The sequence below is a fragment of the Corvus kubaryi genome, unplaced genomic scaffold, assembly GCF_017639235.1.
Source record: "Corvus kubaryi isolate FWS band 111438036 unplaced genomic scaffold, C.kubaryi_AGA036_p1.0 65381, whole genome shotgun sequence".
Taxonomy (NCBI): Eukaryota; Metazoa; Chordata; class Aves; order Passeriformes; family Corvidae; genus Corvus; species Corvus kubaryi.
The window spans coordinates 25,671-147,566 of NW_024581962.1; the positions used below are offsets into that span (position 1 = coordinate 25,671).

At 38.9% G+C, this 121,896-nt stretch overlaps 2 protein-coding genes and 2 long non-coding RNA genes across 4 annotated transcripts; 2 read left to right on the forward strand and 2 right to left on the reverse strand.

The window, feature by feature from the left end:
- Positions 1–8,554: 8,554 nt before the first annotated feature.
- On the reverse strand, positions 8,555–15,407 carry LOC121673404. Its single transcript, XR_006019204.1, has 2 exons — positions 13,130–15,407; positions 8,555–12,593 (listed from the first exon to the last, which is right to left on the reverse strand). It is a non-coding gene; the product is annotated as an uncharacterized LOC121673404 (long non-coding RNA).
- Positions 15,408–59,442: 44,035 nt separating this feature from the next.
- LOC121673400 (arginine and glutamate-rich protein 1-like) lies at positions 59,443–69,972 on the forward strand. Its single transcript, XM_042046687.1, is given in 5 exon segments — positions 59,443–59,937; positions 59,939–60,054; positions 64,052–64,277; positions 66,624–66,707; positions 67,955–69,972. Coding segments are annotated over 5 exon segments (831 nt in total). The 5' UTR covers positions 59,443–59,697; the 3' UTR covers positions 68,120–69,972.
- Positions 69,973–72,358: 2,386 nt separating this feature from the next.
- Positions 72,359–73,224, reverse strand: LOC121673401. Its single transcript, XR_006019202.1, has 3 exons — positions 73,063–73,224; positions 72,754–72,904; positions 72,359–72,620 (listed from the first exon to the last, which is right to left on the reverse strand). It is a non-coding gene; the product is annotated as an uncharacterized LOC121673401 (long non-coding RNA).
- A 2,695-nt stretch (positions 73,225–75,919) lies between these two features.
- On the forward strand, positions 75,920–121,623 carry LOC121673402 (ephrin-B2). The gene is made up of 5 exons (XM_042046688.1): positions 75,920–77,110; positions 98,545–98,828; positions 115,199–115,291; positions 116,047–116,160; positions 117,758–121,623. Exons 1-5 carry the CDS (start codon positions 76,983–76,985, stop codon positions 118,138–118,140), a joined length of 1,002 nt encoding a protein of 333 aa, XP_041902622.1. The 5' UTR covers positions 75,920–76,982; the 3' UTR covers positions 118,141–121,623.
- Positions 121,624–121,896: the final 273 nt, after the last annotated feature.

Here is a 121,896-nt window from a genome sequence, read left to right on the forward strand (position 1 = left end):
AAAGCTTTCAAATTTCACCAAATTATGTATCAAATAATTTTGAGAGTCTCATGGTACTGTTGAAATCCTTGAAGACTGGTGTATGCTGAAATACAAACTTTCCAGCTTGGAACTCCAGCTAAAATCCTTCTGATTATTTGCTCATTTTCCAAGTCCAATGCCATTCAAACTCCTCACTTTAACTCTCCACCCCGATATCTTTACATTAAATGATGGAAAAAAGTTTTGTGATATGGTTTGACATCATAATGAGAGAGATAGAAAAACATGACCTGCCTTCAAACCCGCAAAATTAAATCCTATCATGCAAATTCAAAGCTTTTGCCCATAGAGAAAGTGTGTATTAACAAACAAATTATGACTGGACTGGAGAGAGTAGGTTTGTAGGGTGTTTTTTGTTATATCTGGTTAAATCAGAAAGAACATTTATGACCTACTTATAATTCATTTTTATATGCTTGTGATGAAATGAAAAATAAAATAAGTTGTAGCTGTATTTGGTTTATTTTACATGAAACATAGTGATTTCACTTCAAAAATCTCAAAAAAACCTTTTTACCAAAATATAATTCGAAATTTAAAACATAAATATTTCAATTGCATGACATTAAAGTGAAAGCTATTTTATCTTGTAGAAAATTATTTTATTTTAGCAAAAAGCAACTTAACTAATGAGACAAAAATTTACAAGATGTGACCCAAAGCAACATTTTGCAACATTTTTCAACTTTAAAAATGAAATGAAAGTTCTTGCACTGCACTGGTAAACATTACATTGGGCTACCCCGGTCACAAGATCAAAATTGACATGGCATTCTTTTGGATACAAACTGCTGTGTAAATGCAAATCACACTGAAAAACATTTCATCAATAATTGAATGTGAATCTTCAAAACATAGGGAAAGAAAAAGAAGCCATTCAAGAAAAAAGCAGACCCCAAGGTGTAGAAGGGGCAAAGCCTTCCCCAGACCCCAGAATTTGACTTAAGGAACTTGCTTAGGGCACATACCATGTCCTACTCCTTTTAAACAATTAAACATCACATCTACATAGAAACGACAATATTATAGAGTTGGAATAAGTGATCAGTTTAGCTAGTAATACCTCCATTGGGCCCTTGAAATACAGTCATGTAACTAAATTTTTAATCAAAATAATAAATAGGTGTACAAAGTCAGTGACTAAGTATTTTAGATGATCTAGTAGACGGAATTTCAGTCTTAGTGTAGGTGCTTGTCTAGCAAAATTAAAATCAGGCCTAGGTCACTGTTGCATGCAGAGCACAGCTGGTAATGGCCTTCAGGAAAGCAGTGCAGCGGATTTGCCTTGGTACCTCTGTACCAGCATCCATGCTGCAGCTGTTTCCAGTTGTGCTCAATGTGCACGCAGTCAGGCTCTAACTTAGGACACCAAGCTCTGCTTCTTAGCTTGCATTTGGAAGGAGTTTGCAAAGGGTTAGCCAAATGCTAGTCAGGTGGTGTCAGCTCTGGTTGCATAAGTTGCTGTGAAAATCTGGGAATCCCTGAAAAAGTCCGGAAACTGCTTTGTGGGTGTTGCTTCAAAGGGCTGGGATGGACAGTGTCCTAGATTCTTTTTCCCAACAGCATCTAAATTTATCTCCATTGTTCTTTTTTTTTCTTTTTTTTTCAGCTTAGTACTAAACCTGGATTCCAGCCAGTGAGGAACAACAATATCTTGACAGGGAACCTCATGCATCCCACACGGGTCATCTACATTGTCCGGGATCCATGTGCATCAGAGATTACAACAGTGGAAAACAAAAGAATTACGCAACACAAAGGTCTTGATGAGAGTAAACAAGAGAAACGTGACTTACTGCTGAAGCACTTTCCTGCCTGTAGTTGAAGCAGAGGGATAAGAGGAAGTCCACCCTTCAAATCTTCCCAGACAGTAACATACAAATGCAACAAATAAGCAAATGGAGTCTCATGTACTGTTGTCCAGTGTTTCTGTTTAGTCAGTACTTTCCTTAGAACAGAGATAAAGGACTAAATTGTATGCAGTTTCATACAAAAACATGCATTAGTTTGAAGCTGATAACATTGATAAAGTCTTAGGTAAATAAAAAATATGTGACTGAATTCAAACCTGGTTTATTCCAAAGGAAAATCAACCATACCCATGAGAGAGTTTGACTGAGAGCAAGACTGTGGAACTCGTAAAATCCTGGTCCATTCTGAACGAGGTTGTTTGACCTCACATTAAATGGCACAGTGGTGTGGCCAGCCTAAGTAGCTCAGAGCCCTTGGCACAACTGGCCCTCTAAGCATCTGTTCTGTCAATGGTCCAGCTTGCCAAGGCTCAGCAGGTTTCCCAGCCACAGCAACATGTGCCCAAGGCACCACTGCCATCACTTTTAACCCTGCCTTGGGCTCTGCATGTGTCAGCATAGGACCATCCCTGCTTTGAAGGAAGGGGATTGCAAAATTGGGAGTATTAAGATGGAGGTTAGATCCATTTTTTTCTCCTGCAACTCACTGGCAACAGCACATTGCTTCAGTAGGCACGAGTACATCTGCTCTATGTGGAAAGGAGAGACCCAGTCAGAAATAGGCTGAGGGGAGGGCTCAATATATTAAAAAAATTGATGGTGAGCTTAATATCAAGAAGCGCTGGAAAGATGCTGTCTAGTGACCTAAGATGTTGGGAAGCCTTAAGGCACATCAAATACTGTGTTTCTCATACTTGTCCTTTTGCATGTATTGACTATTTGATAGAGTCAGTCTTCAGACTCTTGCCCTGTTTGGGGGGAAGCTTGTGTGTGTGTATGAGCTGTGTTTTGAGGTATCCCTGAGGGCAGTGCAAGATGTAAGCAACCAGAGGTAGCTCAAGGAAAAGATTTAAGCAGAATTTCGGCATACATGACAAAGACATATTATTCTGAAAATATTTTTAAGATCCTGCCCAATCCTGGAGCCACTTAGACTCCTTTGGTAAATCCACGGGCTTTTGTAGTCGTCCGGAATGCACAGAGGTATCTCCGCTTTTGCAGTACTAAGCCAAAAAATACATTTCCTTTACCTAAACCAGATCAGTAGAAATATAACAGATGCTTTTCCACCTATTTTGACATCATGACACAATAAGAATTCTCGGAGCATACCTAGCATCCACAGTCATCAGCAGGAACGACACCAAGTGTACTGCTACCCTTTAATATAAAACCTAATGATTGTAATGTTCAGTCAGGATGTAGAAAAGAGCTTCAGATGACTTCCTTATTGAATCAATGCAAACCCACAACTATCATGTCCCCCAGAGAATGCTATAAACACCAGGATACAGATTATTCAAAATAAGTATAGTTTCAAATCAAGGCTGTTGAAGCAGTGCCACTGTGCACAATAGTTAATTGTAGCCAGCAGATCAAAAGTGGTTATTCCACTTTATTTGGCACTTGTGAGGCTGCATTTGCACTTTCCAGCTGGAGGCATCCCTCTGCAAGAAAGACTTTGAAAGACTGGAGCAAGTCCAGAGGATAGCTGGCAAGATGAGTATGTGGCATATGAGGAGAAGCCAAAAGAACTGGGTTTGTTCAGCCTTAAGAGGAGAAGGTGAAGGGGAAAATTTACTGCTCTCTGCAGCTGCCAAATATAAAGATGCAGAGATAACAGAGCCATGCTCTTGCCAGAGGAAGAGTACTGAAGATCTCATGCAGTGATGGCATGAGAAATGATGGTCACACTTCAGAAAAGAGGAAATTCTCTTTAGACATAGAGGGGGAAAGTGTACCATGGACATGACTGGGCACCTGAGCAGGCTGCCCAGAAAGGCTGTTGAACCACCATCTTTGGAGATACTAAAAAGTTTACTGGCCAAGTCTCCCAGCAACCTGACCTAACACAGCCTGCTTTGTGAAGGGCATGGGAGAGGATGACCTCAGGGAGTCTCTTGGTTTGCATGAGAAGATCTGAACTGTGGTCTCTAGAACCAAATGCCAAATGATATGTGTGCATATACACACAGGCATATAGGGAGATATTAAGGCTCTCTTAAAAACAATAGTGCCAAATGAGCCACTCCTTTTTAAAATGCCATGTGTTCCTCTCTCCCAGACAGAGCTCAAATTCTGGGCTACAAACTGCAGATGAAGAGGAGCATCTCTAGAAACCGTAAGTGAGAAAAACAATGAGTGGGACTTGATACATATCCCCAGGCTTCCAACTGGTTAGACTTAGGCAGAATTAAACCCATTTTCTAACCCAGGTAGCTTCCTCCCTCTATGCCAAGATGACTAATTTTCTCCATTCTTTGATACAAGAAGCCTCTTTCCCACTCAAGTCTTTGAGTGCCTTAATTGAACTGTTCCTTATCACTCCTTAGATTTCCTGCATATATACCAACAGTCTTGAAAAGTTTCTGCATTCTGTGAACTAAATTCATTTCACCTGTTATATGGTTGATTTCAAATACACTTTTACAAAAAGGTGTTTTAACCCCTCGATCTTCAAGTTAGTAGATGCTACAGTGTTTAAATTAGCAAAGTGGACAATGCCTCATTCAGAGACAGACTGATCTCTATACATACCTGCCTTATTTGATATCTCCTCTTGCAGTCCACCCATAAGTGTGTATTATCTGTTATCTCCTGCCTTACAATGTGTTCTCTTGAGAAACTATGAAAGGGAAAACTAATTTCTAGTTCTGTGCTTTCTTTTAAAGGCCTCATCACATGAGGTCTTTGTTACAGCCACGGACCCCATGTGCTATAGTTACATGATATTATTTAATTTTAAACATTGAAATTATTATAGGCTTTGTAAGAAAGAGGAAGGTGTAATTACCAAATTAAGCAGGAAGATGGTATGGTCAGTGAGGTCAGAAGTGTAAGGAAATACTTCAAGAAAGGGAAAACTGTTTTTAAATTTTACTAAATACGGACATCAGCATTTCAATTTCTTATATGCTCATATAAATAAAATAGACTTCACCTATGCAAAAGCCTGAAATGATCTCAGCATGAAAGTAATATTTTGTGCATGCAAATCTCTTGTAAATCACTTTTTAAACGATTTTCACCTTTGCTCCATGCAATTAATTATTGAAATAATGCTTCTCTTACTGTTCTTACCATTCTCACTGAGTGTGGAGGTTCTGAACTATATATTCCTCATGAATGAGTACTGAATTGACACTAGTGATCTAAGGAGGCAGAGGTGGATGTCTAAGAGATTTCATGCAAGCAGAAAATGCTGATATGTTACAGAACAAAATAAATTTCCCACTGTGATAGGTAGGTTGGAGTTTATTTCCAAACTATAGCAGAAGTCTCCATCTTAATGTCGCTAATCATATTAGCTAAATATCACAGCAAGTAAAATGAGTTTTCAATAACACTGCCGAGTAATTTTCCAGCTAGTTTCATGCTTGGGATAATCTTATTTTTTTCTTTGTAAGTTTTGCATGGATATACTGGGGCAATTATCTTCAGGCATTTGGAAACTTAGCTAACACAGCAGCTTGCCAGTCTGTCTTAGTGTGACCTACTGTGGTGTTTATGTTCTGCATGCCAGTTGTTATTAGCTCACATGTGCATGGAATACCATTTTCCTCTTTATTGGTTTAACATAATAGTGTGCCATGGGGAGTGTTTTACAGAGGGGACAGGATCTGAATGTAGAGGTCTTTCTTCAAAGCAGGTATTCATTATCCATACACAGGAGAATACAGGAAATCCATACATACAGGAAATTTTACTCATTACTCCCATTTTTTATTTTTAATCGTGAACACCAAAACAGATAATATGGAGGAGCTTAAAGACTAATAGATAGTGGAGAAAATAATTGCAACTATCTTCTGAGCAATCACAGTTTGCTCACTTTTGTATAAACATATTCCAAATCTGAGGCATTTGTACCAATAAAGGCCAGATTAAAATTGTCCACCATAGGAGAAGATAAATTTCACAGTGAATTTCTCAGTAAATTCAACAAGTGTAGGCACACATTGCTCAGTGTCCTCCTCTAACACTGTGGCTACATCCCACCCAGAGGTAAGGTAGACTTAAATGTCTCTTTACTTCCCTACTGTAAAGCTGCCCCCAGCCTGTCCCTTCAGCTGGGAACACTGAGTCAGGTCAGAGAACCATGCAGGTTTAAAAAAACTAAAAGATAAAAGCAAAACCCTCAGAAAAAGTTGTTTTTCCTTTGTCCTAGTCTAGTGTATTGTCTCATAAATAATGTAGCAGAGCAACAGAGAGAACAATGTATGGAAGTAATAAAAAGGCAGGGACAGAAAGGTAAGGAATGCTTAAATGCACAAAACTGCAGAAAAAGGTGTAGGGAAACAGGACTCAAAAACAGAGAAAAGAAATAGGTGCCTTGCCCACAGATTTACCCAGAAATTGAAATTTTCATTAAAAAGAGAGAGAAAATCCTAATATGAGTGAAGAAATGGAAGCCAAACCTCAGATCATATAGCAAGGTTATATACTCAAATGGATGGAACCCCTTTGATTTTGAGCCACATTTACCTATTGATCTAATGTGACTCCAAACCCCAAAATCCTAATTTCCAGCATATGTAGTTCTTTTCTGTTTTAGCCGAATTAGAATAAATGAATTTTTATATATAAACTTTTTGTATAGTGGGTAGTCCACGTGGCAAAAAGACATTTATACCTCCTAACTATGGGGAAAACTTGAGTCAGTGTTTGTGCCTTTATTAGATGTCTTAGGATCATCCTGTCAGCCATAAGTAACATCATGTGTAAGTCTCTTGATCTCTAAAATAAGTTATAAACAATGAAGATTTTTATTTGCCTTGCTTCCCCCCCCCCTCCAGTGACACCATTCATTACACGCTTATTCAAAGTTCTCTGATCTTTGTCTGAGTTCATGCACCATCACTTATCTTCACTAAGAGCAGTAAGTAGATTCTCTACTTGGCTGCTGTTTTCAAGAACCATGTGAGAAGTCTGTATCTTTCATACACCTACCTCTCTGTCTGATTTGGAAGTTGGCCAGTGGGTTCCAAAGTCATTAAGAAGAGAAAAATGAGAGTGAACGGAGTGGCGGGCTACACAGTGACAGCGTCTTCACTTCTTTTGGAAACCAGACAAAAATAGATGCTTGCACATCCTAAGTGACAAACTTAAGTGGAAGGCAACTTTTCTGGGCTTCCGGTCTAAACAGAAACCAGATGTTCTAGTGTTATTTTCTCTGGTGCTTCAGAGAAGAGTTGTTTTGCCAATAAGTGGCTTCCTCCATCATGGCCTGAGACTTTTTCTGCTGATATTCAAGTGCACTAAAGGCTGGAGTAGGGGGAGCAACCAACAAACCTTTCTCCAGAATTTTGGAAACTCATTATATAAACACATGTTCAGCATAAATATATGTGAGCTCATATTTTCAAGATTTAAATATGTTTTCTTCTTACAGACAGGAACAGCCAAATCCTCAGCTTGCCTAAATCACCACAGAATCATTTAGAAGCCAACCAATTAAGAGTCTTTGTATGCAAAGCCAAATGATTTTCCACACACATCAGGTTTGATAGTTGTGCTGGTAGAAGTGTGGAAGCCACTTCTCCTTTGAATGATGATATTAAAATAAAGAAATTAGTCTTAGTTCTCCAGCCTAGTGATTTACTCCTACACACAATCAGGTGGCAATCCCCAAAGAGTGTTGGGAAGGTACTCCTGAAGGAAAGCTTGTGAAAGGCCTAACTGAAAAAAAAAGTGTCAACTAAGTGATGTTTCAAAAGAAATATTATCTAGTTTCATTTTAAATAATTAAATAAATAGAACCTAGGACAATAGGTATCCCCTCAGACTCTGGTCTGAAGATAAGAAATAAAATTTTATTGAGGAGGATAAACATCTATTAATTTAGCAGATTGCTATTATATGCTGAAGATGGCTAGCTCTAATTTGGGGTTAACACACTCCAGCTCAGAGAAGATCGATACAAGACCTTAATTTTACAATGCTGAAAATTATCAAAATACATTCTCACCATCAAGAAATCAGTCTCCAGAGGTTTATATATGCTTATCACCAGATATGTTACAGTCATGAGACAAATCTGAATGTGTAAAAGTTGAGCTAAAACCTCTGTTGCAGGAAGAGGACTCTAACTGTTAAACTGAGGACAAAAGTGCTCTTTGAATACAGGTCTTAATATCAGTTCCAATGTCAACAGAAGAAATCATAATTCCTTACTCTAATGTGATAGGCCATATCAGTGGGGTTTTTTCTGACACTATCCCTTTATTTTTCTAGATCAAATGCCACTATTAATTACATATGAAGATTTGGGGGGTTAATGTAATGTCTTTGTTTTTGGGCGGCGTGTGTTTCTTCACTCATTAAAAATGTTTCCTTTATTAAGAAGCAACAGGAAAACTGAAAGGAGATAACAACATAAATTATATGAAGTACTAAACTGTAAACTAGTGTGAAATGTCTACCAGGCTATTCAGGGTACTGGTATGAGAGAACAAAATACATTTAGCAAGCTTTGACAATATTCAACAAGCAAGAGAGGAATTTACTCACACAGAGGTAATAACAGATGCAAAAAGAAATAATTACTTTTGAACTTATTAGTTTTTATTTATAAGGAAGTTCATTTCATGTTTTCCAACCGATTACTTACAAGGATCATTACAGATATCTATAAGCATTGTGAAAAACAAATACAAGATGAATCTATCCTACTTTAATAAAAACAAGGTCCTGGCAGGAATGTATTCTCTTTTTTATTTATTCTTCAATGATAGCAGTCTTTTGACATACTTGCTATGTGTGAAGAATGTCACACTTGGATTTTTTGCTTCAGTACACAAGAGGCATTGATATCCTAATGATAAGTGCTCTAAAATGCCTTATTAATATGGTAGGTCTATTGGTTTCTCAAGTCTCAACACAGAAATGGAGACATTAATTTTCTTTTCATAAGGAAAGAATTTTCATAATAGCCCCTACATAAAATCAACCCATCCAATTTTTAAGGATCCTTCCTATGACTCTATACTTCATGTAAACCTGGCACTTAGCTTGTTGACATGCTTATTTCTTGATTTAGGACTTAGCAATATAAACAAGCTTGTGGCCTGTATTTTTTTGCAACCTTCAGGTGAATCATGGGAAAAAACTGCACATGGAGGCTGCTTTCCATGACCATGTGTGTTCAGACTGAGTCAGCTGTGTTTGCTTTTAAAAAAATTGAGTCAACGCTATGCCCTATCTTGTAATGACACTGTGCAGCTGCACACAAACTAAGCCCATATTACTGTTAAAATGTAGTTTGACAAGTGCTATGAACGGAGCATTAAATGGGGAAATGGCAATACTTACACTAAAGAAACTACATTTCCTCTCCTTATGCTTTAGTGACCAAATTTAGCAGTCTGTAAAGGGTATTCCTATATATGTACCGTCCTTATGAATTCTCCAAGTTCATTTTTAAGGTAAAATTAGCATTTCAGTAGCAAAAATGTCAAAATAATAGGAAACTATATTGCACAGGGGTAATAAAAAGGTTTCAGTCTTCTAAAACTCCTACAAAATTTTGGACTATCACAGTTTCAGAAAGACCAGGAAAATGTTTCTGAAAAATGTTTTCTGGCAAGGACACTGTGCCAGTGTCCAAGAGCAGACCTAGAAATAAGGGGTCTATTTAAAATTGAATGTGGAAAGCACAAGCATGGTAGGACAGGGAAGGCATACAAGGAGAAGTATCACTCTAAATTTGATTAAATGCATGCCTATTACATCATGTGTCTCCTACTAGCTGTCATTGGAGACACTACTCAGGGCAGAAAGCTTGTTCTGCCTCTGTTACATCAATATGGGTAAGTGCATCTGTCCCAGAGAATGATTACTCACTTCTGAGCAGGTGCTGCAGCTCCTTTCACATACGTTGCTTGACTGTTCCCTTATAGAGGAAAATGGCTTCACCCACATTGCATGGAATTTTCTGTATGTCTCCCCTCTGCTCCATGCTGGTGGCCCTAGAGCACAATATTTTTTGTGTGTGTTGAGTTTTTTTCCAGCTCAAGGAGTTCAAACTATTGTGCGATCAACACTTCCGTCCACCAGCACAGTAGTTATATGTCACTTACTGAGGAAGTTGTTACAGGTCCTAGGGCATGACGTGGGTGTTTCAGAACGAAAATCTTTCAAGGAACATCAAATAACCAAATTTGTTGAAATCTTTTCAAATAATATTTTTTCCAATAATGAGGGACCTACAAAGAGAACTATCCCCCAACTTAATGGCAGGTTTTTGTCTGATGGAGAGATACTAGCATACTTCAAAAGAAAGCCAGGGAGTCAATAAATACTTCCAATCTGTAAGACTTCAGCCCATTTCACTGTGTTCATTTCCTTACATGTATGGACAAATCAATTATATTGAAGCTGTGAAAAGTAACAAGAGTATTTGGGACAGTGTCCCAATCACACATCTGCAATCAGAACTCTACCTCTGTTCCTTTACCTCCACCCACATGGCCTTTGTTTGGTTCATATCTGAATGAAAAACAAAGCAGCATCTAGATTAAAATGACTACTAAAGGATGTGAATGGGTGCCCTGTTCAAACATTCAAAACTTAGACTATCAGATAGTGGCAATGAGAGAAATAACCTCATACCATTCCTTCAGAATCTTGTCAGAGCAAGTCATTGGGAAGGCATGGATATCTATACCTATAAACACAATACCTCTGCAAAGATTAGATATCACTATGTAGTGTGAATGGACTGAACATGAACAGCAATATTCCGTGTGAGATTGTACAAAGAAACACAAATGTAAATATTAAACTTTGCCCAGACAAGCACATCACTGGTACAGGCAAGTTATTACTGCCCCAAATACTATTTACAAATGTCTAACTACAGTAACCAAATGTTTGGTTTGAACATGTATTTTAAAGGTTGCCTTAGCTCAGCTATTCCAGTAGACCTATCCTGAACAAAACAGCAGCCTAGACAAAACCTGCAGCTGGGAATTTTTAGGGAGGATTTCATGTATTTGTACAAAGCATTGAGGCTGAAGACCTGACTAGTTGTGCTGGTGCATGACTGCAATTTAAGTGATTCATACAGTTCTGTTAAATTGCACTGTTCGGGTATGGTTTAATTCTTTACTGGAAACCTCTGTTTACAACAATTTGTTAGGCATAAAATAATAACAGGTACTTTTCAGAAATATTTTTCCAAGGTGTAGACTGATGAAATTAGTGGAAAAAGATTGGAATTTAAAAAAACCCCAACAAAACAACAACCCACAATCAAATGTGGGGAGGGGGGAGGGAAAGTGTGTGTGATTGAAGTTTAGAAGTACATAAATCACTTCAGAAATATAATTTGCAAATTCACTGTATAAAGTAATTAATCAAAGCATGGCTAAGTTACAGTACTTGAGAGACTTTGATCTGACAACTGGAAGAAATATAAAGAAACTACTGCGTATCAAGCTACAGTGTTAGGATGTAAAATGTTTCTCCATGCTAGTCACAAGTTTAATTGCTTCTTTTTTTCTGCTGACAGATCCAAATTAAAATAAATGGGCCACATCGAGACAAATTTCAGATGCATGGAGTGCTTAAGAATATGTTGTTCCCGTAATACAGAAACACCATGGAATTTATTAATAAAGCTGTTCATTTTTTTTATTTCACTGGGAATTGTATTGGGAAAGTAAAATGGAATATAACAAGTGCTTAACATTTTCCATTTAACATGCTTAATTTAGAGGTTTTAAGGGGTTATTTTTATATTTATAAAAGCATATGTGTCTACCCAGATTTACAGCTGCATATAACAAGAAAAATAGTTATGGTAAAAAACCAAAACCTGTAGTTACATATTAACTGAATGGACTTAATACAGTCATTCCTTACTCTCAATATAAATAATTGCACTTCAAGTGATACACAGTGATTACTCTGCTAATCTGTATTGCTGAAAGTGACTTGAGATGCTTCTAAAGTAACTAAATGCACTTTTAGAGTGACTAATTGCAAGAGAAAAAATGCAAATATAAAATATTTATTGAAAAAATATATGTATATCTTTGTTTCAAATTTAAAGGATTTAGGAAGTGGATGGCACTCTTGCTAAAGGAAAATATTAAATCAGTATGTTCTGCTACCACGAAACCTGTGAAACACGGATGGGGCTGGTCCGTCCTACTGGAACTCACATCAATAAACATGCATTAAGAAACTAGAGTCAGTATCAACACACCCAAGGTCAAGTTTTCTAGTCATTTCCCTCAAATTAAAAACCACAAAGCTGAAAAGAGCTGTCATTGTTACACCACCTGTGTTATGGCTTTTAAAACCATAAAAGTTTATTTCTGATACTGTATCAAATATTACAGATGATTATTAAGCATCCAAAAGAAGCAGACAACATGTAGGAGCATTCCCTCTCCTATCCTAGTCCTGGCTGATAGGAAGAGGTCTTGAACGGCTCTTTAATCTGGAGGGTGATAATCTCACTTTTTCCCTTTTCACTTTCTCATCCTCCCAATGTTACTTTCCAGCATATTTCTCCCCCATCTTCACAGTCTCCTACTTTCTTCTCGCAGTTTTCTGCCCCAAGTTATCTGTAACCTGTACATAGCAATCAGCAGATAAAACACATAATAAAGCAGTAGGAAAAAATGAATGAAGCAGTAATGAAGCAGTAGGAAAAAATGAAGCAGTAGGAAAAAAGCCTCCTTTCATCTATTTGAGTGGCCATCCAAATGTAGATTTTTCATTGGCTGCTGCTGCTGCTATTACATAGCCATAATTCCTCTGCATATGCTACATACAATGGCAGTGAAGCGGGTCCATTCTCCTGTCCCTGCTGACTAAATTGCGTGAGTGATTAGGCAATCTTGCAGCAGAGGGTTCCAGAAACACTCCTTTTTGTGTATGAGCCAGCAGTGCTGGAGTTGTAGGGAAAAGGTGAACTACGTAAGAGAAGGAGAGTAGCATTTAATGTACTAGCACTTCCTCTGGAAAACATACCTAAAAGCCAGGCAATTCAGAAGATGTGAACACCTTTTTTCTGTGTGATTCACTAGTGAAATTATCCTCAAATAAGGTGGTTTTAAAGCAAACCCTTCACTCTTAAGAGTCTGAGACTTTAAGGTCCCCCGCACCTGGGATCCACTGACATCTTCAGATTTTATTGACTTCACAGCATTGAAGGAGCCAGAAATTCACATGGACTGTCAAGCCTGAAGTATCAGTCCTATAGCAAAAAGAGAATGAATAATCTTTCATTCTGCAGACAAAACCAAAACAATCTTAAAGCAATGAAATGTCTTAATTGCAGCTGTAGACACAATGTGCTTTGCAAGCCCCAGCCTCACTGTGTCCTTCCTGAGGCCCTGCTTCCTTCCAGACATCAGTGCTGGTTCGCATGCACCCAGTCCCAGCTCTCAGACTACAACCTGCTGAGTTCTTGTGTCGCTAAACCTGTCTTGCAATTCACCTATTCCCACAGCTTTGCAAAGGCTGCCTCGATCTCTTGCCAGGCTGGGAAAGATTTTTCAGCAGAGGTGAACAGGAAAAGCAGTGCTGGTTTGGAAATTTGAAAATAAAAACCAAATACATAACTAAAAAAAAAAAAAAAACAAAACACCCCTTTTGACTATTTTTTTGCTCTGCATTAATCCATACAAGCAAGCAAGACTAAGTCCGTCCCACAAATGGGATATGCTCTTGTTCACACAAGTTTCTTTAAAATGTATATGTATGCCTAAAATCCTAAGACATAACTAACAATTATCTTTTTCAAGATTTCATTATGTTCCACAGAAGTTCACTGAGAAAAAAAATCATGCAAGAAAAGGTTGTCTTGTTACTTAGGATGAGGAACTAATTCAGTATTTTTCTAGAAGAACTTCATTAGGGTAAAAAGGGTTGCAAGGATGCTTGAATAACAACAGACAATCTATAACATATCACTAACCCTGGTTATATATCTTAGAAATTCATTCTTATATTCAGTTTCTTCAGTACCTAATGCAGAGAAGGAAGATTATGTGACTGTAGCCTCCTTCCTCCTGCCTCAATTCCATTTTCTTTCAATAAATGTGTTTACTGTGAGATTTGATTCGGAAAACAAACCTGGAGGGAGGATGTTGAGGAGCAGGAAAGCAGTGAAAAGCAGGCAGAATGGGGATCTTTGTGGATAAGAGTAAAAGGTAAAGGGACATAAGAAAGTAAGATATAAAAGGGAAGAAAGGAGAAATGATGAAATGTCATATCAAATGAGAGATTTTTTTTTATAACAACCCAACTTTTAACTTTAAAGGACAATGTCTAAATGTTGTATTAACCATTCAGAGCTTTATCCTATCTGTATAAATAAAACTGTCATAAGCACTCTGTACTTATTCACTCTAGTATCTCCATAGCCACTATTTTTTTTTAAATTGCTGATGTTTCTTTTTGTCTGCCACTAAGAGATGCAATATTCTACTCCATGGGATTAAGCACTTTGGATTTTTGTAAATTCTTATGTTCTCTTACCACACGTAACGTGAGTGTTACATATGTCTGCAGATATTTAATCTTGATTTTTCTTCTATTGGCATTCGAACAGTGTAACCCTCACTTCTCACACAAAAGTGAACAATGTTCAACAAAAATGAGCATCTGTTCCTTTCATCAGCAGGTTATTTCCAGAATCTTCTGTTCACTCACCTCTTTTGCTTGAAGGAAATGAAAAAATTACTGATATGATTGCTACAAATTCTTCTCCTTTAGCAAGGTTTGAAGTACATTGAAGTTGATTTTCTGTGAGATATCCAGTGAAATCAAGTCATTATAGAAGATGCCCACCAAGATCCATTTTCTCCACTGAATTAAGAGCCCATATGGTATCAATATAAAGGCTTATGAAAAATGTTATTGTTCATTCTTCAAATAACATCAGCAAAGACTATCTTTGGTAGCTGTGGATATAATTAATTTGTTTCTTTTTTTTCAGAATTGAACAGTTTTCCACAAAATATGTGTCATTCTATATCATTACCTTCATCTCAGAAGATATCATTCAGTTTCTATATTGTGGCTATGGTAACAACTGAAAATTTCCAACAGCATGGATTCTATCCTTTTTGGTGTCCTTTCCCTCATAGTCACAATTTGCTCCTCCTCTATATTCTGATTACTTTTCCATGGGATTCCATGGCTCTCCTTCTTGAATATGACTTGGGGAAATTTCTTAAATCTGATGGTCTAAGAAACAGTTTTTTGGGGTTTGTTTGATTGTTTGTTTGTTTGCACTGGGAGTTTTTTGTTTGGTTTTATTTGGGGGTTTTCTTCCATCTGAAAATTAATGAGAAATTTTAAAAATAAAATTGACTCCTTTATTTTGGTGAAATTCCCCACTGGAAAAAGTTTCGTGATTCTCATCTTACAGTTAGAAAACAGAAAAAGGAAAGTTAATGTCATAAACCCAAAATCAAATATGGGAAAATTGTGGTTGTATGTGGACTAAATAGTAGCTGAAAGTTTTGGGCAGCATCTTCCCCTCCCTACCCTCTTAGGTGAGGTTACAACTTGTGCATGCAGAAACTTAACTGGCGCTGAAAATTGTACTCTGCGCTGCCATGTCATACTGCCGGAAAAAAATGGAAGACGGCAGAAATTTGTGGGTTAGAGGTGCGAGATCTGCCAGCCCTTAAATGTAGAAGGAAACAGGAGGGGGAGCTCTCAGTACATCGGCCAGCGACGGAGGGACTCTCCAGCGTAGCCGGGCAAGGAGGATTCGCTCTCCCACTGCCTTCAGAAAGGGTACAATTTTTTCACCTGCAGAGTCTGACCTTCGGCATTTACTGGCCAAATAATTTTCTTTAAATTGCATCTTCCTCTTTCTTGATCATTGGTACCTTGTTTGTTGGATTACACAGAAAAAAAAAAAAAAAGACCTAATTCTCATCTTTGCCTTTTGATAAAATACATCTAACTTGGTTCAGCAAGCAACTATAGCAAACAGCTACAGAAAGAGCTCGGACAGCACCAGTAACAAGTCAGAGATCCAAGAAATACTGCACAGCAAGAGAACCACACACAATTTCTTTTTGCCTCGTTTTCTGTCACCATTAGCTCTTTACTTCATATGTTTGCAGAGCACCACAATCTTCTCCTGTCCTGCGGCCCTATATGCCAAATGCAAACCATGCCTTGGTCTGCAATCTACCAACAGCAAAGTCACCACTAGAAATCACATTTCCTCTTTGCAGCTCTCCTCATTTATTGCAAGGTGATGCACTCACTAAACTTGAAATCAAGTAGAGACACTTGGGAGGCCTGAAAAGGAAACAGCTAATTACAGAGCAGCTACACATGCAAGTAACAGGGCAAAGAAGTTAATTTTATAAGCAAAACCAAAATACTATTGTAATCAGTCAGGAATAATTCATCCAGCCATTGCTGCCTAGCAATTTTATAGCAGGTAACATAAATATGCAGAAGGATTGAAACAAAGGTTTAATTGACATAGGACAGGCTAGACACAGAAGATAGACTGTATATATTTTGAATCATCGCCCATCATAAATTCATAATAAACCAGGATGATTTCTAGTGTAACAACCCTAGGTTCAACCCAGAAAAAAAAAAGGCTGTAAATGGTTCTAAAATTATCTAATTTTACTCATCTGTTAATTCAGCAAGTAGTATTCTCTTCAAAAGAGAAAACAATCGGACATTTTCTATCCTTTCATTATGAGCTGGATTCAGACCACTGAATACTGTAAAATCAATAGTTTTTAAGTAAGCTATAAGAAAGGCTTAGAGAAATATTATGAATAAAAACAATACTTGATACAAATCAACAGTGACTGTTGATTATTAAGCACTTACCAGCTGTTCATGATTGGCTTCTGAAGTTAGAAAAAAAGAAAAAAAACAGCTGAATTAAGTCGAACAATAATAAAAGTAAGAAATTTGACTAAATGGAAGAAAAGAGTTCCTAGGATGGTCCAGGGAATAGAAAGAAGATTTTGATAAGTCTTGATTAATCTAACAAAACAGATGCTGAGAGTATACACTAGAGAAGTCAAAGAGCTGGTAAAGCTGAGAAACCAACAGTCATCCAAGGATGATAAAAAAAAAAAGTATTCTTGGTTAATATTAGACTGGAAAATTAGAAGAAGGTTTCTAATTGCCAGAGAAGTAAAATAGCAGCTTAACTACTTCTAAGATCAAACTGGAAAAGAAATTATACAACATGGCTGCCAGCAACAGCAGAGAGCTGTTACCCCAAGAAGTTGTAGCTGCTCCCCATTACCCAGGATATCCTTTCACATCTCATGTCCTACCAGACAGAGAGACCTCTTGGCACTGGTCCAAGACCACTTGGAACTGATATTCCACAAACAGAAAAAGAGGCTAAATATGTCAAATGCGCTTTAGAAGTAAATTATCCACTGCAAACTATTCACAAGTTTTATTATTTTATAACTCATGCAGTGAATGAAGTTCATCTAATATTAATGAATTCTCTTAGTAGGACTAATTTAAAGATTTGTGGTTAAGCACTCAAATGACACGCATCAGACTCTCAAAGAATGCTGGCTACTATTTACTTCCCCAACATCACGATTTTTCAGGTTTTTTTCCCTTTCTTTTTCTGCAACACATATTTTCCATCCAGTATTTATGCAAAAATGTCTAAAGTTAAAATGTACTTTGAAAAGTAAAATGTACTTTGAAAGTAAGAACTCCTGGGTCCAAAACCCGTGCGTGTTGATACATCCTTAAGTCACTCCACGGAGGTAGCACCCAGCCTCTCTGCTGAAAGTTATCTATATATGATGAAGGATATGTATATATATACATATAATTATAGGAAAATATCTAAACTGTGATCCCAAGGTTGTAGATAAACAAGCACAATAGTCTTATTTATTAGTGGAGACAGCATCAGTAATGGAAAACACAAAATGTGTTGCAAAAGCAGAGAACACACTAAATCAGCTTGGAAATGCCAGCACTCAGATAAAAATGAGAAAGAGAAACTCTATATTCTGACTTAAAAGAAGTATCCAGAAGGCTGCTTTGAAAAATCTTAAGCATCACTTTGAATGGAATTGATGGAAGAATGGAGAAGGATCAGAGAAAGATGCTAAAGCTTAATGAAGAGTCTCTTTATCACCACACCTGGGGATTTGTCAGCTTCCTGTAAATTTACTAAGCAGGGGACTGAGCTACAGGTTTGGCATGGAGACATTGAAGTTCAATGTTTAGTTGTATTTCATTTATAGAAGAGCTTTAGGGGAAAGTTTATGTAATTTACTTGTAATTGTTCCTCATTTTCTTTCTGATTTGGATCTGGTTTACCCCTTGTGGTTTCTAGATAAGAAATTATCGGTGTAGGCATGCTGTTGATGGGAAAGACATGGCTTCTTGTTTCATTTGCTCCTATCACCAGCAGCCTGCTTCCTGACAACAATATTCCTGTCTTTTGTTCAAGGATGGTACAAGGTACTAAAAAGATATTAACAGCCCTACGAGCTGGAGCAGAGGCCATGTATCAGGTACATGTCCCAAAGCTTCATTCAGTCTGCTCCTTCCTCTTTCCCAGCCAATGGTTGTTTCTATTTCTGCAAAGAAGCGGAAATTTGGAAGGCTTCTTACTGAAACATTTTACAGAACAGCCTTTGAGCAGTAGCTGGAGAGTTCTGAATTCCTGGAAGCTAGATCTCACATTACCTGGGTACCACACACACTTTATGTGTTATCCAGGCTTTATGTGGTGTTCATGATCCAGAACAGTCTTCAGGCAGGCATGCAGGTGTGAATCACTGAAATGAGCCTGGGCATGCTATAGTTTGCCAGATTTTCCCCTTGTCCAAATCTAAGTCTGCACTGTTCAAAACCAGACAAGTGGAGAAAGTGGAAGAGCCTACCCTTAGTCAGAGGTACTTAATTTACAGCCATGTACCTTCAAAATTAATTATCTGCTTGCAGATATAGGTCATTGTGCTCTACTGTTTACATCACTAAATTAAAAGAATTCTTTACCTAGCAAGTTTAAGTGATGCTACAGCTTTGAAAATTGAGTGACACAATCAGAAAGACAGAGAAAATAATACCTAAAGGGTGAAATGAGCCCCTTCCTTTCCTGTGAGAGAAGAGAGAGGGAAGTGAAGGTGTGAGTCATTTCCAGATTTAGTTCTGGAGATCTCTGGGAGGTACTCAACTACAGCTAAAATCGTTGCCATTATAAAGTCCTGGATAGATGAGATGTATAGAAGATAAAGTGGTAACCAGAGTCTCCCTTGGAGCACTTTAACAACTCGGTTTGAATTTGTAAGCGGCCTGATTGTACATGTGCAAATACTTCCATATAAAGGTTAGGCACCCATTGTTATTGCGGCGTCTGTTAAAAAAAGATAGCCGTATTGGTTGCTAGGAGATGGCAGCCTTCTCCTGGAGAAAAATCACTCCTGATAAAAAAAAAAAAAAATTATTTTACATAAAGACCCTCTTAAATATAAATATCTTTGACAGCAGCTATTACTATTCACTGAGTTTCTTCACAAATGAATAAATGGCAGAAAAATATATTATTTGAATACCATTATATCCTAAAGTGTTAAATAGATTTTTCTGCCACTTCTCCCCTCCCTTTTTTTGTTACACAGAAGCGATATTTACTTCCAGCTAAAATTACTGCCTTCTGTTTTCTAAAGACCATTCAGTGAAAGAAACATTTGGAGAACTGAACTCAAAAATTGAACTTGCTTGTCTTGCCTTCCACTGTAAACCCAGCTTTGATTAAAATGAACTGTACTGTAGGATAAACATTTTGTCGGGAAGGAACTTGATGCAAAAGGATGAAAAAAAGCTGCAGCAAGTCTTCACAAATGGATGGCTGGCAGAAAGCAGGTGGGAGGCTGTGTCACATGAAAGAAACTAACCATCCAATTTCATTTCAATAATGTTTGGAATTTTGCTCCTACTGAGATGGCTGGAAGTACAGCTGCCCTATAGTTGTGTCCATGTGCCCAGCTTTTGGTGAAAATGACCTTAACAAATAAAACATGAAACAAACTATATACTGGCTGTTTTAAACTTGTGTAGTCAATAAATGAAACAATAATCTTTCCTAATTTAGTGTGCTCAGATTGGCTATTGTGGACATGAGAACTCCCCAGCTGCAAAACACAAAGGCACACTGCCTGCACAATATGGGGATTCAGCAGCTGTGCCTTCCATTGACCAGAGCTGGGAGAAATGTAGATCAAATACTGACAATAAGAGATCGATGTTGTAAATATTAGCATGAGAAAGAGTGCACCAAACTGTGTCCTTTTTTTTTTGTGCTTGTAATAAAGTTTCTCTAGAATTTTGCATGCAGTAGGGTGTGTGTGCATGTGCATGTGTGTGAAGTGCTTCCAAATCAGGGAGCAGCATGTTTCCTTATACAAATATTGACAGGAATCCTTCAGTTTATTTGGAATTTTCCTGAGAAAGCTGCAACAATATGGTAATACCTCTTCACTACTTTTCACACAGTTGTTTCAACTGTTGGCACCAGGAAATCCTTATTGTTTTAATCAATACCACTTGGAGTGATGACATGTTTCTTTTTTACTTTAAGTGACTGACACGGTGCATTTCCTTGCACAAAGTTCTCATGAGACACTTTTGCTCTGTGCTCAATATATCCAACAGAAACTATGTATTTGCCAGAAGGCTGAAAGAAGGGACTGCTATTTCTTCCTCTCACATTTTTCATCCTGATACTTTATGCTTCATTGCTGTACTTTCAAACTCACAAATGACCCCGAGAAAAGCAATGGGACTTCTGTCAATGGTTATAATGAAACATCTGAGTAATATCTGGAAGATCAGGATTTGTTCATTTAATGAAGCTTTGACTTTAACCTTGATGGCACCCTCCTTCTCCATCTCCTTTCTACTGCTTAGACTTGAACAAAAAAACCTATACAATAATGCTTCAAATGCATTCTTTAATGCTTTATATTAATTTCAAAGTGATTACAGTTATTAAAACTATTTGAATATAATATGTATATATCCAAGTAATAGACTATGATGCATGAAAACAGCCCAGTAGCCTCTGTCCCTGTGCTAGTAACAGCAAGAAATACTCCATTTTGAGTACTCAGAGAACAGGCAGGACCCTCACTCCCTGTTCCCAAAGACTCTGAGCAGTGAAGGAATTCAACACCTGCAGTACTCATGTCAATGCTTGGGATAAACAGAGAAGATGCACTTGTTTGCGTAGTGCTATATATGTTCATCGCCCAGCACAATGAACAAGTGTGCAAAATAAACATTTCTGACTTCAAACTTTTACAACTTAACACATGCCCCTTAAAGAGCTTAATTGCAGCAGCTGCACATCTACTGATCTGCTGAAGCTTATGGCTATGACATCCTCTCCATTCCTTTTTTCCTGTCTTGATCAAGTAAATTTATAGCTTCCAAGCTTCATTCAGTTAAGTATTGCAAAGAAAACAGCATTTTGTGCTTTCTGAGTTTGTTTGTTTGGGTTCTTTTTTCCCATTTCTCCTCTTTTTCCATAGTTGGGACTTTCTGTTTACCTCTCAAGGACCTTCAAATCATCCTTCAGTCACAAACTTCCTCTTTCTGCAGCGTCCTGTACCACTTCAGACAGCAAAAAATTAGACATCTGCTTTAATGAAGGTGAGATTAAAGCCCAAATTTTAGCTGTATCACAAGGCCCAAGCTTCTGAGATGTTGAATGCATTTTCCTCTCATGGATTCTTTCATGTATGTGACTGCATGATGGTCCATATTTCTATAGTTAAGACACAAAAAGTGACAACCATCTCATCCTGTTTCTCTGGCGCAAAACCGATGTGGGTAGCCAAAGGAAGTGACAATAAAGCATATTCTGCTTTCTGAAAAGATGCAGGTTTGAGATGGAGAATACAAATGGTTGGATTGCCATTTCTTTAAACTCTGAACTAATTTCTTTGTTTCAAACAGAGCCAGTCTTACAAGAAGATCTATATCAGCCTGTTCAAGGAGTTTAAAAGTAATTATCAACATTTAGACCTTGCAGTAATACAACAAACCAGTATAATTTTTCCATTCTGCTAAGTTATAAATCAGTCACTAGGTAAATTACTGAAAATAGTTATGTTTTAGAACACTCATAATTAACTATCTTATTTGGGGCAAATGCAGGGTCTTATTCCTTAAAACAAAGTTCAAGAGCAAATACAAATCATAGCTACTTTCCTGGGAATCCTTCTGAAAAAGAGAACTATGTGAGTCTAAAGTTATTATCGCTACATTGTAAGATTAAACAGAACATTCTGAAAAAAGTTTACACACTGAAAAAAAAAGTATGCATAGCACTTTTTATATTTGTAAGACTTAAATTCAACAACAGAAAGTGCACAATAAAGGGGGAAAAATTAAATATATCAGGAAACATGTCTACAGCCCTAAAGATTACCTTCATTTTTTTTTTCCTAATGCACAAAAATTAATTGCTGTTTCATATGCAGAAGCAACTTTGGACAATGGCATTCTGACTGTAAAATGATCTTGAAAGAGAACTTGGTGAGACTTGCCCTTGTTAAGCTTGAACTTTTTTTTTTCTGACACTCCTTGAAAAATAAAGGAAAGAAAAAACAACTCTAGACATGCAGGAAATACCTGGTTTTGTGTTTTGTACTCAGTCATGAGAATTAGGAAATATATTTGGAACTGTACTGAACTACAGACCATTTGGCTATGCTAGACATTTGGCTCTTATGTCACTGGTGTTTAATGCTGATTCTATGACTAATAAATGCACAAAGTTGGGTAGGACACAGCTGGGTGCATGGCTGAGCACAGCATAAAATTTTCAAAGTGTTAGGGGTGGTAAAATTACCTTTGACTTCAGCATAGTAGGGCATACTTCACTTTAACAACTGACTTGCAACACTTTTGACATTTATTCCATCCATCTCTTTAAAAACACATCTAATTAGCTTAACTTGATCCAGACAATTTTTAAAAATTACAACAAAAACAAATAAATCCCCCGATATCCCCATTTTACTAGCAATAAGTAGAGAAAAGTCTGAGTTTAAATGCTAGCTTTGACCCCATCTCCTCACAGAAAGTTAATGTGCAAAGAAAAAGGGAGAGAATCCAGTATGTCTTTTATCAAAAGTCAATTCAAATCTCAATATAAAGTTCAAACCTTCTGCAGCATACATTATCATTAAGATGAAATATTTAGTGGCTCTGTATTCCGGTCATCTTTTGACAATAACCTACAACGTCTCAGAGGTGGCAGGTGCTGGAGAATTCGGTGAATTTTTAAAGAATATCTCATTTTTCAGGAAAGAGGGTTGAAAACCACTAATTTGTATTAGCATGCCGTTGATTAAATTGCACCTTCCATTTTAAATGTCCTGAACAACTTCTATAAGCATTAAAAATTTTAGCGGCTTTGAATCTTTTACAGGCAGTTTATAAAACTTTGAAACATTGCTATTTAATAGCCATCTCCATCTGTTGCCCCAGTGAATGGGTATAAGTCTTTGTCCTGTGGAAAATAGGAAGTCACATTTTTGGAGTTCATGTAATGTTCTTTAGAGATAAGCTTTTCACAAATCATAGCTACTAATAATGTTTCGGGCTTCCGTGTGTGATAGGTGCAAGGTGAACACAAGGTTGGAGGAAAATTAAAGTAGAACTGCTTTTACAATTTTTTTTCAGATTAAAACCTCACTAACATTTAATATTTGAATTCAAGCAAGTGGCAAATGCTAAAAAGTAAAGCTTTTGTGATTATTAAATGAGCATTAAAGCAAAATGGAAATTGCATTGCTAAACATCCCATTGCATTCACATGGATATGCACACAGGAGATATTTCACATTTTGGAAAGCATCTGCCAAGTAAAAAAGCTTTTAAATACTTATTTTTGTGTGGAACTCTACTCACAGAGTTAATTCATACCACACACAGGGCAGAGGAAAAAGTACTTCTCTCTGGGGTTTCAGAACAACACTACAAGCAACCAGCTCTCTGAGACTTCCAATATCTTCATTGTAGATTGCATGACATTTCCCTGAGTCTTTACTAATCAAAGGCAGTTAGGCTGACCTGGTACCAAGGGATAAGACCTCTGGGGGCTGGTACCACACTTCATGTCCACTGTTACCAGCCATGCTTACAAAGAGTATCTTCTCCATTAGTAGTCCCACTCCATCAGCAGGCTCACCTGTGAGAGCCAGACGTAACTGGAGCGTGTGACATTGCAGTCATGCAATCATACAATCATACAATCATACAATCATCAACGCTGGAAGAGACCTTTCAAATTGTCAAGTCCAGCTGTCAAACCAGCACTACCCCTGTGACCCCTAAACCATCACCCAGTGCCAGACCCAGGCACCTCTTGAACATCACTCCAGGGATGGTGACTCCACCACCTGCGTGGGCAACTTATTCCAATGCCTGACCACCCTAACAGTGAAAAAGATTTTTCCAATATCTAATCTGAACCTCCCCTGTCTCAGCTTAAGGCCATTTCCTCTAGTCCTCTCACTGCAGGTGTGGTAGAAGAGACCAGCACCCACCTCACTACAACCTCCTTTCAGGGAGTTGCAGAGCTGTGCCATTGCAGGACAGAGCAAAGGGGGAGATGTACTCTGCCTCCAAGATGTACTGCCCAGGTGTCCCTGGCAGGGAAGGAGAAGGTAACCTTGGACAGCTTTGCGAGGTCTGATGAGCAGTAAGGGCTTGGGGCTGAGCTTGACTCCATTTTCTTGTTCACTCCCTTCATCTTTCTTTTCTTTGATGACACAGAGAACAAAAGAGCAGCTATTTTGCACTTGCCTGAATGAAAAGTTCTGGATAATACTTACACATGCCATACTTGAGGGGATAACTGTACATTTTAAGAAAAGATCACTTCTATAAACATTTCCACCTCAATATATGCAAAGCAAAACTTTAACTGAAAAGGGTGGGAATGAAGCTGAAGTAAGCTTACAAAACCAGCTATATTAACAATGGAAAGCTTCTTTTTCTTTTCATTTTCTCTCCTCTAGCAATAAGATTCAAGAGAAACCAGATTCATAGAAAATGAACAAGTGAACAAGTGCCTTTCCAGATGTAATCTAATACCGTTTTGAGACTGACTTCACAGAGGAAATGAACCCTTCAATTAATATTTGACTGACTGTTTCCTTGTCTTCAGTGATATTTTTTTAGTCTGAGAGAGTAAAATCCAGATTGTTGTGACAATTGTGAGAACAAATTAGTCAGAATTTATAAATCACTTGGAAGAAAAATTGGTATTGCTGATAATTATGAAATTGGATGAAATAAGCAAACATGTTGCATTGAAAACCAGTTGTTTTCTGCTTTTTTCATCTCAAAGTTAGAAAGGTAGAACTGCAGCAATCTATTGGTGATTTGGTGATGAAGGCTCCAGTACTCCAGTTAGGGCTGTTGGGCTTCATACTCCTATCTCCATACTCCTATCTCCATACTCCTATATTGCCATAATTTTGCCTTTCCAGTTTTGTAGGAATGTGAAGACAATTGACTCATTTGCACAAAACATCAAAAGTCTGAAAACATTGAAAAGTTTTCCTTTAGCTTACAACCACCTAAACTGTGCAAGAAATAACTGTGATTTGATCAGGTTTACAAGTAGAGCGGATGACTCCCAGATTCTTAAAAGTATAATTCACACCTCAGTAAACCCATATCTCCTAGGAAATACTGGCACTTGAATCTGTAGAATTGAAGGCAGAAAATTATTGGGGAAGGTAAACCTCAGGGATCTGCTTCCCCTGGAGCCAGGCAGCCACACCTGCACACATGCATGTACACACATACAACCCACACTTCTCACAGCACAATTGTGTTTTGTTTGTGTTTTGTTTATATTTTATTTTATTATCTTACTTTCTTTTACAGTTAACCCGAGGCTTGCATGAAGAGCATTACAATAGTTCTTTCTTAGCTGCATGATGAATAAAGGCCACTGTTTGTTCTTCAATTACAAAACATTGGTACTAAAATATGTAAGAATAAACACTGGAAAGAAGGGATAAGTTTTTGGTTTTAAACATCTGTTTTAAAGTGATATGAGGGAGTGAAATTAAATTTAATAATCTCTCTTCCTTCCTCTGCTTTTGAAATCATAAGACAATGTGGTAGGACATGTGTTTCAGATCTAGTGTGGTATTTTCAGATGTAGACAATTCATTATCCGTGGTTCTCCTTTTCTGCATAAACCATGATTTTTCTAAGTACAAAATTGCCTTCTAAATTGTCCCCAGGTTACACAACATAAAACAGCATTTATGTATAATAAGGCATTACCTCCACCTGCTATAGACAGTGTTTATTCTGCACATTTTGTTTTCTCTGTTGGATTGCAGCCAGTGAACTCAATAGTTTGTTGGAAAGCAACGGATCTTACATGTCAAATTGTCTGATTTATTTTACATAAGTTTAATCATCTGTCAGCCTTTTTTCAAAGGAATAGAAGGGAAGTTCTTCCATGCTTTTTAAGAGATATTTCTCCAGTGAGGTTTTTCCATGCTTTTTCATGGCTATTTCTCTAGCGAAAAACTCATTTTTAACATGTCATATTCTAACTCACATATGTGTGTGCTTAAATCAGGCCACAGGGTGTGAGCTGATTTAAGCACTGAGCTACAGGACTTCTGCACTGGCATTAATCACACACATGAAAATGCTCATCAGTTGTGCCAACCACCTGCTCATTCTCATTTATACAATGTCTTCCGGACAACTTGGATTATACCTATGCCCATCTTTATGCCTACAGCTGTATGCCTCAGGGCATCACACCTCCTTAGACCAGTGGATCAGCCTAATCGAGAGAACTTTATCACACAGAAGCTAAATCTTTTGACTGACTGTCCGTTTGGATCAGTCAGTTGAGAGCAAAGCAAAAAGTGACATAACATTTTTCTCTCCTGTGCAGGACAGAACTGTGCTTAACTAGGCATTTAAGAGTGACTTAACTTCTACAGTTCTCACCACACGTTATTTTCAAGCAGCTCAAAGATCTGAAACACCAATTAGTTTCAATTCACACCTATTATCCTCCTTTAGTGCACTGTTAATTCAAAGTCCAAATTCCCACCCTTGTGAAAAAGTGGTAATTTTCTCTTTTTGTAAGTGTTTCCTCTGAAGATCTGAAACATATAGTGCCAAATGCCATTACTTAAAACTTCATATGGAGGCCTTACACCACGTGCCAAGTTTCCAGTTTTCATGTTTTTAGGCCCAGCATATTCTCTTGCTTTCTCTCCATTGATAAACATATTGTTTCAACTCCCTAGAAACATTCTCTCTCAACATTTTTCTTTCTAAATCAGGTATAGATTTTTACAGGACACCAGTGGTATCACCAGAGATGACTAAGATGACTGCAGACTCATAAAGCACTGCAAACAAACATGCAATATATGTTAGAAAGGTTGAAACATAAGGTCTTCACCTTTTTCACATATCACAGTCCATTCTGCAGTAACATCAGAAGAAACATTCAAGGCTTAATATGAAAAAAACCAAAATAAAGTAAGTATGCCTAAAAAAAAATCTCAATTATTTATCAGTTAATTTTCAGATCACTCATTTTCACCAGGCCATAGTCCAAAGAGGGAGAAAAATTCTTAGCCATGTTTTTACCATATATGATTACAAGCCTGTAAAATCAGTGATACCTACAGCTCTGTGGGCATAGCTGATAGTAGCCCCTTATTTGTTCCAAATATTACTGTTAACATAACAGATGAAAGAAATGGGGGCAATAACTTGTGGCTTAAATATGGCTTTTCTTTGAATGTCTTTAATGCAACCTAAATCAGATAATGCTTAGAAGAAGAGTCAGAAAAAAATGACCAAGTATCAAAATAGGCACTTTAAAAATGCACTTGTTACTTTACCTTTTCCTTTAGAAAACTAATGTTCATAAATGCTGATGACTGATTCTATTAATCGCCCTTTTTAACATTTTTAATAGTTTATTATACATAATCATAAAATTGTTCAGCTGTTTGTTAGTTTGTGAATGCGTGTTTTGAATTTTGGGGAAAATATAAGAGGTGGGAAAACATTTCAAATCTCCTGCTTATGAGTTGATAGTACAGGATTACCCATCACAACACAATAACTTTCCTGCAATATACAGAGTTACTTACCTGTGCACCTGCTGATGTTCTTTCATGCATGCTGTCTATACAAATTAGCATGTTTCACAAACTGCTTCCAGCTACTGCAAACCAAAATATCAGTTACACATTAATCTTTTCAGTTAAGCTGACAACGCTGCTCATAATCTGTTGGAGTGCTTTGTCAGTCCAGCCTACCATCAAATATCCATACATTTCACATCTATCTGACTAGTTTTACATGTGATCCTCTTAATTATGGTAACTGATTGCATAAAAATGTATTGTGTTTGTAGGTAAAAAAAAATTTAAAAAAAAAAAACAAAAACAAAAACACAAACAAAAAAACCCCACTTTTCTTTCCCCCCAAAAACTGGAGAGACAGATCTACACTTGTTGATTGGATTTTCAGAAAAATATGATGCAAATCCTTTGGTTTGGATAGAACTCTGGAACTACCTGTGATATGAACTACGGGCATGTCTTATTTCAGCACAAATGTAAATCTCAGTTTATATATATGCATGGTATATGCTACTGCCAAACAAAATATCTCCAAGCTCAATTTTGTATGCCTCCTGCACACTTCCAGTCAAATACACACATCAAAACCACTCAAAGGAAAAAATTAATTTTCCCTCATATCAGCAGCTAAGAGATCTAGCATATCTACAAGGGTCAAAACTTGCAGCTAACTGTATTAGAGACACAAGTAACCTCAATGCCAGAAAAAATGCAAAAGCCAGACTAGAATGCATCCAAGGTGGACTATCCACTTGAGACCATTTTTATTTAGATTCATAGAACTACCTTCTCATGCTCATGTTCCGAAATGAAAAGGCTGGACAACACAGAACACCAGCAAAGCATTCAAGTCCCAAAAAACTGTTAAACACAAAGGTCTTTTCTGTATGCAAATTTGCACAGACCCTCCACAGCATTTGAAGACATCATAACAAAGCAAGGACAAATCTTATCTACAAGTGTAATTAATAAACTTCCTCGTTGTATAAAGGCGGTGAACAAGGATTAACAAAAAAGCAAGCAAAGTACAGCTATAAATCATAATTACTTCTCCAAACCAACAAGGAATATAACTGCACTTTCTTTGCCAAGGGTTAATTCTGGATAGCTAAACAGCACATTTTCTAGAGATTTTTGTTCCAGATTGCAGTTAAATCTGGCCAGGGATTCAGGCTCTCAAAATTGAGGATGTTCAACCTCTAAACAGTCACAAATGCTCAGCTTTTCATCTACAGTTCCTATCAAATATAGAAACATCTTTCATATGTTTAGTTTTTACACAGATTTCAGTACTCTTCAAACTTATTTTAAACCATTTTGTAGCTATCCTTCCTGCCTGTTAAACACATCAAGTGCTTCAGTGCCAGCTGGTGTCAGAAAAGAAAGTCCAAAAACAAAAAACGTACTGCTGGCTGTCTTCTATCCTTGCTGGCACCCAGTGCTTGAAGACAGATTATAACACTACTTGTAGCTCTTCCAGCTTTCCACAGACACCAGAATTTTATAGTGGGAGAGGCAATTAACAGTACTGCTCTCCAGAAAGGGGCATTTTCTGAGTTCCTTTCCTCAGTTCGATTATGACCTTCACTTTTGATCCCCTTTTGTTTGCAAAACAGCTTTCTATGCAACAAACTAAAAGGAAAAAAAAAAAAAAAACAAGGCAACTGAGAGAAATACAAGGTGACTCTAAATCTTTAAATTCTGTTCTGGTGTGACCAGTGAACAGAGAAAAACAAAATGTCTTTGTATGGTGTGTATTCAAAACTTTCAGGAGATTTATGCATTCAATCCAGTACTGTCTCCACCTTCCCTTTCAGCTCCCCCACACTGTTCCTTACCAAAGAAGAAGCTCCAACCACCTTATTGCCCTCTGTGCTAGCCATAAGCATTGGAAGAGTTGATAAACTACACCACCACATCAGATGAGACAGAGCCATACAGCTCCATGTGTTCAAGAGTACAATAACACTGGAAAAAAAATGGAGATGATATAAATCTTTTCAAACTAACATGCTTGAGTTATGCCTTACTTTGGCATTTAGCTAAAAAGATAACTAGGAGATGTCTCATTTACTCCATATATTGATCCTGTGTTTTTTGTCAAAACCATAATTTTTTAGAGTCAGTGTGACAATTTTCCTACAAGCAGGAAAGTTTTGTACATACAAACATTTTGAAATCACTCGGATTGGCAGTTCCATTGGCTTTAATTGGATCCATTTTGTGGAGCACCTTTAAGTGAAAACTATGCATTTTTAAATAAATTCCTACAGGACTGAACCATTATGCAGTAATTGTAGGAAGACTTTAATAAAGCAATTGTTTAATATATTCAGTTATTATTTCCATGAGACAACTTATTATTTAAAACCTTATAAAAATTAGATGGCAAGTGCATATCAGCTCTCTCACCATTAGAAATTTTAAAAATAGCTGCAATGCTAATCTGATTAGAAGAACAAAGTCTAATTTAGTCAATGTTAATCAAGTTTGTGGAAAAATGTCATCATATTAGAAATTATAGTATGTGCGTCTCCTAATTTTACCTCCTAGCAGGAAAATTGAAAGATCTGCATCTAATGTAGTCATTTTTTCAATATAAGTAATGCCCACCTTTTTTCCAATAACATGTTTTCTATCATGATTAAAATATTTTTATCCCTATTGCTGTTACTTGTCATAGACTCATAGAATCATTAAGATTGGAAAAGATCTCCCAGATAATCTGGTCCAACCTTTGACTGAACACCCCATGACAATGAAACCATAGTACTAACTGCCATGTCCTACTGCTTCTTGTAAAACAATACCTTACATTTTTTACCAAATGCACTGAAAATAAGTGTATAAATAAACTGGTAAAAGTAGCTGCAACTGAATAGAAACATCACTTCATATAACTCTGGTTTTCACAACTACTATTTTATGAGACACAAAAGCCTTTTTTACCTATAAATAGATGTTTCAAATGAAACATTCAACCCAAAGCATTATTAAAAGTTTAAATCCAACGTCTTTGGTTATTATTCATTGCTGGAACAAAAAGAAACAATAGTAAAAACTTTCATTGGCTGTGCCCATTCTGGCAGTTTATGAAACAAATTAATAACTACTTTGCAAGCATAACTTTTGAACTTGCAAAATAATAGACATTTTGGCACTGGTCTAGTTGTTCTGATAGAATTTCACTTGCTTCCAATCTCCAAATTTCTAGATAGAGCAGAATAAACTTTATGGCTCAGTTCCATCTAAAGACAGCTAATTCTAAATAAACTATTCACATCAGGAGAGAAAGTATATTTGTGTTACGGACGTACTTCAGCCAGAATAACTTACCTCTGAGAGAAACCTGTTCCAGTATTTCTAGAGTAGAACTTACTGCACTTTGTAGACAAGACTAAGAGTGAGGACCATGGGAGGATGCAGACATCTAAGGCAAAATATAGGCCAATGCAAAGGCCTGCATCCAAAATACCAATTTCATGTTGGACATGTTTACCAACAGCCCAGCAACAGGCAGTAGAGAATAAAGGTTTTCAGATATATCACTGTACTCACTGTTTTCCAATTCACAGCTCTGTAAACCCACTGCAAAGCCATGCATTCTCTCAATGGCTATGTTTGAACAACCAAACTGAGAATTCTCAAGCACCAAAGTCCACTTACATTCTCCAAAGTGGTCTTTCATGTAGATGACGATTCTCCCTCTTCCATCCTTTTCCTTTTTCTCATTGCCAGTGATGGAGACCCTACTGCACAAGCACAGTTATCTTCCTAAGGAACTTGAATCTCCCTGCAGATTGTATCAGAATACTAGGTGTCCAATTCTGGACCACATATATGGGCACCTGAAAAGGGAAGAGTTTCAGAGCCTAAGTCTCAGTAGTGGACCTATATCTGCAAGTGGTTATATTATATACATAGTTATATATATAGTTGCAGCCAACTCCACAATCTTATTGCATCTGAAAGAAACACTATAAATGCGCCACACTCTATAAAAATAATCAGCCTGCATGCCAATCTCAATCTGGTCTTGTAAGCAAAGATTAGAGTGCCTATTTCTGAGCCAGTTAAAATAAAGTAAAGGGGCACTCTACAGTTACAGAATAAGATAACACCAGTCCTGCAAATACAATTCAGAAGTTTAAACTCAAATTGTTCGGATTTAGGTTCCAAAAATCATTATTAGTAAGTGTTAAAATTTAAAAATAAATATTTCTAATTAACAAATCAAGAATGCTCAAGTACATCTTGATGAAAGTGACACTGTCAGATTTTGTGTGGTCTCAAAGTACAAAGCAAAGACATTCCAAACCAAGGACGATACACTGATTCCCACTCCCTCCTCCTCCTTTTCATGTAACCCTTTCAACACCTAAAAAGTGAAAACACATCTTATTGCAATAGTTGCTGAAAGTTACTCATATTTGTTGTTTCTAAAAATACCCAACTTTGACAGAATAACTTGGACAGAATGTCAGATGCTGATGTATTTTGAACTAATCTTAAGGAAAACAAAGATATTTCATCCCAAAATATTCAAGCAATTTACAAATACGATTCATAGGTGATTAATTATGGCCTTGATATTACTTGCTATACCAATAAAAACAGTAACTCAAGACTTCAAACCTTTTTGAGACTGGTCCAAAAACGCTTATGAAACTTTTCGAAAGTGATGTCCAAAACCAAAAGCATTAATCTTCAAAAGCATTTTATAGATTTTATACAAAATCCAATATATGTACTCAAATTCAGGTTGATACTTAGCAAAATCACTTTTATAACAGTAAATACTTCTAATAGTTCCAAATTGACTCTTTCTTATGACTGTCACTTAAAAGTCTTATTATTATGGGATTTGCAATTGCTGTTTTGTGAGGACTGAGAAAATTTCTCTCTTCTGTACGGTTATTTTTTCACTGGTTTTAAAGGTTAAGATTCCTCTTTTGCAAAGGATTTTAGGTAAGGTTCTAGAAAATTATATTTAATTTTATGGTTAACTGTAAAGTTCCAGCTTTTCAGAGACTATTCATGTATAGATTATATGTAAAAATAGCATAACTCAGAGAGATTTAAAAACAAAACAAAGCCACTCAACTTCTGTGAACCAGACTAATGACATAGGTCTGTGATGTTCTTGTCCCTGTTTCTAGGCCCTCTGTGGTGCCAAAAAGAATACAGTTTATGCCAGTCTTAATCTAACCATGGGAAAGAAATCACCAAAGATATATAGACAGAACTGTTTACGAGATAAACAAAAAGTTTACTGCTTCCCACACATGAGGGAAACAGTTGGATTACACATCAGCATCTGGTTGTTCCAGACAATACTACCAGGAAGTTAATGAAATTGGAACAAGGAAATTACTATGACTCGGCACTCCATAAAAAAGTGTAATTTATCATCAGTAAAAAAACAATGGGAGCTTAGCTGATAAATTAACAAAAGAAAATAAAAAGGCAGTATTGCTGTAAAGCAATAAATCAATTTTTTTTTTTTTCTGGATAAGTTAGTTCAGTTCCAAAAGCTGATGTCACCTAATATTAGAAAAACGGCGACCTCATTCTGATGAGAATTGGTGACTTTTTTGTGTTACAAGTAAGAAGTTTATCTGAAGTTTCAAGATACTTATGGCGTGGTATTCACATGAAAACTCCCTTAGTTCTATTCTAAAGGGGTTTGATTCCAGCAAGACAAGGAAACCAGAATACATTCAGCATTTTGGAAAGTTTCTTCCTCTCACTAAAGGCAGAATAAGTTTTTCTCTTAAGAGACTCATTTCCCAGGAATAAAACTTGAACTGGCAGTTTGGTGACCTGACAGGAAAAATATTCTGAAACTCTGGAATTTCGTTGCCTGAAACTTCTTAACGTTAGTTTTTTAACTAAAGTTTTTTCAACTTTACTCAATCCACATTACCTGTGGAGTACTACAAAATGTGTTGTATGACAGTTCCTAAGAAATAATTTCCTTCAAAGCCAGAAAATTTGTCTTTCAGGAATGTACTTTTCATTCTCTTAGGCTGTTTCCACAGCAGATTTATTCCTGAATAAGATCTCAGTTATGGCACTACAATGGAGTAGACTATTTCCACTTCAAGTTCTTAAGAGTGTCTTCCGACCACTGTGGGCAGAGCACACCTAGGTCAGTACACCCTGAGGCACAGCACTTATCCACTAGCCCTGGCCCAGCAAGACTTTCTCAGGCTGGGCCCCCTCCTCTCTGGCATCTGTGTGCCAGCAACCTGGCATACCCACAACCTACACAAAATTCCGTGTCTGACTTATATCAGCAACTGGCAGCACTTCTCAACAAAAGGAGGAAACTTTGGTCCTGGTCTGGGTGTTCCTTACTCATATGCTCATAAGGCGTATTTGTCCATGTGCCAACACAGGAGCAGGCAGCAAGAAGTCACCCCACAGGCTCAGTCTTCTCCCATTTGCAAATTTTTCTTGTCTAAAGACAGCTTGAAGAGGACGATGTGCCTTCTCTACTAATTTCTCGTGCATGGGCCTAAGAATACATGTGCCCCATACCAAGTCAAAACCCTCCTCTGGATCAGTATGAACGGATAACAGCAGCAGGCAGAAACACAGCTCTTTAGTCTGGAGGGAATAAGGGATGGCACCATATGTATGCATTCTGGGGGCAGAAAATTGACTTAATGGTGGAGAATCCCAGTTCTCTAGGAGTTTCTATTATAAGACAAGTATAAAATGAAATGTTACTCCCTTCAACTTAATAATAGTAATTAAAAATCCCATTGTGGTTTTTGGGGGATTTTTTTGGAGCAAATACATTGCTTTCTTTATTCTTGTCATCACTGAGGAACAAATATTCACCGTCAGCCCCCAAACTACATCTTCAATGTCCTTAATCATCTTGAAAACACGTAGCAGTAGACAGGATAGTCTCTTCCTCTAATTGACCTCTACTCTAAAATAATGCCCACCTAGAGTCAGGCCTGTGTTCTTTTGCACTACACCAGATTAGGAAAGTCTGGCAATGTTACCAAAAAGGGTCTTCTTAAAAGACCCTCCAAAGATATTCCATAAATTAAAGGTGTTGTTGCACCTACAGTCATGGGTTCCAAGCAGTACAAAACAGCACTAAAGACTCAACACGTGTCCCTTGGGGTTGACCTTCAAATCAAGACAAATGAGACCTCTTTCTCTGATTATCGAACTGCCCAAAGTAAGTGATTTCACTCCACAAGGGAAATTCCAGTGGGAAAATGGCACTCTCAAAGCTGCAGCCTTGTGGTTGGTCTCTACTTACCTCCAGCATGTGTTCACCAAAATTGAGCCCAGGGGCTCTTGGGAGAAGGTCAGCTGTGGGGAAGCTTGCTTCAGAGATGGCGTAGTTTGTCAGAGCTCTTTTCTCAGACAGTTGTCAGTATGGAAAGTAAGCTGTCATCAGATCCTTTTGCAAGCCAATGCATTTTACTAATCTGGCAGAAAAATACAGCAGAAGAAAACCTGACTAGCTTCCTGCCAGACTAGTAAGACAAATTTGTCTTACTGCAAAAGCTGACACAGGGGAAGGGGTGGAACCATATGGCTAGAAATCGGAGTAGGGGTACAAAAGAATATGGAGAAAAGATTGGGACTTCCAGTTTTCTTGGCAACAACTACATTGGCCACTTACCCACAGTCTGGGTACTCACCTGGTTCACAGCACAAGATGGTAAGAACTTTAGAGAACATGCAGTTCATAAATGGCAAAGGGCAGGAAGATGCAACAGCATTTTAATGAGCCACTAAGGTTCAGGGACTTGGCCCTGGCCCCTCTCAAGTCAGCGGCACAGCTACAGTCTTATCCATCTAGCTAGGCTTACTATCTGTCTGTCTCCTCAAAAACCCACTGCAGTGTTTCCAAAGCAATAGCCACTCAGAGGAGTACTCATATATTGGATAAAATACATGCAACTGCAGACAAATGAAAAAAAACACAGTAGGATAGAAGTGCCTCTAGCATTTGAAGCTACAGTGCTCAAGAAATATATTGCCTTATTATGAAAAATACTGCTTATTGGCAAACTTTTACCAACATTTTGTCACTCCATTAAATTAGTACCCTATGACTGTTCCCACTGAAACTGCAAGAATTTCCACTGTATAAAAGGCATGTATAAGTCATTACACGATTTAAGCCACAGATATGAAATTCTACAGCCTGGAAAATACAAACAGTAGCATTGTAACAACCCAGGAACTGTACTAAAAGTTAAACAATGCCTTTGGACATAAAAGATAAGACATAGAATAGGCTAACAAACTACACAGCTGATGAAAACAGTAGTGAATTGAAGACTTGAACAAAAAGCATGAAAAGGAAGAACATCTGCAATACTTCACTACTGGAGGAAACAAAAGACAAATATTCTTGTTTCTTTAGCTGCAATCTATATCCCCACAACAGTTAAGCTAAAATTGAATGTATCTAGGAGGTAGTGCAGCCCAGCAGGAGCAGTGTAGGATAATCATATGCAATTTTATAACCCCATAGGCAAAACACTAATTCTATAGCTATGTGAAAGAAAGCAGACAAGTTGGAGATTCATAATTTTTCAGAGAGAAATACAAAGTATCCTTATTATTGAGAATGCTTTGCTGACAACTCAGTCATTATACATATGCATACGCACACTCTAAGTAGGAAGGACCACATCATTTATTTGACTGATTTCATGCACAAATTATGAAAACAGCTATATTTTCAACAAATTCCTAATTTCAGGAAACCTTCGAGAAGGTCATCCATCATATTGTAAATCCTTGAAGGGATGGAAGTGTACTGCCAAATAAAAGTGAGCTAGGAGGGAGGACAGGCGTTAGACTTGACTTGTTGCTTAACTGTTATTCCAGTGTCTGTCTCTGTTTTGGGCCGCTCCAACTAATCATGTCCAGTACCATACCCCAAAAGCCATAAATAATGCCAGTTTATTGCAGTGAGCGCTCCTAAAAGCAAAATAGGGGCAGAAAATCTGAGAAAAGCATGTCAGAATTCAAGTAAATTCTTTTTGCCATCAAAAAGAAAGAAATATTAATATAGCAAACATTATTTCAAAATGACAATTTCGTACAGTACTGTTTAGTCCAATTTGAAGAACCTGACTCAAAATAACATGAGGAGGAAAATCTGATTTGAAGACAATTTGACAATGGGCAATTAGGTACTTTATGTAGGTAGGAAGATAGTAGGTACAGATGAGTTTCTAAAGGAAGTGCTTCTGAATGTTGCATACCACATAAAATCATTTTGAATCCTGATGAAAACCACAGGTTGTATATTCTCCCAATTAAAGCAAAAGAAACAGACTAAAATTAAAAGAATAACCAAGCCTCATAATGATACTATTAATATCTTTTTGTGAGACATTTAAAAAGGACATGTTATAGAGAAATGTAAGGCTGGGACCAAATGAATTATTAATGGTGTGCAGAGCCAAAATACCAGAGAGATTGAAACAAATATTAGACCAATTGGTCTAATAAAGCAGACCTTCTCCTGTATTGCTAGCTGAGGAAGGCTCCACGATTTATATTTATATCCAGATTATGTTAAAGTAATGTGAAACTTAGAGAAGGATGTTGCAAGTCCAACATCTCAATTTTGCATATTGCACACTCTAAAGCCTAAGATAAGGGTTGGAAAGTCTAAGACTCCAATTCCCCAGTTAGTTCATTTGGCTAATACAGGATTAATACAGGGCACTGTTTGCTGATCACCATAATGAAATTGCTCCACATGGGATGCTGAGCCAAGGTAATTAATAAACTTAGGAATTTCTGGACCATGAAAGCTAGTGAGACATTTGACTCATGAGCACTTTTTTCTAAAAAGATTTTAGAGGAATGTAGATTTAAATGAATCTACATACTTTATAAAAGACCAGTGCACTCAGGTGAATAATTAATCTGTAATTAGATCAATAAGGCTAAACAGCAGATAAACCAGGAATGCTGTTGTGTGTCCGGTATTACTTAACCAAGCTATTTCATTTTTATCTTTATTAAATTAAAGGATTACTACTATAGAAGGCATACAAATATTGGAACAGATATTGAAAGATTGCTTTCCCTGATAATGATGTGAAAGTCTTTGTTAAGGATTTGTAAAAGGTCTGGCTATGTTTCTGAAGGCTTAAGGAATTGTTCAGGATTGTAGTAGTACAACATGAAGTATGCTAAATCTGAAATAACAAAAAAAGACAAGCAGCAGCCTAATTTTTCCAGTGCCATTAGAATGGAATGAAATAAAGAAAAAAAAAATCAAACAAAAAAACACTTAGAGATTTGTCGTTCTCATTCTATCACTCTATTAATGCTGAACTTTTGACCAGTAAAATATTTTGTGATCTGATAAAAAAATATTCAGTCTCATATAAAAATGTGAGCTGTTTTAGGTAGACATAGGAGGGTTTCATGTGAGGGTGAAAAAAAATGTTTACATCTATTTACCAAATTTCACTCACACTTTTGCATATCTGAACATGCATAGACTTACAAGTGTTTCAAATGACACATCACTGTAAAATATTTCACCTTAGGAAAAGGATGCAAAAAATTGCAGCATCACCAAATCTAGTTCAGATGGAGAAAACAAAAAAAAGCTTAATCGGTCTAGATTCATAATATTTTACAGCTTGCTATCTCTCCCACTCTGTGCACAACAAGAAGTTCTTGTGAAACCTCTGATAATATTCTCACATATTTATCATGGAAATTGAATCTTTTTCCACAGTCTGCAACCAGTCCATAAACTCTGCAATTAATTGGGAAGCATTTTCCCTCAATGGGAAAAAACAATTAATTGAGAACTTTCCCTCCAAATTTAGGACCTTAGAGGCACAGTAGGTTTCCCATTTACTTGTGCAGAGTGGAAAAATGACCTGACAACATTTCTCCCCAAGAAAACAAGACTGTAACTAAAATTTGGGAGAACAAAATGTCACACCACATAATTGTTCTTTGTTGTCAATTGCACAAAACCATTTTATTTGTAATGTGGCCTATAAGAAAAGTGTGAGAAGTGGTATCTCTGAAATCCAGAATATATTCCAGTGATGAGAACTGCATCTCCTCGGTGCAGGTAACAGTAATCTGCTTGGCACAAAAGGCACAGAAGGCTATAAGGAGTCACAAATTATATATTATTACATATCAAAATGTAAATGAATTACATAATTACTTTTACATTTTTAGTAAGCTAGATCTCATCTTCAGAACTTAATGTGTTTGGTAATGTAACAAACCTCAAAGTTCTCTGCAGTAAATGCTTTTATGTACAGCAAGAAAGAAATATGAGATACTTCAAATGACAGCCTGAATGCTGCTTTAGTACAAGGGATAATTTAGTGGTCTCCTTCTGATTCAGTTGCTGTTTAGGTCAGCGGAAGTTGTGAATCCCTTAAATGAGAACCGCGTGATCAAATGAAATATAATTCTCTAATAAAACCTAAGTTGTTGCAAACCTATATTTTATACACTAATTCCACCCCGCAGTTAAAACTCAGGTCCCTGAACAATAAAAAGCATTTTGCTGAGCACAGTCCTTCCAGCTCCTAAGCTGCTCCTTCCCCCACTGTCTTCTATGTAACCAGGCGAATACAAAAGAGACCAATCAAACAAGATTTTTGTTTACCTTTCACTGGGAGATAGAAAGTGGCGAGCCTGCATATACTCCTTTGTCCACAGAGGATATACACTAGATTTTGTTTGATACACATTTTTAAAGTTCCTTTTAAGTTTTCACTTCTTAGAGAATGGTTGTGTTGCTATAGCTTTTGGCCCCTTGCTAACAGCAGCTTTTTTCCCCCTCACCAGAATTTGAAGCTTTTGATCTCTTTTATCTTCTGCTTGCTCATAGCCTAAGAATTGCATCTGTGGCAAAGCTTGTCCTCTTAAGAGTCCATTGACTTATTGCTAGAAAACAAGGAAATAGCTTTCTTTTCACTCAAGTCCCTGTTGAGATAATACATTCTGAAGGAAAACAGCCTGTGTGGAGTAATCAGAGCTATTGTTCATCACTGTTTGAAATGTTACAAGGGAGATGTGGGGGAAAGATGGAAATCCAAGAGGGCTTCTACCTAAGAAAAGTATACAGCTGGCAACCCAAAGTAGGCTTTTCTTTAATATCACACATCAGACTATGCTACAACTTAAATAGCACATACTGAACATAAACAAACAGAGAAAAAAGCTAATAAATACATATCTATATATTTTTTTTTATTATTTCATTTCAGTGCCACAGGGGAGGCAAGGCATTAGGAGCACTCATCTTTCCAATTCAGAACAACACAGCACAGTCCAGCAGACCATCTCATGATAAGACTGGACCATGTTTTCAGGCTGATTTTCTAAACACTGGTGACTCTCCATAGCATCCTTACCAAAGAAAGTAAAAGCAGTGCTGGCCTCCACTGTATTACTATGCCCAGAGTTCACTAGCAGCTTGGCCAGAGGACTGTCATTTCCCAGCCTCAGCTGGAAAAGGAGTTCTTCACTTCCATCTTGCATTTCTGTACACTGCAACCCAAGCAGCTGGATGGCTGTCACCAGTGAAGCAACGACAGTATTCCAAATGGTCGAGACTGAACACCTTCCTACAAAAATCCAGGTGCAAAGATGTTCTAAATGTGACCTACTGGCTCCCAATCAGGTCCTCACTGCACAAGATCTGTGGTGGTATGAAATGCTTCTGACGCTGCCGGCCTATTGCACCACAATAGTGTTGGAACTATGGTCATGCAGCTCCTTATTCTGCAGCTTTCTCCTAATGGGTTTTCCCAGAACAATTTCTTTATTTCCACTCAATAAGAGAGAAAAAGTGGGTTGAAATTATTTTTATGCAGCTTCTCAGCTGTGATGTTTGTTCCTTGCAACTGCAAATTTTATTTTTAAAAATCTTTGAGTAGAATTGTATTCTACGAAAGCAGGCTATCATTATCTTAAAAACGTTTTTTTTTTAACTTCCTTTTCACTTCTTTACAATGCTGTAGAGACTGCACAAACACCTAATGGGAAGACATTATTTATATATCACAGCCAAATTCTTAATTTAATCCATTACTGTGTAAAGGAGCGCACACACTCATGTCTTAATTATTAAGAGTGGAAATTGTGTGTGTGTATTTATCTTTAACATCCCCTTCTTTTTTATTTTCTGCAAATAATTCCATTTTCATTCAGGGGAATAGCAACTTTCAACCCTGGAAGTAGAGAAACCCTCTGCAAAATTCTGACAATGCAATGTCTACATTCTAGAAAATGAAATATTAAAGAGTAAAAATGATTAATTTTATTTGTTTCTGAGTTTGGCAAAAAGAGGATATGAAAGTATATTAAGCAATGAATTTCATGTTCTACATACAGTGCCATAAGGGAATAAAGATTTAAAGGTTAGCAGAGCAAGAAAGACAACCACAGCAGTAGTAAAAAGAAAAACAGCAATCTTACTGTCTCCAGAAATAAGCAAAAATTAGTATAGCATGACCACTACCAAATGAGTTCTTCACACTTTACATAAAGAATTGTACTAAATGATATCAAAAGGCCCTTCTGGTCTTCTATTCCCTCCCAATTAATAAATATTTCTTTGTGAAAGCTACTTTTCTGCCTAAGGAAAGGGAAACTACAAATAGTCATTTGGCCCAGTTTTTATGTCTTTTTTACAGACACATGATGTTATTTGACTTTATTTCACTTGCCAACTTTCTTTTCATAGTTCAAGTCATCAAGCACTAAGGTTATTGGTGAAAAAGTTTAAGAAAAAATGGCAGAGATACACAACATTTGGACTCAGATTGTCCTTTCCCCTTGTAATTTCTACAGGACATAGTTTCTTAGGTTCTGCGTGAATATTTTTTTACAAAGATTTGCCTCTGAAGATATGCAATTTTGAGGAAAATTCCTCAGAGCAGTCCCACACCTGCTCTAACTTCGGTGGCTTCCTCAAGTGAAGTCGCACCACATGTATTCCCACCCCGGAGGGTTGTTACTCCAGTATGCACCATCCACCAGAGAAATCAATGACAAATTCAGTGTCATTTGAAGCTGCATAGATCCAGAACAAGGACACTAAACATTTTCTCTACCAGCTCCCACCATAAATGAGAGTCAAAACTGACACAGCCGAGTGGCTTATGTCACAGTTTTCCACAAGAATAGAGGAAATGAGGAAGAGCCATTACTGTAAAGAGGTTGAGATAAAGCTCTATGCCCTGCCGGTCATTTCCTATGAGTAGAAGTTAACCTAGACTAGACCTTCAGCTCCAGTGACAACACTGAATGAGAATTTTACTGCTTTTTCTTTTTCTTTTTTTTTTTTTTTGTTTGTTTGTTTTTAAAGAATTAGCTTTTCTAAGATATACACTTAAAATAATGTCATAAATTATAAACTAAGTCTGTCAAATATAGTTCAGCAACAGTGATATAAATTCTCAGCAGCAGTAGTGAATATCTCCTCACAATACTTTTGAAGTCCAAAAACATCTTCGGAGATGTTTCAGGAATCTTTTCAGCCAGGCTTTCAGGCTGCATATCGGTTGGTTTAACTGTTTTGCATACCACATTGCGAATGCATTTAATGCACTTATTTGTTGCCTAATTCCCTTTAGATTCTGTTCTGTATGGACAATATTTTTTATACAGCAATTCTGACAAAAGCTTTAAATAAAGTTAATTTGTAACATTACGGCTCTACTAAGCTTTTCAAGGTTGCAAAACAAATAGTTTCCAGCCTTAACACAAGACTTAATCAAGAAAAAAAAAATATCCCAAATCAACCAAGAAACAAATAAAAAACTTATCACATAAAAGGCATTTTTGTTTTCACAAGAGATCTTTTTTTGCGTAGTCAGTCACAAAAAAAAAGAAGTCCAGCTGCCCCTGAACTTAGTAAGGTCTGCCATGATGCGTTACTACTAGCAATGAGAACACCATTGGTATCGGTAAGAATGACAGCAATGAGGAAAAAATAACAGGTCACAGTTACATGGTCAATCAAAAGGTTGTCTCTGCCTACCAGTATGGACAGTCTTCACAACTTCATCATGGCTCATGGGATATTTAATACCTTTTTCTTGAAAATATAGTCCCAAGGTTTGTGATGATACTGCATCCCTCAAGTTTAATTTTTAAAAGATTCTATCCCAGGAAATTTCTAAGAAATATTTAAAACTAAACTCCATGCATTCAGAGGAAAACAAAAAACCAAACCTAACCAAAAAGAAAAACAACCAAACCAAACAAGCAAACAAAAAAAAAGAAACCAAAATCTCCACCCCAAACAACTAAAAAAACCCCAAAAAACATAGAGGTAATATTTCTTAATATTTTTTAAATCTGCACCTTTTAAATTTGTCCCCAGATTCTGTACATTTGGAAAGGGATTCAAACTTCAGCTTAAGAAGCTGCTCAAAGCAGTTGTGTAGACACCAGTTCTGCACAATAGCCCTTGCAGGCAAAAGAAAGGCAGCTGCCAGGGATAAGGGTTCCCATTCATACTGCCACACATTTCCTGAAATAGGAGTTGAGCAGGTCTCCTTCTCTTCTCATCAACTATTCAGGGGACTTGGTTGACCCCTAAAGCTGGATGAGAATTCTTTCACTCCAAGTTCCAAACTAAGAATAATGTAACAGTTAAATTTCCTAAGCTATGCATCGACTAATTAATATTAAGAAAAAGTAAAAAAGTTCAGGAGTATTTGAATCTAAGGGACATTTTTAGTTCTATTAATGCATTACTCATGTAGGATACAAGCATTACAATATATCCTGATAAAACAAAACCAATTAATTAATCTTTGACACTGAACTGGGGCTGAGTAATCAATTTAATTTTCTATTGCTACAAAACCAAGATGATTTCGGGAAAAATGCTACATCATGTTTTCACCACCAGTGGTCCAATAGTAGCTACAACAGCCAAACCACAGAAAAGTTTAATTTCTTGTGAAGATTATCATATGACAGTAAACATCTCTGAAATGGCAGCCTCAGAAACAACAAATTCCCTAAACTGAGATGACTGCCAAGAACCAAGTTCTGTGTAATGAACTTGCCCACTTTCTGATGTTTCATATGTTCCTGTTTTTACATGATATCATGAGAAGTCAGCATGACTCTAATACCGAATTTAAGAAAAATTACATGCTTTATGTTATGATTGTTATTACAGGAAATCATTACATAAAATATTTAATATTTCCAGTCACATTGTAGGATTCTAACTTTTGTTTTTACAAATGAGGGAGTCGTTTCACTGGAATAATTATTTTCCACCAGGGTTTGCCAGTTCAGAGATAACTACTGTAAGGTTACCCAAGAAGTTCTTAAATCCCTGTGGCTTGACACAAGTAACACACTGCCAGAAAGTCTCACCCCTCACAGAGCTCCATTATTATACATATTTGTAGTCCAGCAGGGAAGGATGACAGTGAGTCAGCCACAGTCACTGCCCCAGGGAGATGATCCCTTCTTGATGTCAATCACAGTGAAGATTCTCTCACTCTTTCACTTGCAGAAAGGCTGCAATGGCCAAGGGAGGGCTCAGGAATGCAGGTAGCACTGAGCAATAAGAGGTCCTGCTTAAACGTGCTTATTTAGGGCTTAAATGCTATTATAATGATGCTACTGAAACAATCTATTACAAACCCAAAGGTTTCACTTAAAGGAAAATTTTACCAAACTTTATAAAATATCAAGTTCTAGGATACTAGGACAAGTAGTTTCGCCTTCTGCTGTGACACAAAATATATTCTTTGGGTCTTAACTAGTGAAAACAGCCTCTGCCTTTCATAAACCCAAGACAGCTTCATATTCTAGTATGGCAGCTTAACCTAATTACATATACAAGAAAAAAAGGGTGGTTGAAGGAGCATAAGAGGAAACATTGATGCCTTCAGCCATGGAATAAGACAGACATTCATCTGCAACATCTTCCCTTGAACTGTACTGAGGATAACTCAGTCTGAGGCCTGATTTTGAATTCTTTGTAATGATGATGATCCTAACAGTAATAATATGTTTGGAACAGGCAAATGCATCTTAAATAGTAATACTGGACTCATCATTAAACTTATTATGTGTTCCTGACATTAGACCACAGCAGGATCACCATGGATTGCTGGTACACTTTGATTTCTACAAGAATCTGCTCAGTAGGGGCATTCAAAATGCTGCTCCCATAGGTATTTGTACCTGTAGAGCCTATTAACATCAGCTATAAAGACAGGCACACAGCCAACCATCTCACCTGCCTTCTTCAGACCCATCCTTTGTTGAAGTTCCCCAATTTCGAAAGGATTCAGGTGTATTTAAAACACGTGTGATACAAAACAGAGTATCAGACCGCATTTTTTCACTGAATACACTTGCTTTCCAAAGTTTTTGTGAAGCAAGACATATTTTTATTAAGATCCATTATTATTTTCATTATCATTGCTGCAAACATTATCACTCATTATTAAAATGAAGCACAGAAATTGAATGGGCAAAGAAAACACTCTGATCAGGGGAAAAGTGTAAAATTTAAATATGCTGTTGCATCTACAGACTTACTTGGCATTACAAATACACTTTGTTTCTATAAATTGAAAACTACTTTAAACCAGTGATGAAGTTATTTCTTCATCAAGGAAGTTAATATGCTTTTCATAGAATTGTGGATTATAATGTGTGGACAATGAAAGGAAAAGTACTTATTTCTGTGAATTGTTAACTTGCTGGTGGTTCTGCTCTAACATTAATGCGCTGCAGATGTTGCTTACAAGGGGGTTTATGGTACAAAGAATATATATTGAAATATATAATATATATTGAAAACTTTGCTTTTAACGCAAAATTTCTTTTTAACTAATTCCTGCACTGTTACAGGAATATAGTAAGACACCTGAAGCCATAAAAACATTTAAGATATCAATAAAACTTAATAATGGACAAACTGGTTTGTCTCAAAATACACAAAAATAATTGGACTGAGACGTTACATGCCAGGTTTCCACTTGGAAAAAAAAAAATAGTGATTCCTACTACTACAAAATACTGAAAATGAAGGTTCATAATGGAAATGCTGACCAACTATTTACTTCACCCATGCTAGCTAGACATATAAATGCTCTCAGACACTGTAAAAATCTGAAGCTTTCTTTGATAAACTCTGCTTCCATAACCAAAAATGAATGACCACCTTTCCCAGCTTTTAAGATCAGTACAGATATGGGCACAGAAATTCCTATCTTGTAAATTTCCTGATTTCCCACAATAGTCTGGAAACAGGAATTATTGTAAGTCATCAGTGAAGCTGTATTATAAGAAGTGCTAAGAAAACATGAATTACACTATTTATGTTTTTTTTTTTTTTTTGGTTAAAAGACCATCCTTTGAAGAGGTCACCAAAGTCAAAATATAATTACAAAGTTAATATTCTCTTTTCAGGGCAAATTGAAGGCATTTGTTTCAGATTATCTATCCAATACAAGCTGGGGAAATAACTATCTAATCAAATCAAGCATGGTTTATATTACAGTTTAGCAAAAGCCACTGTATCTGACACTTTCAGAAATGATTCAGATATATAGGTACAGTAATTTCTGTACAGCAGTAGGCCAAGGCCAAACACGAAATGAAACTCATCATTAATATAAAATCCTTTTGCCTATGCTGCTCTTGAGACTTTTGCAGTAGATTCTTTCAACAGGGAAGCAAATAGCTTATTTGTGATTCATGTTTTTGCCTTTTCTGGGAGTGGTTCCCAGTACAGCAATCTTTGTCAACGGGACCAAATCATGGTCTTCAGGAGCATGTTCCAGATTTAGCCCGATGATTCAAGCTCCCACCTGCTTTTAAAGGGGAAAACCCTTCTCTGTGGAACTATTAACCTGACATGTCTCCAGTCTAGACTAATAATTATGTTAAGAACTGAGTGAGTCCATTATCCACACGGAATGGGTGGAGGCTTTGATAAACCAGTAATAATAGGCGTCAGACTAGTCACCAAGGATTGTTCTTACTTGCTTTCTTATAAAAGGGAACTTTAGGCTCATTCAAGAATTCTGCTTCCATTGGGACTGACAAACAGTGTGTTTATTTCCATCAAAGGCAAGGGACTGCCCTGTAGTGCATATAAAATGGGAAATGGAATATTGTTCAACGAAGGTTGACCTCCTCCTGTAGATTTTTGTCAACACTGCTTTTGTTCAAAATAGGAAGCAGTGTTCCTCTAATTGTACCATACCAATTCTTCTCATTGCAGTATTCTAATGGATGCATTCATTTAATATATTCTATGCTTTGGAAAAAAAAAAAACAAACCAAAATGCACAAGCAAAACAAGTGTTGAGAACTGGAAAGAAGCTGATGACCCTCATTAAAAAAAGTAATGCACGATTCCCAAGGCGACAGTTTTGAAACGCAAGCTGCCCAGACCCCATCTCAGCAGCGGGCCTGGCAGAGGCTTAGTTTTCACTAGCGAAGGAGCTTCAGTTCTGGCAGGAATCTGCCGCTCCATCCTCACGCCGCAGCCGCGGGAGTGGGGGATGTGCTCTCGGGTGCCGTCTACTGGCACCGGGAGCACGCACTGTTGGTACAATCCTGTGGGCAGTCATCTCTAACGCGTGCAGTTAGCCCAATATCCCCAAGCATGAGTGCAAATCCTTTTGCTAACCTCCCTGAGTCTATCCAGAGCTATTAAAATGTTGGGTTTTTTTTCAATTCAAGAGTGTTAACCAAAGTATGTAGCTATACAGAAAACTCTTTATCCCATTTTGAAATAGGCAAGAAGAAAACAGATTTTCAAGCACTCTTCAGACAGAGGAAAATAAATCACATAGAGCACTATTATAAAATATTTGAATTATTCACTTGCATTTTTCTCTCAAATATCTCAAAGAATTGCAAGGAGATTGAGATGCATTGTTATCACTGTTTGTCACAGAGGGAAACCAAACGAGGAAACTAAAATACAGCTGTTTTATTTCTTACAAGCAAGGCTGTTACTGAAAAGGGAAATAAAATATTTCAGGAATTCTCATTTCTACATTCTGTTTTTCATATCACTCTTAAAAACAGCATATTTGAACTGATTGCTTTCATATTAATTCATGAGTTTGATATTTTTAAATAGCTGCACACAAATGTCTAACGAAAGATAAATGTATGACCTCTTTGAAAAAATATTGCTGATATCTAACTTTGCAGAGTTATGTCAGAAGTAAGAAAAGTTACCTTCTCTTATAGTAAAAATTTCTGTCATAAATGAACACTACAGAGTGAAGCACAGCCAGTTTCATACAAAGCAATATGCAAAGGTCCCAGCACAATGACCACTGAACAACTATCAGTCTTCAGCTATCAGTGTATTTTCAGGTTCAGATTTCTTTCAATAACAAAAATATGTTTAACATTACCTCGAAAGTTCCAAGTCTGCGTAAAATATATATATATATATATTAGAAACAGCAATTTGCGTGGTATGTTTCACTCCTATGCAGCAAGTACTAAAAGATGACTATGCTTAAAATTACTATGCAATTTATAATGTTTTCGTAATAAAAAAGCTTGACAATTTAAAGTGATGTTTTTCTTTCTCTTTAGTTCTCTGAAGTAACTATTCTAACAGGAAGCAGCAATCCTAAGAGACTGAACCCTTTTAGGGAACAGAGATGCCAAACACAGATACAAAGAAGATGGAAGAAAAACTCTTAAGATTCAGTTAAAAAAAGCAAAGATGACCCTGAAGCTCTTGTAGACACCCTAATGTAGTAACATAAGACATGGACATCACTGAAACAAACAACGAAAAAACAATCAGGAAAGAAGATCTAGCCACAGGGCTTTGTTTTCCTACAGATGAGAAGCAGTGTGCTACAGTCCCTATAGAAGCGCAGTAATTGGTGTGTTGGGAACATCCAACACCCATCCATTCTACAGCCCAGAGGACCGAGTTTATGTTACACAATCTAACCCTTCCCAGCAGCATCAGCCTGGACTCTTTCCGGAGTACTGCCTCTCAGTCACTTTCCGCGTTGCACTCAGGTTTGAGAAAGTGACACTTGCCACAGCACGCTTTTTTTTATGTAACCCCCTGTGATCGAGGAACAAACCTTCCCACAAATCACTACACGCTGCTAGTAAAGATAAGATCCCTGAGAATGCAGAACAACTGCTTGCAGCATGACAAAGCTAAACTAGATGGTGCCATTCAGTGAGGTTACCTCTGAGGAAGGGCAGCGGCTGTGGCCACATTGTCAGCAGGCGGGAAACATGACCAGAGCACTGCACAGCCTCCTTTTGTCAAGCTAATCACACACCTCTCTGTTTACAAATAACAATGGCTGTTAAAATTTGGCCTTAACAGGCTTTGCCAGCTTGAACTTAAAATGAAATTGCACTCATTTTAAATAGGGTCTTGCTGCAACACAGATATTTCATTATTAATGTATTTTTCAAGGCTATATGGATCTCCTATTGAAATTCCTGAAGTTATGATTCAAGCACTTCTTCAAATTTTCTTTTTCAATAGCAAGCTTTGTTCATTTACTTCCTGGTAGGTAAATCGACTGTTCAAGAAAAACCATTACGCTTGCCCTACCAGTACCAATATTCTACTACTGATTCTGTCACCTCAGAAAGTGAGCAAAGAAAGCTACTGGCCTGTGATTTGCAAAGTCCCTTGCCTGCCATAAGCTGTGCAGCTGTAAGCACTGCTCTCCTGCAGGCTCTGCCCCTCATTTGTGAAGCAGAGATAATAGCTACTCCTTGCTTGCTGCACAATAGCTATGAGAAGTCAAACACAATAAACCCTCGGGAACACTGTGGTCATAAAAAGAGTAAAGCAGCGAAGGTGAAAAGTCAGGACATATTTATTTTCCTGGCAGAGCACTGCTCTCAGAACAGTAAGGCAAACAACAGGCAAAGAACCCTGGTGTAACAACAGGTAGGGTTGGTCGAAAGTAAGATGCATTCGGCCTGTTGCTGTTGACTGGTGCTGTTTCTGTTGCTAGCTTTGTGGGACACTGCGATCAAATAATTATTGTTTCCTTGGTTGCCAACTATATTTCTTTTATTAGTAATACCGGCCTTTGTTTATTCTTCCTCTTCCCATGGGAAATTTCAACACATCTCCAGAAGGAATGTTGTATGACTCTCATTTATAATGGGATCCCTCCCTTTCTTCCCAGGCAAGGCTCTGTCTTTCCTTTTTTTCCCCCTCTATATTTGTAGAGAGGAACACCAAGTCAAATCTCTGCTGTGTTCGCATTCATGTGATCTGAACAAGATGAACAGATCAGCAGTTCTCACACATTTGCCTAGGAGACCTACAGCTGAGGAGAATTCATCTCAGACACCACTCCATTTGAACTGTTTAACATTCATTCTGACATTAGCAACAGTCTATAAAGAAAAGTAGTGCACATATATGTATGTAGTATATATACATTTCCGTGGGGTTTTTTTCTTCCCTTAATGCAGTGAGTGTTTTCTGGGATTTTGCATCCTTCATTTCTTGGCTCTTTTGCTCTTAATTTCATACTAGTTCTCCCACCATGCTCTTTTCTTTCTCACCAATACATGCATTTTACTATCTGTCCCCAATAATGCTCACTCACAGCCTATTTCTTGATGTGGTTTTGTCTGCTTTTGTTACCCCCACCCCCACCACACACCTGATCATCCTTTACATAGTTTATTTTGCCTTCTTATCATGAACTACTACCCTTTGTCCTAGAAAATCATTTTCTTTCACTAGGTCATCATGTACTTCTGTCATTCTCATTTGTAGCCCCCAGCTCCACTACTGGCAGCTCCTGCTGATGACAGATGTCTCACAATCAGCTGCAAGCCTGCTCTTGGCTCCAAGCCTGAGGGAAGCTCCAGACTTTTGTTCACATTTTCTCTTTGCAGCAGCACTTTTATACAGATGCAGCAAAGTCACCTTTTCCTGAAGTATAGCTTCTTGGAGAATTCCAGGTCTCTCTGCACCACCAAGACTGAATACCTGTAGAAACAGCCTGAGAAAAATTGCAGACAATGCTATCCAACAGGGTGAGTAAGTATGGATGGCATTTTGCCCTGGAAGTCCTGTTTTGAGCAGTCAGAGCATGTCAGTGCATTATTTCATTGCCTAATATACACAGCAGGAGCTCCAGAATTGAGTGTGCAGATGAACCTTCATCATACCAACCCTAGGCTGCATACATCCTCCCCCACCATCTAGTGCCATACTTTCATCTCTTCCCATGACTCCTGTGTCATTCAACCTCAGTATTATCTTCCCCTACTCATTTCGTCTACTTACCTTTGGCAAGCCATAAAGAATACATAATTGTCCAACATGGAGCTAAATGAAGAGAGTCTGGGGTGTGCTAAGTCATCAAACAACTAGCAGGAAAGTCTACAAATTCAGATTAACTAGATATTCCAATGCTACGCACATTTAGATTGGACTGGTGCCTATCTATCAGGTGCTGGCAGTCAAATACCACAGTCTTGTAGCCTGCAAAAAAAATGACTCAAGGGGCTATGTCTGTACAGATTCAATATACAAAGTAATTGTATCAACTTTTGGCCTTTTTGCCCTATGTGCTCCGGAGCAAAGAAACCAACACCAAAGGACTTGCTAACTCAGCTCTACGTGATGTTACCGCATTGGCAAGTAGCCCTTTGCAATAAAAGGTCTGTGAACTAAGAGAGTGGCTGCTGAGAACTGGATGCCCACGTGACCTGCTTTTGGCAAGAGCTTTACTTTTCACTAGCTCTAGACTAGTCCTGCAGACTGAAGCCCCAATAGTAGAGAGAGTTCTAGAACACGCCATCTGATTTCACAGAAACACAGAACAGTTCAGGCTGAAAGGGACCTTTGGAGGTCAGCTTGTCCACCCTGCCCTGTTCAAGCAGGACCACCTAGAGCTGATTGCCCAGGACCATGACCAGAATATGTCCAATTATGAATACTCTAAAACCTTCCCAGACAACCTTCTTTTTACTCTCACAGTAAAAGAAGTGTTTATGCTCAAACAGAATGTACCATATTTCAGTTTTTATTTTACACTTAAAAAGTTATTATTATCCAAAAATAACCCAGTTCACCCAGTTTGAGACTACTCCAAATGCAATCAAATTGATGTTTGAGAGATTTGCTTCAACATCAAAAACATAAGTTATCATTCTAGCTGAAATGTTATTTTAGATTTATTCACTGTTTCATCTGTACAACAGTTGTGCCACTGTTATTCACAATCACCAGTGCCTGCCTTTAAAAAGTGGTGTTTAACATAGTATTTCTTCAAATGTTTTAACATTGTACGGGCAACTTTTTCTTCTTCCCTTAGCTGCTTCCCCATCTCCAAAAACGGGACACAAAGCAAAGTACAGAGTTGTCCAAATGCAAATATACCACTACACATTGCAATGATTTAAACAATAGAAGCATATATTTCATCCATTCAAAGGTTGGTAATAATGTAGGTAAGAGATAAAGAAGAAATGTGCTTTCCATTCCACATTTACTTTGTTTCCCACATTACCAAGATTATATCCCGAGACTTCTTAAAGCCACAATTAGCATCTGTGATAGAAACGTGAAAACAACTTTACCAAACTTTTATGCCAACACAAAACACTGTCAGTGACCAGAAACCACATAGACATTGATGCCAGGTATACCTCTGGATTAGTATATCTAGGCAGTAGATACTCCATGCATTTAGAAGCTGGTTTTGTTCTAACACAGTGTCATCTTAGACCCTAATGAACCAAACCCATTGTGAAATCAGTGCCCAGCTGGGCTGACGGCCGATGAAAGAGACGGTGCAGAGACACTATGGAGCGTGTAGCTGTGTGCAGCGTGGCACGACGCTACGTAAGCAGTGGGCTGGATGCTACATCTGCTGAAGGTGCCCGCTGTTCAGAGCTTTTGCGATTCACCAACACAGCCCTGTTCCAGTTCAGCTGAGGTCATGGTTTTTGTTACAGTTCTGTGGCAGATCATCAGCTGGGACAACTCAGCCAGATCCCTCATGAAAATACTATCCCTTTTGACCTGCAGAATTGCTATAATTCAATTTAAAAATTATCAAATAATCTGCAGACAAGTAGTACTGATTTAATTTAGGGATAAAAGATATAAGGAACAATCATAGAGGAAAATAACATATCCCTCAATATTTTTGGTCTTCCAAAAAGAGTGAAGAGACAGTCAAAAGAAAACCCCCAGAATAATGAACTTCAAAATGTCTATTTCCTCCTCAGTATTTTATTACTCTTCAGATCATTAAGAAAGATGCCTATAAGTACCGGCTCTCAGTTTCTGCCATTCTAGTGAGATTTTTCTCAAAAAGTTTCAAAAGTAAAACCTCTGTTAAAACAGAACTGTAAAATAAAATTGCATCATGCCCAAAAACTTTATTCCTTCAACCTTTAACCTAACAAGTCAAGGAAATTAATTAACAAATCAACTTGCAAAACAAAACACGACTTTTGTGAATACAGGAGGCAGAAACTGGCACTCAGAAGACTTCCTGCTAAACTGGCTTGCTCATGTCTTATATTTTTTAACTAAACTGCTATTTTCTGCCCACTCTAATATGTACAAGTTTTAAAGTTCATGAATTTGCATGGTGATTAGAAAAGAAAAGAAGGTTTCGTCTGACCCTTTTTGGATAAAATTTTAACAGAATAGCTGTTAACCTTAAATAATGCTTCAGGGTCAATTCCCACTAATTGTAGTAGCATTGATTTAATTTTTAAGTGTGGGTAGGATGCTTTTCCCATAACTGCAATCCTATTTTTATCATAAACAAGTTGCTTCTTGACTACTTAAAAAAAAAAAAAAAAGTAATCACTCCCAGTCATTTTCATACAGAAAAAGTGGTACTACTAGAGATGTGTGTTTAAAGAAATAAGCAGAAAAAAACCCAGGAAAAATCATGATTGCAGATAAAATATGCAAAACATTTTGGATATAAAATTTCCACAGCCAGTATTAAATCCAAATACTTTTTTCAAAATTAAACATAATTTAGGAACTCATCAAATACACATGTTAACTAGGAGTCAAAAAGCCAAGAGGAAATTCTGTACAAGGAGGCGTGGCCGTCGCCTTGTTAAAGCCGAGGTGTCTGAGTCAGCACCACAAAGGTGGCATCTTCATCTATTCAGGAGCCAAAAACTGGGAGTACTCTCCTGAGGGCAGTGCCTACAGTAGCCTTTGAAGAACAGAACACGGCTCACTCCTTTTGAAATGCAGCTGCCTTGGGAGGGGAAATGTTATACAACACTCAAGCAGTTACAGCACCTGCCAAGTTTTGTGCTCCAGCTCTCAGGCTTAGCCCTGTCTCTTTTCTCATGATTATGTAACAAAATTCAGAACTGGTCTGTTGAATAGACTTAAATCCAGAGTAACTTGCTCCCCTGCTTCCAGAGTACCACTGACATTAGGTTACAACATGTTGCTGCCTGCCTCTGAACATTCATTTTCTATTTTGTGAAATCTGTGAGGACACAGAGGGAAACTTTGCCCCCAGCTCCCTTCTCACCTTCCTCCAGCCTAGACATTGGCCTGGTGATTAACATATGGTCATGGGAAGGAAGAGATGTTGATATGAATGAGGACACACCTGAATCCCATTTTCCTGCTTGTCCAACTAGTCTAACCACTGTTAACCACTGAATCATCAGCAACCTGGTTTTGAATAACAGTGTTCGTTGCTACTCTGGTTTGTTTTGTTTGTGGTTTTGGGGGTTTTTTAAAGGTATTATCCCAGTGTTCACATTGGATCAGTCCCTCACGAAGCTTAGATGACACCTCAACTCATTTCTGATTGGCTTAAATCCCTAGTCACACATACCAACACTATAATTGCTATGAAGTCCTTCAGAAAAATGAGAGCATGCCTACTGAGTTAAAGTAGCTCTATGATTATGCAGCTGCTCAGGAAGCTTGGCTGGACTTTTATTATTGCCAGTCTTTGACGGACCAAGGCATAGGTCCATATATAAATACTTACATGTGATCTTAAATGTGCATACTTACCATGGTATCAATTATATTGAAAAAAAATACTCAGAAAAAGGTGCATTACTATGAACCACTACGATTTGCAGATCAGTGTCTCAAGTTGTGATCAAAACTTATATTCACCACTTCTAACAGCATTCAAGAGCTTTTGTTTAGGACCTAAATAGACTAGGCACTGCAAACAAAGCATACAGATGAACATTTCTTTCCCCCCTACCATGTAGACAGAAAAACGTAGTCCAAATGTTAAAAAAAAACTGGCTAGTGGGCTTACATAAAACAAAAAATCACAAAGTGTCCTCTGGCATTGACAATGCAATTTTTAAATTCCCACATTGATTGAAATTTGGCAATTTTCTTTATTTTCTAAAACTAAATCCACATGGGAAAGAAACCAGATATTGTTTTAAATTAATTTGATTATCATATATCCACACACTAGTCCTGATTACTCAAGCTGTGCCTTTTTGCATATCCAAATTACAAAACACTTTCAACAGCATTCTGTACAGTATTGCTCATTTCCAAGGACATGATTATCATCTGAACATGGAAAAGAGGAAAATAGTTATTTTACCTAATAACTATACTTATGTATACAGTCTACTCAACTTTTCTTTATAAGTACAATGTGAAAACTCTTTGCATTTATTTAATTTCTCATTTTACAGCATTTCTTCTACATTCTTTCAATAAACTGTTTTTCTTCTTCTTAGTAGTCCTTTGAAGCAGAGTTTTTGTCACTTATTCTCTCAAGTTTTAGAAAGGATATTTCTCTTTCTGCCAACTGTTCCATGATCCTGCCATGCCTTCCTCACAGCTGTTCTGCCCATCTCCCTACCTCTGCAGCTTAGCAGCTCAGAACTCCACAGAGCTGCTCAAAGAGAAACAAAGCACCTGACAAAAAAAACATAAGCACAACAAGCAACTCCAGCATTAGGCATTAAAAAATCATTAAAAAGTAACTAAATGATACAACTTCTACTCCTGTACAGCTTCTGTGATCTACGTGACATGAATCCCAGTGCTGCCTCATACTTAGAATAAAAAATAACTGAACCCCCCACCTGTATTCATAGTTTCTGAACTCTGGCTGAAACAGCTACTTTGAAAGAACCAATACACATTTAAACCACCTTTTTCTTCTTAGCTCTTCTGTGCTACTTCTGCTCTCTTACTATTGTGAGGCAGACTATACCAGATGACAGCAAATTACATACCAAACACCTTATCCTATTATGCTCTTGCTTTCTTCCCCTGCTTGCCCTCCAGAGTTCTTCTGTTTTAGACCTATTGCAAAGATGTCACATCCAGCTGTGCCACACTAGCACAACCCAAAATAATCCACCTTTAATCTCCCAAGATCCCTCTTGACCCAGATAATGACAGAAGTGGTAGTGTAAGCAAGAGCAGGTACAATCTGGAGATTATAAGAACACAATATCTCCATGGAGCTATCCCCAAATGCCTATGGGTTGAGAGATTTCATGTGATGACAGCAGCCAAGGTAAAGAAGGGTGAGGTGCTTTAATTACACCACCATTTGGCTGTCAAATAAGGTATTTTCCAACTCCAAGGCAACCGTTTTAAGAAGCGAACTATGCATTTTAATATACGGAGATACATTAAATGGAAAAAAAATGCAAAAACACAAGGGTGCATGGAAATTCAGTATGGCTTGCAAACTGGGAATAAAACACGTACTTACAAGGGATTAAAAACACAACAATTCTAATATTATTTAATCAAAAAAAAATTTGCATGACTTTAATCAAATATTGAAAATTTTGAAAGAAAACTGACAAGGGAAATTACCATCTTCTTTTTTAATTAGCTGAAAACAAGAAATTAAATTATGTAATTAAACAAAGTTTTTAAATTTAGTATTTACTAAAAAGTTCCTTTTGGTACTGTAATTCCATATCAATTGTAATTATATCTGGGTGGGAAAAAAAACAAACCCTAAATATTAATATTTTACTATCATTAAGCTGGGAAATATAAGGTGGAAGAATTAAAAAAAAAACCAACCAAAAACAATCAAACAACTACCAAACTTCAAAGTAAAGAGAAATCACAGATAGCAATGTTCTTCTACTAAATTTTTTATCTATTAGGAATGTATTTTTCAAGAGGAAAAAGAGATTTTTCCAGAAGTACTAGAAGTTAGACCTCATAAATAACCAAGTAAATAGAGTAATGACCTTAAACTATTACAGGTGTTAAAAATCTTGTGCTCTTATTTATTTGGAAACTTAAAAAAAATGAGACGGAACAATACAATAATGGATTGGAGGAAATTATTTCGTTACTCTATATAATTCCTTAATTCCACACAATCTATCATAATTAATTGTTCTCATAAAATATTGCATATTACATTTTATAGCTCTGATGAGTCAATATTAATAAATAGGAATAAAAATCTGCTGATGAAATTGGTACTTCTTCAGACAACCAAGGTTGTCTAAAATAACAATAAATACAGGTCCAGGTTAGAGTGACTTTACCAAGGAGAAACCTTGGTTTATGAAAATTATTTTTAAAACTCATTTATAGTTATAAGTGACCGTGAAATAATTAATTCTGCCCCTTCCTCCCTACTACATTTCAGGTCAAGTTTGGTACATCCGCTATGATATGTAGTACTAAAAAAATTATGATATATTTTTTATCCAGAACCTGATGCACAGTATGAATTTAAAGGCTCCAGTACACACTTGTAGCAAATTGCTTCAGGAAAGGTGCCAGCTAGAAACTTACCTACCCGGTGAGGGGCTAAAAGGTCTGATTATCAACTTTCTTAGTTACCTGTTGCATGAGCTTCCCCAGGGCTAGGGACAAACAAGTATGCCCAGGGCCTGTGGCACTGGAATTCCTGCCGTGCAGGTTTCACCATGTCCTTTACTCAGCTATTACTTGCACAATGACCTGTCAGAAAGATGCTTCCATTTTACTTATTTTTGGTACTAAATAGACTGAGTTTCAAAATAAGAAAGTCTTCCTTTGAGAAAAATAAGGCAAGTCAATCAAATTAGTTAGGAGAAAAGATCTTAACGTGAGAGTGGATTTTGTCCAATGGCTAAAGGAACCTTTTGCAAGCTTAGTATAAGTACTTAGAAAAAATGCAGACCTATTAAAAAAAAAAAAAAAAAAAAAAAAAAAAAAAAAAAAAAAAGCAAGCACACAAGTTCTGAAAGCTATCAAGGAGCTAAAATTTTGGCTCAAAGTAAAGAATGAGGTTAACTATCTATAGATTGCACCAGTTTACTAAAATAAAGAATAACGCCAGTTCCAAATTTTGTTATAGCAGAAATGGCTAACAATTACACGGCAGAACTGGAATAAAAACATCCTACACATGCCTATAGAACAACTGAGTTCATAGTCTCTGCCTGACCTGGACACCACTGAGTTCATACTCTTCTATGCCTACACACCTGTTGCTAACAATGGACAATAACATGTACAGGTAAATACATTTAAATACGACCAAGAGAGCCCTTCCCTATGCCACACTGGAGACAAACTAGAAGGAGACAGACCCCTAGGACCCTGGGCATCTCATCGGCCAGACCGACACAGCTGGATGGACGCTGAAATCAGGATTGACATTCCCTCAGCTGGGTCGACGGTGGAACCAAAACTGATGACCTCTTTTTCAGCTTTAATTCTTCTTTCCCTCATTAATTCCTCTCTTCCCTTTCACCCTGCCCTTTTATCCAAAACCCACTGCCATGGGACTAACATACTAATTTCTTTGCCAAGTGTGTGTAATTCACTGATAAAACCTTCTGGTTGTTTGCGACCCTCTGACTGTTGTCGTTCCTTTCTGCCAATGAGCATTTACGAATCTCAGGTGATTCGTTCCCTTTAAGGATGGGTCTTCACAGAGGTGCAAGAGGACTCAAAAACTAATTTTCACAATTTAGTGGGGCCTTTAAGCGTTTTTCGCAACTTCCGTAATCTGCACTGATAATTCCCTCTGTTTCCCGTATCAAAACAAAAGAAAAAGAAAATATTCAGTGCTTGATACAACTTTCAGTTAAAGGAAACCCAGCAATTCTCTCTCAGGCAACCCTTCGGCCGGAGCGCTCCTCATCATCGCTGCCGAGGGGCCCGCTCCAAGCGGCGCTTGCCATTGGCTGCCGAACATTGACGAGTGCTCTCGGGCTCCTCCGCCGCGGCGCCGGAGGCGGTGGGGAGGGGAGCGAACAGCTCGGGCGCGGCGCGGTGCATTGTGGGGCGGGAGAGGAGAGTCACTGCTTAGCCAGGGCCGCCATCTTGGCCGCGTCCGGACTCACTCCCGCTCCCGGGGCCTGTTCCTTCTCCTCGCAGCGCAAAGCGGTGGAAAGGGAGAGGACGAAGGGCCCGCCCGGGCGGTGCTGATGCGCGCAGAGCCTCCTCGCACCTCTCTCAGGCGCCGCTAGCAAAGGGGGCGGGGGTGGTCGAGCGGTCGCCGGCGCGGCCTCTCCTCTCCTCTGCCGGGATGGGTCGGTCCCGCAGCCGGAGCTCGTCCCGCTCCAAGCACACCAAGAGCTCCAAGCACAACAAGAAGAACCGGAGCCGATCGCGGTCCCGCTCCCGAGAAAAAGAGCGGGCACGGAAGCGCTCCAAGTCCCGGGAGAGCAAGCGGAACCGGCGCCGGGAGTCCCGCTCCCGCTCGCGCTCTAACACGGCCCCCTCCTCCCGGCGCGACCGGGACCGGGACCGCGACCGCGCCTCCTCCCCCCCCCGACCGTATCGACATCTTCGGGCGCACGGTGAGCAAGCGCAGCAGCCTGGACGAGAAACAGAAGAGGGAGGAGGAGGAGAAAAAAGCGGAGTTCGAGCGGCAGCGGAAAATGTGAGCCCTGGGCCTGCGCTGGGGACGAGAGGGGTGGTGAGGGATGGGGGAGGAAGGGAGGTGCTCCGTGCCTTGGTGCCTCTCTCTCCGCGCCTTCTTCCTGTGGGCTAGGGCCGCTTGCGGCTGGGTACAGGCGCTTAGGCCCTCTCTGAGGCCTAACCAATGCCTGTTTTCCCGCCATCCGCCCCTTTCTCAAAGCCCGGCTCCCTCAGGTGCGGTAGGAGCCGCCCACTCGGGGTGCGAGCCCCCCGCACGCCTCCTCCTCCCGGCCGGCTCTGCCCGCTTCCCATCCGCCGTCGCTGGTCTCTCCCTCCTGCGCTGCTCCTAAACTTCCCTCTGCGGCGGAGGCCTCGGCGCCCCTGAGGCTTTGTGCTGCACTTCCACACGCCCGCCCCTCCCCTCGGTGGCGTGGAGCTTGTTACGCGTCGAGCGGAGGCACCTAGAGTTGCTCGACTGAGGTTTTCAAGAAACACTGTGCAGCTGCTATATTAACACTGTGGGATTACTTTCTTGCCAAATAGGACGGTGAGATCCGGTGACTTGTTTCATTTGAAACCTTGCCCTTTTTTCAGTTTGTTATGGGGAGTGTGGTTATTTATTAAGTCTGTAGATATAAATATTACTTTAATAATGGCGGTGCATTAATATGTTTAGCAACGTATAAAGTTATAAAACAGACCTTTATGCAGCAGAGAGGAGAACGGTTTGAACAGTTGTGATCACTACCTTTGCTCATTGGACCACCTAATTCAGAAATAGCACTTGTTTGTACATGCGAAGCCAAGTAGTGCGTTAATTCTCAGGTGGAGCTTTACTTCAGCCATATTGTTCTCAGGAAATACTAGTTGTCATTGTCGGGCTTGGTGATCCCAAGTTGTCACTTTCATTTTTGCTTGAAGACAATCACCTTTGCTAATTTCAGGGTTTTGACAGTGATGTCATCAAAAACTTCCACAGTAACACAAACACGTGGAAATTGACACGTTTTGACATACTGATCCTCGGTTTGTGGTTTAGAATTTTATTCAGTACCTAAATTAAGAAAAATATTCTGTGCATATCTACAATGAAGAACTGGAATGTGCTTAAGAATTTGAGAATAGAATGAATAGTTTACTCTAGTACTTACAAGCTGTTTTAGTTCATATGTAAGTAAATTTTCTATGTAAGTTAGCTTTGAAATTTTACAGCTCATGAAGTGTGTATAGAAGGAGTTTGATATTTGAGCAATACTTGCTACAGAATAGTAGACACATTTGAGGAAGAATCAATATTGGAAACAATTGGGCATGGAATTTTGATACTCCTTCAATACACTTTAAATTTTAAAAAGAAAAAGCAATAAAACTTAGTAGAGTAGAAAAGTATGGTATTTTAGTAAGTTATCTGTGAATTGTGTTCTGTATGTTAGTATAGATTCATGTTAGATAATGAAAGAAGTACTTCCTTTCTGATTGAATAAATCAGTGAACAGTTCATAGATTGGAAGTGACTTTCTTCTTCTCATGTCTTGTTCAAATCTCAATACACAGCCTAACTTCAGCCCTTTCCTGTAATGCTCATTTTCTTGCCTTGCAAGTATGACTTTTTTCCCCTCAGAAACTTTGTGAAATATAAGTGGTTTCTTTTCTGCAGATTTCATACAATTAGTGTTTAAGAAGTAAATGGATCATACTAAAAATAGTTTTTACATTAGTGACTTATCTGTTGCTCTGGAATCATAACTCAGTAGGCCAGGATGATGAAATGATAAAATACTGTAAGTTCATGTGATCTAAAAAAAAAAAGAAAAAGTTGGTATACTGCAGAATAAATCACCGAGATTTATATCTGTGTTTATAATTTTATTTTCTTGATAAGGTCTAAGTCATCGTAATATTATCATTGCCTACAAGGCTAAAAATACATTTGATTGGTTTAATTAAATTTGAGTGGAATTTGTTGGAATGAGAAGAATGAAATGTGTGCAGGCACAGTGCTTAATTTGAGTACATCATCAGTTGCTGAGGATATTTGAAAATCTGTTTCAGACATGAGTGTCATGGTATTTTTGTAACGATGCACTATCTTTATTCAATTAGCTAACTTTTTTCCTAGATTTCCTGATGTTAAACATAAAGCTATGATACTTTAATAAAACACGAGAATATGGACTTTATGATGAATTGTTTCTTTAGAACAGACGCTAAAGTATGCTAAGCTGTATTGGTACAGGATGGTGAGACTGCTGCTGAATAAATACTTGTAAGAGGGAAAGAAAACCTTTTAAAATAAAATGATACCTAGTATATAAAGGATGTTTAAACATTTGGCTACAAAGGGTCATAGCTTGGCAGCGATAACACTTAAATGGGTTTCAGAATGGGTTTGATGGATTTTTCTGGGAGTGGTCCAGGTTTTTTGTTTGTCTTATGTTGTTTTGGGGTTTTTTTTCTGAAAAAAATCACCTCAAGATATTTTGTGTCCATTTTGAAAAAGTGACTGCTGGCCTAATGTGCCCCCAGCTAAGATTGCTGTCTTTGGAGGATCGTAAGACTAAAATTGATATTCTCTGGCCGAATGATTGAGTTGAGGGTTCCAAAACATTCTAGGAAGGAGATCCACTTAGTTCAGTATACTTTTGAAAAGATGACACGTGAACAGGGGAAATTGGGAGCCTTTCACCTTTTTATTTCCCATATGTATGTAGATGAGTGATCCATACTTCATCATCTCCTTATTGCATATTTGCAAATTGTACCTTAGGTCATCTAAAAGTTGGTAAATTATGTAACGTTTTTTTTTAATTAGTTACTTTTCACATAAGATTAGGAAGGATCTTCCAAATGACACAGGAAAATGCAAACGTTCTGAAAATGGCAGAATATTAAGATATTACAACAGTAGTTGGTATTCTGAATCCTGGATTTGTGTTGCTGACAGGCCAGAAGATAAGTTTCATAAGATTGTTCGGTACTTCATGGAATATTTAAAATGAAAGTTCAGTGTCAAGTTTAAAACCAAGAGTCTTCTCCCCAAAGCTCATAATAATTCCAAGTAAATAGTACTACATGAAAAACAGAATATTCTCTGTTGGTCATCCTTGAATATCTTAATTGCGATGTTGCACCAGTGATTACTACCTGGGTTGTTTTTCTGTATTTGGTAATTAACCTGCAAATTTACCTAGTATATTTGTATACTTTTTAATGAAAAATTAAAGTAGTGATCAGGCTAAATGATGATGCTGCTGCTAAATTAAAATAAAGACAATACATTTAAAAATATTTCCAAAATTCAGAACATGGAAAGCAGCAGTTTGCAAGGATTTATTTAGTGCTTGGTACTGTTGATAATTTATTTTGTATTGTTATGGTAGAAACACGAGTGCTGCATTAAAAAAGTTAAGAGCTGAAGTACTTGAAATTTGTTAGGGTAAATGACTGGATAACCAGCTTACAGATACAACACCTAGAATTCTAGCTAAAATATTGAAATCACAAATTTTATTGCTTCTGTCTTCTATTTTAAGATACTGGAAATTAGTTTGGTGCCTCTAAGGTGATGGCCTTATGACAAGATTTTACAGGATATTATTACTATATGTGAAAAATTGAGACCATTTAAACTCCTGAAGGGTGAATAATGGTCAAAGTTGGGTGGAGTTTGGATTTTTTTGAGGAGGGTGGCATGGTGTTGTGGTTGTTGGTTTAGGTTGGGGTTTTTTCTCTTTTTTCCCCCTAATTGTAATCAAGAAGTAGGATAAGTTGTCTTCAATTTAGTCTGTTAGTATATAGAAAGATGTTAAATATGGTGTGGTCTGAATGGATTTCCTGTGATAGGAACATTGATGGCCTGAATATTCACTTTCTTTAGATGTAGGGCAAAATATTCTTTAAATATATCATCTATGTGTAGAAGTTATTCAGTAGCATGGCTGATGCTGTGTGTTGAAGGAGTTTGTTTCAGTGCAAACATTATTGATTAAAAATGTAATTCTCATGTTTGCATTTTGCAGTCGTCAACAAGAAATTGAAGAGAAACTCATAGAGGAAGAAACTGCTCGAAGAGTGGAAGAACTTGTAGCTAAGCGCGTAGAAGAAGAGTTGGAGAAAAGAAAGGATGAGATTGAGCGAGAGGTTCTCCGCAGGGTGGAGGAGGCTAAGCGCATCATGGAAAAACAGTTGCTCGAAGAACTCGAGCGACAGCGACAAGCTGAACTTGCAGCACAAAAAGCCAGAGAGGTAACGCTCGGTCGTTTGGAAAGTAGAGACAGTCCATGGCAAAACTTTCAGTGTCGGTTTGTGCCTCCTGTTCGGTTCAGAAAGAGATGGAATACAGCAAATCTAATTCCCTTCTCATACAAACTTGAATTGCTGCGAAACTTAATTTCTAGCCTATTCAGAGGAGCTCACTGATATTTAAACAGTTACTCTCCTAAAACCTGAACAAGGATACTTGATTGTTAAAGGAACTGACCTACATATTTCAGAATTGTTTGAAACTTTTGCCATGGCTGCAGGATTTATCAGCAGTCCTTTCATTTTGGGGAAGGGTATTGAAAAATCTGTAATTATATATCCTTCATTTGTTTCATTTTGTTTACCTAGACTGTAAGAGGCTTTTGCCTTCAGTCAGGCAAAAAGCAGGGTCCAGCAGTGAGCTGCAGTACCTGTCTTTAACAAATAGGTTTCTTATTCTTCATTTAAAATGAACATTTTCCTTGAGCTTACATTGGACTAATTCTGGGACTTCAAGCATAAGCCAATCCATGTCTTCACGAAGGATCTCTGTCCAAATCATTATATCCATTTTTAATAACTACTAACAACTCCTTTTTTTCTCCCTAGAAGTTATAAAAGAGCAGGTTGCCCTTGTCTGAAGTCAAGCTGAACGTGTGACTTGGGTTTTTGGGGCTTTTTTTGTTGTTTTGTTTTGGTTTTTAATCAGCAGCTGGAGCAGAAGCTGAAAATGTCTTTCTGTGAGACAGTAATTTGCTACTAAAGGCTTTGATGCCTGCCTGCACCAATCATTCCAGGATCTAGAAATTTCAAGACAAACTTCAAACTGTAGAGGAAATTTGTGCTAAATAGTCTTAAGTGTCAAATGCTTTTTTCACTCTGTACGTCCTACACAGTTTATTTTAAATTAATATTTTGATTGGCTTACGAAAGGAGAGACAGTAGCAATGCAGCTTTCCCCTTCGTACTAGATGTGACTTGTCAGTCACGTAGTATCAAATTACATGGAAACAAATGGAATGCTAAGTTACAATAAATATTGAAACCAATAAATTATACTTTTTTTTTCAAATTCAGACTTTAATATCAAAGAGTTTAAGTTGATTTACATGTCCATAGTCAGCAAATTCATAATATTTAGAGGTTTTCATTTGAACAGATGGATGACTTGATTTTTTTTAAGAAAGTATTTTTGGTATCATCATTGTCATGTGGACAAGTCCCACCAGTTCCTTGTAATGCAGAATAAACCTCCATGCCTGGAGTGAAGTGTGCTAGCTAGTAGCTGGTTACTAGTCATAGTAAGAAGTTTTCATATGCTTGCTTTGTTCGTATTAACTTTTTTTTCTTACACAGACACAAACCTCTGGCTAACTTTAAATCCTCCAAATATAAAAATAATTTGGATATATATTATGTGAACTGAAACACTTCAAAATTTTTCACGCAGTCTTCATATTTGAGTTGCATAACAGAGTTCCATAAAATTCACCAAGAAAACAACAATTAAAAGGCTTTATTTCCTGATCTTGCCTTCCCTGGACTCCTGAATTCCAAGTTCATACTGCAGACAGTTTCAGCTGTCTTAAAATTGTCAAAATACTGACTGAATGTTAAGTCCATTCTCCCCATGAAAGAAGCCCATAGCTCCATGAAGTATGGATTACCATTTGTATTTTTCACTAACAGTAAATGTATTTTTCTTATTAATTGTTTGCCTTAGGAATGATTTACATATTTTTGTTCCTTCTTACCATAAACATCTGCATTCCTCAGCTCAGCCTTCCTTGTATGTTGTTTCTTTATAAATGGTTGAGCTGCTGATGCAGGTATTGCCAAGCTAACAGTACAAATCATTTTAAAGAGGAAGCTGGCGCGTATGGCAGCCGAGGAGCACACTCTGCAGGACACTGGACAAGACAGTAAATATTCAACTTTTAATGCTGATTAAAGGAGTATAGGTAAAGAATACGTAGGTATACTTAATTGGTGAGACAAACTATTCACTTTATTTATATTTTCTATATTACTTTTTAATTTGGTAAATACTATCCAGTTTTTGTAGTTGTCCTTGTTGATTTGTGTGATATTAAAATTCTAGTAATAAATTGTCAGGATTCTGTGATTAGGGAGGGTTTAGTTGGTTGCTGTTTGGACTGGGCGGGATGATTTAAATTGAGTACTAGAAACCAGTTTTAGTGGCTGCACAGTTTACCGTTGTGAGGCAAAATAGGTGGCTGTAAAGCTGCCACTTTAAGTCAGTTCACAAGAGAATTCTGAGAAAGATTAGTGAACATGCAGAAATGAGTATTTTACTTTACTAACATCTTGCCCTGTCCTCCCCTTTAGGAAGAAGAGCGTGCAAAGCGTGAGGAACTAGAGCGAATACTAGAAGAGAATAACCGAAAAATTGCAGAAGCGCAAGCTAAACTGGTATGTGAAGGTGTTTTTAACTGTTCTGTAGGGAAATACGGGTGTCTCTGCCTGATTTGCGACACTTAAACAAATCAACCCTTTCTAGAGTTTAACTTGCATATTGCTGGTTCCATCAGTAACGCTGCTTTCCTTCCCCTGAGCATAAAAGACCAGATCCTTAGCAGTAACACTAGGTCGGTAAAACAGTTTGGATGCAGTTAATTTAGAAGGGAAATGTCTGCCTTCAGAATTTAAAAAGTACGTTTTAGCTATATCTCATGGGGAATGTTGAAGTAAGTTTGCAAATGTGTTCAGCTTTGTGTGACTAATTCTGTTTTGTTGAGCAGGACAAGTACAAACTAGATTTGATTCTAGTATAATGTTGATGTAGAAGTGCTGAAAGGGACTTTCAGCATAAGCTTAAGATGTGTAAGTTAGGAAAGTCTAACTTTTGTTGGTCTTCAAGCCCATTTAATCAGATGCTTGCCACATGAAAACATTCAATATGAATTAGCTGATTCTAATCAATTGATGATAAGACAAACTAAGCTGCTTCTAAATTCTGATTGAACTCTGTCAGTTTCAATTGCCCAAGTAGTTGCACATCTTTCATATAAAAATGAGGCTTCTTAAATCTTTTTGCTTGAACTACATCTGTTTTAGATCTTTCTGTTTTACCCTCTTCTCAACCTCTTATGGTGGAAACAGGACAAATGGAAAATTTAAAGTATTGACTGATGTAATGAACTATAAGCACCTTTAGAAGACCACTGAGAGAGCTGTAAGAATTATAGGTCAATGTAAGGATCGACAAGTTGCAAATCAAGTGAAGATGGTTTTGGATTAGGAGGGGTTTTTAGATGGGTTTTGGAGCAGGGAGACCTCAGCCTGAAGGTATGTTACTTCATTATGTGTGTATGTTACTTCAGCTTACACGTGGCAAGTGTTGGGACACTTTCTGTATGTATCTAATGTCTTCCTTAATTAAAATATGTTATGTGCAAAGCAACGCTGAAAAACATGGCATGTAAGCACTCCAGATTTCGATACATTAGCTGTAGAAAGTTCTCAGTGTTTCTTCTAAACTTAATTCAAATAACCATTTTATAAATAGTTTCACTGAAACCAACTATGGCACCTAGCTCAGGCAGAACTGCTTACATACTTATGCAGGATTGGACCTGTTTGGAAGCTAATATGGACTTGTAAATTGCTTTTATGACTGCAAAATATGCTGGCCTAAATTTTACCATTTTCCTATATAGGCTGAAGAACAATTGAAAATTGTTGAAGAACAAAGAAAGATTCATGAGGAGAGGATGAAACTAGAACAAGAGAGACAGCGTCAGCAAAAGGAAGAGCAAAAAATTATCCTGGGCAAAGGAAAGTCTAGGCCAAAACTGTCCTTCTCCCTAAAAAGCCAGGATTAAATTTCAACTCTGAACTCTTAAAAGAAAAAAAGAAACAAACAAAAAACAACAAAAAAAGGAAAACAAACAAAAACTTTGTATGGTAGCTTCATGTTGAAGTGTTTTTTGGTTTTTTTTCTTTCTCTCAAATTTTTTTTGTCTTTTTTGAAAGTTGGAAAGTTAGCTTGTTCTAATAGGGGCTGTGCTCTGCAATTCTTTTTTTTTTAAACTTCCATTAAGTTAAACCCTTACCAGATCATCGTTGACTTTTAGAGGGTAATCTGTTTTCATCAATTTTGTTTCTGTATTGGTGGTCTGAAGCAACTCATGTCACTTAATGAACTGTGGATGATCTGATAAGGTTTTACTGACCTACTCATCAGAGTTTGACTCTGATAATTGACAGAACTTTATACTGGGTATTGCTGACTTTTAATGTTTTTATTTTAAAGTCAGTAAATACATGAGTAAATTGCCATAGTATTACTGGACCTCTGTGGTTTATTGTTAAATCAGTGTCCTATGATACTGTCCCATTGTTGCGCTTGATGTTCCTGATACAGGTAAGGAAATAGTTTGTCATTTCTGCTATGAATACATAGAGAGTTCAGTATTGTCTCTGTTAGATTTGTTTTTATTACATTGACAGCATTCAACCAGCGTTCCCCATTGTGTAAATAAACCAATTTGCCGAATAAAGTGAAAGTCTTAAATTCGTATGTTTAAGTAAATTTTTTTAGTACACTTCTATAAACGGCTATAAGAGTGAAAATTCACATTATTAAATTCAAGACTATAGTGATATTTTTTTAAATTTTGCTTTAAACTATTGTGGCTTCTACTTATAATGCAAAATTACACACAGTAAAAAATCCCTGCAGTTGTGAATGTTATTGATGGCTGCTGCTGTTTTTATGAATGTTGGTTTTTATTCTGACAGAGACTTATTTCAGCTGTAGTATCATGTTTAAACGGCTGTTTGGCTTACTGCACCCAAACCAATACTTCCGATATCTAAACCCCTTCAGTTCACTTCATAATATAATATATTGTATAAGTTAAGGTCATTACCATATAATGAATCTGATGGATCCTAAAGGATTTAAAAATGGAAGTTTTTTCTCCCAAAGGACTGGACTGGCTAGTATATTTGAACTGAAAAACAGAAAGTGAGATTCTGTCTAAATATATTGTTTTAGCCAGAAAGCAACTGTTATACAGATCTTGAATATTATCCATTTATATATACAGGTTTTATTTTGAAAAATGAAACTACAGATTGAAAACTATATATATAAAGTTCCCCTTTTTGTATGTAATTCCTCTACCAAAACCTAGATTACTATAGCTTGTCCAGTTCTAAAACTTTCTTTTTCCTGTCAGCGTGCAACATCTGTAGTAACCATAAAATGAAAGTTACCAGTAGTTGCCTGAGCATCTGAATGCCACTGGACAAAGTTGGAAATAATTCCTGATATTTCCAATGGGTCTGTTTCTGTAGATTTAGCAAATTAAATGTGAGATCAAGTTGAATGTGCCACTGAAAGCAGTATTCAACATGCTTTGTATGAAACCGGGGCTTGGGGGCAGACTTATGTGTATCACTTTGTCCAGTATGTCAAGAAAATGTGAAGACGGTAAAATACCTACACTATTACTGTACTTAAATTTGTCTATATATTGTATTACAAAAGAAGGTTGAAGGTTGCTTAATGCATAAAAACAAAAGCTGAAGCCAAATAAATCATGTACATGACCTGTTGGCAGGAGCAGGCTGTATTTAAAGATCAACTGATACCTGTATTTCTAAAACAGAAAACATCCCCTGTTCCCTTATGAGAAACAAGCTATTAAAAGTCAATACTCAAAACAGACCTATGCAGTTTTGTTTCCTGTTCTAAAAGCAAGAAGCCAAGTAATCATACATGCAGCTGTGGTATCAAGCATTTTGTTCTGCATCACATAATTTGCTGCTAAATAGCAGCATTTGTTTTCTGCATTTAATATTGTGTAGGCTTAGATGTTACCAGGTTATTTTCAGTCCCACCTCTAGGACTATCTTGTGGACAAAATGCCCATTCCTAATGAGATTGCCCCTTCTGCCATTCCACATTTCACTACTTGTTTCTCCTTCCAGTGCCCTTTTAAAAAAAAAAAAAAAAAAGGGAAAGCAGCTAGGTCTTTGGTTTGGTCTGGTTTCATTTCCTCTGTTGCGTAGAAGTTCAGTTGGTGGAATATGCTGTCTCTTTGCTGTCCTAAGGCATTCTCTAAGTTTTAGATCTTTGCAGACCTGGTGTTGGTGAATGTTATGTTTGCATTGTTGGGTTTTCTTTTTAAAATTATTGTAGGACTTCAGAGATACTGTTGATTTCTAGGAAAATAGTGCACACAGTTTGGGAAGGGGGCAAGTTGGCATTTGATGGTAAGAACTTGGGATATTCTTATATTCCCATAGGACTTCATATCCATTTAATGCAAAGTATGTAGGAACATAGGCTGACATTTATGTAGTGTTTAAATTGTGAGCTCCTCATATGCATCTATAGGAGGATATAAACCTACATAGAGAAGGTGCTATTGGTGATTGTGTTGGGTGTTTAATTTTTATTTCATTACAGTTTGAAGTTTCAACTTCAAATTTTGGTTAGACAAGTCTTGGGTTATTCTGGGGTTTTGTGTGTTGTTGACCACCTCAGGGAGGCAGGTAGGCATTTTTGTTGCCACCTACTATGAGCAGTATTCATTTCCCTTATATGGCAACAGAAGAGATCTTAATTTTCCCAAGCACGTTCATAAATGTCCTGGATAATTATTTTAATACGAAACAGTGCATCTGTCTGGCAAAGGCAGGAGCGTGGAAGGCCTTAGAGCAGCACGCTAAACATGTGCTCTTACTTTGGAGATTTGCTAAACTGCCATTTGAACTTCCCATGTTCATTTATCATTGTTTTTCCAAGCCCAAGTGGAAAGCTAACTCCTAAGATGTATTGGAGGGATGGTATCCTTGAAGCTTAGCAAAGCAGAGACAGTTAAGTTAGTGAGATGTCTAAACTGCCAAGCAACTGCATACGTATGTATAATCTCACTAAAGTATCAAGACTTCAGCTATTCCTATCTTGTCTTGAAAAAGAAGGATTTACCTTTGATGTCTCCTTTTCTCTTGAGCTATGTGCCACCTCACACACCTCACCCTATCTATTGTCCTTCCTGACTTGAAGCTGGTATCCCCCTCTGCAATGCTATTAATATGCTCTCAGGATTGTTTTGAGTTCTGCCATTTATTGCATGTACACCAAATATGGAGGTGTTGGTTATTATTCACTTCTAACTGTATGCAGTATCTCATTAAACATTTTCAGAGCACTTGGGGTCTTAGCTCTGTCATTGCAGGGTCTCAGCTTGGTGCAAGTGCAGGCAAAATTCAAGTCAATAAACACCTTCCAGGCTGCATTACAGAGGGGATTTATTTCAGAAGAGAACTGGAGCAGCCTGTGTGCCTAAGGCTCATTCCAAGGCAGGAGGATAGGGTTGAAGTGCCTGGGTTGGTCTGGTTTCGGACTGATGCGCCAGTCTAGCAGGAGCTGAACCATGACTTTCATGCACCTCTGTTCCATTCTCATGCTGGTCCTGCCACGTGTGCCTTTCAGGGTTATACCCCTCTTTCCATCCCACCGTTTTGTTAACCTGCTTAATAGTGCCAAGCTCCTGTTGACATTTCAGTACTGAACAACCTCATGCTTGCAATCATCTTCCCTGGACTGACACTTAGAATCAAGGGTTACGCTGCCTCAGCATCAGCTCTGCTCAAAAGGACATAGATCCCCTTTGATAATAAAAGGCCAGTTGTGTGGCAGAAGCTTGATCCCAGGTCATTTTTCTTACCCCTCATATCACAGACCGTAGAATAATGTAAATAGTTTTGTTTTCAAATACTGGGACTGAGAATTGGCATTAAGTCAAACAGAGTCAAAATGCATGGTTTGGATGTATGAGTCTTCTCTGACTTATTACAAGGCTGCTTGAATTCTATGGCTGTATTTGGGAAAAGCCAAGCTCATTTTCTAAGAAGCTATGGTTAACCAAAACTATGGTTATGAAACAGACCTGGAGAAGGCAAATTAACATCTAGATATGTACTTACTCTACCATAAGTGCAGAAAATGCACTGTTGTGGTGTGAATGAAGAGCTGTTTCAAGTATCTGGCACACTTGGCCTTTTGCACAAATTATAAACAATCCATTTAAGTCAATAAGCATCAATTGTGATCATTTCTCTTTATTGAATTTAGCAGTAATTGTATCCATTGAGTTATATCTTTTCGACTTTGAAAATTGGTACATTTTCATGTAATGATGAATGATGGTGAGCTTTTCCGCTTCAAAATTTTCATGTTTTGGTTGATGTTTAAAAGAGAATCTGGGATTGTGGGCCCAATCCTGATCCCATTCAGGTTAGCTGCCCTTCGTTATAGATTTTGTAGTACCAGAGCCAGTACTATCTGTGTAGTTATTCCCCACATTACTGTCGGAAAGAAGGTGAAAACACGATTTTTTTTTTTTTTAACCCTGGGTGAGGTACAGGAAATAAAGGTTTAAGCGGTGCAAACAGCTAAGTCCCAGTTTTTCAGTGAAGGCAAGGGATAGGCAGGTCTCACCTGCTCTCTGGCCGCGCTTATCCACCCATCTGTCCATTTGTGCGTCCATCCTCGTCCGCCGAGCCGGACCGCCCGGGCGCTGGGGGGCCGCGACGCCGCTCCCACAGCCGCGGCAGGATTTCCCCCAGAAGCCTGTTCCCTGTGTGTTCGTCTGTAAGGAAACCGCGTTCCTTGCGAAACCCGAAATGTCTGCCGGGCCCTCCTCCTGAAATAGCCCCCAGAGAAGCGGCGGCCGAAGCCGATTTCTAACTTCCGAACATTCGTCGGCATTTTTGCTTTGAAATCCCCGTCCCCAACCTTTACTCTTACGTTTCTCCCGTGTCCGAGGCCCTTCTCGGAAGCGAGACGGAAAGGCTGGAGGCTGATGCAGCGGGCGCAAGGGTCGAGACCGGGGAAGGAGCGCGGTCGCAGGGCGGCTGCCCAAGGGCTCCGCGCCGCCGCAGCCCCTCAGAGCGCCGCCCGCCCCCGCCCGGCCCCCGCCTCCTGGTCCGGCCCGGCCCGGCCCTGCTCGGAACCGTAACTCTGCAGCGCTGAAAGGGCTCTGCGACCCGACCCCAGCCGCAGGGACCGGTTCCTCGGCCAAAAAGGGTGACCTGAGCCGTGTAGCCACCGAGCCCGCATTTCTTTGGATGTCTTAATCTTTGTTTCTTAGGTTATCTCGGAAACAAGTGCCCAATTTTGTCTTGTTTTTTACTGAAAAATGATTTTGTTAACGCGGATTTTTTTACTCTTACAGTGTGCATCGGTAGGATGCTGGACAGTAAAGTAAAACAGCTGTATTTGCGTAAAAATGATTAGGCACTGGACAATAGGCGCCGTGTGATATATTTAGCTACAGGAGGATATTTTCAGACAATACCAGGACTCTTCATTTCCTCTGGTTTACTTAAAGCAAGGATACGAAGAGTTAGAGGTCACAGTTTACTCACAGCTTTTACAAAACACCGCTCGTAACCTTTTGCTTCTAAACAAACAGAAGCAGCAGCATCACAAAATTGAGATAGACCTATTTTTGCATGTCTCTGTTTCTGGAAGCATTGATCAGGCTCCGTGTTTACGTTGCCTCACGACCGGCTATACACCACACATTTGCTTAAAAGTTTAATAATTAAGTACTTTCCTCCCCTCATTGGTGAAGTTCTCCTTTGATGCCCCTCGGTGTGCATAGATACCTAAGCTCCCACTTGAGTGCTAAGTTTCCGTCCCGGGAATCAGATCCTTTTCCACCAAATTGTGTCGCCGGATCTGCAATTCCTTCCTCACTGCAAATTAAATTTAATTAAGCAGTTTACTTAAAACGTATTCGATGTTTTGTCTGAAAAGCAAACTGATTTCCTTGTTTTCTTGAGTGGTAGATTTCATTAGAGAACAACCCTACACAATTAACACAAAATCTATGGGGCTTCGAGCGCGCGTCCAATTTTTTTCCCCTCTGTTGCGGGCGGGAGGAGCGGGCTCTGCCAGGCTGAAACACCCGTTCAGTTGAAAAGGGGTCGAAAGAGAACACTGGGTTCCAAAATTGATCAGGGAAATAAATTACACTGCCAGTTGTTTTCCTTATAAGAGCTTCTTGGCGTTCGTCTAAAAGCTGGACAAGCACCACCACGAAGCCGATTTTTAAGCGAATACCCATATTTCTTCAGGAATAAAATTATGCGAAATTGGCTCTTTATTAGGGTCTTTGGTAGCATGTTCTTTGCATGCCTCGACTAAAAGGTAGGGAAATGGCAGAAAGAGCGCCGTAATTTCCTGGGATTTCACTTTTAATCCTTTCTGCAGATACTATTTTGGCAAGAAGTCTCTACTGGAAGAAATTCGGTAACCCCCTTAATTTCACAGGAGCGACTATGCCATTACACCACACGTGTTTAGCTTCGGTACAGCTCTCGTTGTGGACCCCTCGTGTGTGCCGCCTCCCCAGCCCGGTACCACCTCCCGGGGCAGCGGTACCGCCGCCCTGTTTCGCTTTTGCCGGCGACTTTTGCCGTGGAACCGTGTGGGCGCCGGACCGGGCAGGACGCGGGGGAGGGTGGAGGGGGACCGCCGAGCGGGAGCGCTCCCCCTGCGGAGGGCAGCCGCTGGCCGCTAGTGGGAGCTGTGTCCCCGTGGAAGTGCCGCGGGAGCCGCGGCGTGTCGGGCTCCGAGGGCGGCGTCGGGGGTACCCGCGACCCCCGGCGCCCTCCGCACCTCCCGGGGGACCTGCGAAGCCGCGGGGAAAACACCTCCAGCGCTGCCCGCAGGTAGCTGCCTCTGGCCAGAAATTAATGATAGGATGAAATAAAAGGGCCAGGTGCCGTGTTGGTGGGATACGCGGCGTCTGAAAACGAGCTGTGTCCGAACCCTTCCCACGAATATCTAGAGGGGAAGAAAGAGGCTCTGAGCAATCGCCAGAGAAAGGGGAGGGAATCCTCAGCCGGCCCCGGAGCCCCGCATTGCCCGCCGTTCTGCATCCCTCTGAGGGGCTCGGCATGTCCGGCTCTTCTTTATTCAGTGACGGCCCGTGGCTAATAGTCGCGCAACCAGATAAACTTCGAAAACTCACAGAAGCCGTGGGAAGGGCCAGTAGGAACCGAGCGCGGAAGCACCCTCAGGCCTCCTTCCCGGCAGGGAACCCGCAGAAAGTTGTGCACGGAGCTCCGCGCCAGTGGGAACACGGCCCAGCCCTTTCCCGCGCAACGGCGCGGAGGTGGCCGCTGCCGCGCAGCGCCGGCAGTGCGCTCCCCCGGGGTGCTGCGCTCGCAGCAGCGGGCAGGGTGGTGGGGGAGCCCCGTGCCTCCGGCCCTGCCGCTGCTTCCCGCTCTTTGAACGGCAGTATACTTGGGAAACAGTTTTAGCAAAGGCTGTTTTTTAATGCTTATTTAATTTCTCCCCCCACGCCCCCCCCCCGCCCCGATTTCGCTCCATCTGGGCCCGCCGCGCCTCCCGCACAGCCCTGGTGTGAGTCACAGCGAGCGGACTGTCCGCGCACGGCGGGCAGCGGCCGCCCGCGGCGCAGCGGGGCCGGGGGGTGTTACCTGCCGGCCCGCTCGGCCGGGCTCGGCGCGGCCCCGCCCGCCGCTCGGCGGTAAGTGACAGGCGCGGCGCCCAACCAGCGCGGCGGCCCGGCGGCGGCCCTATGAGCGGCGGCGGCGGGGCAGCGGGGCCGCGCTTATATGGCTACGGCAGCGCGCTGCTGCCGGCCGCGCTCCTGCGCTGGGAGCTCGCAGCGGCGGCACCGGGGGTTGGAAGCGCCGCGGTGGGAACGACTGTGGCTGGCGCCGCTCCTCTTCCCTCGCTCCATTCCTTCTCCTCCGCCCTGGGTTGCGCGGTGGCGCAAGTCCCGCGCCCGGCGTTCCTCCCCCTCAGTCGGCCGCCGCGGCGCGCACTGCAGATCGCGCAACGGGAGAGGGACGATCTGACGCTGCGACCCCCCCGCCCCGCCGTTTTTTTGGTTGGTTTTGGTTTTTTTTTTTTTTTTTTTTGTAATCATTTTTGTCCGCCCCTGTTTATTTCCTTGCTCCGCTCCGTGGTCTTTGCCGGCGACAAGGACAGCAGTGCCCCTCGGGGAAGCCGGAGCCCTGTGGATGCGCCTCCTCGGGACTGGGGGAGCTGACTCGGAGTGGATTTATTGACTCGCGGTTGCTTCCGAGCTGCCTGAAACAGCCCGGGCTGGTGCCCGTGCGGATTGCAAACTGCGGGGACCAGTGAGAGACATACAGAAGGAATCTCCCGCCGAAGCTGTGTCCTTTTTCCCCTAACCCTTTTATTTCTCCCACCATCTTTTATTTTACCTTTTTTTAAATATATTTTTTTGTTTTACTCCTTTTCACACGAGCCTTAGACACTGTGAACGCGTATGGCGCTCTGGATCCAAATGGGAGTTGGCAGTTTGAGTGGCATCTTCCAAGGCAGCCGGGAGACCCCCACTAAGAGGAAGGACTGAGGCGTTTGCATTTTTTTGCTATTGCTGTTACTTCGGAGGTAGCTTGGATCTGACCTCTCAGGAGATATCCCTACGTGCGAGTGGCATACATGACTCAGTAGATCTGCTTGCAGCTCTCGCTAAGTGCATCGTCGACTCTTACCGTGTGATTTTTTTCAATTTTTTTTTTATTACTCTTTTTTCCGTATCAGTCGTCCCGGCTGTTGGGATACCGGGCACCCACCCTGCTGTTGCTGCTCAGGTGCGTGGGAAGGCGCACGGCGGAGTTGGCGAGGCTCCGGGGAGGGACTCGGTGCCGCCTGCGACCATGGCAGCGCGGAGGCGAGATGCCTCCGCCTGGAAGTACTGCTGGGGAGCCGTGATGGTTTTATGCAGAACTGCACTGGCGCGGTCCATCGTTTTAGACCCCATATATTGGAATTCCTCTAACCCCAAGTAAGTTTCCATCCCGCTCCCGCCCGCCGACTCCCCGGGGGCCGGAGCTGTCCTCCGAGGGCGGGGGAGGGACGGGACGGTGCCGCAGGTCGGCCCCGGCCGCCGGGAGACACGGGGACGGGGCGGGGTGTACTGGCGGTGAGCAGCGGCGGCGGCGGGGGACTCCGGCCGTGGCTGGCAGCGGGATCCGGCCCTTCCTGGGGCGGGTGTTCCGTGTGACGGCGGAGCTGCCCCGCCGCCCCTTGCACCCCGGCGGGAGGGTCTCGGGAGGGAGGGGAGGCCGGGCCGGGTCGGCGGACCGGGAGCGGGCTGGGGTGTAGTGCGGCGGTAGCAGGATTAAACCTGCGGGCAAGGTCCGGACTCGCCCGGGCTGGAGCAGCGGAGGAGCCGGGCTGCGCTGAGCTGCCAGGAAAGGGTGATACTCTCCAACTTCTCCGTCTGCAGATGCAAACTCATCCCATTGACTCCAGCGAAGTTACATCTGCTTGTAACAGGGCTAAATTTGGTTGAGGAGTTGATGGTATCAAGGCACATGTCAGTGAGTAATGAACTAAGCATTACCCATCACACAACAATTTAGTGTCATTCTTCATTAACAAACCCAGGCAAAAATGTACATGCGTTCCCAGGACCTCACTTTTAAAGCTCACTCTTAAAATAGATGTGTTATCTAAAAAAAAAAAAAAAACCGCCAAACCCAAAAAAACAAAAAACCATCCTCTTTACTGAAACATACAAAATTATTGCTATTAGAAAGAGGAACTTTTTGAAAAGTGAGCTGTCCTTCTAAAGAAAAGTCTGAGGCAGTGGTGTAAAGCTACTTATACTTCTCTTTTGTCTCCTTGGATTTTTGACATACAAAATGGAAGTTGGCTTTGTTCACTTGTGAGATCCTCTGAACCTTTGTGATTAGAATCACTAGTCTGAAGAACAAAAATCACGATAGGAAGAAGTAATCTCTAGTGAGTTAAGGGAATTTTAAAGCAGAAGTGGATTGAAATTTTTTTTTGTATGTATGCTTTATCTTCAGTTATATGTGTATATATATAAAATCAAACCATATGCAATGTGTTAATTGAAGTTAGAATTTCCCATTAAGTCCAGTAAGTACATGTTTTCTTTTCCCGGGGGAGTTTGTAGAGGAAATGTTAGGTGGTGATGAGACAAGTATGAATGGAGTATTTCCTGGATCAGGGATTAATCCTGCGCAGGTGGCAGGATCTCTGGGAGTTTGAGGAAGATTTTAAAGTTTGAGTTAGGAGTACCACCTCGAGTTTACCAAGTAGCCTTGCCTTACATTCATTATTATCTACTGTTGTTTTCACTGAAGGAAAAAAAAAATCACCACAGATTTCTGCCTGTATTATTTTTTAATACTTGCTCTGCTTCTCTTTACTGAGAAGTTTCTTCATCTTTGTTAAAGAAAAAGAATCTAAAAAAAAAAAGAAAGAAACCGGCAGGAGCGCTGTGGGTGGCTCAATTTCGAGTCTTTATTTGTAATATTGATTCACAAATGCTTATTTTGTATATGCACCAGGTGGGAAGCCTGTTAAAATTAACTTTATCTCTAGTCACTGGTTCATCACTTCCATGATGCTGCATGGTTAAAGCCTTTCTTTGGCTTAAGAAAGGCACGGCATCACATCAGAGGATAAAGCGGCCTGGCCGGTTATAAAGCGGGCTTTATAAGGCTGTTTAGGCTCTCGAAAGGCAAAGGCTGAGAGCTGGGGTTGCATTGCAGGAGTGGGCCTGCTGTGCTGGTGGAAAACAGCCTTGGCTCGGCCTAGGAGGGAGGGGAATGCTTTTGCATCCTAGCCCTCGCTGAGTGTATGCCTACAGAGGTCACTCTTCCAAAGCAGAAGAGCCGGCTGCTCGGGGCTCTCCTCTGCCAGCCCCAACCTGCTTTCGCTTTTTTTTTTAGCTTACCTTGATCGCTTTTATTAGCCATCAGTGAAACGAAAGGATCCGAGCAGCTGAATTCAGCCCATCTCACAGAGCCTGGGGATATGCTTCTTTTGTGAAACACGATTTGTGTTTCCATTTAGTTAACTCTAAACTGTTTGATTACAAAAAAGGTTTGAATGTTGTTAATGGTAGATCTAATGATAATATCTAATTACTTTTTCAACTTAAATGCGCGCTTAAAAATAGGTTGTGTTGCTGATGTAATTGAATTTTCTTGAGTGATTCATTGAGGCTTAATCACCACAGTGAAGAAGTACACTATTAAAATTAGTCTTTTCAATTGCTGGGGCTAGTGATTTATAGGCCTCTTGGAGGCCTGGAGTTTGAGGAGGCTTGCAAATGCATTCCTCATACTGCTGCTGGTGAGGCTGCTCCACTTCTCAGAGCAGGATTTCTTGCTAATTCTTCTCACACTTGTTTGCCTGAAGGATCCTGAATAATTTCTCCTTAGATAAGGTTGTCCTCACTCTGAATTCAAGCTGAATGTTAGCTTGGGAAGTAAAGCTGTTGAATAGATCTTGGCATGGTATAATAATAAAGCTCCTTTCTAGGTTTGAAATAATAACTGTCTTTCGTGCTGGTTAATTTATTCAGGGAATCTGTGCATTTAACTCTGTTGAAAGTCTCAACACATAAATCTACTGAACTGGTAGGCAATTAAATGGTGGGAGAAGTTGTTAGGTTAATATAAAGTACGAAATAATAAATTTTAGGTTAAGGTGAACATATAAACTGAATTGGTTTTGCACTGAAGTCTAGAGGTTATAATTTTTAGCAGGTGGCTGGGATGGAGAGCACGCGGTAGCTACTTGAACACACAGCTCTCTCCCCTGTTTCCCCCCTACCTCTTTAGAGATCTGCTTTATTGCCTTGACCAAATCACGAGATTGAAGTGACCTCCATAAAATAATTATGCCTGTGACTTTATTGCTTGGGAGGCTAAACATCATTGTTGCAGATGGTCTAGGTAGACCTTATAGACTTATCATCTGAAGAACTTTAGGTCACCTGATCTTGAAAACACAGAGGAAAAATTACACTAGGTCTAACTCCTGTTGACACTTTTTAACGGGAGACTTTCTGCCTGTGTTGTTTCTGCCAAGACAAACAATGTATGCAGATAGCATGGATTACCTCAGTTTCACCTCACAAGGGCTCAGCACTGCCTTTGACATGCAGGACCACACGTAATGTTATGGGGTGCCTTTTGGTGAAGCAGTAGGGAAATCTCATTCAAAAAAGCATCGCTTATGTCTAAGTGTCACTATTTCCCTGTGTGCTATAGGCTGGGAAGCAAGGCGGTTCTCCTTAGTGACATGTGGAAGGTTATCCACATAAGTGGTGCCTTTGACACTGATTAAGTTAGATTATATAGCTGTTTTTCTCTCCCTCTGATAACCAGTTATATATGGGATATTTCACAGCCCGCCTCTGAATGAATGCTAACATGTCAGAAACTGATAAAATAAACTACAATTGATGACCCTGTTAAATGTTCTATTCAGTAGCATACAGACTAGTCTGCTTCTCATTGTGTCTGAAATTCTTATTTTTGTAGGTAAACAAATGCACATTCACTACCGATTGAATAGCCCCTTGAACTATGCTCTGCAGTTTGCATTTGGGTTAATCTTGTCTGTTTTAATACAGAGAGAAAAAAAGGAGAAAGCACCAGGGGTGGAATTGTTAGTGCTTTCACATCCACATTCCTCACATTTTGTCAGGATGATAAACTGTAGGTAATGGACAGCCCTTGTTTCACAGGACGGGCAAGCCAGCCAGAGCACAAAGAGCTTGCTAAAACGGTATCTCACAACATGTTTGGGAGCCTCTCAGCTAGACAAGAATTTATTTGGGAGTCCTGTGCTGTGGGACTACACTTTCTAGCCTAAGCAATTACAGCTTCAAGCTGAAGAAACAGGAGTGGAAGGTTAAAATGGTTTAAACACATGCTCCTAAATTGTACCCAAAACATAGCTGTTGACACTTGGCGTGCTAATACATGGAGCAAGTGGTGGCTTCCAGTCAGTCCATTTGATAGCTCTAGCATTTGTAGCCAGGTCTCTGAAGCACAAGTGAATTAGGAAAATGAATTCAGAATAAACTGAAGGCCAATTTCTTGTTATTTTCCCCATCCTTTTTATATGTAGAGTATAATTGCTATATTATTTATAGCAATTATCTTAAAGCATGTTATCTGTAAGCTGTGTTACGTTATTTCACTTTGTTTAATGAAGTAATTGCCTTTAGAAAGGCAGTGACTAAAAGTCATGCTAAAATCACTTAAGTTCTCCCTCTTCCCACACGCAGAATGCCTCCCTCTCCTTTCTTTTCTTTTTTTTTCCTTTTTTTCTCTTCCCTCTTTTATTATAAGGAGATCACATTGCTTGAGGTGTGACACTCTGGATCCTCTCAAATTCGGTCAAGGTTCCTGGCATGGGAAATCAGGAGTGGAGGAGCTGAGGTGACTGCTCTGACACGCTGGCAAGGACAGGCCTTTCAGCCCTGTGCAGCAGCCACAGGCAGGCCTCCTTTGGGGACCTTTTTTTCCTTTATGATCTAGTCTTCATGCACCGTGCAAACCTGCAGTACTTGAAATTGCTTGTTGCAAATGAGAAGAAAGTGTTCTTCTGAGAAAAAAAAAAGTGATTAAAATGTTATTCATGTGTGCCTAATGTCTGCCTTGGCTGCTGACATAAAGAAACCTGTTTTTCTGGTCATTTATCATACATCTACATGGATTTGCTTATGAGCTCATTCTTTGTGAGGCGTTGTGAAAACTTACATAGGAATGTTAAACTGCTTGAAATATTTTGATTAAAATACTCAGTGCCACAGAATGTAGACTTTTAACTAAGACACTGTTGTCTTGAGGGAGGGGAGGTTTTTTTTGGGGTGGTTAGGGAAGGGAGCAGCAAGGGAGAAGAGTTTGTGGAGGAATTGCATGGAAAAGCAGAGGAAGGGAGGATGGCAAATGGACAGTGTTAGAAGAGCTTGGAAAAAACTCCTGTGGCTTCATTGTCTCCTTAAAGCCAGAGAACACAAAGACAAATGCAGTTCAGCCTTTCTCCCATGATGGAAAATGTAAACCGTTGACACAGCTCCCATGTTTAACTTGTTTAATTCTCATTTTAAATTCAGTACTATACCAGCCGTGTGAACTCTGAAGATTTCTTTAGTAATCCATTTTGTAGTTCCGAATCAAAAACAAAGTGAAAAGGTCTGACACAATTTGCTTTTATTTTTAGGCAAATCAACCCTGGTCATAGTTAATAAGGGGATTACAACCCAGACTAGGTCTTTACAGATGTAATGTAAATCAAGGGCAGAGTATAAAGAAACTGATCCCTTTTGATTGAAGTATGGTAAAAAGGCATAGAGAAACTAGCAGCAGTAATCTGATTGTATGGCAATAAAACCACCATTTTCTGTCTTTCAGATAAAAATAATGTGGTAAATCCATGCAGTTCATAAGATGTAAAGGCAGATAAAGGGTGATGCCATGGCAACATATAGATTAGCTTGATGTTAGAAATGAGACGTCTCTGAAAGGGGTGTTATAAACTAAGGGCCTTGCTCCGGGCTGTAAGGTATTATGTGAGAACTGCACAAAACTTGGGGGCCGGGATTAGGAACTATGAAAGGCCTACTTGTGGCTTGGGGTGGTTGGAGCGGTGAAGAAAAGCTGCTCAGTTCTTGCTCATTGGTGGTGTATAATATGGTAAAGATAGATTTCATTTACTGCTTTTTGCCAAGATGGGGGCCGATTAAAACTCGAGATGGCTGCAATTGTGAGGTGTGGAAGATTTTCCTTTTTAACTCCTGCCCTAGCAGCAGCCTTTCTGAAGAATTGGCTGCGCTTGGGGTTTGTTGCCTTAATCTATTTGGGCTTCGGGCAGGAGCATGCTGGCAAGGCACAGAGAACAGAGGGGATAGGTAGGACTGGGGTTATCTGGAAGGAAAACAGAGACCTTTTGATTTCAGCTGTGTTTTAGTTTGTGGTCTCCATCTCGCACTCCATGGGAGCAGCAAAGATAAACATGCTGCATTGTCTGTGCCTCAGCCAGGTGATACTTCAGCATCTCTTGTGTTTCCTATCCTGCAAAAATATAAAAGAAGAAAAAAACCAAAAACCCCCAAAAAACAACAACAACAAAAAAACCCAACAAAACCCGAACAACCACAAACAAACCAGCATCCATTCTTATTTACCAGTCAAGCTGCAGATAACCGAATGGCTCTGGCTCAGTCTCTAGGTGGTGTTTATTTCCAAAAGGCTGGCTGAAATCTAGAAATGAATGAGATAAGCATCTGTCTCCTCCCCATTCCCCTCCTCCTCCCCGGACAGCTTACAATCACTGGGATGAGTTTGCTGTTAGCCCCTTGAGTTCAGCCGGCAGACAATATAGCTATTGTTTCATCACTTATTTTAAGTGATCCGCAGCTGTAAAGGTAGTAAATACCTCTTCTAGTGCAGCTACTTGGATGTGGTTTTCCTTGCTTTTTCTCTTAAGGAGCCTTTAAATAGTTAATACTTGCTTTTCTACCCAACTGACAACCCTGAACGCCCACAACTTAAAGTCAGTATTACATTGCAAATCAGGGGTACGATTCAAATGAGAAATATCTACTTTATTGCCTGTTCATTTGTCTGCGAAAAGGGGAGAAGAAAGCACTCTGCATTTGTTAAGCGCAGTCTAGACACAAGGGGGAAAAACACCGAAGCCTGCAATAACAGTTGTGTCTTTCTTCAGTGGGAATGAGCCTGGGATGAGCTCGGCAAAATGGAATTCATGCTGTTTGTTTGGCAGTGGTTGGACACTTTTAAAGTGGATTGGGTGTTTTGTTTGTTTGTTTGTTTGATTATTCCAGGGTTTTTTTTTATATAAAGATGTTAATTACATGCTTGAATTTATCATTCTTACCCTATCCCATAGTATGCTGGAAATCTTCAGAATTCTGACTGAAAAGGGAACTCCAGACCCCAAACTGTCAAGCTGCTGATGCTGATGTGATTTAACAAATGAAAAATAAATGCATATAGGGAGCCGGACAGATTGGCAGAATATACAGGGCCTGAAGTGCTCAGATGGGTTTCCGGTCTTGAAATTTAACCTTCACAAATCTCTAGCAAAAGGTCCAATTCATTTGCTGAAATTCTCCAAAGCGCAGGGGCAACCTCATCTAATTTACAGGCCGGTCACATCCAAGCACCTTGCATTCTGCATTTGACAATGATTGCTAATGGGCCATTCAACTAAAGTATTTGCTTGTTAACAGGGAACAGAGCATGATAAATGTCCAGCAAGCTTGCGGCCTCCTTCAGCTTTTCAAATGCAGACTGGTGCATATTTATGGCAGGCAAATGACAAAGGGGGAAGCTGAATTACTCTGGCCTTATGCTTTCTGTTCGAACAAGGGTTAAAGTAATTAAAGAAATAATGCAAAAACCGATGTCCTTTGTTTGCCCACCATTATCCAACGTTTAGCTTTCGAACCTGCCTGTCATGTCACATTTCAGAAAATGTCACAGATAAGGCCGGACAGGTTTGGCAGGGCACAGGTAGAAATGGGGAATCATCTATGGAGAGCATCCTGGACAGTGCACCCCAGCTCTTCCTGCGTCCAGAGTCTTTCCCCGCCAGGTTCCCCCCTCCTTAAGGAGTTTTCACTGATACAAACTCGAAGGTGTATTTTAAAACAGAGATTTTGCAGTTTGCACTCCTGTTCCCTAAATGGGAAAAACACTCCCGAACACTGAAGAGTGGACAGGCTTTGAGAAAACGTGTACACTGAGCTCAGTATGTTTCTGGAAGCCAAGTATGAAAATAAAATGGCAGAACAAAAAACAATTTTGCATTGCTCCTTCACCCCCAGATAGATCTTGAGACCCAAAACGATAAAATGTGCACACAGAAATTTCCTCAACTTGCAGTGTCTTCAGTGTCATTTTGAATTATCTGGGTTGGTTTTTTTTTGTTGTTGTTACCATTTTTGTCCTTGTAAATTCAGGTTTAATCTTAGCCTATCTAGCTTCTGTTCAACTTCATGAAAACACCTCCAGTGGTTTCAGTGAGTACTGCAAGTCCTGCAAGCCTTCAAGGGCTTTACATTATGATTATTTTTCATTATAGGCAAAATTGAAATTTTCTTGTAATGAAAAAAATCTATTGTTTAGGAAAGAGAACATACAGATATTTTTTTTTTTTTCTGTTAGCTGTGATGCAAAGAACTTTCCTTTGATGTGATTATATACATTGTCAAAGACAGCAAATAAGGGCAGGACCTCTATCTTTTTTGGCAATCCTGGCCAGCCAACACCCAGTGTTTATTGCGGTATCAGCATGATAATTATAATGCAGCTGATTTAAACTTTGATGTAATAGTCTATGCTTTCTTCTGGTTTTAAACATAAGTTCCAAGCCAAAAAAGATAAAGGCTGGTAGAGGACTGTGTTGCTAGGTGAATCATTCCTCATGGATGACACATACATAACTATAAGATGGGTTTCCTACCTATAGTGTTCTTTTAAAATGTCTCATGGGTGATGGCTAAAATAGGATTTACAAAACTTTATTTGGTACAATCAGAGCTTTGTACTCTTTAAAGAAAAGTCAAGTTTTACACATGTCAACGGAAAACAAGAAATTATTTGGCTTGTTTTACACAGCAGGATAGGCTCGATGGTGAAATGATAATGTTAGGCTGAAAAATTTGTGATGCTGCCAATTGCTTCTCACTGTTTTCTTACTTTTTGTTTGAATAGGGCATTTATTTAGATACCCAAACCAGAGAACAGCGGTGGGAAAGGTGAACACTGCACTGTAAAGGGAAATGCGTTTTAAAGCTAATAAGAGTGATTTGAAATTTTATTATCATTATTATTATTGTTAGTTAAAGCCCAGTCTCACTTGAATGCTGTTTATTTTGGATTGGGAGTTCTGCCAGACTCCAGCCTGTCAGAGTTAAGAAGACTCAAATCAAGCCCAGGCCTATTTCTGCAGCAAACGGGAATCCTGGCTCCTTGCCTGCGGATTCATTCAGGAAGACCCATCTGGCTTTTGATGTTCTGCAAGTTTGAAGCAGTTTGTTTAAGGAACCTATGCAGCAAGCACTGGTGGAAGCACACATAACTGCGCTTCTTCTGACTCCTCGAGTGGTGCATCGTTTCGCAGTTTCATTTTTGCTTGGTGCTTGCCATCTGCTTACCTACTGCCTGAGCAGCAGTTGGTTTCTATACCTGACTGGATAAAAGTGTAAATTTGGAGTTGGGAACATCTTGACTCCTTTTGAGGATTTGCAGTCCCGTAGCATTCTCTGTCCACACTTGAGTTGCTTTCTTCATGTTTAATTAATTTCAGTTTAGTTCAGAAGCAGTATAGCTTAATCACTGCACAACACTTGACCTTCAGTTTTTTGGGGGGTTTCTTTTTCCAGGGTATGGCTGAGCTATATAGATTAGCTGAACAGGGAAAGTCACATTGGCAGACTGATTACTTCACTGCCTGAAAAATACTTAAAAGGTGATTTTTAGTGATAATCATTCTTTCTATCAGACAGTTTTCAGGCACCTCTTGAAGAAAACCAAAAGCCAAATCTTAAATTTATAGCTTATTGTAGTCTTCCGTTCTGTGGATCAATGTGTGACACCAGGGCAAGCAGGACTGCACTGTGCTCCTACAGTGTGACTTGGGAAACTATCCTTATTCAGAAAAGCTCATGTCGAGCATGTGCTGAATGCTGAATATTTCTGCTGAAGCAGGACAAATTAAGCATGAGCTGTCTTGAAGCAAGGCCAGTGTGAAGAGGTTTTTTGGGGTTGGACAAATACAGGTCTCTCCAAGGCTTCGTTGTGTTTTTTTAAATCAGAAAATAATGTCAGAAGCTACAGCCCTGTCTGCATTTGGAAAGAGATGTACAGCTTGCCGATAGTCAGTGTATCCCTTGTGCCAGCTGGGACCTCAAGCAGATCCATCAGCTGTGCCTCTGGAGTCTGGCTGCACAGGTAGCTCTGCTTCAACTGATTTTTTGGTGCTTTTTTTAGCTTAGTCTGGTGTAATTCCAGCAGCACATTTCTGCTGACAACTGATCACTGGATGTGACCCGGCTGTTCCCAAGAGCCCAGGTTTCACCCCGCAAGAGAGGGCCTGGTTTATGAGGGGTGCACTGGCTGAGCCTCCCTGCAGTAGAGGCTGAACCAAATGTCAGGGTCTCATGAGTGCAGGGCAATGGGTTAAAACTGAGTGGCAGGATCTCCTGTTGTCCCCAGCTTTCTGCTGAACTCCTCCAATGGACTCTTCCATCTGGGGCAGGGATCCCAGTTGTGTCAAATACCCTTTTGGAAGATTACAGAAGTTTTTAAACTACTCCAGTGTCAGTTTAGCTTCATTTCAGAGGCTCAGACCTTGTAGTGGGCCAAAAGCTGTTTCTTCATAGGTCAGATATTACTACTGCCTTGAAGGCGGCTGTGGCCACCTGGTTTTATTCTGCTTCTGCACGTCAGTCAAACCTTGGAAAAGTTGGTACTTCGTGTAAGAACACAGGATCTCTGTGCTTGTGAGTGGCTGAATCTTGGGTTTCATGTAAGAAGCAAGTGCAGACTGATTGTAGATCTCCCATTTGGATTTTTGCTCAAGGTCATTTTCTCCTTGGCATAAAAATGATTTGCCAAAATAGGTTTGTTGTACAATTCTGTTACTGATTTGGCATAACTTTTCCTGAAAGTTGTGAGTTAACAATTTGTTCTACTTCCAGTGTTTACTTATGCAGGCAAATGGTATGCAATAATATATTTTCTAGCAACTGCAAAGCAGATGAAATTTTGTCTTAGAATTGGAGATATAATCACCGATTATTAATGTCTCATCAACTAACAAGACAGTCCCCTCCCTCTTTTATAGACTTTGCTTGGAGCATGTCTTTGAAACAAGACTGTACAGGTGTGAGCAAACTGTAGTTAAGAGAAGGAAGACTGCAAACTTTGATTGGCATCCTTATATTGTGGCTGACATAAGACATTTGTTTTTCTAAAAGGAATGGTAGAGAAGAGCACAGAATAGCATAGCAGTAGAACAATCTGGTTTGCACTTTTCAAAAAGTAGTTCTTTGGCAAATGCCAGCTGCTCTCTGTTAGCTTTCTATAAGCAAAGGCTTTAGTGAGTTGTGTAAGACACACACATGGTTTGGTTTGACTTTCTGTTCCATGCTAACTCCTGCTCTGCATCTTTTCAATAAAGTGCCATCTCTTGGGTTTGGCACACCCAGCCTCTGTGAGCACAAGTCAAGTAGAGCAGGGGTTTTGTGTTATGCTGAATTCATGGCACAGATTTTTTTTTTTATTATTTTACTTCCTTTTTTATTTTTTTTCCCAAAATTCAAACCATATAAATACCTGATTATCTTTGCCATGAGAGCAAAGAACTACTTTAATATTCCCAGTAGCATATTTTGAACAACAACGATTCTTTAATTAAAACAACATTGGTCTCTTCCTGTATTTCATGGCTAGCAAATGAGAGAAAACACCAGTGTTAATATCAAAGGGAGTCAGTTTTCATTACAGTAATGGTTCAATTGTGCAATGCTGTAGGCACTGAAATTTAATATTATTGTGACTTGTATTGTAATTGTAGGATGACAGAGGAAAATGGATTAAGTTTAAATGTAAGTGTACACAGCAGCACATGGACTTTGTCAAATGGCAGCCGAGGATTGGTACAGGATGGGTCCCCCTCTGGCTCTGTCATAATGAATTAGTATTTTGTAAATAACTGGCCACTAGACTATAGATTTATTACCTTTTGCAGATCTATGTGGACACACACAGACATACGTCGATTCTGTACTGACTGTAATTGCAGTGCGGAGTTGCAGAACGGGTTTATGCCTGTAGGCTTGCAGGGTATTTGAATGTCTAGGCTTCTTGTCTTCACCTTTCATGAAAATATTCTTGTCTGCCAGTTTGTGAAGTTTTGTTCTGAAGGATACACCCATCCTTTTAGTTCAGGCATTGCTAACGTATGCATGGCCTCAGACTGGAAAGCCCTTTGTCATCCTGATGAATAAACCGAATTCAAGTTGCAGATGATCTTTGCTTTAGAAAATTATGCTAGAGACAACTAGTGTTAATGAGCAATATCCCCCTCTTTTCCAGTTGCCCATAAACATGCAGATTACAATGGAAGACAGTAATTTAAACCATCCATTACTGATCTCTTCCATGGAAGATAAAGGACAATGCAAGCTAGATGTTTCATTTGTTTGCAGTGTAGGGAAGTGGAAGATGTCCCTAAAGCAGTGACTGATAGTGTATTAGTGACTAAACCATGATGCCCTGTCGTTTTACCCCGTATCTTCACACTGTTTCTCAGATGTATGTTCACATTGAAACCTGTTCTAATGTTAAAGTGCAAAAGGGGGCAGTAAAGTGCTATCCAAAAAAAATGTTTATTTTTATGGGTACTTTTTGTGGCAAAAGTTGCATTTCTCAATCGGCTTATAATCGCCGATATTGAAGTAAGGATCACAAGAATATCTTCTGTTTGAAAGGCTTACAAATGTTGCCAAAGCATATCATTAAGTGTTGTGGAAGTAAAATTTGTAACATTTTGGCTTACAAATGTTGCCAAAGTGTATCATTAAGTATTGTGGAAGTAATGTTTGTCCTGTGTATTTCCACGTACTTCTGTCCTTGAATGGAGCCCTGAAACATGCTACATATTTGGAAGGAATCAAAGGCAGGAAACTTTCCTCAGATATATTTAGGACACAGCTATATGAAGCACTTCTGAAAGAATTCCAACTTTGCTAATCATCTCTGATTCTCATGTTGTGCATTACTAGCACCACGTTTCTGGAAAAAGCAAAATGAAAAGAATGCTGAGGCTAGGGGTTTCTGCTTGAAGTACTGAAGTGTGTAGTGGTGGCATGGGTCAAGAGTTGGGCTCTCATCCAGACCCGCATGCATGCATGTCAAGAGGTAACTAGAAAGAGCAGCTAATTACAATGCACCTACTGAGTGTTTTTTCTTTCAGAAATTCCTCAGAATAAGCCATTTATACAGACTGGCTGCTGCTTTCCACTGCAGCCACTTGCAGTTTTTAAACTCTACACAGAAAGCACATTTCTGCTGAAGTGAAATTAAATAAAAAGGAGAATGTGCCTGTGTGTTTCCATGCTTGTGCATGGAGCAAGTGAGCAATGATTCTTTCTATTTGCTGAAGCTGAGTAAGTCCAGCACTGTTGTAAGGTTCATATTTCTGTAAATGCTGATGAAATGTTAATATAATACACTTTAAAATAGAACATTGGTCATATTCATCCTTTTTTTTTTTTTTGCTCCTTACTTAGAAGACTGGGTGAAGCACATTAGTGGTTCTTTTGTGGTAACAGGAATTGATTTAGTAAATGGATCAGAATTCTCTAGTGCTTTAAGTACTTTAAGCAGAGCAGTAATGGCTTTCTGCATATAATACAAAAAGTTAATTGCTATTAATAGTGCCTTATGTGGAGGTCATGTATGAAAACGGAATATAATATCTGTATTTTTTGGAAAAAATGCTTAGATTTAGTAAAAGATTGGATTGTATACTTTTCAACATTTCAAGCCTTACCCTTGCAGTAAATGTTCTGAGTCAGGTTTCACATTCTTGTGCAAAAAACCCATTGCACAGGAAAAGACCAATAGGTGTTTGCTCTCCAAAGTTTTTTAAGGCAGGGAAAAACATGCCTGACTTTTACACGGGGAAAAACAGGCGTTCATTTTTGCACTCTGGATTTACTGGGGGTGAAGGGGTAATACACAAGTTGGTTTGAAAGTTTTAGTTACGTAAGTGGGCTTTTTGCTTTTTTCTGCGAGTGAGAGCCAAAGCAGCAAGGGAAAGGCCAACTTTCCAGCAAAACTAAACCACCTCTCGCAGGCGGAGATGACATCCGATAGATACACTGCCATACAGCAAAACCCTTCTGGCAGCTGCACACTAGGCGGCTGAAGGCAGGACGCTGCCTTGGCTCCGCATTGTGGGCTGGCGAGAGGAGGCTCTTGGTGCCCCTGCGTCCGTGGTCACTCCCAAGATGCCATGATCCCTACCTGAGATGACACGATTCCCTGGAGAGGGACTGCTAAGCAACCTACCTCTGCTGGAACCGAGGACTGGGGTAGCCTTGAAGGGGAGTCTGTGGCATTTCCTTTGGCTTGCTTACTCTTTGTGAAGACCGAGGTCACATTTGTAACCTCGTACATCACAGCTTTTAAGGAACCAGATTTTCTCTTTGAGTGTCTCCAATACGATGTGTTTGGTGCTGGGTTGCAGGCAACCTTCTGTATACGTGAAGGGTGAAAGGGGTACAGTTTTGCCAAATATCACATTTTAGCTGTGGGGTTTGTGCTCTCTCAAGTGCAAGGCACCTTTAGACTTGTGATGATTCTAAGCTGAGTGGAATGAAAAAGTGTCTGTATTTCTGCAACAGCGCTAGTCATAAGAGTTTTTTGTTGAAGGAAGCTCGTGACAGATCTTTCTAAGAGACCAGCTAGGGCATTTTCTGATGTGTTTGGAGACGAATGGTGTCTGTGGGTGTCTCTGTACAGTAGAAGCTCTGTGCCTTTAGAACTGTGATGTGATTGTGCAATTTGACTGTCAAATCCTGCAGGTCTATGCAAAAAAATATTTCCTTTGGGGGAAGCAGATGCACTCTTAGCCCATCCTTAGTTTACATGTATTAGAATGCGCTTGTTGTATTTTAGTTTTTTGCTAAAAGTAGTGCGATGAATGGATAAATGAAATGGCTAAAATTTCATACATGTTCCTAATTCCCTGTCCACTAAAAATTTTGAGAAAATGTAATAATGCTACAGAATCATTCTTGTGTAGGTTATTAAGATTAACATACTGCATCGTTTTGCCCTACTGAAGTTGATGGAAGTCTTGCAACTGATGTCAGTAAGAATAGGTCCAGGAAGGGCATCGAGAACAGTGCCCATTTGCATGGCTGCTTGAGACACTTGAAATGGTGGCACCACTGATGTGTTGTGTCCAGCGCTGTGATTAAAACAACATAAAACCTTTACCATTCCCTTTTTCAGTGCACTGCAAGCATTTGCCCCAGGGTAGTCTGAAAGAAGATGGGCTCCTTTGGAGGTGAGGAAGGGTGAGGAGAATGAGGTACCCCAAACCCTAGGATGGAGATCAGCTGTAGTTTCAGGCGACTGCTTCAAAGCATTTATGAGTTTACTGCAGGTTTTATTGCAGGGGAACCTGAACATACATTTTTCCCTTACAGTAGAAGTGAGAAATACAGGACTTGCTACTTTACCAGCTTGTGTTACAATATTTTATAATTTGGCTTTGTATAATGTGGTACTTGCCATTAAAGATCTTAAGGGATGAGCGTGAATATATTTGTTTATTTATTTGTTTGAATTCCATTTAGTTTCTAGCCTGCAAGTCCCATTAATGCTAGTAACCTTACATGAATAGTTTCATCAACTTTGTGGAAAAATGTTACATGTAAATAAAGGTTAGCAGATTAAACTTCTTAAATTTTATTTAAATTCAAAAACATCCCTATTTAGCATGTTGTATAAAACTTTCCTGGAGTATTAAAATGATTTAATAAGATTGCACTGGTAAAGAAAAGTAGCTTCCAAAACTGACTTAAAAGAATTTTAGTAATATGAAATGCTATACTTTTTTTGCTCTCATAGTTTCATTTGCTAGTCTGTGTATAAAGCCAGTCTGTCATCTTGCTGTGTCACACTATGGTATTTTTTCTTGCAAAGATTTCACGTAAGTGGTGCCTTTTTTCCTTGCAAAATTATGTACCCATTTTCAGACAGACTCTACATTAATCTTTTTTTTATGAAGCTTGTTTTTCTGTCTGTCCACAGCAGTTACTGGTCCTGTTCTCATTGAATTCATGTTCACTTAATCTATTTAAACTGGAGTGAGATGAGTCCTATAAAATTACTGCTTCAGCACAAAAAGCAGCTGAGTGTGCACATGGCATATTTTTGTACATGGTCTTGAAGCTGACAAAAACTAACATGAAAGTTTTGCACAGAGCGTTTGCAGAGAGCTCTGGTCTGTGTTTTGGATTTTATGTGGTTCAGTGTTTTTCGGAATCAGGAAACTGATTTTCATCATCATGAAACTGCTACTTCACTGAAATCACTACCATTTTCCTGAAACTTATATTGGCCTTGCATCAAGCTGGTTGGACTTTTGCCTTGCTTAAATATTTCTTCTGTGGACAAAGTGATGTTCAAAATATGAATGTTGTTATTTTCTCAAAAGTCAGATGATTAATATATATACTATTTAATAACCATTCTTTTTAAACAGTAAGAACTTGTACGTGGAATGTAATTCTGTATTCTGTTTCAGTTTGCAGTTTTACAAGTAACGGACTAACATACTGTGTTATTAGTATTCATGATATTTCCTTAATAAAAGTTTTCAATGAATAACCATAGTCAGGCTGGTAGTTAAACTTCATAAAGTTAAGTGGGTAGGATTCCCCAACAGTAGGTTTCAGGCTGCATTTTAAGAAGCGTCTTGATTGTTCACATTTTTAGGATTATTTTTGTGACATTAATTTAAAGCTAACTGCCTACACCAATTAGTTCTGGTAAGTTATTAAAGCACAGAATTTTGGCACTGCCTCCCCAGTTAAATATACAAGCCTTGCATCAAGTAGTAACATGCTTTCTAAAATTGTATTTATTTTATAATTACTAGAATATAGTTAAAGCTAAACATGCATATATATTTATAATATGAGTACATATATGTATGTATATAGTTTTGCAAGTTGGAAAAACCCTGACAAGTCACTTGGTTACATCACTCAATACTGATTAACAAAATCTCTTAAGAATTTATTTCTCTAAGAATTTTTTCTGTTGATAATTTTACAATTTCAGAAATTTTTGCGTACTAAGAAATGGTAGAATATTCTCATTGAGAGTGTGGGCAGTTTAAGTTTTTTTTTTTTGAGAATTTGCTATTATGAGGTGAGGCAGGTTTGAGTGGTTATCATTAAGCAAAATTCGTTTGTAATTTAATATGGTTGAATGTGCTGAGTTTCTTTAAACAATAATTAGATTCTTAAGAAATTAGTTGGAAACTAATACACATTTTATTTTTTTATAAAATTTCACAATCAAATTTAACTTCTTGAGGACTTTGACCAATAGGGTTACATTAGTGCCAGGAACTGCTGCTGAGCCTTAAAATGAGTGTGGTAGATAAAATCATTGTAGCATTGGTGTGAGTGGGGAATGAAATACTCTGTTCCTAATTTCTGTTTGTGTGTCATGTGATATTTTGGTCAAGTACAATAATTATTTTTAAAAAGCTTTGGGAACTCTTCAAGTTGTTGTTATTCAATGAGCTGCGTGACTAGTTGGACGTGTGGGAGGGATTCACATCCATGGGCTTTGCACAGATGTCAAATGTCGCCCACAACACACCAGTTTTGGGTTGATGGTAAAAATGCCATCTGTATCAAAAAGTGCCAGACAGAAAGCACATTAATTTCATCATACAGCTTATATGGAACTTAATATACTTTTCTGTGTTTTCTCGCAGCAAGCACCAGGATTATTTACTGTGAGCAGGATTTTTTGAATGCTCTAAGAGTCTCCCTGTATCTGACTGCTGACAGAAATGAGTTGGGAAGCTTGCTAAGCTTTTCTCTTAAGTTTCTGTTGGGTGCAGTGGCCTGTGTTGGTATTTAAGTTTTGCACTAAATCATATTTAAAGCTGAAATGCAGAAAGTTAGAAAGCTTTTTATAGAAAGCAGTGGTTCCAGTGCTGTTGCTGTCCCAAATACTTGGAGAGCACGTCGCTGTCCTAAGCCACCACTGGAGTAACAGCCTCCACAGGATCAGTCACAGGATCCTGGAAACACCTTGTTTCATCTTTATTATATCTCTGTTTTGATGGGGAAAAAAAAGCTTTGTAATTAGTTGAAGGCATGTTTTGATCAGACTTTTAAAGCCATTTCATTAACTTAATTTTTACAGACACCATCCTCCAAACATTTCTTCAGTTTTTTTGCTACTTTGGAATACTTAAGGTAACATATCAACACTTGCAGAAATACTCAGGATTAATCCTGAAGTTTTTTTAACCTCTACCAAGGCTGAATGTACATTGTCCTTTCTTTTTTTTTTTTTTTTTTTCAGCTAGAAGGTCTTCAAAAATAGGATCATAAAACAATAGTCTTAATCCTCCTGACATTTCATAAATAGCTTCAGAAAATGCTTAGTACCCAGCAAATGATTTATTTAAAGTCTTTATAAAAAGTACAGTAGCAAAAGTATTAAAAAAATGCAGGGATAATAATCATGCCTACTACTAATCAGCCACTGTAAGTTTTGTGGTTGAACTGAAATGCATGAGGTGAAACTTTTTTATTATCTCCATCCATATTTGGGCTTTGTTGTAGTAAGAAAATAAGGAAAGTAAATTGGAAAAATATCTCTCTGACAAAGGTCACGATCAAAACTGCAAAGTGTGGAAAAAAATTTCAATACAATCAAGTTCTCAGATTAATCCTTGCATTTTCATCCTTTTTTCTTCCTTAATCCCATCAGCGTTAGATCCTACAAGTTCAGACACTCAAGTGGAAGGAGATTTACTGAGTTTAGTTCTAAAACTGTACAGACTTCAGAGTCATAGCAAGAATATTCCCTGCCATAAAGTCTAACGAGTGCATTGGTTGAAAGCTCTTGTAAAATGTAGTTTTAACTGTCTGGCAGGGGCAGTTCTGTCCTCTACATTTTATGGGACAATTCCTGGCTGAAACCAAGGCTCACAAGTGTGCCTTCTCTCCTGCAGCTCTTTCTGGGGATTGCCTGGCATACCGTCTCTGAACCCATCATGTTTGTACTCATGTTTGCATGGAGAACATATACTGTGGCTGTTTCATGTATATATGCAAACTCTAAAATTAGAATCAGTGTCTTTTGTTTCTCAGGGCAGCTTTAGGGTCCTATTCTTGATAATGGTGGACAGGTGCATTTATCTAAACTTATGAATTTCATATTTTTTATGTATGGAAATCTCAATTGACTAACTTATAAGCAAAGGTTCAGTCCTTTGAAATCTCATGTGTTTCCTATTACACAGTCCCATTATGTGAAGAAGAATTGCTGGCAAGAAGGCGTATGTGCAGCAGTGGGGTCATGCAGTGACCCGCCTTTGTCCTGGCATGCAGATGGGGGAATAGGAGCAACTGTCATTTTCCTGGTACAGCACTGCTGCACAGGAGCAAAGTTTAAATGGGGCTGTGGTCAGACAAGGTAGTAAAGTCAGTCATAGGTGACATAGGTTGGCTTGGAAACTCTGTCCCTTTGCTTTTGCCTGGTCGGAGTTGATCCCTGAGGAGAGACAGAATCAGAATACATGCTGCTGCCTTGGGAATATTTGCTGGCTGGGATCCTCCTCCTCACCTTTTCTTGGTACCCTTGAAGAACTGGCCTCTCCCTTAGTCATAGGACTGTAGAATCGTTTAGGTTGGAATAGACCTGTAAGATCATCAAGTCCACATGTTAACCCAGCATTGCTGTGTTCACCACTAAACCACGTCCTAGGTGCCACATCTACACATACATCTGGTTGTCCTTCACCAGGCTGGTAACTCTGAGGATACATTTCCACCTTTCCATTTGTTTGATCATTTCAGCTCTCAGGAGGTGGTAGTCACTGCATTCCTTTGGCATGTCTGGAAACTGGAGGAGGAGGCACAGCTTTGCCCCATCTCCACTTCAATCTCAGTTTGAACAGCCATGGCCAAGCCCAGTTTCTGCAGTCTGGAAATTACACTGCACAGCACAAAAGAGAGCAGTGATTTATACATCAACAGTCGCTTTTCTTGCCATAACATTTCATTGTTCTAGTTCCCTAAATCTGTAATTACATGTCTTTGTCCTGCTACGTGCTGCTTCATAACAAATATAATTCTTACACTGGCTTTGTGAGTGAAAATAATCCTGCTCAATTAGCACAGATCATAAACTTGAATTGTGTGGGAGCAAGCAGTTGTAAATGATGGATTTGAAATTTGGGACATTGCATCATCCTTTAATTTAGTGGGTTCTCCCCCACCACGACTTCATGCTAGTGGCTCCTTTCGCCAAGCCAGAGGTTGGAGGTCACCGACGCCTACAGCTTTGTTCTGCGTGGGCCTTGATACTCTAATTTAAAGTTTCCAGGAAGGCTGCCTGTGAATAAGCTAGATTTACTACGTGTGCTGTTTAAATACTAGCACTTGGAGAAGGGTGTTCATTAGGCAGCAGTTGTTTCACTTGGTTTTTCAGGCCGATTCTCCATTAAGGAAGATCTTTGGAAAATGCTGGCAGGCAGGAGAAAGAGGAAAGAAAGTCAGTCTTTTTGGTCTGTGCATTCGATTACGTTGTGTTGTTGGCTGTTGTTCTAAAACATGCACTTCTTGGCCTTAATTGAAATAAACATGTCTTAGTGGAGAGAGAAACAAACAAACCTGCTGTGGCTTTTATCCTTGTGAGAACACGACTCCTCATTTTGTGGATGAACCAATAATATAAGTAATTATTTATATTTTTCTTCCATGAAGAAGCGGTCATGTTTGCCTGTTAATTAATATGAGTAGGAAAGACAAAATACTATGTCAAACTGCAAATATTAAAGCTCACTGTGGGTTTGTGTAAGAACTCTTCCCATACTAAGAAAATAAGCACACCTGTTTTTCACTACTAGCACAAAAAAATCAAAAAAGAGCTAAAATAATGACAGTAATGTAGTGGAGTGTAATGTAATGACAGCATTTTAGTGGAGTGGTCACGCTGTGTTGGATATAGGTGTTTTCCCAGAATCTTGTGTGGTCCATGGATCAGGTAGATCTCTGTCCATCCCAGGTCTGTAAGCATGGTCCTGGTGAGTGACTGATGTTCCTTTGTGTTACACTAGTAATATCAATCAGCATCTTAATATATTCTTTAAAATCTTTTAAGTTTTTTCCTGTCCCACATGGCTGTTCAAGGGGGTTGAAAGATTATTTTTATCATTCTCCCATGTCCAAAATTAGCAAAATATGTGCAAGAATAGCAGAAATATTAGCAAAACAGAAAAACAGGTTCATGGCCCACCAGGTATTGTATTAGCTGCTCTGCATGGCTAAATGCAGTGGAAGAAACAGCATTGCCTGACAGAGAGAGAGATGTAAAATCTGCTAGAATGGGATAAGGACTATAAGACTCAATTGATCTATAATTTCCAAGACCTAAATAAACATCTTGTTGATACTGAATCAAGACCAAACTATTAAGATTTGGTTTGCTCAGTCTGTCATTTTGGTTTTGGAAACTGTGTTTATTCCTGTCTGTTCATGGCAGTTACTACTTTTCTGAATGAGATTTTATCAAGTGTCTCACATTCTACCTCTTCTTCTCTTCCCCCATCCCCCCTTTTTTTTTTCCTTCCTTTTAGATTCCTTCCTGGACAAGGATTGGTACTATATCCACAGATAGGAGACAAACTGGATATTATATGCCCAAAGGTGGACTCTAAAACTATTGGCCAATATGAATATTATAAAGTCTACATGGTTGATAAAGACCAAGCAGATAGCTGTGCTATTAAAAAGGACAATACACCTCTACTTAACTGTGCCAAGCCAGATCAAGATGTTAAGTTTACCATCAAGTTTCAAGAATTCAGTCCTAATCTCTGGGGCCTGGAATTTCAGAAGAACAAAGATTATTACGTCATATGTAAGTTCAAAATTTCAGTTGTTCATTCTTTTAAATATAGTTGTTCATTGTTTTGTATGCTGTCTTGTACATTATAAGCAAACTAAGAGGAATACAAATGGATTTGTATTTTTTTATCTGAAAACAATTTCTTGCCAGCATATTTTTAATTTTGTTCCTGATTTCCAAAGGGTCTCTGTCTCTTTTTTCCTTGGTTTGTGTAAACCACATTAGATTGTACCTCTGTGCCTGTGAAAGGCTTCTTTTTCTTGTGCACAGTATTGTGCCCTGTATTTGCATTAGGAGTTGTTTGCAGCTGGACTGTGACACGTTTCCTGCTCACAGCCCTGCTGACGTGCCTTGCTATTGGCCTTGTTCTTGGGTTCTCTTATGCCAGGAGTAGGAGTACGGTGACCCAGCTGTTCTGAGGCATCCTATGTGACATGGCTAGCCATTGCTGCAGGTGGTCCAGGGACTCTCACAGGATGCATCTTTTGGCCACTTTGGTGCCAATTTTGTCAGTGTAGTTTCCTCACAAGGGTTACTGGTAAAGGCCTGTAATTGAACATGCTTTTCCTCAAAACAGACCTACTATGTTCATACAGTAGCTAGGAGAGTTCTTGGGTAAAACCTAGGCTAGCAAGGTCTTGAATTTCATCCTTTTTCATGGTCCTGGCTTGCAAAACAAATGTGCATGGCACAGGCCTCTGTGCAGCAATACAAACTTTGTGTGAGTTTCTGATCAGGGATTTATGGCTGAAAGCAAGTCTGGAGGTAGCCACTGTGTTCAGTGACTCAAATTACTTATGATGTGTAAAGTTAATGATGTGAATCAGGAGTTAGCATAAGCTGAGACCTCAGCAGTACAACAACAATTTACATTAGTTTAGGTTTTGTCATTTTAATACTATGCCCTGTGTATCTCATTTAGCCCCATGGGCACTTTTGAAGTCTTGAGCAAGTATCAACAGTTATTAGGTGATGGAACAAATTCTGCAAAGACTTGGCTTTTCTGCAGTTACAAGGAAGTTAGATATTTGTGTGTTTTATTTCACAGAATCATGGAATAAGTTGGGTTGGAAGGGACCTTTAAAGGTCATCTAGTCCAAGCTCCATTCAATTTGCTGGGACAGCTTCAACTAGATCAGTTTGCTCAGAGGTCTTTTCCCAGGTATGGAGCATCTACCACCCCTCTAGGCAACCTGTTCCAGTGTTTCACAACACTTATTATAAAAATTTTATTCACTATATGTGGTCTAAATCTACCCTCTTTTAGTTTAAGACCATTGACCTGTCAGGTCCTGCTGAAAAATTAGACCCCAAACAGATTTCTGCCACCTTCTTGAAAACTGGAGGATTGATAACTGTTTCATGTAATGTCTGCCAGTGTAATTATTTCTTAACTTCTGATTTAAAAATATTGGCAATTTAAAAAGTGCTCTTATTAAGTACTTTTAAAATGGAAATGAAAATTAATTCAATATAAATTAATGCTCACTTCCCAGTTATATCCATAATGGTACGTGATAATGTATGAAACAGGTTGCATGTCACAGAAACTTAAGTTAGAATTCACTGCATCATTAATACTAATTACTAATTTTAGAAATTACTGAGTAAGAGTTACAGGAGATACAAACCACAATTTTTTGGTTTTAAAGATTGCTTAATATAGGCACTTTCTCTGTTTAGTGAGGGGGTGTGAAAAATGTGATCCCACTTAAACAATAAAAACTTTGACAAACTTCCCACTGAAATCTAGTGAGATATTTACGAGGGTGAAAACGACAAAACTACATGTTGAGAGATAGTTATCTGTAACTCCAGTGAAAAAGTGTAGCATAAAAATAACCATGCTCAAATATTTGGCTTAAATGAGGAAATATGCTCATTATTAAGTGCTGCTTTTAAAAACATCCACAGAAGACCAACTGTAGTGGAACAAATGGCACTGTTACAATTATTACCTGAAAATTATGGGCACAAATGGAGCTTTCTGATACACTGTCAGTTCTGTCATATCTATGTCATGGATTTACCCAGAGAATTATTAAGTACGTCTCATTTTCATTAGTTTTGTATAATTATTTCATTATAGCAATAAGACATAATAGACATTGCATTTCCTGGAAGCTTAACAGCATAACTTGGTTGAAAGAACTTACTCAGCCTTCAGTCTAATGCCTCAAAAATTACGCTGGCCTAGCAGTAATACTGGAGTGCCCTAGGGTATTATTTTTCCTACTCATTGTGGCATAAACAACTGGCTAACTTATCACTCCATTGCTAGCATACTGACTGAGCTTCAGCAAGGGTACCCATACATTTTAATAGGCTAGACAAAAAAGCACCCCACCCTTGAAAACCCAGCCATCCTGAAGCTAAAATCCTCACTTTCCTCTTATTCAAGGGGAAAACAATAAACTCAGTGATGCTGGTCTCAGAAGCAGAAAGAAGGGTAGAAAACTAGGCCAGTGCTCAGCTGGGACACCATTTTAGACAGTACTGGAGCTAGATAGGGTTTTAACAGTTTGTATTAAAAAGCTCATGACACAGCCTTGTCAATGCAAGTTCTGGTAGTCAGAACATGTGCTGTCATTTTTATAAGTAATAAAACGCATCTTAGTCATGTACACAAATCAGGCTTTAAATTGTTTGCATACATCCCTGTTCACAGACCTGTAATTCTTTCTTTTCCTTCCTTCCTTCCTTCCTTCCTTGAGTTTTGTTTTGCTTGTTTTGTTGGGTTTTTTGAGGGGGTGGAAAAGCTGTGAAATGAAGGCAATGATGCATTTTATGTGCCAGCTTTTGATTTTGAAGTATTTTAGGATCTTGCATTCCCTCAACTAAGTGGCATCAAACAAACCTAACACAAGAGCTTACTGAGCTCAGCATCTTTGCAGTGCTTGCTGTGGCTGCACCTACAGCCTAATCTCACGCTGTTTATGCTGGCAGGCTGTTGTCAGCCCTTTAAATGTTTTGTGCATCGTCATGTACCTTTATCATCTTGCCATTATTTGAAAACAGAGTTTGTTTTTCTCATGTAATAGTATGTGGTTTGTGGAGCTGTATTAAACAGTAAAATGTCTATTCGTATTAGGGGGTTAGTCATTTTGGGATGAGGAATTGCAACACAGGATGAAGCAGCTTCCTGAGCCCTTTAGAGACATGTGATTGCACAGGAATTTTTTAAGCCATCATTTTTATATCATCCACATGTATTCATGATAGGTATAGCAGAAGGACATCTTTTCTATTCAGTGCTTCCCTAAGTCTAAGCACATAAAATCTTCTCATTCCACCATTCCCTATTTTTAAAAAGTAAAAGTGTGGGTAAGTTTCTCATATCTGTTTTCGCATTTAGTGGTACTTTAATAAATTTAAAAAAAAGGAACCCATTTCTTGGCAAGATATTCCTCAATATGAGTATCAGTATCCAAAGAGTTAATTCTGTGAACAGCAATAATTGGAAAGACGATACTGAATGGTATTGTGAAAGTGAATAAATGATGTAACAGAGTGTCCTTGCTTTTCTCTTCTTTGCTATCATCAATTTTTCGTTCCTCGGAAATGAATAGATTCATTTTCCTACAGTTACCTGATTTCTTTTCAGCAGAACTGGAGAAGGTCAAGTGTACTTGAGATCTCAGAAGTATTAATGTTTGATTATCCTAAAATATGCGACCATTTAGCTAACATATCATAAGTCTCTAAGGAAATCCTTAATCAGATGCATGAAGGAAGATACATCATGCCCAAAACCATAAATATCTATATGAAGGGCAAACTTGGGCAGAAGGATGTGAAGATTTGCAACTCAGATGTTTGCATTAAAAAGTCTTTTTATGTCTTTGTACGGTTAGAGAATAAAGTATAATTTTCTGCTGTTGTGAGTTGCTCAGAACAAGCAATGAGTATCTTCTCAATACTGAGGAGATACTCAGTACTTGATCTGCAAGTACTTGGGTCATGGTGTTGCTGCTTCAGTACCTCTCAGATGCAGATTCTTGTTTGTGAGAGAGACATGTTAGCATAGTTCAAGTGCATATAATATACCAAAGATGTTTACTTTTGGTGAACAGGAATCGTCCTGAACCCTTCCTCATGAAACTTGGCCTTTAGTCAGAGGGCACAGAGAGCCCGGTGATACACTGGGTTTGTGCTGAGGGAGCACCAGGGGAAGCCTGTGAGAAGCTATGCCAGAGAGAAGGGAGCAGTGCCAGAGGGAAGGGAGTAGTGCTGCCTGCCTCCAAGCCGCCGTCAAGCTCCTTAGGTAGTTTGGCCAAGCAAGCACATATTTCACGCCATCTCTTCTTTTGTGTAAGTAAAGTGAATTTTATGGGCTGACATCATCAACATTAAAAAATAAGTCACCTGCAATGAAATCTTCACCTGTTCCGAATTTGTAACAGAGTGACTTGAGACTTGGGAAGGGGCTACAGAACAGTTCTCTGAAAGATTCCTCTATAAGGCTTGCTCTGCCTGGACCTCATTAGCTGAGCTTGCTGAGCTAATGATGCTCATTGGCTTTGACGCTGGCAAAATTGAATATGCAGCTTTCCTTAAATGTTTTTTGTCAACTTTTTTTCAAGCGATCCACTTACATAATTGGCTTCTGGCTTAAATTAAAAAACATATATGTATATATATTTGATCCCTGACTGATTTAAAGGTTTATACTGGCTAGTAGCACTATATTTTGGATAACTGCTTTAATAGTACTGTGGCTTTTAAAATCAAAACAGTCATTCTGAAACTTTAGCATTAGCTGTGTTTGAAAAAAATCACAAGGCTTTTTATGTTTTCACTTTGTCATTCTGTTACAATTAAAGGGCAATAACTGTCTGAGGAAGAACATATTAAAGGACAATATAGATTGTGCCCTGAAATATGGCCCAGCTGGGAAGAATAAATCTCTTTGCGTGGCCAAATAGATTTACATTAAAATGTTATTTTAGTATTCTGGCCAGTTTAAGTGCTGGCTAATCTGTCTGGCTGAGCATTCTGAAAACGTTCTGAGGCAGATTTCAGCCTGCAGCCCCCTGCAACCACCAAATCACCTAGTGAAAGCTGCCCGAAAGGAAACAGTAAACAGGTTTTTCTTTGTTAATGCCAAACTAGCCAAAATGGGAACAAATACTGTATCAGAAATTCAGTTCCTTTACCTTTGCAACAAAGATGTTTTTCCTGTTTTTTGTTAAAGGCTCTGTGATCCAGAAATCTACTGTTACTTTTTTTTTTGTTGTTGGTTTTTTTTTTGTTTTGTGGTGGTGGTGGTGATGGTGTTAATGAAAGCCAGTGCGATAATAGTCACTCTGATTCCATTTGTACAAAGATCAGGTTTTTTTCTTTCCTTTCTCTTCCTCCTTCCTAGAAAATGAGATAAATAATTTCTCCTCAGTGTAAAATGATATCCAGAGGTCAGTCTTTGACTTTGCTGAAGAGTCTTTTAAGGGATGTGTCAGCAATACCACTTAGCTCTTGTTGAATGAAATATAAATACAGCTTATACAAATAATATTATTAGAGGGAAAAATCACTGTCTGTGCAGCTTCAGATTTCTAACAGAGTCTAAGACCTGCAGGATTAATGGAGTCATGGTCCTTTGGGGTTTTGTCCCAGACCACACAGGTCTTGTAAGAGAATAAGGCTATTTTATATTGATGGACTGTGTTCATATTCGGTGCCATTACCTAGGCAATACCAATCGTTTATCTCCTTTAAAGTAGACAGAGATAGTTCAGCAGGAAATCTGTTATTATGTCGCTATTCCTAAGGGAGGGAAATGAAAGATAGGAATGCTCAGTTTGTTAATTGATGGCATGTTGTGAAAAAAATACAGTTATCTTCCCCCGCACCCCTGCAAGTATTCCAAATAGATATGGAATCAGATGAAAATGAAGAATAATTTTTCAGACAGGAAGAAAAAATTATTCAGGAAATACCCATGAATTGAATAGATTTTAAAATTTCACAGGAAGCTCTTTAATAGTTTTAGTCACTATTTTTATAACTCGCTTTTATAGTTCCTCAGAAACAGTTTATAAATACAGGAAATATAGTACATTCACAAAGAAAGATACAATATTCTCCTTTAGAAGTCTTTATATATGTAGTATTTGTAGTGCTTTGCAAAAAAAGCTTAAACCCTGATCTTCTCCAAAATGTGTATGTTCTTAGATTTGCATAAACATCCTTAACAGGACTAAATGCGGAAGAAGATTGTGTTGCGTATGTATTTTATCCTTTCTATTTGGGATATGAGTAACTGTTTAAATCGAGGGGGTGTGTATTGAAAAAACATGCCATGCTATGATGAAAGCATGAAGAAAGTATCTGTCTAAACTGAAGACTGAGAGTGCACTACCACACTGAAACACATTTAACTTTCATTTTGTACGTAGGTTCAGTGATGATCATTTAGCTCATCAAGTGGGATAATTAGTCTTTATAGAATTGCTTGTATCATATGTGTTACATATTGCAGTATTTTAAGTCCTAAAATAAAAGATGAGGAGCTACATAAGGATTTATGAGGGCTTTAATGAAACTCTTTTTAAAGACTTGAAATTGTTTGCCTCATTAAAGTCTTTACATAGCTGGGATGGGGGAAATGCACTTTTGTCTGAGAACTGCATTAGCTAAAACAAAAGGTTGGAATGGCTGAAAACCAGGGTTAAATGTCAGTTTGGATTTTCTTTCCTGACTTCAGTCAATCCTGGAAACCTTGGACAAAGAATATTTCAGGATTTATTTCTGATAAATCAGACTATAAAACTAAGCCCTAATGGGCAGTCTTCCAGTTTCTTTTTTTCGGTCCCAAGGAAATCATGCAAATATTTCTGGGAGTAGACGCAGGATTAGGCTTAAGGTAGTCTTAGCTGTTCTTGGAGAAGAGTCCGTATTAAGCTGATAATGTTGGTTTTTAAAAGCATGTTCAGATCTTTGTTAGCATGATTTATCTGTTTTGTGTTCAGTAAATGAAGACACCAAAAATCACTAAACCGCAGCAGCAGAGCAGTCCTTATGTGCTTACTGGGCTGCTGTGAGAGAAACAGAATTCTGAATCCAAATCCTGCCAGGAAAAGTTAAAATGATTTGTTTTTCAAGTATTTTATGTTAGCACATAAATGCGTCAGACCACAACAGCACAGCCAATTGCAGAATCCCAGAATGGTTTGGTTTGGATGGCAGCTCTGGAGCTCATTGAGTCCCCTGCTCAGACCTTTGCTCAAGCAGGCCCACCTGCAGCCAGTTGCCCAGAACCGTGTCCAGCTGAGTTTTGAGTATCCCCAGGGGTAAAGCCCCTTCTTCTGTACAGCTGCTGCAGTTCCTTCATCATCTTCATGAGCATTTACTGGACTTGCTCCTGTAAGTCCATGTCTGTCTTGTACTGGGGAGCCTGTGACTGCACCCAGCACTGCAGGTGTGGCCTCACCAGTGAAGAGTGTGGTGTGGTAGTATCACCTCCCCAAACGAGCTGCCGCTGCTCTGACAGATTGAGCCCAAGAGCTGGTTGCCCCCTTTGCCATGGGGGCATGTTGCTGCCTCATGGTCAACTTGGTGTCCACCAGGACCCTAAGAGCCTTTTTGCAAAGCTGCTTTCCATGTGTTTGGCCCCAGCCTGTGCTGAAGCTTGATTCCACATGCCATCCAGAGGCTGCCACAGCAGATTTGGTAGCACAATCAAGACATTAGCAAAATAATTCACATTGCAAAAGGGAAAAAAACCCAACTAAATAATGTTACACTGTTAAAACACCAGTGAACTTTTAAAATCTCTATGAATATAAGTATTAAAAGTATCAGTTCACTTGTCTAGTTGTGACTTTTCAAAATTCTAAACATTGGCAGATTAACATATCCCACTGGAGTTTCATAAAATGAACCAAGATGTGCCTACGTGATAATTTCTAAAGCAGCTAAACCTCTTAATTTCTTAATGGAAAGTATTTGAACAGGAGGTCCTGTAGAACCATGGAAATTCAGATTGCTTCATTTCTGCAATGTTTCCTCATTAAGCTTTACTTTGTGGGTATTTTACAGCTCTAAACACAAACATAAGCATACTGCAGTCAAAACAGTGCTTAACTTCTGATCATCTTTGCCAAGTGTACAGTCATCCAATAGTATCATAATTGATCTCAGTACTAAGGTGCCAAACTCTGTGTTGCTGAAGGATAGTTAGATGATGTAAATAGCTTTTTGTGTTTTGCAATAAAGCACACTTTTGTTGTGCTACATGTAAAAGCAGGAGATGAAGGTATTCTTTTATTGAAGCAAACATGTGGAAAATTGCTCTAGATTGTTATAGTACAGAGCATCTCCCCTGAAAGGAATGAGGTTCATCCACAGGGCAAAGTCTGACTGTGGCACTTTATTGGGGTTACTCCTAGACTCTGTGTGGTCAAAGCAAATAACATCATGTCCATCTAAACTGTTATAACCATGAGACTGGCACATTTTCTCCTCTATAGTGTTATATTCTAAACTGTCACTAGGCATTAACTCAGTCACTGGTGAAGTCCTACCACCTAGAGATGAACTCTGCCTCAGAATGATGTTTTCCACTTCAGTGCTACTCGTATAGCAATTACTGGGTCATTAATATCATTGCATGCAATTAGTGACAGTGGAATGAGCAAGAGGTTTGTTATTTATTTAATATGAACTTTCACTATAACCCTTTCTTATCCAAGTGTCCACAGACAAAAAAACAGAGAGATTTTTAAGGCAGGTGAACATCCTTGTAAAGTTGAATTTGTATGATACAGAAAGTGGGTCCTTATTTAATGTTAAAGCTTCTGTTTTTGTTTCCAGCAAGCCCTCTTGTCATTAGCAACAATCAGTGTAACTTGAATGCTAACTAATTTTATTAGTTCTGTTCAGCTGAACTGTTAAGCAAAGCTTGCTGTGGTAGTGGGAGACGCTTCTCCGCATCCATGAGACGCTTTTGTGAGTAGCATGCTGGGAGAAAGGATAAACTTGCATAAAATACCTGTTGTGAATGGTGAAGCCAACTAACTAGTAATCTGTTTTAGATGCATACTTTCAGATATACACTAAGTACATCATAATTAGTGGGCCTACATCTGCCACAGTTACTTCAGCACTCACAAATATATAATTTGTTTATGTAAACTAGAAGCAACCATGTGTGCAGTGGATCATTATCTGACAACATTTCTCAGAGTATGTGAAATATAGAACTGAAATTCTTTTAGAAATGCTTAACTGTAATGAAAGACTCAAATTGTCGCTCACAGTGGTACAGTATTGAGATGCTTCTCTGGTTTGTTTTTATATAATCTCTAAATCATTCCAAGGGAATTTTGTAAAGGGGCACTTGACAGCAGTGAAGCAAGTAGGATTTTGTTATGGGTGGGTGGAACCTGTGACCTTCAGTAATGGATAATAATTCAGCAAATAGTTTACTGTTCATTACACTTCAGCTGTGGTGTTCCTTAACCCAGAGAGAAAGTGGTGGTGTTTTTAAAATGATAGGCAGAAGTAAACAGTCAGAATTCACAGCTTTTTTGATGTTTTCCAGCTCTCTCACTGTCTCATTTTCCCTTTATGGAAAGACTTTGTTGACATAAATGGCTTTTTTTTTTTTTTTTTTTACCACATATATTTTTCTTATATGGTGCCTTACCTCCTGGAATTAATAAAATCATTCTGAATGTAGGAAACTTTACAACTCTCTTCCTATTTTGTGCTGTTGGATGACATGAGATGTGGGATGGAGAGTCTGTGGATTTCCAGAGATGTCCCTGGAATCGTACAGCTGGTATATACCAAAGTATATTGCAGTACAGAATTGATTGGCTCTGTCTTGATTGCGTCCTCCACGTTGCACCCTCAAAAAACCATTGAAACAGTAATAGAATCTGTCCTTCTCTTAACATATGAATACAAGTGGAGACTTTTATGGGGAATTATATAAATACCCTTGTATCATGAATCCCATCTAAGTACCACAAGTCACGCTATTCACAGTTGGACAAGATACATTTTAGAGCAGTGGTTAGAAAAGTGAATCATGAAGTTTCACTGCAGAGCCTTTGCTTCTTCCTGGCAAGAAGAGGCCTGTTCTTTATTTCACTTCATTTTGTTCAGGTTTTAGCTTGACTGGAGGGGGCATTGCTGCTTACTTGCTGCTTACTTGCCGTGCAGAATATAATTTGTGGATCCTGTTTAGATATAAATCCTGAGACGTGCAGTATAGGACTTAATTTATGAAACAGGAATGCAAAGTGAAAAAGAAGAAGAGAGAATTCTTGTCTTTTTCTGCACATTGAAGTTCTGCCTCATGTGTGGATACAGGGGAAAAAGGCTGGCATCAGGAGTATTTATAAACACTCCCTAAGCCTTAGTTTAAGTAAAAAAAATCTATCTTAATTTGAAACAATATGTGGAATAAGATAGAGAGAATGAGAGTTTCTGAATGGTTTTTAGGTTGAGAAGCTCCTCAAAATTCTGCTGCCACCTTGACTTTGCAAGTAGGGCAAATAAAAAACCAGACATGTTAGAAAAAAGCAAAATCATTGGCAAGCTGTTTTTATACGTTTTTCTTTATAGACTTGGTGTCCTAAATTGTATTAGTTGAGCAAATTCAGCAGGTTTTGAGTTTTTTGGGGGTTTTTTTTAGAATCATTTCTTTGTCTCTACAAGATCAGTAGAAAGTTGTGATTTTATTGTCTGTTATAAAAACACAGTCAACACATAACAGCACTCCATTCAACTATTTGTAATGCATTTAAGTTTTAGCACTTGTGGTCCAGGTTTTGGACTGCTGATGGTTACGTTTCAGAAGACAATTTAATTTTTTTTAAAAGCGAAGGTTTCAGAGTCAATCTTATTTTTGTCACTACAAGAAAAGGTAAACCATTAGTTGCTAGTATTTGAAATTAGCGTACTTCTCTTCCCTCTAAACATTCTTCAGCTCACTCAGCGTAATGTGTGCCAAACTACCTGTTCTTTGGTGAGTGGCCTGAACAACTTTTTTTGATTGTTTCAGATCTCCATGCAGATCTGGCATTGTTACCAGGGTGCTGAATTTAATTTCATTTAATTAAAACACTCCTTCTATTACCTCAGCTACCTTGTTCTTTTGTCCATGGCTGTTCTAGAAACAACCTCCCTGTTGTGATCAGTGATTTATGGTTTTGCAGTGTGTGATTTCTGGTGTTCTTAAACCTCTCCCGTAAATTATCTAAATTTATAGAAAAGAAGAATTATTTATTCAGTGCTTTACTAAGATTATCATTAAAAGGACCAAAAGCAGATGAAAGCAGTCAGAGCACAATGATGCCTGTCCAAAATAGTGTTCTATTACTTGATAAAATAAAAAACCCTCAAAAACTTTACATGCACTTAGTAATCCTGAGAGTGCTTGTGAGATCAAGCGCAGCTTTGCTTTAAGAATAACTTCTTACTGTTGGATCTAAAGCTTGTGTGGATTTTTGCTGCTGTTTTTTCTCTCTGTTTCTAGGCACAGCAGGGGAAAAGTGGAAATAGGTAGTGTTATTTGATTTTATTTTATTCTGATTTTGAGAAATTTATTTTCTGATGCGGTATTCAAGCAGTACTTAATGAATAAAATCTGTGAAAATCACTACTATTGGATAGTACTGATCTGCCCCTCGAAAACCTGTAATTCTCAATTTGCTGTTAACAGATCCACATCAGCAGCAATTAATTCTTCATGACCTCATCAATGATGTGTCTTTAATATATTGCCAAATGACTTTTATTGTCCAGCACACTAAGGAGGGACAAAATCAATTTTGCCCTTGCCCATCAGTTGACATCATTCATTCATTCCTATAGTCTGTGTTTTAAAGTCCATTTAGTTTTCACAGGAAAATTAAATAAGATGATCATCCTTTCTCTCGTCAGCTATGTAGTCCATTTCATATTCAAGCACTAGAAATAGATGTGTTTTAAAGTTGTGTTGGTTCAAAGCATATGGCATTTAATTTGCAAATAGGTAATGTTTTTCATAATCCTAAAACATGAAACTGTGGGTAATAATAGCAGCAGAATTAAGAGGCTGAGATTTTTGTCTGCGGGTGTTTTAAGTAATTGTGGTGGCATTTTTTCATTTTGTAATGTGTGTTTTTAGGAGTGAAGGAAGTTGAATTTTTGTGACTGTGCCTTCATTTCTAATCTCTTTGTGAATGAAAAGCTATATACAGGCACAAATCCAGCAGCTTAATTCTCCGTCTGATTAGAGCAATGTTACCAACCTGATAGGTTGAAAACAGCCATGATCCATGCAGTGGCGTAGCCTCCTGGGAGGCAGAGTAATAACAATCAAATGAAGACATATTAAAATGTAATATTACTTCCTCTCCATGGGGACTGTATAAGAATCATAGCCAGGAACTATTCTTGTCAGCTGACTCTGCTATGCTCACTGAATCCCTGCCTCTGCATTTATGACTAATGCACTTTGTACAATAAACAGCACTTGTGGAGTTTTAAAAGCAAATAAATGTAAAACATTATAGATTGATTTACATGAGTTCCAGGCTTTTTTGTTTGTTTGTTTCTTTGTTTGTTTCATTGGGGGTTTTGTTTGTTTTTATACAATTCATGTATTTCAAAGAAGGGGAGGCAGATCTGAATGAGGTTCTTTGGTCTGAATAATTTAATTTCTCCCTTGTGTATGGAGGAGGATATGTTAAAGCAGTATGTTACCAACCTGAAAATGTATACTAGCTTCTCTAAAGTAAGTATGTATTAGCAAGACTCTTAACCATAATTTCATAACAGTAAGTGTTTTCTGAATGTTGAAAAGCTAAACTTGCATTCCTTGTAAAATGGCAGCTGCTGTTGTATTCAAGGAATGCAGACAGTGTCTGATAAACTACTGTAAAATGGCCCAGAAGTGTGCAATTTTGTTAGAAAGTCTTAAAATTAGTAGAGATTTTAGCACAATTATGTGTTTATTTTTAGGTGTGGACAAACTGTTGAATAATTTCATGTGGTTTTGACTGTAGTTATTAGTTTTGCAGTTGACACCAGTGGGGCAGGACAGGTCTCAGAAAATCAGACATATTTAACCACCAAAAGATTTAAAAATATTTTGCTACCTGTTTAGCAACATTTTACTTACTTCTAGATTACTATGTGTTGCTGTATTAATACAAAGTGAAGTGTGGGATCCTGAGAACATACTAATACTAATGAGAAACTTAATATTAATAATTATATTTATTAATGTTAATATTTAAGTATTTAGTCTTCTTAGCAGAGGGCTTTGTATGGTAGCTCGTGTCAGTAATTGACTTTAAAATATATCCGTATTTAGACCTTTATGTAAAAAAACTTGTTCTTTTTTATATATATGTATATAAGAATAAATTGGATGGAAGGTTTAAAATCTGATTATATAAACACACTGGAAAGTAACATTTCCATTTTGGACACCAGAAACTTGTGTTACGTTTTTGTTTAAATCCAAAACTCCTATCAGGGGCACTTTTTTTTTTTTTTTTTTCTTTTTTTAATATCCTCTCAGTGTGAGCAGAGCTGTAGGTGCTGGGTCACTTTCCCCCAGAGGTGTGAGTGCAGTGGAGGAGCTAACATGACAGTGTGTGGGTGTAATTTTCATTTGAAGATCAATATAGAAAGGCCGCAGCAAGTGTTTGAGGAATAGTTTGTACTCACTCCCTTGTTTGACTTCTGCACACTGCACTGTCAAGGGGCATTAGCAGTATGAAACTGTGTTTTCTCTGCTGTCCCAGGTTACTTCTTTTTCTCCATGCAGCTTTTCAAAGCTTAAAACGATGTGTTTAAAGCTATCCACTTTCTTCCTGGTACACTAGGGATACGCAAGGTTGCATTTTGAAAGTCTTAATGAATTTTGAAAAATAATTTCCTCTGGTGGCCTTGGGTAATTGTCAGTTTAATTACAGGAGAAGCTGAGAAGGAAACTTTGCTTTGTCACTGAAATGCTCCTCTTTGAAAATTCCCTATTGCTCAGGACGTAGCAGTCTGTACTCTGAGCCACAACGTAGGCTTTCCTAAAATCCCTTGAAGAACTGTGGAAAAAGTGAATACTTCTGCAAATTCATTCATCTGACATCAAAGCTATGAAAGCATTCTTTTAGCAAGCAAGTGAGGCAGATTGCGCTGGCGTAGGCACACAACCAGACTCATTGTACGTCTGGGTCTTCTCATTTGGAGACTGTATTTGAAGTAATTTTGCATTCTTTTTTGCCATCTTACTTTCTGAGGTCAGACTGCATCCTCTGCATCCTATTGAGGTCTCCTACTCTGTGGGTTAAGTGGATAGGCCTTTAAAGAATAAAAAGGCATTGATGTTCAGAAGAAGCTGCTTTCTATTCAATTAAAATCAAGTAGAAGGTGTTTAAGGAGATGTGATTCCCTTCAGCTCGATTTAAAAAAGAATCAAATAACAAAAAACCACAAGAGAAAGTCAGTGTTTTTTATTTGTACATTCAGTTGGTGCTCAGCTTTGGTATTTCTATTTACTGCTTTTTTTCTCTGTGTCCTTGTGCTGGTACATTGGCAAATAGATCATAAAAAACACTTTCAGCAAAGACACATTTGATTTATGTCCAGGATGGGTTCTTGGTATTGATTTTTTTTTCCCCTCTGGAAAAAAAACAAAAGAAAACAAAACTATATGTCTCCATTATTTTCCGAGCCTGGCAATGCAGTGGCACATTTCAGATCAGCTTTTATCTCAAATTACTCAACGTGCTCTTTGTATTTTGAAAGGTCTTTTTGCCATGCAGCTATTGTCATGTTTTTACAGGGGGGAGGGAACAAGAGGAGGAACTGGGAGTGACAACGTATGAGGAGAAGGGAATTTTAGGAAAAGAAAGCACAGTTTGGGAAGTTTGTATGGTGGCTGTAATTCGAGTTGGTCACAAAAGAGTCAGAAGTGGAACAAAAACAAGAAGCAGATCAAAGGCTAGGAAGCAGGGTTCAGCGGTATGGGGTTTATATCTTTACAGCTAGAGAGAAGATTAGAGCAAGAAAAATACTGCCATGGGGGTAGGAAGACATTGTGAAGGAAAAAGGAAATATACATAGACTGCATTTGAAAGAAAATCCCCAAGGAAGGTGAAAGAGAAGGAGCAAGAATTAAAAACAAAGACCTGAAGAGCGTAAAGCCTACAAACTGAAAGGAGAGGGGCAGAGGGAGGCATGTGCTGCTTAAGCAGCTCACCGCTGCCGCGGCAAGCAGTGAGCTCCCTTACATCCCATTTTCCATTTGTTTTCTCCAGTTGGTGGCCCAGTGCTGGTGCCTGTGCATGCACCCGCTCATAAGTCTGTTTTGGTCCTTGGATAAACGGCTCCAAGAAATGACAGTGAAATTTCCATCCCCAGGACAGCCAGGGTAGGAAAACCATCCCCAGGACAGCCAGGGTAGGAAAACCCCCAGTGCATGCCTTGCACAGTGAATCCGGAGCCTGCCACTGGCAGTTGTGCCCTGCTCGCGGTGGCCAGTAGCCAGTGCAGTGCAGTGGCCGCAATGCCTGCTGCCAAGGAGCCGCCAAATAATTTTCCAGCAGCTGTTTTGCAACCAACAGCTGGCTGTGGCAGCAGCGGCGCACACATACACCGTGATTCAGTGTTGTGGATTCTCCCAGGGAGTGGTGCTTTGCACTCACATCGCATGGCAGTGTCAGCCGGCGCCTGGATCGCGTGGCTCCAGCTGGCACCTAGATAAGCAAGAACAGTATCAGCACAGGGGAAAGCACCCTGTTGTTTGTATGAGCTAAAAGGTTTCCGTGAGAATAGAGCGTATTCCCCTTTGCCACCCACCCCTGCAGAGGCTCCTCAACGCTGAGAAAAGTGAGATTGTACTTTAAAATATTAAATGGTTTTCCAATCAGTTCAGAATCTTAGCTTTCACCTGGGTCTTTTGTATGCGTTCACTTCTTCCAGCAGGAGATTTGTAATAGAGGAAGCAGGTGTAACATGGTGATTATAAAGATATTGTTGGGAGGGGAAAAAAAAAGGGTGATTTTTCAGTGCTTTTCTCCTCTGAGCCTGCCAGAGCTTCCTTTTCAGCTAACTCCATCACCTTTTTAGCAAGATGGTGTGTTTTTGTCCAAGTAAGTCAGTCAGTCAATTGTGCATAGGAAAATAAAAGGTTGCTGGGTAAATTTGAAACCTTGATAACACATTCCTCCATTTGTATATATTGTACAGTTTACCAGTGTGTTCATTCCTTTGGCTTTCAACATTTCACAACTTTCCATAGGTCAGCCTGAGCAACAAGAACAGGTTCTGGTAGATTGAAAGATCCCTGCTTTCAGACACTCATGTTCACATCACTTTGCCTGTTGATTTCCTGATTTTTATTTATTTTTATTTTTATTTATTTTTCTTTTATTTTTAATCAGCAACATCAAATGGGTCTTTGGAGGGCCTGGATAACCAGGAGGGAGGGGTGTGCCAGACAAAAACCATGAAGATCCTCATGAAAGTTGGACAAGGTAAAGACCATCTGCTGTTTCATGAAATCACTTTGATCGGTCTCAATGTCTTTTTTAGTTTTCAGGCTTCTTTTAGCAGTGTAGAGCAGAGAGCCAGTCAAGTCTAGTGTGGTCATTCCTCCCTTACAGTCTGAAAGCAAAGCCTATTTTCTCTTCCTCAGCTACTGACAGATTTCTACAGAAGGAGGGTTAGCATAATAAGATCTCTTCATTGGAGAGATCCCTAGAAGGAAAGGTCACCTGGGAGTAGTGTGTTTCAGTCATTTTTATTTTTATTTTAAAAACAAAAGCCACAACTCTGCTGCTCAAAATTATTTAAAATACATGAAAAGAGGGAAGCTAATATTTCTATAGTTTGCTTGTTATGAATTCTGATTACAGAGAGGTTTTTGTTCATTGTCTCTTTTCACATATAGATAACCTATTGTGCAGGAAGAAAGAATTATTCTTCTAAGTAGAAGTTGGTTTAGTAGTCAATCAACTTCCTCAGTTAAACTGAAATGTCATCTGCAAAGCTTTTCTTGCCAGTTACAGGAGACCCTATAGTTTCTGCAGATGGCCTCACAATTTAAACCTGAAATAACTAATATAACCATTTTGCTTTAAAAGGAAAATTACGTTCTTGTATCTCCCAGTCCTTTGCATAAAGGTTCTTCTGTTAAACCATTTGTTTCTCACGAGGTGCCTAGAGCCAGCTTGTAAGGCTCCATACCGTCAAGTGCCAAAGCTGCATGAGTCGTCTTTCTCTCCCCCAGATCCCAACTCGGCAGGGCAGCCCCGGCACACGGATCCCACCAAGCGCCCCGAGCAGGAAGCTGGCACCAATGGGAAGAGTTCCACCACCAGCCCCTTTGTGAAGGACCACTCAGGTAGGTGTGGTGGGACTTTGCCCTGGAACGTCTTCTCCTCCTTTATCCCCCAATGTGTTTTATTTTACCATTTAAGCGCCAGAAAAGCAAATGTTTTCATGGTGAGATGAAGCGAAAGCTTGTTCTGTTTGCTCCGGTGGGTAGTGTCTGGGAGCTGCACGTTTTGGCAACAGCTGCTCTCTCTCCCCTCTTCTACTCTGCTGTAGAAGTTAATTACGTCTTGTGATAATGTCACTCATTTACAGGAAAAATTTTGGATAGGACATTTGCTAAGCAGCTTAACAGTGGTCTGTGCTGCCTTACATTTAGTACTCTGGCAGATGAACAAGTCTTTGTCTTTCTCTTCCCGCATAAGACATTGTCAAGTGGTTCTCAACAGCCATTTATGAAGTTTATTTCAAGGCATCTATAATTAATGTCCTGATCTTTTAGCTGACCATATAAAGTCTAGACATGGATGGCTGGTCTTTTACCAAATGTAAAGATTTTTTTTTTTTAATAATTATCTTAGCAAAATAAATAGATGATTCCAAACACATATCTTCAGGATGCATTTCACTCATAGGGGTGAACAAGAAAAAACCTAACTCTTAAGACTCAAGCTGTCCAGAAGAAAATTCAGTAATTAGTAATGCTACAAAGCAAAACTTCTCTGACAGGTGATTCTGGGTTTCCCAAAAAAGGCCACAAGCCTTCCTTGCCAGCTCTGTCATTAGTTACTGGGCTAATGAATCTTTGATACAGTAAGTGGCTTCAGCTGATCCCTGCAGAGGCTTTGGAAGGAAGAGTTAACAATTATGTGAATGTAGCATCTATATCATTTTTTCATTGTGAGTGAGCATCAAGAGAAGAAAATAGGTCCAAACTTGAAATGAAAACGTGCCAAGTGAGCATTCACGTAATTTTTGTGACAGGTATCATATGATGGTGTGATGGGCAGCAAATACTCAATAGGCTGTTCAGCACATGAGCTTTTCCTGACTACCAAATTCATGATGTTGTTTTCTTTTAAGTAACTGTAAGTTAATACTAACAGGCATGCTGTAGACATTTTGCCTGTCTCCCACGCTGCCTCAAGCTCCTTAGTTTCATTTCCAAGCAAGAGGAGTCCATGTAAAGAGGCACTAAGGATGGTTTAACTTAAATCAGTGTGCAAAAGATAAAAGAGCAGAGGGAACAGTGTGGCACTGAACAGTACCAGTTGTTCTGAGAATTGTCATTTCCCTGTGTTATTTTCCCTTCCAGTTCTATCCCACCCCTCCCTTGTGCCCGGGGCTGGCCGGCATCTGTTAAAAGATGCCGTGTGCATCAAAGGCTGCCTTGTCAGTGACAGTTCTCACCACTGATGGATGATGATGTATGAAACAGAGTGGTTTGGAAGCGACACAAAAGTGAGACCAACAGACACAAAGTCTTGTTCTATATTGATTGCTGACTTCGGCTGTTTGCATTTAGCTATCTAACAGGGTAATTGGTTTGTCAAAGTTTAGCTGTCAGTTAATTCTTCTGGTCTTGCTTACTCTACACATTTTTAAGCAACATAAATGGGTCACAGGATGGCAATAACTTTTGTCTATTGTATTTCCATTCTTTCCAGGATCTAGCACAGATGGCAGTAAGGCTGGGCATTCCAGTATACTGGGTTCAGAGGTGGCCTTATTTGCAGGGATTGCATCAGGGTGCATCATTTTCATCGTCATCATCATCACTTTGGTGGTTCTTTTGTTGAAGTACCGGAGAAGACACAGGAAGCATTCCCCGCAACACACGACAACTCTATCACTTAGTACATTAGCCACCCCAAAGCGCAGTGGCAACAACAATGGTTCTGAGCCCAGTGACATTATCATTCCTCTAAGGACTGCAGACAGTGTCTTTTGCCCCCACTATGAAAAGGTCAGCGGCGACTATGGACATCCGGTGTACATAGTTCAAGAGATGCCTCCTCAGAGTCCAGCAAACATTTATTACAAGGTCTGAGAAACACACAACCAGCTCTGTGGTACAGTTGAGTCATAGAGGAAACTCACTGGTCAAATGCTTTCTGTTGGGGTTTGTGATGACGCCTTGTGCACTAGCATTGACTTAAGCACAAGGGGGAGAAGGCACAGCTCTTTCTCCAGGAACCGACGCGAGCTGGACAGCTTACCTAGTCTGTAGAATTCCTATCTCGGTGAATAAGTATTCACTAAAAGCTGGAAGACTTTTATGTAGAAGATGCCCATTCTGATTGCTGTACTCTTGTTACATTCATCATCCTCAAAGCCATGTGCTGTGGGCGTTCAGGCATGTACAAAAGCCAAGGGAAGATGGAGCAATCCGTGGATGTTAATAGCTCTAGGCATCCTGGGAAGGTGCTCTAGGATATATCAAGCTTGAAATGCAATCTTCTGACTTTTGTGTGTCTCTCTCAGTGCGTACTGGATTTGTCACACAGACCTTGGTGTCTAAGTAAGACTCGTTAAAGTTCTCTTGCTTTTAGTCCGTCACTGTTCCATTTGTTTCTGTTATCCGGGGCTCTGCCATCCTTCACATAAGATTTCCTTTCACTCCACCTCCTGAATCACTAATGGAACATTAATGTTTGGAGATCCGCACTCCATCCATCTGCTACAGCAGCCTCACTCGAATGGGTAATGCATTTATAAAAATTGTGTTTGATAGTAAGGAGCCTTCCAGCCAAAAAGTTAGGCTGTCAACAAAGTCAAGAGCAGGACTGGGTGGTGGAGGGAAGGGCTGATTGAAGTTTGCAATTGAATATTGCTGCCTCAAAAGTAGAAACTGGGAAGAAAAACAAATACATTTAGGTAGCACAGCACTTTGGTATGCTAAGTTTTAAGAGGCAAGTAGGAAACACAATAACATGCGCAGTGGTTTATGGCTGCATTTGAAGGAATTCATGGTTATCAAATACCAGTGTGCAGAAAAAAATAGTACCTTCAATACAGTAGAACAAAGGGGTATTGTTAGTAAGTGAACAAGCCTGGAGAAGACAAGACAATAGCAGGCCACTGAGGATATATTAGGGCAGGGCTGTTGTGGTACTGGTAATAAAATACACAGCTTTGAAGCTGTAGCAAAAATGTAGTCTGCTTTGGGTGACTTTTAAGCAGACTCAGCTGCTATACTATCACATTATAATAAACACAGGGAAAGCATTTAAGAAAACAACAGAGAGCCAAGTGACCAAGATGATTATAAGCCAGTGGGTCAAATGAGCTATAATTCTATCACTGGTAAAGTTGTGGAAAAAAGCCCAAAAAACAACAAACCACAAAACCTTGCTTTAAAAGTAAGGCAGAATCTCTTTGTGACTGACCCTTTTGGCACTTTGGCTTATTGTAGTGCTGTCCCTGCACAGTGAGTGTAGGTACTGACTGACACAGCCGTTCATTGGTGCTCTGTTGCAAAGTTAAAGCACATATGGCAAACCTCTGGCAGTCCGTAAGAGTAAAATAAATTATGACACTGAGATGGAGAAGCAAAATATGTCTTATTTATAATAGGTGTATAGAACACAAGGGATATAAAGTGAGAGTTTTTCTTTTGTTCATTCTTTCTTACTTTTGATTTGGTTTTTTTTTTTACTAATATATATTTTGAGATTGCACAGAATCTACACCAGAAGATGTGAAATTCATTTGCGGCAATTACATAGTCTTAACTTGTCATCATTTTACATATATATATGTGTGTGTGTGTGTCTATGTATATACACACATACATAAGTCTATATGCATACCTATGCATATATATGTATGCATATGTGCACATTTTTTTTTAAAATAAACTACTTCTGGAAAAAAAAAAATCAGCCATCCAAAACCACCAGTGGGAGCATAGTTTAAAAAAAGAAAAATTCCAAAGCATCTTGTAAGAGAAAAGTAGAAAATACAAGGTCCAAAAAATCAGGAATTCAGTGTTACTGCATCACATATTTAACAGCAACAAGATGTGCCGGCATTTATTTTCTGTGTTGTGTTTTCCCTTGCCTTACAGGCTGATGTGTTCTGTAGATTTTGTTGAGATTTGTAGAGGGGGGTTTCAGGTTAAAGTTTTCTCTCTAGCGTGGCTATTCCCCTAAAGCTCCCACCCTGGGGAGGAAATAAAAAAACTCTACTTTTATATGTGCTATGCAAATAGACATTTCTAACATAGTCATGTTACTATGGTAACACTTTGCTTTCTGATTTGGAAAGAAAATGTAGCAACAGCATTTTAGGGTTCTCAGACCTCTGGTGAGCACCTGCAAAAAAAAAAAAAAAAAAAAAAAAGAAAAGAAAAGAAAAAAAAAGAAAGAAAAGAAAAAAATCAGTCATAGAAATGATCACTCTCTTTGTTTTCTGAACCTGAAGATAACGTTGGGATGTTGGCCCAAAAGAGAGAAACGAAAAACAAAAAAATTCCAACCCATGGTTCTGTGGAAGGTTACCATGGTGACTAACTACAGTACATATGTAATTCTTTTCAACAACCCTTCTTTTCTATGAATCCATCCATACAAGGTTCTCTTGTAAGTCATTAAGATTTTATTTTGGGGGAGGGGGAGAAAGGGAAGGGATGGGCTTACTGAGCCTTATTTTTATTAAGTCATATCTACACTTCATCAGTTGGCTACATTCTAGTTACATACTAAACTGTGAAAAAAAAATCAGACTAACTGCTCAAGAGCAACCTGCAACCAATTGAAAAAAAGAAAATGTACTGTGCGTCTGTTTTGTGTCTGGTGCAGAATTATGACAATCTACCAACTGTTCCTTTCTTTGACGTTGGTCCAGCTTTGAAAAGTTACTGTAAATGCCTTGCTTGTATGATCATCCCTAGTCACCCGAATTGGAATTTGCACCATCATGTCTAAGTGAAGATGCTGTAAATAGGTTCAGATTTACTGTATATGGATTTGGGGTGTTACAGTAGCCTTATTCACATTTTTAAATAATAAAAATACCCACATGAAAATAAGACAAAAAAGGCTTTTCTTAACCAGATTGTGTATATAGAGCAATGTTGGTTTTTTATAAAGTCTGAGCAAGATGTTTTGTATAAAATTTGAATTTTGCAATGTATTTAGCTACAGCTTGTTTAAAGGCAGTGTCATTCCCCTTTGCACTGTATTGAGGAAAAAATTATATAAAAGGTTGCCAAATTGCCGCATATTTGTGCTGAAATTGTGTACCATGAATATTTATTTAAGAATTTCTTTGTCCAGTTTGTAAGTAACACAGTATTATGCTTGAGTTATAAATAATTTCTTCTTTCTTTTTCTTTTTTTTTAATTTTATTTTTTGTTTTTGTTTGTTTGTTTCATTCTGTATTAAGACTAGCCGGTAATAAGTTTGAAATCTGCTTTAGTTCCACATTGCAATTAGTTCCCAGAAAATGAAAATTATGAAAATCACATTCCACGTCTGTTTCAAACTGAATTTGTTCTTAAAAAAATAAAATATTTTTTTCCTATGGAAACCTTGCCTTCTAAGTATTTTCTTCTTTAGTTTTGCAATTTTTTTCTTTATTAAAATAAGAAAATAAATAAGGAAGTCACCAAACTGGTCTGCCTGCCTGCCTCCCTCCCTCCGATCTCTCCCTTCCTCCTCTCCCCCCTCTCTCCAACCTGACTGCTAGCGTTTTATAGGAAATCTCCTTAGAGTACACTGACTTCTGTTAACCTACTTCTTTCAGATTCTCTCTTCCATATATCAGCAGATTTTAGAAAACACCTGAGCATCTTACGTCCTT

Excerpts from the sequence above, each read along its gene's own strand:
- LOC121673402 (XM_042046688.1), top strand. The coding sequence starts at position 76,983 with ATGGCAGCGCGGAGGCGAGATGCCTCCGCCTGGAAGTACTGCTGGGGA. Across the intron at positions 115,292-116,046 it reads CCTCATGAAAGTTGGACAAG|ATCCCAACTCGGCAGGGCAG; the intron begins GTAAAGACCATC and ends TCTCTCCCCCAG. Across the intron at positions 116,161-117,757 it reads CTTTGTGAAGGACCACTCAG|GATCTAGCACAGATGGCAGT; the intron begins GTAGGTGTGGTG and ends CATTCTTTCCAG.